The 144,179-nt window shown below is 37.5% G+C and overlaps 2 protein-coding genes, 1 long non-coding RNA gene, 5 other non-coding genes and 10 gene segments (V, D, J or C); 8 read left to right on the top strand and 10 right to left on the bottom strand.

Moving 5' to 3' along the window:
• Nucleotides 1-5,210: 5,210 nt before the first annotated feature.
• Nucleotides 5,211-5,282, bottom strand: trnap-ugg. The gene has a single exon. It is a non-coding gene; the product is annotated as a tRNA-Pro (tRNA).
• A 525-nt stretch (nucleotides 5,283-5,807) lies between these two features.
• trnap-agg lies at nucleotides 5,808-5,879 on the bottom strand. The gene has a single exon. It is a non-coding gene; the product is annotated as a tRNA-Pro (tRNA).
• Nucleotides 5,880-8,252: 2,373 nt separating this feature from the next.
• On the bottom strand, nucleotides 8,253-8,324 carry trnap-ugg. The gene has a single exon. It is a non-coding gene; the product is annotated as a tRNA-Pro (tRNA).
• Nucleotides 8,325-8,996: 672 nt separating this feature from the next.
• Nucleotides 8,997-9,068, bottom strand: trnap-agg. The gene has a single exon. It is a non-coding gene; the product is annotated as a tRNA-Pro (tRNA).
• Nucleotides 9,069-10,080: 1,012 nt separating this feature from the next.
• On the top strand, nucleotides 10,081-10,823 carry LOC125263943. The segment is given in 2 exon segments: nucleotides 10,081-10,146; nucleotides 10,321-10,823. Coding segments are annotated over 2 exon segments (552 nt in total).
• A 292-nt stretch (nucleotides 10,824-11,115) lies between these two features.
• Nucleotides 11,116-13,006, bottom strand: LOC125264250. The segment is given in 3 exon segments: nucleotides 11,116-11,626; nucleotides 12,499-12,594; nucleotides 12,990-13,006. Coding segments are annotated over 3 exon segments (420 nt in total).
• On the top strand, nucleotides 12,968-13,801 carry LOC125264252. The segment is given in 2 exon segments: nucleotides 12,968-13,295; nucleotides 13,378-13,801. Coding segments are annotated over 2 exon segments (402 nt in total).
• Nucleotides 13,802-14,485: 684 nt separating this feature from the next.
• Nucleotides 14,486-14,557, bottom strand: trnap-agg. The gene has a single exon. It is a non-coding gene; the product is annotated as a tRNA-Pro (tRNA).
• A 1,395-nt stretch (nucleotides 14,558-15,952) lies between these two features.
• On the bottom strand, nucleotides 15,953-16,533 carry LOC125263944 (the record flags this gene model as incomplete). The annotated part of the segment is given in 1 exon segment: nucleotides 15,953-16,533. A coding segment is annotated over 1 exon segment (360 nt), but the record flags the coding sequence as incomplete, so codon positions are not given.
• Nucleotides 16,534-17,177: 644 nt separating this feature from the next.
• On the top strand, nucleotides 17,178-18,175 carry LOC125264255. The segment is given in 2 exon segments: nucleotides 17,178-17,247; nucleotides 17,397-18,175. Coding segments are annotated over 2 exon segments (351 nt in total).
• An 18,463-nt stretch (nucleotides 18,176-36,638) lies between these two features.
• LOC125264256 (immunoglobulin kappa light chain-like) lies at nucleotides 36,639-59,006 on the bottom strand. The gene is made up of 4 exons (XM_048183469.1): nucleotides 58,943-59,006; nucleotides 58,487-58,775; nucleotides 44,379-44,446; nucleotides 36,639-37,149 (listed from the first exon to the last, which is right to left on the bottom strand). The coding sequence occupies exons 1-4, from the start codon at nucleotides 58,986-58,988 to the stop codon at nucleotides 36,827-36,829; spliced, it is 726 nt and encodes a 241-aa protein (XP_048039426.1). The 5' UTR covers nucleotides 58,989-59,006; the 3' UTR covers nucleotides 36,639-36,826.
• On the top strand, nucleotides 45,722-47,157 carry LOC125264251. The segment is given in 2 exon segments: nucleotides 45,722-45,922; nucleotides 46,010-47,157. Coding segments are annotated over 2 exon segments (402 nt in total).
• Nucleotides 59,007-62,428: 3,422 nt separating the features above from the next.
• Nucleotides 62,429-64,291, top strand: LOC125264248. The segment is given in 2 exon segments: nucleotides 62,429-62,562; nucleotides 62,823-64,291. Coding segments are annotated over 2 exon segments (477 nt in total).
• Nucleotides 64,292-66,580: 2,289 nt separating this feature from the next.
• LOC125264247 lies at nucleotides 66,581-102,183 on the top strand. The segment is given in 4 exon segments: nucleotides 66,581-66,678; nucleotides 66,839-67,124; nucleotides 100,632-100,669; nucleotides 101,682-102,183. Coding segments are annotated over 4 exon segments (696 nt in total).
• LOC125264254 lies at nucleotides 68,814-70,041 on the top strand. The segment is given in 2 exon segments: nucleotides 68,814-69,109; nucleotides 69,297-70,041. Coding segments are annotated over 2 exon segments (351 nt in total).
• On the bottom strand, nucleotides 70,449-71,746 carry LOC125264257. The gene is made up of 2 exons (XR_007184042.1): nucleotides 71,644-71,746; nucleotides 70,449-70,790 (listed from the first exon to the last, which is right to left on the bottom strand). It is a non-coding gene; the product is annotated as an uncharacterized LOC125264257 (long non-coding RNA).
• Nucleotides 78,853-79,550, top strand: LOC125264249. The segment is given in 2 exon segments: nucleotides 78,853-78,929; nucleotides 79,100-79,550. Coding segments are annotated over 2 exon segments (462 nt in total).
• Nucleotides 102,184-106,168: 3,985 nt separating the features above from the next.
• On the bottom strand, nucleotides 106,169-109,911 carry LOC125263945 (sucrase-isomaltase, intestinal-like). Its single transcript, XM_048183144.1, has 9 exons — nucleotides 109,812-109,911; nucleotides 109,538-109,672; nucleotides 109,267-109,469; nucleotides 108,893-109,047; nucleotides 107,402-107,570; nucleotides 107,211-107,307; nucleotides 106,947-107,059; nucleotides 106,645-106,770; nucleotides 106,169-106,312 (listed from the first exon to the last, which is right to left on the bottom strand). The coding sequence occupies exons 1-9, from the start codon at nucleotides 109,909-109,911 to the stop codon at nucleotides 106,169-106,171; spliced, it is 1,242 nt and encodes a 413-aa protein (XP_048039101.1).
• Nucleotides 109,912-144,179: the final 34,268 nt, after the last annotated feature.

Here is a 144,179-nt window from a genome sequence, read left to right on the forward strand (position 1 = left end):
AGAAAAAAATATTTTTATTTTTATATTATTTAAACGTTTTAAAATATGACATTGAATACAACATAATCAGTTTATAATATTTAATTGGTTCTCTCTTGTTTTTGCATGTGTTCATAATTTCTTTGTATGACAGCCTGGCCAAAAATAATTTGAAATAATTTGAAATTTCATTTCATTATCACACATGAAACAATTGACTCCAAGCACAGCTACACGCTTACATCTTTTAACAAATTTTTAAAAATATTTGAATTAAGGTTGAAGATGTCAGTTTTCATATGGCTGGACATCACATTTGACCACTACTGTATTGCATTTCATTGACTTTCCAACTGCCCATCAAACCATGTGGCAAAAGAAATGTTGACTGTGGGTTTTCCTGGAGTTGTTGGAGCCGTTGATGACCTCATTACACATCATTGCTCTAACTGTAAATGAGGAGATATATATCAATAGAAAAAGATTCCACACCATCAATACTAATTTGTGATAATTTTGCACAATGCAAAGCTATTGCTTTTAAATAAATTTAAATATTAAAATGTTTGTGTTTTTTATTATTATTATTTATTATTATTATTATTATTATTATTATTATTATTATTATTGTTTTTTATAATAACATTAAATGATTGGTTTTGTGCTGCTGTGACTTCACCCTTCCAGGCTCGCTATTGGCTGATTCAGAGGTTAAGGGTGGCCATTTTGAGTTGACATCATTGTAGTCCTTAGTTCACTACACTTAAGTCAGCTCTTAAGAATCCATCTTACACTTTACTAAAAGTTGCTTTTAACTTCTTTATAAAAGTCTCCTACTCTTAGAAAACTCCTAACACACAAGGAGTGTAATATATAAGATAAATAAACTATAATAACCGGAAAAAGTGTATAGTGAAAAAGTGTAAAGTGTATAGTGTGAGTGTGCTGCAGCAATGCAAAGTCCAGTTCTCAGTTATTGCAGTTATTGGAAGATGGTGCATCATAACTACTATACTTTAAGTGAGTCCGAGGGGTAGAGTCCGAGGGGTAGAGTCCGAGGGGTAGAGTCCGAGGGGTAGAGTCCGAGGGGTAGAGTCCGAGGGTAGAGTCCGAGGGGTAGAGTCCGAGGGGTAGAGTCCGAGGGGTAGAGTCCGAGGGGTAGAGTCCGAGGGGTAGAGTCCGAGGGGTAGAGTCCGAGGGGTAGAGTCCGAGGGGTAGAGTCCGAGGGGTAGAGTCCGAGGGGTAGAGTCCGAGGGGTAGAGTTAGGGTTAGGTATATAGATAAAAGCGAGTTTCACCCTCATTGGTTCCACCTTCATTAGCATATGCGATCTGATTGGCCAAAGCTTACCTGGCCGTATCTTTTGAAGCGGAGGTCCGACGTGCACATAACTGGTATCGTTGGATTCAGAAAGCTGTCTTCTTTCAGGTAGCGTGGATGTCTGGAAGACAGGATGTTGCTAGGGTAAATTTTAGGTCGGGTTATCCTGAGTAGGCCTGTGAGACGGTTAGGTTTAGGGTCAGTTTTAGGTCGGGTTATCCTGAGTAGGCCTGTGAGACGGTTAGGTTTAGGGTCAGTTTTAGGTCGGGTTATCCTGAGTAGGTCTGTGAGACGGTTAGGTTTAGGGTCAGTTTTAGGTCGGGTTATCCTGAGTAGGCCTGTGAGACGGTTAGGTTTAGGGTCAGTTTTAGGTCGGGTTAGGGTTAGGGTTAGGTATATAGGTAAAAGCGAGTTTCACCCTCATTAATTCGACCCTCATTAGCATATGCGATCTGATTGGCCGAAGCTTACCTGGCCGTATCTTTTGAAGCGGAGGTCCGACGTGCACATAAGTGGTATCGTTGGATTCAGAAATCTGTCTTCTTTCAGGTAGCGTGGATGTCTGGAAGACAGGTATATAGATAAAAGCGAGTTTCACCCTCATTGGTTCCACCTTCATTAGCATATGCGATCTGATTGGCCAAAGCTTACCTGGCCGTATCTACAGATGTTGGTAAGTAGTCGTAAATATGCTGTCCTAATGTTTGATATAATGGCTGCGTCCGAAATCCTAGGTAGCTGATTTGCTGCCTTGCTGTGAACTGGCGCCGCATTCGTTCCATAAGTAGAATAGGAAAGGGTAGGACATACAGTGTAAGCTTTTTGAAGAATACGGAAAGCGGAAGCACGTGCTTTGCGATCATTTGTGTTTATAAAGCATATCAATTTTTATTTTTTTAGAAAATGACAGATCGTTTCACAAGATAAGACCCTTATTCCTCGTCTGGTATTGTTTAAAGCCCTTTGAAGCTGCACTGAAACTGTTAATTTTGACCTTCAACAGTTTGGAGAGACCATTGAAGTCCACTATAAGGAGAACAATCCTGGAATTCTTTCAGCAAAAACCTTGATTTCTATTTAACCGAAGAAAGACATGAACATCTTGGATGACATGGGGGTGAGTAAATTATCAGGAAATTTTTATTTGAAAGTGAACTAATCCTTTAAACTACGCCAGAGCGCGTACACACCTCATGGACCGGATGCCGTGCTCAAGGCAGTTGGATATAGTGGTGTATTAGAGGTAAAAAATTATATAAATACTGTTCGGTTTCTCGCACAAACTGATCGTTTCGAGTCTTAGAACATCAATGTGTTGTCACAAGCCACAGGGTTTAATTTGGATTTGTCTGTGCATGTTTTTTTTTTACTTTTATAGATGGAGTTCCTATTGACACGCATTATACAACTGACAGACGGCAACGGTTGGAGTTAAATATCATCATTTGTGTTCTACTGAAGAAATCACCTACATCTTGGATGCCCTGGGGGTAAGCAGATAAACATCAAATTTTCATTTTTGGGTGAACTATCCCTTTAAGCCTTCCATCATGGACAGTGAACAAAACCTGACTCAAGTGTTATACGAAAATGTGAAATGTGTGTATGAAAAAAGTAAGGGGAAGATTAATCATGTTTTGTTTTACCAGAATATTCTTTGCATACTCATGTTTGCATTGCTCCTGTTTGCAATGTAAATGGAAACCCATGGCAAACACACCTTATGTAAAGGTTAGTGGATCATCATATCTAACCGACTAAAGTTTAATTAAGAATTCCCCTTAATCAACCACTTTGATGAATGTTTGGGAGAAAAAAGTCTATGGTAACAGCCCTGGTTGACGTGTGCATTTCCATGGTTGTTAGTTTCATGTCTGTCATATCACTCTGTGATGCATTTTGTGTTCCTTTAGCTTAAAAGGTAGAGTATGGTGCTAGCAGCACCAACTTATTATTTTTGCTTTGAAGAATATTTTTCTTAATTTATATTTCTAATATAAAAAGTACAATAAAGATTTCATATCATGAGGAAACATTAGGCTCATTTCTGAGATAAAATCAAGGGAAAATGCAAATAAAAAATTTGCATTCATTAGCATGTGAATACAGATCACCTATATCTGTCCTGTGATACAAGAATTAAATACAATTTTTACAAATGCACAGTGTTGCCCTGCTCAAGGTATAGGCCTATTGTAAGAATAAATTATATGATTTATAGGCATGATATGATTTGTGAGCATTAGTTGAACTGAAGGTGTCAGTATAAACACAAACCACATGTTGTCATCTGTGAATACAGCCATCATGAAACAGCCGTGTTGTCATCAGAGGTGTTTTCCAGAAAGCAAGCTCAAATGTCCTAGTTGAACTAAGGCTTTATCCTGGCTTAATCTAAACCCTGACTGTGAAACTGGGCCATTGTGTAAGAATTATATGTACATGCAGAATTTGACAAGTCACGCAAACCTTTTAAAAACATTTGTCTTCAGGTTAAAGGTGCTCTAAGTGATCTTGGGTGGAGTAACTTTCTGTTGACGTTCGAAGTGTTGTCAAACAAAACAGAGGCTAGCTAGACCCTCCCTCCTCCTCCCCCTCCCCTCCGTGCTTCCTGAAACAGTCATGAACGCGCATTTAAAATCATTCTTGTCGGTTATTGGCTGGAGCATGTTTATTATGATTTGTGGTCCAGGCTGGACCAGTTTGTTTTTATTGCCGTTTTCGGCGCTTGTGGTGACTACAGAGACCGCGTTTTTTTACAGTGTGTTCAGGGGACAGGCAGCTAGCGGATAGTGAGGAGATGTTTGCTGTATGTGACAAAAAATGTTTTGGCCTAAAAACGCGTGACATCACTTAGAGCACCTTTAATGTAGAAAAAAGTGTAGAATGTTTTGGATGATGACCTTTCAGTTTAGTGCTTTGAAAATCAACAATTATTAATTTACATTTAAAGGTGAATCCAGTTTTAAGGAAAAGGAAAGTTAATGTGCATTATCAAAATAATTTGGATAATGGTGGTCAAATCTTAACGTCATTAAACACGTTTAATTAATCTCACCCATTAACAACAATAGTCAAAAATATATATTTCCACATGTTTGTGAACATACCTAAAATGCTGCATGTGATTAATCTGGTTTTCTTTTTTTTTTTTTGCTTCTCAGCGCCAGAGTGCTGTTGTCAGTATGAGGTGGGGGCAGGGAGAAGCGGGAATGGCGTGTTGCCTGTGCTTAAAGGATTAGTTCACTTTCAAATAAAAGTTTCCTGATTATTTACTCACCCCCATGTCATCCAAGATGTTCATGTCTTTCTTTCTTCAGTCGAAAAGAAATTAAGATTTCTGATGAAAACACAAATGATCGCATTGCACGTGATTCCCCTTTCCGTATTATTCAAAAAGCTTACACTATATGTCCTATGCCTTCCCTATTCTACTTACGGAAAAAATGGAACTGGCATATATAGTTGTATTTTAGTAGAAAATATTCCTTATTCCTCGATGTGAAAAATGTATTTTGTGTCTTTTGCTTGTTCAGTGTGCAGTGCAGTACAGGTTTGTCATGGCACACGCATGTACATTTGCACAAATACACTATATACAGTATGTATGCACAACTGATGAATTTTACACAGGTATTAAACTGAGCTGAATCAATACTGAACTGACTTGAGCTGTATGATGACACTATTGGCTTGTTAGGTTCATGTTCTCAGAAGAAAAAAAAAACATCATTCCATATTAAAAACATCATTATGGTAAGACAATTGTCAGATATTTATTTTGCTGTTTGAAATAACCTACTGTAGACCCGTAAGCTACAGCATGCCATGTAGAACTCAGTAGACTACAGTAACTATTTATAGGCAAATGTTAAAGTTTTGTCATTTTGTCTTAAGCTTTTAAAATATTTGGGCTCGTCCGGGATTTGAACCCGGGACCTCTCGCACCCAAAGCGAGAATCATACCCCTAGACCAACGAGCCTTATAAACTTTACGTGGAAGCCTATAATTTGCCACGTTGCATAGGGAGTACAGGACCATAGGACGTTCGATGAAGTGAGTTTAGGATGTTTATTTTGATGTTTGATGAATGGCGCCATCTGGTGGCATCAACCTGCAGTTACAGAGGTCGTTTAGTGGCTTTTAGAACAAATTAGAATAAAGTTTGCCACTCTGAGGCTGGATTATAGCAACGTTTGAAAGACTGCAATTAATGAAAAAGATTAATGTCCATGTGTTCTGAAAACAGAATGATCTCAAAATAAGAATATGAATAGAGCTGATATCCAATCGGCTAATAGGTGTGATTTGAAAACTTTTCTGTGTGAATCGTTTGTGAATACCTACTGTACCTTAAAAAGTGAGTTAAAAATGAAATTTTTTATCAGCCAGAAAGTAGACTACTAAATACTACAATGTCCCGTAAAAAATAGGGATTGTCGATTTCATGTTGCCTTTAAGAGAGGTTCATGTTCTCAGAAAAAGATTCCAAGATTTTAAAACATTTGGGCTCGTCCGGGATTTGAACCCGGGACCTCTCGCACCCTAAGCGAGAATCATACCCCTAGACCAACGAGCCTTGTAATGTTTAAGTACTATGGTTTGCCACGTTGCATAGGAAAGTTCAGGACTATAGGACATTCAATGGACTGAGTTTAGGATGTTTATTTTGGAGTTTGACGAATGGCGCCATCTGGTGTCATCAACCTGCAGTTACAGAGGTCGTTCAGTGGCCTTTACAGTCTTTTCAAAATGCTTACACACACTTTTTGAAACTATGGTTCTGTTTCTCAAAACTCTACAACCAAAACCACAAAACACACACACAACATGCAAAATGTCACATATGTTTCAAAAGCAAACACTACATTCAAAACTATTTCTCTAAACATTGTATTTTTTGTGTAGTAACACACAAACATAAAATGATTAGCCACATACACGCCAAACTACACACAGATGTGAAAAATGTGAAACACCACTATCTTGTGTCTTTTGCTTGTTCAGTGTGCAGTGGAGTGTACAGCAGTTTGTTATAGCACTTACATGCATGTTCCCATTGCCATGTATTGTACGACTGACAGACGCCAACGGTTGGAGTTCAAAATCATAATTTGTGTTCTACTGAAGAAACAAAGTCACCTACATCTTGGATGCCATGGGGGTATAAGCAGATAAACATCAAATTTTCATTTTTGGGTGAACTATCGAGATATCCCTTAAAGTTACACCGTTCAAACACTGAGGTTTGTACAGTGCTGAGTTATGAAAGCTCGCGAATCATCTAATTATAACAAGCAAAGTAAAGACACGATGTAAATAAGAGATTCATTGTGCAGTATAGACAACTTCATTAATTATAACGGAGGTTTGTGAGATCGCGATGAACTGAAACGAGTGACAGCTTTTTAATGATTATAAAGGGAGTTTGCGAATGTATTATTGCTTTTATACAATAATTCAAACATTAAGTTAATATTTAGACACTTACATTTTAAGGCCAATTCACACCGCACCGACAAACGCCAACAAACACCAACAAACGTCAACGAACAAGTTGGCCGTTGGATTTAGAATTCTATGAGAAAAAACTGTCATGTTCACACCGCCCCAACAAACACCAACAAACGAGTCTGACTGGGAAAATTCCACAACTACATATGTAACCATGTTAACAATATTGTCAGGCAAGTTTATTATATTAATAATATAGTATATATATTCATTGTATTAAAGTATTGAGGCAAAACAAAAATACACCGGTTTTTAAACTTTTTTTTTTTTTTTTAGCGCGACCCTTTTTATTAACGAGACCCATAAGCATATACAACCATGTAGCTAAACAAGCCAAAACGAATTATTAAAAACGTAACTGAAGGTAAACCTGCGTTGCTCTCATAGTGGTTAAATTACCTCTCTCTTTCGGTGAAGTGGAGCAGCTGCTCTTGCTGAATGGCACGGATTGCACTATGGACTATTGTATCTTTTGTATTTTTTATTTTTTTAACTGTATTTTATTTTTTATAACGAACAAGCTGCGATGTCACATTTCCAGTACTTTGTTGTGTAGGGGCGCGGGCGCGATCAAACAGCTGTCTTTGCAGGGGACTTGCCTCATCATCATGGCAACGGTTCGTAGCCAGGTCAGATTACTTCAGAGTTTGTTGCCGTCAACCGTTGCCGTTGACGCCAACAGGGGTTTCACACCGATCCAACAAACTCCAACAGACGAGTTTGTTGGCTGTTGTCGGTGCGGTGTGAATTGGCCTTTAGGAACAGTGTTGTCAGATTTTGCTCTATTTTGTCAACGAAAATAGTTCCAAACAACATTACAGCTGAACCGCTGCGTATCTCCGAGCGTATCTTTTCTTGTTTAATGTGATTTTTTTGCTCTTGCATTTGGAAATGCATGGAAGAGAGCACGATAAGGGCGAGTCACTTATAGAGGCTGCTTTTATTTGTTTTATATCAGGAATAAAAGATCAGCGAAACTGCAGCTTGCTGACCAGTTTTTCAAAACACAACGCAGAAAACAGACCAGTTACAATGGGAAGGTTAATTTCTGTCATTGATCAGAAGATGCTCCTAAATTTTTGACTGCTCCTAAATTTTTAAAATTAGAAGCAAAAGCCCTGTATTCACATGACACTAGTTGATTAAACTAAAACACTAAAAATGAACACTATTTAAAATAAATAAATAATGATATATTAACAAATAAATAATTTCTAATAAATACTGCAATGTTCCATAAAAATAAGAATTTTGATTTCATGTTGACTTTAAGAGAGGTTCATGTTCTCAGAAAAAACATTATCATCATTATGGTAAGAGAATTGTCAGATAATTACCCCATACGCTACAGCATAGAACTCAGTAGACTAGTCTTTGCCTATAAACAGTCAATGTTAAGTTTTGTTGGTTGCAAAATTCTAAAGCTTTTAAAATATTTGGGCTCGTCCGGGATTTAAACCCGGGACCTCTCGCACCCAAAGCGAGAATCATACCCCTAGACCAACGAGCCTTGAGAACTGTGGTTAGGCCTAGTTTGTCACGTTGCATAGGGAGTACAGGACCATAGGACTTTCAGTGGATTGAGTTTGTGATGTTTATTTTGGTGTTTGATGAATGGCGCCATCTGGTGATATCAACCTGCAGTTACAGAGGTCGTTTAGTGGCTTTTAGAACAAATTAGAATAAAGTTCATTTACAAAGAAATTAAGACAGAGACTAAAAAGTGTTGCTTAATAAAATATTATTTTCACAGTACCAGCCTGGTAGAAGCCTTTGTGCTTGTTTGGTTAATAGATGTGATTTGATCTCTCAATAAAACAGCATAAATCAATTGTGAATACCTACTGTACCTTAAAAAGTGGTAAAACTTACTATTATTTATCAGGCAGAAAGTATGTTACTAAATACTGCAATGGTCCATAAAAAATAAGAATTGATTGAAAAATAAGATTTTGATTTCATGTTGACTTTAAAGAGAGGTTCATGTTCTCAGAAAAACAAAACAAAAAACAACATCATTATTGTAAGATAATTGTCAGATAATATTTTTTCTGTTGGAAAACACCAGACCTACTGTAGACCCGTAAGCTACAGCATGCAGAACTCAGTAGACTAACATTTGCCTGTAAAAAGTTAATGTAAAGTTTTGTCATTCCAAGATTCTAAAGTCTTTCAAAAAACTGGGCTCGTCCGGGATTTGAACCCGGGACCTCTCGCACCCTAAGCGAGAATCATACCCCTAGACCAACGAGCCTTGCACATATTCGGATATATGATGTGCCACGTTTCACACAAGAGATCCAGGCCCACTGACAACGTGGATGTGGGATGCTTGTTCTGTTAGATTTCTGGTGAAATCACGTGTCTAATGGCGACATCTAGTGGTTGAAAAGCAGATGTGGAGTTCTGCAGCGAACAGCTTTTATGCAAAATAGATGCGGTAGGCCTGACTTGTGACAGAAGTCTCTGGACAAATGTTGTGAAAGTTAGATGTGATACGAGTCAGAACAATTTGATTAATAACTTTTATTGATCAGCATCTGAGATCATTAGAATTTTTAAGATGTTCAAGGAAGAAAAGAAAAGAAAAAGATAAAGATATGGCTGATCCACATTACCACCTGAAATATTCCTTGACAGTAAGAGAGGTTCTTGTTTTTACATTGTGAAGACCAGTGATGAAGCAGGATATTTTCATAGGGGTGACCAGGCAGGAGCCAGCAACCAGTCTGGGGTGGCACATAAATGTTTATTATTCAAACATAAAAAAATTGGTTTAACTACAAAGTACTGGACTGTATTCAGTTGGGTTCAGTAGGCACTAAAACAATTAATGTACAATTGTAATTCAGGTAGTACTGGAATAGATCAAGTAATGTTTTTGAATACAAATGAACATTTATTTGCGCATTAAATTACAGATAAAAAATTAATTTAATTTGTGCCTTATATTGTGAGCTCACATACAGTAACAGTAGGCTATATATACATTGGAGGCAATGTTCATAAATGTGATGCATATGCAGTTGGCCTATAAAAAAAAAAAATACATACTTTTTTTTTTTTTTTTAAGTTTTGACACTGCTTTAATAGTCTCCACATTTAATCATGTTGCATTTACCCAACTGTTCAGCGATAAAAAGACAGAATTGGCCATTTTGAGCAAGCCACACCCTAACTCCGCCCCTGAAGAGCTGCATGCTTCAGTGCTCTGGAGGTCTTTATAGATCTGTGAGTTTATGACTGACATATCTCCTTCGTGATAACAGATCCAAAAGCAAACATGACTTTAATAGCTGTCATTATTTGGACACTCACAACCTGCATCTGGAGTAAGTATAGGTATTTAGGTAGCATATTGTGTACAAAAAAGATAACTTAGTCCTTGTAGGGCAACAGTAAGAAATATTGTGTGCTCAATCTGACAGATGCCTTATAACTGTTAGATTTTAAATGTGCTCATCAGTTTTATATTATTATCCAGTGTTTTCTGACTCTCTCTTCAGGTTCTGTGGGGCAGATTCTGACTCAGTCTGAAGCTCAAACAGTTCAGCCTGATCAGACTGTCACTATTCGCTGTAATCATAAACCAGCAGTGATCTGTGTTAAACCAAAAACCTCTCAGGATTGTATTGCCTGGTACCATCAGATTCCTGGAGAAGTTCCTAAACTCCTGATCTATGCCACATCAGACAGAGCTTCAGGTGTTTCTTCTAGATTTAGTGGCAGTGAAAGTGGAAACCACATGGATTTTACTCTGACTATCAGTGGAGTCCAGCCTGAAGATTCAGGAGTTTATTACTGTCAGAGTAAACATGACAAGCGAGTCTTTGTCACCGTGGACTGGGTGTTCACACAGTGTAAAAGCATCATACAAAAATCCCTTTGGCTGAGACTTCAGCGCTGCAGCTTTGAGCTTCTGCAGATGTTGATGTTGTTGATTATTCACCTCACTGACTTTACACACAAACACACAGATACACAGAGACTCTTTATAGTGAACTGTTGATGTTGACACACACTCATAAACGCATTCTACAAATTCAGTCTGTTATTGTTGTTGTTTCTATGCCTCCGAAAAAATCTGAAGTTTCTCCTGATATTATTAAACATCAAATTCTTTAGCAGTTCATTTACCCGTAACATTAATGTGTAAGTCCATTCACATAATAGATAACAAGTAAATTAATAAAATCACAACAAACTCATAGATACACAAATAAAGTGGATAAAAGGCAGCTAAAATTAACTGAAGGTATTTAAAACTATAATATTCATGCTTATAAACAAGAAATACACAATTAATGATTCAAAAAGCTTTTATTTGGCATACAAACGTGTTAAAATAGGCTTAAAGAAACATTAACATACAGAGCAAATTGGTATACAGCGGTGTTTGTCATTAATTAAGACTTGTTTTAATTGTATGTGTGAGTGTGAATGAAACATTTTGCATCCTATCTACGTTTTTATGTGATGTGTGTGTGTTTCACTGGTCATCACACTGCTGTGTGTTCAGGCTCTCGGTCACTGCATTCTGGGATGGGTGCGTGGCGTCACAGCTGATGGTTGTTGCTCTGCTCCACTCACTCTCAGTGAGGCTCAGGCTGCTGCTCCAGCTGTACAGTCCATCCTTCTGCAGCACACTGGGACTCAGATTCACAGCAGAGCTCCTGCTGCTGCCATCCACCTTCCAGCTCAGCTTCCAGTCAGAGGGGAATCCCTTACTGCCCACACACACCACTGTAGCCTTACCCTGCTGCAGCTCGTCTCTGGAGGGCGGCAGGACCGTGAGAGTGGGACGAGCGGCAGCTAAAGAGAGAGAGAGAGTTTCATTCTTCTTAAAAACAGCTCTATCAGTCTTTCACTTCCCTTTAAGAGATTCAGAGTTAATCAAGCAGATCTGAAGTGCAACAGCCTGTAAAACACATTTACCAGCAATCACACATATACTACTTGGGGAAAAAAAGAAAAGAAAAAAATTATATAATATAAATTATTCATGTTATATTATGTATCCTTAACTTTTTTGGTGTTTATTTTTCATTTGTTCAAATTATTGTTAAATTATTTCTTGTTAAACAGGTGTAGCTGTTTGTAGATTGAAAGCAACAGCAGATGAAGACACATTTCTGTCTCTTGTGACAACATTCATTTAAAAACCTTTTATTAAAAATCGCTTTTCATTAATCAAGAGTTATTAAAATATTTAATTATTAAAAACTTAATAATAAAATATATTTTGAACTTTCCATAATTCCTAAGCTGGCCTACAATCTATACTGACACATTTCAAGCATAAATATATATACAGTATTTTTTTTTTTTCTTGTTGACTTGTTCAGCAAATACCTTTGTTAAATCAAGAGGCGAGTGAAAGACTGCATACATACACCAACATTAGCTTTCTATTTTATGCCAAATTAATAATAATAATTAAAAAAAATACAAATATGTATTCTTTGTAAAATGCAATTTATCAAAAAAAATAAAAACATGTTTTAAATGGGTCTGAAAGAGAGCTAAGGAACGTGTGGATGTATTTGGTCACAGCAGAACAAATCTTTTCAAATTATTCTTATATTAGTAGTTAGTATTATTTTTAAAATGTTTTTTCCCCCTAAATTCTCTGTTGTTCTTTTCATTCAGTCTTTAATTTATGAATTAAAAAGAGATTTACTTACTTCCAACTGAGAGTCGAGTTCCTCCACCGAACGTCCACCACAGTGATACAAACCCAATCAGCGGCTGTACAAAAACCTCCTGCACTAAAACTGACACTGACAATAACCAGTTTGCTCTTTTAGGATTAATAGCAAAATAAATAAGTAAATAAATAAATCAAAGCTGCACAATTAAACCAGTTTATTTTGATAATTTCCCAAATCTACAAAGAAAAATATTATTATTACTATTACAAATACTATAATTCAGAACTATACATGTACATCAGTCACTTTCAAGTAAATTTTGATTCATTGAATTTTGAAGCATTTAGTTAACTGATATTTTACATTTTTACACAGCTTTTATATTTTTATTTTATATGGCATTTACAGTCTAATTTATAGCCCTGTTTTATGCAAAGCATCAGTGCAGTATGTAATATGCTACCAATTCAGATTCACAATTCATTAGTCTTTATAGGCTACATCTTATTTTATTCTGCACTTACTTTAAATCCTCCACATTAATTCATTCTCATTTACTGTAAAATCCTTCAGAATATTCTGAGAGCGTCGGACAAGTTTTAATTAAACCATGACGATAATCAAAATATGCATATATTACAATGCAATCATCATATGAGAGAAGATAGTTGAGGAAGGGTTTCTGTAATGATATTTTGCATTGGCAGCTCATGCCTCAGTGCTCTGGGAGTGTTTATAGTTCTGTGAACGATTTTAACACACAAGATCTGTCCACTCGAATACAGAAGACAATATGATTCTCTTCATCTGGGCATTTTTCTGCATCCAAGGTAATATGACTGAAATATATATTTTTTTTTTTCATTTTTATTTTATCCTCATGCTCTAATAATAGTTCTCTTGCTCTCACAGGCTCTTTGGGGCAGGTCGTTGTGACTCAACCTGAGTTCAAATCAGTTCAGCTTGGTCAAACAGTCTCTATTGATTGTAAGGTCAACACTGTAGTTTATAGGTATCCTGAGGGTTCAGTATCCAAAGATTTCTACATCTCCTGGTACATTCAGAAGGCAGAGGAACCCCCTAAACTCCTTGTATATTTCACAACAATGAAGCCCTCGAGTGCTCCATCTAGAATGAGCGGTGGAGGCAGTTTTCACTCTGGAGGAAATGGTCTTGATTTCACTCTGACCATCAGTGATGCCCAGCTTGAAGATGCGAGAGATTATTACTGTCAGAGTTACCATGCGATCAGTGGTAAAGCAGTGTTCACACAGTGAAAAAATGCCACACAAAAACCTCCCTTGGTTAAACCTCAGAGAATCCTCTCTCTCTCTACATCCGAGACCTACAGGTCTGAACAAAAACAGGGGTTACTTTATATGTATTTTAGTGTTCCCTATCAGTAGAAATAATAATTGAATTTATTGCTGTTCCTGTTACATATCTAATTTTTGTCAAACAAATCCGTTGTTTATGATATTTTTCATATAGTACAATGCTTCATATTCATATAGAAAAATCATATTTAATCAATACCCTAATGTGTGAGTTGTTCATTATGCAAAGATAAAACTCCATGGTTTTACACAAAGTAGAGAAGCATAAATACCTATTCATTAGTTATGGAAAAACTCTTTTAATTTAGTCGTCTCTACAATTACATTCAGAGATTCTCACATTATACATACAATTTATGACATAAATAGTAAATACATATTTTATAAAGTTTTAAACTTATATAGCCTATGGGACTATAGGAACATGAAATTGTCCAGCCATGACTTCTTGTTTCACAGGAATATAAATGAGGAAACACAAAGGTCAAATTCTCTTAATCATCCATCACAATGAGTAAAAACCAAAGAGTTCTGATGTGAAGCAAAAGATTGCTGGGCTTCACAAAATAGAAAGAGGCTGTAAGAAAATAGCTAAAGCATCAAAAAGTCCCATTTCATATATAAACTGTTGTTTCAATGTTATTATATGTTGATAAAATAAAGTCATGTAAAATGCAAAAACTGGGCTCGTCCGGGATTTGAACCCGGGACCTCTCGCACCCTAAGCGAGAATCATACCCCTAGACCAACGAGCCTCGACTTTACATGAAAACATGATATGCCACGTTGCACACAGAGGACAGGCTACAAGTCCATAAAAACATGGATGTGGGATGCTCGTTCTGTTGGATTTTCGGTGCAATCTAGTGTCTAATGGCGACATCTAGTGGTTAACAAGCAGATGTGGAGTCCTGCAGTGAACATGTCTTTAGATTCAGAATGCTGTCAGGACAGGATTTATCTCGTATTGTGACATATACTGTAGGCAAAATAAACGGGTGACACTAAAACTGACACAGAGTTACACCGACACTGACACCGACTCTAAAACTGTATCTTAGCTTACATTTGCTTATGTCAGCTGAAAATGCAAAATGTATTTTGTAAAATATAGTGTTTGTTTTATTGCACTTTAATTTTTGTTTTATTATTGCACTTCATCTATTTGTGTCTGTAGATTATTCATATCTTTAAAGGTCAAATGTTTTTTTTTTCTCTCATGCACTGAGCTAGAAAAATCTCCACTTCAGTATAACACTTACTTTACAGTTTTATTCCTTACAGAGGGGTTTGTTCACATTTTTTTTTCTGATTTTGTAGGCTACATCATTTTATTTCTAAAAACTTGGTGACTTTTTTAGCTGTTGATGGTATTTTCTGATTTTTGGAGTGATAAAAGAGATTTCCAAAATCCCCTCTATAAAAACACAACTCTAATATGTCAAAAAAAGTTGACATGTAAAATTTTAAAAGGTGACTTTAAGGTGACGTTCAAATTTCTGTTCTGGAAATATGTGGCAATTAGTACATATTTAATGATGTTTTATTAACAAAATTCGGGAGGAGCAACGTTCAAATAATCTGACTAATCATCACGTCATCTCGGCCAGCTGTCAGCAATCAGTAATCAACATATCTACCCAATCAGCATGAGTGAAAGCATATATATTAGACACGGTCGACTCACCCATATTCCTCGACAGTTTGACAGCATCCCTCCACCACCCCGTCTCCTCACACCTGCACTGGTTACTTTCCAGAATACTAACCAGAATGGGGGGAGTAATCTGGGTTCGGGCCAAAATACCGAGCTCGGAGCCCTCTCCTCGGACAGCACGCCAAATACGCATACTACTACGCATACTATTTTCTATCTGATTATTTGTAAGTGTGAACTCGTGAAATTAAAAAATGCCTCATTTGTGTGTGTGTGTGTGTGTGTGTGTGTGTGTATATAATATATATATATATCTCTTTTACTGTAGGCCTAATTGATATTTTCAGTATTAAAATATTATTTTAATATCCATGCTGTTCATCACAATGATCACAATGGACGCACATCCCCAAAAAATAAAAAGTGGTATTTCACATTTTAGGCTGTTTTTTGATTTCGAAGTGTTTAATATTTCAGCAAGAAAGTGAACATATTTGAGTCAAAATGCTTTTATTTGGCAGCAATAAAACTACAAACACATCATTGCTGTTACAACAGATAAGAATATTTGAACAATATACTAACAGAGCGAAAGATTAATTTTTGAGCATTGACTGTTTTAGGACAGTCCTTTGTAATAATTTGTGTGTGTATGTGTGAGTGTAAATGAAATATGCATGCCTATATAATCTCTGTGTGATGTGTGTGTGTGTTTCATTGGTCATCACACTGCTGTGTGTTCAGGCTCTCGGTCACTGCATTCTGGGATGGGTGCGTGGCGTCACAGCTGATGGTTGTTGCTCTGCTCCACTCACTCTCAGTGAGGCTCAGGCTGCTGCTCCAGCTGTACAGTCCATCCTTCTGCAGCACACTGGGACTCAGATTCACAGCAGAGCTCCTGCTGCTGCCATCCACCTTCCAGGTCAGCTTCCAGTCAGAGGGGAATCCCTTGCTGCCCACACACACCACTGTAGCCTTACCCTGCTGCAGCTCGTCTCTGGAGGGCGGCAGGACCGTGAGAGTGGGACGAGCGGCAGCTAAAGAGAGAGAGAGAGAGAGAGAGAGAGAGAGAGAGAGAGAAAGAGAGTTTCATTCTTCTTAAAAACAGCTCCATCAGTCTTTCACTTCCCTTTAAGAGATTCAGAGTTAATCAAGCAGATCTGAAGTGCAACAGCCTGTAAAAATACATTTACCAGCAATCACACATATGTCTGTTCTTGGATTTAATCATCATTCATCATCATTCATTATATTATATTGGATCTATAATTTTTTAATAATCTATTTTCCATTTGTTCAAATTATTAAATGATTTCTTGTTACACATTTACTGTATTACTAACAGTGTATTACTAACTGTTTGTAGGTTGAAAGTAACCCCAAATGAAGACACATTTCTGTCTCAGGTGACATTTATTTAAAAAAAACTTTTCATTAACTTTTCGTTAATCGAGAATTAATAAAACATTTAATAATTGTTAAAAACAGAGTTACACTAACATCAACACTGACACTAAAACTGTATCTAGTTTAGTTTTGCTCAGACAGCTGAAAAAAAAAGAAATAAATTAATGAATAAAATGTTGTAAAATGTATGTTGATTGTTTTTTGAGGTAAATTCCATGATGCATCTGAAAGTGTTTTTGAGAAGAAAGTGTTTTGCATATGAACTGAACACTTGCTTAAAACTCCACTGATGATTATTAGTGTGACACCGACACACACACACACTTAAAACAATGATGTCTCTTATTCTAATGCTGTGGACACTCGGTCTGCTCGCACAAGGTTCAAAAAATATATTTTCTACATGATGATGAGTTTTTAAATGTATTTGTGCAAAAGTTTGAATTTGTGCTTTATGTTTTATTTTTTATATATTAATTTCAACTGCAATTGCAAACTTCTTTTCATTTGTTTTTTGAACTCTCTCTCAGTATCTCATCAAGAGGTTCAGTCTCCTGAGTCTCTGATTGTTAAAGCAGGAGAGTCAGTCTCTATGAGCTGCACTGGGACCAGTGGAGTTGGTAATGACATGAGCTGGTATCTGCTGAAAACTGGAGAAGCTCCTAAACTCCTGATCTATACAGCAAGTAACCTTGCATCTGGAGTCCCAGATCGGTTCAGTGGAAGTGGAAATGAACCTGATTTTACACTGAACATTCGTGGAGTCCACCCTGAAGATGCAGGAGATTATTACTGTATGGGGTTTTATTCTGATCCAGCGTTCACACAGTGAAACAGCATCGTACAAAAACTTCCCTCAGTCAGACGGCACAATGAATTTACTCAAGCAGAATGAACTATTAAATGAGAAATTAATTCTTCAGTATGAACAGAATATGTAATTGATCTAACATTCTGTCTGTGATTCTGTGATAAACAGAGAAAGACACTACAGGTAAAAACATTGTTTTTTCATGCACTGGTAAATTTTGAGATTTTGAGCTATTTCATTTTTCACAATGTGTTGTTTCAGACTACAAAGAAAACATCCAAAACACAGTGTTTGCACTTTATCTATTTGTTTTATTATTGCACTTCATCTATTTGTCTCTGTAGATTATTCATATCTTTAAAGGTCAAATGTTTTTTTTTTCTTTTCTTTTTCTCATGCACTGAGCCAGAAAATCTCCACTTCAGTAGGCCTACAGCACTTACTTTACAGTTTTAGTCCTATATTAAAGAGGGATTTTGTTCACATTTGCCTGATTTTGCTACATCATTTTATTCCTAAAAACATGGTGACTTTTTTCCGGCAATTGATTGTATTTTCTGATTTTTGGAGTGATAAAAAGAGATTTCCAAAATATCCTCCATGGTCCGTGTAACAATCAGAATCAATCAGGGTATCTTCCGTTCATTCATGTTTTGATTTAATATTGAAATCAGAAAAATGAGAAAACCACACTTTTTTTCGTTTTTCATTTTTAAAATTAAAACGAAAAAACAAAAAACTGGCTTGATTTTTCTTTTTTCGTTCTGGGGTTGGAAACGTCTAGGTTACTAGTGTAACCCCCGTTCCCAGAAGGAGGGAACGGAGACGTTACGTCGATACTGACGTAATGGGGTCTCGCTAGGGAGCCCAATCACCTCCAAGGATACAAAACAAGCCAATGGGAATTGGCCTGTGAGATTTACATGCCGGGCCCCTCCCCCGGCATCCGGGTATACATAGGGCCGGCATACTCACCTTCATTCATATTTTTGCTGAGGAGCCGAGAAGATATCTGGCCGCTCAGCGGTGGCTCAAAACTATGGCAGGGGAACGTAACGTCTCTGTTCCCTCCTTCTGGGAACGGGGGTTACACTAGTAACCTAGACGTTCCCATTCAGTCAGTCACGTTCGACGTTACGTCGATACTGACGTAATGGGGTCCCGTGGAAAACGCCATAGCAACTAAACCACGTTACGAGTGTTAGGGAGGCAGGTGCTGGCAGGCTGAGGCGTGCCAATGCAAGTGCGGCCCATACTCGCAACCCTCCAGCGCCCAGAGTAAGCCCAGGAATGTCTTCCATACCGGCGGGATGGAGAGGACAGGGTGTTACCGTGGAGAAGTCGAAGCTGCTGTTCCTACCCCACGGGGAAGAGTGCTTCGGAACTCAATCCCTCGTTTTTCAGCAACGACAAAAACGCCAGGAAAGCGTTCCCCGAGGAGGGGAAAGCTACGGAGACCACACCCTGCCCGAAGGGAGGTAACGTGTGGAAGACACATATGGACTGGTCTGAGAACAGTAACGCATATGGAAGATCTCTTGATGTAGGTCCTACCTTCCGGGAGGAACGACTAGCAATCAGAGACGGGGCAAAGCGAAGCGGCCCAGGGAAAGACACGGGTTTACCGTCAGGGAAACCTTACCGTGGACAAACACATATGGGATTACCCGAGGGGAATCACAGCATATGGGCATCTAGCCCAGTACAAGGGCAGACCAACTGGGCATACACACGAGTACTGGACCTAGTGCCGGACGCCTCCGCCACGTCTGGCCGCCGCAAGATGCAGGAGGAACTCCACAGGGTTCGCCGTTACGGGGAACTGAACTGAGGAGCAGAAAAAGTGCTCGCATTCCCTCTCCCGAGGGAAATGGCACAGCAAGCGAACACCCATGGCTATCTACGAGTAGACAGCACACGGGTGGACACCGGTTCCACTCGGAGGTTATAATACCTCGCGAATGTATTCGGTGTCGCCCAGCCTGCAGCTCTGCAGATGTCTGCAACAGAGGCGCCGTGCGCCAACGCCCAGGAAGAAGCAACACCCCGAGTGGAGTGAGCTCGCAACCCGAGGGGGCACGGCTCGCCTTGGGACTGGTACGCCAAGGCGATGGCATCCACTATCCAGTGGGCCAACCTCTGTTTGGAGACAGCCTTTCCCTTCTGCTGACCTCCAAAACAGACAAAGAGCTGCTCAGAGCTTCTGAAGCTCTGCGTGCGGTCCACGTAAACGCGCAGGACATGAACGGGACACAGCAACGCAAGGGCTGGGTCTGCCTCCTCCGGGGGCAGTGCTTGCAGGTTCACCACCTGGTCCCTGAAGGGAGTGGTGGGAACCTTGGGCACATATCCAGGCCGGGGTCTCAAGATCACGTGAGAGTAGTCCGGCCCGAATTCCAGGCACGAATCGCTGACCGAAAATGCTTGCAGGTCCCCAACCCTCTTGAAGGAGGCGAGCGCTGTCTTGAGAGACAGATGTTTCAGCTCAGCTGACTCGAGGGGCTCGAAGGGAGCTCTCCGAAGGCCCGAGAGGGCGATGGAGAGGTCCCAGGAGGGAATGAGGCGAGGCCTAGGGGGATTTAACCTCCTGGCGCCTCTGAGGAACCTGATGATCAGGTCGTGCTTTCCTAGTGACTTGCCATCAAGCACATCATGATTCGCTGCGATGGCGGCCACATAGACCTTCAGGGTGGAAGGGGACAGCCTCCGTTCCAAACCCTCTTGAAGGAAGGAAAGCACAACACCGACCGGGCATTTCCGGGGGTCCTCCCGGCGGGAGGAACACCACTCAACGAACAGACTCCACTTCATGGCATAGGCGCGCCTCGTAGAGGGGGCTCTGGCCGAAGTGATGGTGTCGACTACCGCGGACGGTAGGCCACTCAAGTCTGCCGCGTCCCGTCCAGGAACCACACGTGGAGGTTCCACAGATCGGGCCGCGGGTGCCATATGGTGCCCTGCCCCTGAGAGAGGAGGTCCTCCCTCAGGGGGATGCGCCAGGGATGGGCTGTCGCGAGGAGCATGAGTTCCGGGAACCAGGTCCGGTTGGGCCAATACGGCGCAACTAGCAAGACCTGCTCCTCGTCCTCCCTGACCTTGCACAGTGTCTGCGCAAGGAGGCTCACTGGGGGAAACGCATACTTGCGTAGGCCCCGGGGCCAGCTGTGTGCCAGTGCATCCGTGCCGAGGGTCCCCTCGGTCAGCGAATAGAACAACTGGCAATGGGCGGATTCCCGAGAAGCGAACAGGTCCACCTGTGCTTCCCCGAACCGGCTCCATAACAGCTGGACCGCCTGGGGGTGGAGTCTCCATTCCCCCGGGAGCGTGAGCTGTCGTGAGAGCGCGTCGGCCGCACGATTGAGCTCGCCCGGGATGTAGGAGGCGCGCAGCGACCTGAGTCGGCGCTGACTCCACAGGAGGAGATGGCGGGCGAGTTGCGACATGCGACGGGAGCGTAGACCACCCTGGTGGTTGATGTACGCTACAGTCGATGTGTTGTCCGTCCGGACCAGTACATGCTTGCCCTGCAGCAGCGGTCGAAACCGGCGCAGCACAAGGAGTACTGCCAGCAACTCGAGGCAGTTGATATGCCAATGGCGATGGGGTCCTGTCCAGGAGCCCGACGCCGACTGGCCACTGCATATGGCACCCCAGCCGGTGGTGGAGGCATCTGTTGTGACAACAACATGCCTGGACACTTGTACTAGGGGCACCCCGGCCCGTAGAAAAGCAAGGTCCGACCACGGGCTGAATGTGCGGCGACACTCCGGTGTGATGACCACACGGAGTGAGCCACGGTGCCATGCCCACCTCGGGACTCGGTCGTGAAGCCAGTGCTGGAGCGGTCTCATATGGAGCAATCCGAGTGGCGTGACCGCGGCTGCGGATGCCATATGCCCCAGGAGCCTCTGAAATTGTTTCAGTGGGACCGCTGTTTCCCGCGAGAACGAGTTCAGGCAGTTCAGCACCGACTGTGCACGCTCGTTGGTGAGACGCGCTGTCATGTTGACCGAGTCCAGCTCCACACCGAGAAAAGAGATGCTCTGCACGGGGCAGAGCTTGCTCTTTTCCCAGTTGACCCGAAGCCCCAACTGGCTGAGGTGACTGAGCACCAGGTCCCTGTGTTCGCACAACTGCTCTCGGGACTGGGCCAGAATGAGCCAGTCGTCGAGGTAGTTGAGGATGCGAACGCCCACTTCCCTGAGCGGGGCAAGGGCCCCCTCTACGACTTTGGTAAAGACGCGAGGAGACAGGGACAGCCCGAAGGGTAGGACCTTGTACTGATATGCCCGCCCCTCGAATGCAAACCGTAGGAACGGTCTGTGTCGAGGAAGGATCGAGACATGAAAGTACGCGTCCTTCAGGTCGATGGCTGCAAACCAATCCCGGGCGTGAACGCACGTGAGAATGCGTTTCACCGTGAGCATCTTGAACGGGAGCTTGTGAAGGGCCCGATTCAAGACACGCAGATCCAGGATCGGTCGTAACCCCCCGCCTTTTTTGGGTACTATGAAGTAAGGGCTGTAAAACCCAGACTTCATCTCGGCCGGAGGGAGAGGCTCTATTGCGTCCTTCGCCAAAAGAACCGCAATCTCCGCCCGCAGGACAGAGGCGTTGGGACCTGTCACCGAGGTGAACAGAACGCCGCTGAACCTGGGGGGACGCCTGGCAAACTGAATCGCGTAGCCGAGTCTGATTGTCCGAATGAGCCAACGGGACGGGTTGGGAAGGCGTAGCCACGCCCCCAAGCTCCGTACGAGTGGAACCGTCCGGACAACAGAAGTACCCACGGGGGGGCAGCATGGAGCACTGTGGCCCAACTCGGGAGGCAGTGCGTCCCGAAGTCGAGGCTGTGAGTGGGGTCCACCCACATGGCTCCGAGTGGGCAGGGTGGCGTGGGAAGGCAGTGCGTTCTCGGGGCGCCAAGACCCTGCCCGTGGCGAAGGAAGGAGTGGCTGAGAGAGAGGGAGCAAAGGCTCGCTCACTCCCAGCGCAGACCTTCTTATATGACCCAGAGGTTTCGGAAATTGCTCTTTTATTGAATAAGTGGAACAGAAAGAAAAAACAACACAGGATTTTCCCCCGGGGCCTGTCCCGGGGGAAGGAGCGGTGCGGTCACCGTCTCCCGAGCAGCATCCGAAACCTCCGGGTCTCCCGTCTCAGGGCCACTTCTTCGCCTTCTTCTTCTTCTTAGAAGGCGGTTTGGCGGTCTGGGCGGGGGGCGTGGCCTTCCTGCGGGTGGCTCGAGGAGGATGGGAGGGTTCCGGCCTCACAGGAGCCTGAGCCGCAGGGGGACGCCCTCGGCGAGGAGCAGACGGAGGCACAGCCCGAGGCGGATTGGTGGCATCATCACGCCTGGGCAGGATGTGCTTGATGGCCTCCGTCTGCTTCTGCACCGCCGAGAACTGCTGGGCAAAGTCCTCGACGGTGTCGCCGAAGAGGCCGGCCTGGGAGATGGGGGCGTCAAGAAAGCGAGCTTTGTCGACCTCCCTCATCTCAGCCAGGTCCAACCAAAGATGCCGTTCCTGGACCACCAGGGTGGACATCGTTTGACCCAGGGCGCGTGCCGTGACCTTCGTGGCCCGGAGGGCGAGGTCGGTCGCGGCGCGCAGCTCTTGGAGCAACCCTGGTTCAGCACTACCCTCGTGCAGGTCCTTCAGGGCTTTAGCCTGATGGACCTGCAGAATAGCCATGGCGTGCAGGGCAGAAGCCGCCTGTCCAGCAGCGGAGTAAGCCTTGGCAGAGAGAGCGGCCGTGGTCTTACCCGCTTTGGACGGGAGACGCGGACGATTCCGCCCAGGTGGCCTCGGACTGCGGGCACAAGTGCACTGCAATCGCACGTTCCACCTGCGGAATGTCCACGTATCCCTTGGCGGCTCCTCCGTCGAGGGTAGTGAGAGTGGAGGAGGCAGAAGACCGAAGTCTGGCAGTGTGAGGTGCCAACCAGGTCTTCTGGAGCTCCTCATGCACCTCCGGGAAGAACGGCACTGGGGCGGGACGCGGCTGAGCGCTGCGCCCCGATCCCAGAAACCAGTCATCCAGCCGCGAGCGCTCGGGACACGGTGGAGGGTTCCACTCGAGCCCGATGCCCGCGGCGGCCCGGGCAAGCATGGCTGTTAGCTCGGAGTCCGCCTCTGACTGAGCAACCACCCCAGAGGGCGGAAGCTCGGAGTCATCGTCGGACTCCGAACCGTTCAACCCACTCCCCGATGCAGCGATCGACATCCGATCCTCTTCCGGAGCGCCGAAAGTGACGTGGGGCACCCCCGAAGAGGGCCCCGCGACAGCAGACGGCATCTCAACGGCACATGGTGTTGTTGAGGAGTGGGAGGTTCGTAGGGACGGACCCGACGAAGTGGCTCCCACTGTGATCCTCAGATCTCCCAGAGCACTAACCTGGCCGGTGGCCGCTACAGCCACCGGCGCTGGGGTAGTGACAGAGGGGCCTCTCACTTCCGTGTTAAAGAAGGAGAGGCGCGATCTCAACACCAACATTGACATGCCCTCGCAGTGAGGGCATGTACCATCCACGAGCGCTGACTCAGCGTGCGGTCTACCCAGACACGTGAGACAGTGGTCGTGGCCGTCAGAAGAGGTCAGGAAACGACCGCATCCAGAAACACACGGACGAAAAGACATCTTGAAAAAGACGCTGATCGCCCGTGCTTGCTCTTTCAGTATACCTCACCAGCCGAAGCACCCAGGGATGAGTGTAGCACCGTCCTGTGGGCAGCGCGCCGTCACACCCACCGCTGAACGTGCCTTTCCCACCAGCTGGAGAGACTCGAGCAGGCACCAGAACCAGAACAAAAACAGCGAGGTAGCAATTAAAACTGCTGTTTTTAGGACCGTGTCCTATAGCAATAATAATTGCTGTTTTTTTTGCTCTTTTTAGAAATTCACTCTTTAGAGGTGAAGTGCGCAGATCCGATGCGATCGGCTCCGAAGCAAAAGTATGAATGAAGGTGAGTATGCCGGCCCTATTTATACCCGGATGCCGGGGGAGGGGCCCGGCATGTAAATCTCACAGGCCAATTCCCATTGGCTTGTTTTGTATCCTTGGAGGTGATTGGGCTCCCTAGCGAGACCCCATTACGTCAGTATCGACGTAACGTCGAACGTGACTGACTGAATGGGAACAAATAAACAGTTTGAATATTCGATCTTTAAATGTGGGCGGGAATGAAACGCCTCTTTCCGCTGATTGGTCAACCAGAAGTCAAACCATGTCGTCATCAGTTGTTCATCGGTTCAGATCAACAGAATAAAAGTCCCTCGCTCTACAGCTGTACGGATTCTTAATGCATTTATTCTACATTTTATCTCTTACTCATCAAATAGCCAGACTAGTGAATGGCTTGACACAAATTGTTCTGATGCCGAGTCAGGGCTTAATTCAGTGTAGACATTAATTCATCACGTGAAATATTAGTTTATCTCATAAATATGAATTTACTTTGCAGCTGCACACAACTATATGTGTGTGTGTGTGTGTGTGTGTGTACTTTACAGTCACAGCATATCTATTAGGCCTATTCTATTTTGAGTTTTTTTTTTCTCATAGAGAAGTGTAGGAAATGTCAAATATTCAGTTATCCTTCTGTTTCATATATGTATATAATAGGCAGCATGCTATTTTTTCCTTTTCTTAAAGTTATAACTTTTAAGGCAACATTCTGAGTTTATTTCATTAATTTTGAGTATTGATGGATCCGAAATGGTCAATATTCATAGTCATGCACTTTTATTAATATTTATTTTTAATCATTTATGGCTTATGATTTATCAAGTTTTACTTTTGCTTTAATATATTTATGTACTCATACTTTATAGATTAATTCTTATCATATTTTCAAGTATTCACTAATGATTGTACCCTTATGGTTATTTTATATTTAAAAGTATGATTTCTATGTTCAATTGTTCTTCAAGTGTTCTAGTGTGACAGGTCACGCTGACACGTTTGTGGTTATACATTGGATGCCTGCCAAATACGGCAGAAGTGGTGTTTTTCAGAATTATTGCTCATTTGAATCTGATCAAAATATGTCTGTTATTTTTTTTCCTGATGACATTTAAAAGGGTAAGATTTGCAAAATTCCCCAAAGGGGGTCAAAATATCTATTTTTGACACTGGACCAGTCTATGACAAATGGGTAAAACCACTTAACCTTTTCTTTTAATATAAAAACATCCGTTTGTGTGGGATTTCCCTATATGCTCATGGTATAAAGCTGACCGGGTCATTGATAATTCAGCTTTTTTCCCTCCTTTGCTCTCCTTGGCTTCTACTTCTTGTCTCTTATCTGCAAATGTCTTAATTATTGCTCTTTTTGATCTTCATCTATTAGATACAATACTCTAAATTTTACAATACTCTTATTAACTATTGACTAATACTTTATGATGGTTATTTTACCTTTTGGTTTTATTAAGTATTTTCATTATCGATTAAAGTTTGCGTGTGAGGCTAAATTTAATTGTAATGAATAAATAATTTTTCATCAACTTTATCTACTGCCTGGATCTCATTTTCACAAGTTTTTGCATCAGTATTAATGAATGTAACACAAAACAGTGTTTTATTTTCTCTGCCAACTAAACTTCCAATGCAGAACCGTTGCGTACAGAGCGTACAGAGCAGTGTTTCATTCCTGAATGAATCAGAGTCTTTGAACAAATCAGTTGACTGAGTGATTCAATGGCCCAAAATATTATATAGATCCAATTGAAATATTCTTGAATGAATCAGCGTTTTGAACGAATCGCTTAAATACATGACTCAATCACTGACCTCAATGACTTGCTGACACCTACTGGCAACATTAATTTCATAATCCAATTATCTTTTCATTTTGTCATTTAAAATTTTCTGTATTCAAAATGATGTGTAAAACATTAATATCATTACATTATGCAGTTGTAATTCCTACACATATACTGCCCTCTCTGAACAATCTAACAACTCATAAATCTAAAAGTAACTTCAGGTGCTGCTTCTTTGACACCTCTGCAAGCCTTTGGTTGATACTGATTTAACTGGTAACAACCTATAGCATCATATTATTGTAATTTAAATGACTAAATTTAAGAACTTAACATTAAAGAAAGCATACATATTTAATAAGATTAGGAAAAAATCCTAAAATCCCCTAAAAATCAATTAATCAATTAAATCAATTACAGTTAATTTCTGACACAGACAGATGGCAATAAATAGGCTATAAAAATACTCTTTATCTCATTATTGTTAGTGTTATTTTAGGGTTTTGATATATAGCCTAATATTGATAAAATATAATTGATATCTTCTTAAGAGAGCACTATAATGGTTTAAAATGATTTTTACACTGTTTTAACATTTTTCCCTTTATTTATTTATTTTACTTTTTTTTAAAATGTGTGATAGCCTATTTCAAATTGGCATAAACAAGTTCACCTCCGTCATCAAATCATCCAATTCGCATTTTAAGTCCATCTCTCTATAGCACCGCTTTGATGAACTAATAACATGTAATATATTTTCATATATTTCAAGTTCAACCCATGTACAAAACTCAGGGTGTTGTCTAAAACAAAAGTTATGACTGCTGCAGATATTTACATCAATAGGCTATGATTTGCACTTTTTAATAGATTTTAATAGTTGGTCACTTCAATAAAACAGGCATTGTGCCAACGTTGTAGAATGGGGGTAATTGTGTGCAGCTGCAAAGTAAATTAATATTTCATGAGAAAGAGATAAAATGTAGAATAAACGCGTTAAGAATCCGTACAGCTGTAGAGCGAGGGACTTTTATTCTGTTGAGCTGAACCGATGAACAACTGGGGCACATTCAAGCTCAAACCGGTGCGCAACGTTTTGCTACGTTTTCCGGGTTGAACAACATGTTTCCTGGAAACGGTGTGCAAAGGTGTGCAACAGGTTTGAGATACGTTCTATTTCGTTCTTCCTGACCGCCAGAGGCAGTGCTTCACACTGGATATTATCTCTCGTTGCAATTGCATAGGTCGAGTTTAATACCAACAAAGTCCCTCGTGACCAGGATGACTCGGGGTGCTCCCCTATTTAACCCCGTGACTTCCTGCAGACTGTCCCTATAATCTTCTCGCGTGCACATATTGCAGGTCGTAGAATATTATAAAAAAACAAAAAACAAAAAAAAAAACCACAACAACACTTTTGGAATCCGTTCTTCACAGCTTCGCAACAAAACCATTGTTGGTGTTTCGTGACTGCGCGTCCTCCAGAGGCTGCAGCGGATTCAATTGGAGTTTCATTGAAAGAAACAGATCACGATCGGAAACAACGACGACTGGTGAGTTTGTTTACATATACGTTTGGGATTCGTTCACGTTTTCCCGGCATTGTTTTGGTCGCTAGAACGGAGTGTTTCCGCTCTGTGGTACGGCCATATAGTGCTATAATAAACTGTAGATGTAGTTAGACCACGCTAGGAGTGTGTGCGCTCTGTATAGCGGTCGGTGTCTGTGCTACAAGAAGTACAATACTCTGCTGGGAGCTTGTTGAAGTAACACAGTAGTGGAGGCAATTAAAATTGTGGTTTTATATATATATATATATATATATATATATATATATATATATATATATATACGTATACACTGAAATACTAAGTGTTTGTATAAATATAAATATATATATAAATATTATATATATTATTCTCTAGATATTCTGGTCCAGCAACGGTCAGAGTGATTCCGTTCGTCCTACAAAAATAAATTGTTGTCAGAATGGAAACAATATCTCATACTTGAGCATTGTGCATGACCATGCTGCAGATGGATGATGGGCATGACTGCTGCCCTTCCTGTTTAGGCCTGGAACACTTGAGACAAGGCCTCACAGAGGATGCCTGCATGAACTGTAGTGTCATGTCTTGGGAGTGGAGAACTTCGAGGATAGCTTTGGTGGAAGGACTTTTGGGTGAGTCGCTACCACCACCTCCGCCGAGTAAGGCAACGCATAAGCGCAGAAATGTTGAATCAACCAGTGCTTCTGCTGGAAAGAGATGCAAGGAAGACCCCTTAGTCAAGAAAGTGGATGTGTTGACTGCTGAGTTTGCTCAGATTAAGTCTTTGCTTATGAAATTACAACCGGGTGAGAAACTAGTGTCTGTAGTCGAAGCCCCCACCATGGAGTCGCCCATTATGGAGGAAGATATTCTGTCAATGGAGGCTTCTCACAACCAATTTTATGATGTGGAAGAAGTGGAGGTTGTCTCTGATCACCAATCCCATCTCTCCCATGATGGCTCCCAGGGCACTGGTCATGGATCTGTAGGAAGTCCACAGTCGGAGCTAGAACTGGTGAAGCAAGCTCTTCAGGCTGCGTTGGCTCGCCTAGGTCTTGACACAGCCCCGGTGGTGGCAACCACTTCCAGCGCTTTTTTCAGAGGTTCAGCGCAACCCTCTCCTCTTACTATTCCACCATTGAAAGATTATATTGAGGAGGTGCAAAGATGCTGGGCTAACCCTAGATCTCTTACGCACCCCACTAGTGCAAGCAGAGCATTGGCTGCGATGCAGGATGCAGACACTTATGGCTTGGGTCAAATGCCAAAAGTTGATCCAATTATTGCCTCTTTTGTTCTCTCCCCAGAGGAGGTCTTAAGGCCTAATGTTCGTTGCCCCCGGCCTCAATGCCGGATTACAGATGATCTTCTTATCCAGGCATATAACACAGCAGCACGAATGGGTCGCATTGGCAATTCTCTCTCACATCTCATGCTGGCCCTGTCTCAATCTCTTCAAACATCAGGAAGTGATCCTTTAAACTCAAACTTAAGAGATGCCTCGCTTCAGGCAATGGCATTCATGACAAGAGAGCTGGGCAGGCTGATGTCGACGCTCACACAGACACGCCGCCAAGTCTGGCTGGCACAATCACCTCTGTCTGAGGCATGTAGAAAGACACTAAGGGACCTTCCAGTAGTTCCAGGACAGCTCTTTGGACCAGCTGCACAGCAGACGCTGGAGCGCAGTGTCCAGGTGAATCAGACCAGGCAGCAATTTGCTGACCTGAGGAGAGTTCCTCAGTCTCAATTACATTATAGGCAGCCCTCTAGGGGGCATGATCTACCACGCCCTCAGTTTTCAACACGCCCAGGTGATACTCACAGAGACCAGCCTCAGCCACAGCGATCTCAGCGAGTGGAGAATTCTACTCAGCGGCCCCGGGCTCGGGGACAGCAAGTATTTCAGGCCCCAAGGGGGAGAGCACCTGGCCAACGGCCCTCCAGGGATTTTAGAGGCCAGGGACGCAGGACCTGAAGGTCTGCGGCCAGCCGTCGGAAGTTTTACTCCTCAGCAGCTCAGTTATTGGGAGACAACAACCTCCGACCCATGGGTTATAGCAACACTAACTCAGGGGTACAAGCTGCAGTTCCGACGGCGGCCGCCCGCTTTCAACGGGGTCAGAATGACCATAGTCTCAGACCCCAACAGTTCATTTTCACTAAAACAAGAAATAGCGCAACTTCTACAGAAGGGTGCCATCGAACCAGTAGAAGGGTCAGAACGGCTCGATGGGTTCTTTTCAATATACTTCTTAATTCCAAAGAAAGACGGGGGAGTAAGGCCCATACTCGACCTTCGCGGCCTAAACAAGTTCCTGAAGGTCTTACCATTTCACATGTTACGAATAACCGATGTTCGCCAGATGGTCAGGCAGCAGCACTGGTTCACCACAGTAGACTTAAAGGATGCGTACTTCCATATTCCAATTGCTCCACAACACAGGCCATTCCTACGCTTTGCATTTCAGGAACAGGTCTATCAGTTCCGTGTCCTCCCATTCGGCCTCTCCCTATCCCCACGAGTCTTCACCAGGTGCATGGCTGCGGCACTGGCTCCAATCCAAGCTACAGGACTACAAGTGCTTCCGTACTTGGACGACTGGCTCCTTTGCTCCCACTCACAGGAGCAGGCAGTGCTGGAAATCACACAGCTACTGTCACATATTACCCGTCTGGGTCTTTCTGTGAATTTCAGCAAGAGCCAGCTAACTCCAAGTCAGTCTTTGGGGTTCATAGGTGTCATGCTAGATTCATGAGTAATGAAAGCCTCGCCATCAGCACAGCGGGTGGACAATATACAGCTCCTCCTACAACAGTTTTGAAGGCAGGCCAGACTTCCGTTCAGGTGCATCCTCAGGCTCATGGGTATGTTGACGGCAGCAGCTGCTGTCATACCGCTAGGCCTCCTGTCACTCCGCCCATTTCAGATATGGGTGAACAGTCTCCACTTGAATCCCATTTGGCACAGGAACAAGTGGATCAAGATTACAGAACGATGTCTTCTGGCCTTGAAGCCATGGAGGAGGAGGTCGAATCTGACCAAAGGGGTTGCTCTGGGTGTGATTCCCTCTCGGAGGGAGGTAGTCCAGACCGACGCGTCTCTTGCAGGCTGGGGGCAGTCTGGCAACACAGGGCAGTCAGAGGACATTGGAACCCCCAGGAGAAGAGCGAGAGTATAAATACCCTGGAACTTCGTGCAGTACAGTTGGCTCTAAAGCACTTTGCACCATTTTTGAAGGGCAGGCACATTCTTGTCAGGTCCGACAACACTTCAGTGGTTTATCACATCAACCATCAAGGGGGCACGAGGTCCAGCCAGTCCCTTCGGGTATCTCAGGAACTGTTGACTTGGGCCTTCCCACAGTTCGCAAGCATCAGAGCGATGCATATTCCGGGGGTGTCAAATGTGGTGGCAGATTATTTGTCGCGCCACAGACCTCCATCGGGGGAGTGGAGACTCAACCCAGAGGTGGTAGAGATGATATGGCAGCGGTTTGGCAGGGCGGAGGTGGACCTCTTCGCCTCTGCGGCATCGACCCATTGCCGTCTCTGGTTCTCACTAGTGGAGGAATCCAGTCCTCTGGGGCAGGATGCTCTAGCAAACGCTTGGCCAAATCAGTTACTTTATGCCTTTCCCCCGATACCATTGATCTTGGCAACTGTTCACAGGGTCCTTCAAGGACACCACAGACTGTTGTTGGTAGCGCCGAACTGGCCGGGGAGACCTTGGTTTCCAATGATGTACAATCTCCTAGAGCAGGATCCCTGGAGCCTTCCCAGGAGAAGGGCTCTTCTCCACCAGTTGGAGGGTCAGATTTGGCACCCGAATCCAGACCGCCTGCAGCTCTGTGTTTGGCCTCTGAAGGGCCGGAACCACTTTTCAGAGTCTGCGATCGTGAGGTGCAAAACACCATATTGTATGTATTTATTGTATTTATTATTTATAAAGCACATTTCAATACAACCAGAGTTGTCCAAAGTGCTGTACATAGAAATTGGGAAAAATACAAAGCACAGCTAATATGAAACATACAAAGCATAACACACATACACACCTAGGAATCAATCAACCGATACATTAAAAGCCCTATTAAATAGATGAGCTTTTAGCAATGATTTAAATATAGAAATTGTCTGGGCAGACCTAATAGAATGAGGCAGTGAGTTCCATAATTTTGGAGCAGCTACTAAGAAGGCCCGATCTCCTCTCTGTTTTAGTTTAGATCTAGGGACTGCTAAAAGAAGCTGATCAGAAGATCTCAGGGGCCTAACGGAAGAGTAGCGGTTTACTATGGTCTCCAAATACTTTGGTGCCAGTCCATTCAAGGATTTAAAAACAAACAATAAAAGTTTATATTCAATTCGAAAATGTACAGGCAACCATTTAAGGGAGAATAAAATTGGAGTAATATGGTCATGCTTTCGAGTGCCTGTTAACAATCTCGCTGCTGAATTTTGAACCAACTGTAGGCGCGACAGATCCTTCTGGCTAACTCCTATGAAAAGAGAATTACAATAGTCTAAGCGTGAAAACACAAGAGCATGGATAACTAATTCTAAATCTTTAAAAGTAAGAAAAGGCTTCATCTTTGCAACAAGTCTCAAGTTGAAAAAACAGGATTTGATCACAGAGTTAACTTGTTTATCAAATTTAAATTCTGAGTCAAATAGTACTCCTAAGTTTTTCACCACTGGTTTACTATATTTAGCCAACTGTCCAAGAACAGAATTTGTGGTACCCTGTTTTCCATTTGAGCCAAAAAACATGATCTCAGTTTTATTTTCATTGAATTTCAGAAAATTTTACGCCATCCAGTCCCTGATGTCCGTTAAGCAATTCAATAGAGGGAAAATATCAGAACCACCGTCTTTTTTAAGTGGCAGATAAATCTGCGTGTCATCGGCATACAAATGAAACGAGACACCGTGCTTCCTAAATATAGCTCCCAAAGGAAGCAAGTACAAACTCCATATATAATATATAATATTGAACTCCAGAGCACCTTCTACCAGGAGTGCTTATGCCTGTCGATGGAAGCTCTTCACTGATTGGTGCAGAAAGCATGCAATGGCCCCAGAGCAATGCCCTGTTCCCATGGTTTTACGTTTTCTGCAGTCTCTGTTAGAAAATAATAGGACAGTGTCTACCTTGAGAGTATATGTGGCTGCAATTTCAGCATATCATGTGCGAATAGATGGTCAGCCATTGGGGACTCATGCCTTGGTTACTCAGTTTCTTAGAGGTGCTCAACGGCTGCACCCTCCTCAGCCCACTCGGGTGCCCTCATGGGACCTGAGTCTAGTCTTAAAATCTCTTACGTTGCACCCGTTTGAACCTCTGGAGCAGAGTGACCTGAAGTGGGTCTCACTGAAGACAGCGTTTCTTTTGGCCATTACTTCGGCTAAGCGTGTGAGTGAGCTCCACGCGTTATCAGTCAGCACATCCTGTATGCGCTGGAATGCAGATGGTTCAGTAGTGACATTATGGCCGAACACAGCATTTCTCCCCAAAAGGCTCTCTGACAATTTTAGAAACCAGGCTATTGAGTTGACAGTGTTTAATCCTACAGTATTGGGTACACAGGAGGATGGAAGCAGACTTTTGTGCCCAGTAAGAGCCCTCTGGGCCTATCTGAGGGCCACAGAAGCTTTCCGGCAATCAGACCAACTTTTTCTCTGTCACGGGGGGCCAAAAAGAGGTCAGCCCCTCTCAAAGCAGAGATTGTCGCACTGGGTAGTGGAGGTGATCACCCATGCGTACAAATCTAATAATTATTCAGTGCCATTGGGGGTGAGATGTCATTCAACAAGGGGCATCTCATCGTCTTGGGCTGCACTAAAAGGTGTTCCTCTTAGTGATATTTGTGCAGCAGCTACATGGTCATCAACAAGTACCTTTTCCAGATACTACAGGGTTAATGTGGCGGCTTCTGATACCATTGGGGCAGCGGTCCTTTCTGGGCCCTCAACTTCCTCTTAAGGGTAAGCAGGACCTCCTCATGACCTTGTTGTTATAAGTCATCCAGTGTGAAGCACTGCCTCTGGCGGTCAGGAAGAACGAAATAGAACGAGAGTTACGTATGTAACTGCGGTTCTATGAGTTCTGGATGACCGCCAGAGCTTTCTGTCACTCGGAGTCGGTGCGAGAAGATTCCGTAGGGACAGTCTGCAGGAAGTCACGGGGTTAAATAGGGGAGCACCCCGAGTCATCCTGGTCACGAGGGACTTTGTTGGTATTAAACTCGACCTATGCAATTGAAACGAGAGATAATATCCAGTGTGAAGCACTGCCTCTGGCGGTCATCCAGAACTCATAGAACCACAGTTACATACGTAACTCTCGTTTTCTCTTGTTTGGTGGGTGTGTCAGAAATGTCAGCCCAATCAGCGGCAGGATGTAACATGTTACTGTAAGCCTCCATAGAGTAATAATCTCCTGCATCCTCAATCTGGATTCTGGACTCCACAAGTGTTCAGTGTAAAATCAGGCTCATATTCACTTCCACTGAACCGATCTGGGAAACCATGTCATCTTGAACTCCACTGGTCCCAGTGCATTTCCATTTGTACTCTGCTGACTAATGAAAAATGCACCTGTTTTTGACTACAAATGAACATGACTTGCATTTATTTGTGCATTTAATTACAGATAAAAAAAAATTCAATTTAATTTGTGCCTTATATTGTGTGCTCACATAGCAGCTTTATACATTTGAGGGTGATGATCGAGACACATATATGAAAAAATACATACATTTTTTTTTTTTTTTTTTTTTTTAAGTTTTGACACTGCTTAAATCATCTCCACATTTAATCATGTTGTATTTACCAAGCTGTTCAGTGATAAAAAGATAGAAAGGTGGCCAAAGGGGTGACCAAGCTTCGGTCAACCCCCTAGCTCCGCCCCTGAAGACACTTTGCATTGGAGCTGCATGCATCAGTGCTCTGGAGGTCTTTATAGACCTGTGAATTTATTATTTTATAACAGACAGCTCTCTTTCATGATAAAAGATCCAAAAGCAAACATGACTTTAATAGCTGTCATTATTTGGACACTCACAACCTGCATCTGGAGTAAGTATATAGCAATCAGCCAATTTAGAGAAAGCAATCCACAAGATCTGTATTGTCACTGATTAGGTAGCATAAAAGATACTTCATCCTTGTAGTGCAACAGTAAGAAATATTGTGTGCTCAGTCTGACAAATGCCTTATAACTGACTTTTAAATGTTTTCATCAGTTTAATATTATTATCCAGTGTTTTCTGTCTCTCTCTTCAGGTTCTGTGGGGCAGATTCTGACTCAATCTGAAGCTCAAACAGTCCAGCCTGATCAAACTGTCACTATTCACTGTAATCACAAACCAGCAATAAACCGTTATAGAACAGGTACTTCTCAATATTGTATGGCCTGGTACCATCAGATTCCTGGAGAAGTTCCTAAACTCCTGATCTATTTCACATCAGAGAGAGCTTCAGGTGTTTCTTCTAGATTTAGTGGCAGTGAAAGTGGAAACCACATGGATTTTACTCTGACTATCAGTGGAGTCCAGCCTGAAGATTCAGGAGTTTATTACTGTCAGAGTCTATATGACAAGGGAGTCTTGGTGTTCACACGGTGTAAAAGCATCATACAAAAACCTCTTCTGCAGGTGTTGATGCTGAAGATGATTATTCACCTCACTGACTTTACACACAAACACACAGATACTGAACTGTTGCTTTCCATTACTATCACACATCAACAAATCATCAGAATGCCTCAATCAGGATCAGGTTTGCATTTAAATTACAATCCAGTGAAATCCACCCAGCCATGACAATGAAAGAAAAATCACCGGGCAAAGCTAATGTAATGAAAATGAAGATTTCACATCAGTCCCTCATGCATTGCCACTAACATTTCACTTTAACTAAATAGTTAGTGAGGTAACTGGAAAAATTATTTTATATATTTTTAAAGTTGGCAGATAACATGTTGCGATAGTCTTTTATTCCCTATTGTGACATATATCTGAGTGAAACAGCTTCTTGAATAAGAAAAAGGTAGGCACTTGATTTTGTCCATCTGGAATTGATACTGTGGTAAGTGAATAGTGAATAGAGATGTCGTAGCAAGAGGGAGGCGAAGTTATTTTGATTAAAAATTATGAGGGCACATGAATTTAACAAAAATATTTTATAGATAACTGATCTCTTGCACATTAAGCAAGGTTAAAACTAATTGACAAGCTGTCTATATTTTGCCTAAATCTTCACTTGCCTTGTTGGATGAAAAAAAAAAAAAAAAAATCAAAATAAACAATTTATAAAATAAAAGACCAGTTGTAAATAGACAAATAAATGGTCACACTTTCTATTGGATGTCTTTAACTAATTAAATTAAAAAAAGGTACAATGTACTTATTGTGTTCATGTTGTATTACAAAACGCTGTGTAATTGCATGTATTTACAGAACGGAATTAAAAATATAAGTACAAACTGTATGTATAAGTGCATTGTATCCAATGATTAATTTAGATGTACAGTATAGTTAAAGACACTTAGGCCTGATATAAAGTGGGTCCAATAAATAAAAGACAAAAAAGTTAAAATGTAAAAAAAAATATGCTATAATATTCATACAAGAAATACACACAAGTAATGATTCAAAAAGCTTTTATTTGCCAAGAAAAAATATTTCATAAAACACACACTTTGTTATTATTTTTGTTACAACAGGCTTAAAGAAAGATTAACATACAGCGGAAATTGGTATACATATGGTGTTTGTCCTTTATGTGTGTATGTGTGAATTAGAAGGAATGATAATGCATGTCTTTGTGTGTTTCACTGGTCATCACACTGCTGTGTGTTCAGGCTCTCGGTCACTGCATTCTGGGATGGGTGCGTGGCGTCACAGCTGATGGTTGTTGCTCTGCTCCACTCACTCTCAGTGAGGCTCAGGCTGCTGCTCCAGCTGTACAGTCCATCCTTCTGCAGCACACTGGGACTCAGATTCACAGCAGAGCTCCTGCTGCTGCCATCCACCTTCCAGCTCAGCTTCCAGTCAGAGGGGAATCCCTTACTGCCCACACACACCACTGTAGCCTTACCCTGCTGCAGCTCGTCTCTGGAGGGCGGCAGGACCGTGAGAGTGGGACGAGCGGCAGCTAAAGAGAGAGAGAGAGAGAGAGAGAGAGATGGAAACTGAGAAGTTTCATTCTTCTTAAAAACAGCTCTATCAGTCTTTCACTTCCCTTTAAGAGATTCAGAGTTAATCAGGCAGATCTGAAGTGCAACAGCCTGTAAAAACACATTTACTGAATCATATTATTCTGATTTTAGTCTAAACTAGAGTAATAACATTAATATATTCAGTACTTACAAATAATACAAAAATATATATATAACAAATCAGACTAAAATGCATTAGATTTATATCTATTCTGACTCGTGAAAATATATTCAGAGTTTAATAAGAAAATGATTTTGTTTTTTATAAAGCATGAAAATGAAGATTTAACATTAAAAAATATCAAGAGTAAAGCTTCATTTCTTTTCCGTATATAAATACACATTCAGAATTATAATCAAGTCTGATATATAACAATATATTGTATTTATTTTTTAACTGCCCAATTGTACAGCACATATTTACAGTACAGTAATAACTGACACCTTAAATATGAGTTAGATATATTTCTGTATTATCTTAAACATAAATAAAATCAAGAAAATGTATTAAAATATTTTTTTATAAAAATATATTTTTTAATAGAAAGAGATGTACTTACTTCCAACTGAGAGTCGAGTTCCTCCACCGAACGTGCGCCACAGTGATACAAACCCAATCAGCGGCTGTACAAAAACCTCCTGCACTAAAACTGACACTGACAGAGTTACACTAACATCAACACTGACACTAAAACTGTATCTAGTTTAGTTTTGCTCAGACAGCTGAAAAAAGAAATAAATTTTTAATGAATAAAATGTTGTAAAATGCATGTTGATTGTTTTTTGAGGTAAATTCCATGATGCATCTGAAAGTGTTTTTGAGTAGAGAGTGTTTTGCATATGAACTGAACACTCGCTTAAAACTCCACTGATGATTATTAGTGTGACACCGACACACACACACACACTTAAAACAATGATGTCTCTTATTCTGATGCTGTGGACACTCGGTCTGCTCGCTCAAGGTTCAAAAAAATATATTTTCTACATTGTGATGATGAATTTTTATGATGATGTATTTGTGCAAAACTTTGAATTTGTGCTTTATGTTTTATTTTTTATGCATTAATTTCAACTGTTTTATAGCAGATGCAAACTTCTTTTCATTTGTGTTTGAACTCTCTCTCAGTGTCTCATCAAGAGGTTCAGTCTCCTGAGTCTCTGAGTGTTAAAGCAGGAGAGTCAGTCTCTATGAGCTGCACTGGGACCAGCGGAGTTGGTGCTGACATGAGCTGGTATCTGCTGAAACCTGGAGAAGCTCCTAAACTCCTGATTTACTATGCTAGTAACCTTGCATCTGGAGTTTCAAACCGGTTCAGTGGAAGTTATTCTGGACTTCATTTCACACTGAATCTACGTGAAGTCCAGCCTGAGGATGCAGGAGTTTATTACTGTATGGGGGTTTACAGTAGTGACAGGTTCACACAGTGAAACAACATCATACAAAAACCTCCCTCAGTCAGACACTACAGAGAACATGAGAATCAGGCTAGTCGCCCTGTACAACAGCTGATCAACAGTTAAAGCAGTAATGAAGATTTTCTTTTCAATTATTCAATAATTTGTTCACTTTAATTGCCATTTTATATTTTAGCAGAAATTTTGACCTTAGCATCACTGTGGAGCTTGTTTTATATTTAAAGACTGGAATTGTAAACTTTATTATATGCAGCATGAAATTCATCACATTCTGACATCACATTATATGAACGTGAACTCACGCCATCAAAACATACTGAAACTATTCTCTTTAAGTGATATTTTCAATATAAAAATAAAATGTTAGTATTCATGTTACTCATATCCACAAGCTTTGCTTAAAAATGTATCCTATAAAAGTAATTATCAAACATAAAAAAGAGACATTTTACAGATATTTAAAAATGTATTTAAAGTTGCTGGTATACATGACAACATTATGTCTTTAAATACCAAGACATGTTCTTGTATCAGTTGGTCCACATGAGTGTCAAAGAAATATATCCACATTTCCTCGATTCAACACTAACCACAATATAAAACAGATCAGAGGGACATTATAGGTTGATAAAAATGTTGTCCAAGCCTTAAATATAACATTTTTCCTTTTCCAAAATCAAATTAATTAACAACAAGGACAAACCAGATGTTGATCTATAGGAACAAGACCTAAATGGCAAAATTTTAGTCACAGTCCATCCTTCTGCAACACACACCAATCCAGAATCACTTCTAAAGTGTCTTCTCACTCACAGGGGAGATAAAATAAATTGAATATTTGAATGTTGACTTTGTAAGTTACAAGTAGAAAAATGGCATGTGATTTAAAATTCTGCTTTCATAAAAATACACAATTATATAGTTAATTATTTTCATTCTTTTCACATTCTGCACTTCCTTCCAGCATTCAGTTCAGCTCTTTAATGATAAATAAGGGGTATGAAATGCAAATTGTGTCCAGCCTCCAATTGTAATATTGTAAAATAAGGAACAGATTTCAGGAAACTGTCAGTATCGTGGAATCTTCTGCTCATATATGGTGCTTTGCATAGACAGTGTCAGTGATCTGAGAGTTTATAGGCCTGTTTAACTTCTCTTCATGACAACAGATCTAACAGCCAAAATGACTTTGATCTCCTTTATCATTTGGATACTCTACAGCATGCAAGGTACAGTTACATGTCATTTTTAAAATATATTTAAGTATTAATATAATGTACTATACTGTCTAATAATCTGTGCTGTTATCTCTTGTTCTACACAGGTTGTTTAGCACAAATTGTTGTGACTCAGTCTGAGGTTAAATCAGTCCAGCCTGGTCAAACCGTCTCTATTGACTGTAAAGTCGACACTGTGGTTTACAAAAAAGAGAAAGGCCAGTACTCTAAAGGGCGTTATTTTGTATCTTGGTACAGCCAAAAGCCTGAAGAGGCTCCAAAACTCTTGATTTATTATACAAATGAAAAATACTCAGGAATCCCATCAAGATTCAGTGGCAGTGGACAAGGAAATGGTCTTGACTTCAGTTTGACCATCAGTGATGCCCAGCTTGAAGATGCTGGAGATTATTACTGTCTGAGTTACCATAAGATCAGTGACAACCGGGTGTTCACACAGTGAAAAGGTCCCGTACAAAAACCTCCACTGGTCAGATTACTGACATCTTCTGATGCCACTACAAGTGGAATAAATACACACAAGCACAAAAATAGCTTATAAGTTTAATATAATTAATCATCCAGTTCAACTATATATGTTTATTATTGTGCTATATACATGCTGAAAATTAACATATATCATGGGTCACTGTATAAAATAACCTGTCTATATGGTTCTATATTTGTTTTGTTTTTTCAGATTAAATTATTATAACTTAAAATTGAACATATGCAATGGAAAGTTCAGTTTTGTTATAATTAAATGTGAAACGTATGGTAAATAGGTGGAAATGTTTTCCTTGACAATGTGATAAATATTCATGTAAGATAAAGCAGCGTAATTTTTTTGCAACATTTCCCAAACACGAAAATACAAGCAATACAATATTACTAATGATATTGATCTAAATACATATAGCCTACATCAGCTCCTGCAGATTTATACTTGAATGCTTCTCCATCATTTAGTTTTTTTAATTGAAATATTAAGCTAATTTTTCCATTTATTTCACAACCCACAACAGTCTTTTACAGTCTTTTACTTTTTCAGGTTCACATTTACACTGTGATTAACTGAGAATTTATTTAATTTCTTACTTTATTCTGCACTTACTTCAAGCTCTCAGTTTAGCTCCTCCACAATGATTCTCATTTATTCAATGTTCAAAAACCTCCAGAATATTTGAAGAGCAGCAGACAACAATAAAATCCTGCAAAAATGCCTGTTTGATTGTTGTATCACATTAATTAAATCCAGGAGGAAAGTGAATGTGTTTTCAGGAGTCTGTTGAGTTGAGAGTGTTTTACATGTTTACTGCTCCACACACAAAACTCCTCTGATGATCAGTGTGTGTTCAGTCCTGACAGAGTCTCTGACACACTGAACTATAATGTCTCTTTTACTGATTCTGACTACACTGACTCTGCTGGCTCAAGGTTACATTTTGTTTCCAACATTTTCAGAGTTTGCGATTTATTTTGTAAATCTTTGGCTCTGTTGTGCTTTGTTTTAATATTTTAATTACAAATGTTTTTTAATGTTTTTATTTTATTTTATTTTTTATAAAGGATGTAAATATCTCATAATTTGTATTTAAATGTAACACTTACCTTTTTTTTTTTTTTTTTTTTTTTTTTTTAAATCTCTCTCTCAGTGTCTCATCAAGAGGTCCAGACTCCTGAGTCTCTGTCTGTTAAAGCAGGAGAATCTGTCACTATTAGCTGCACTGCGTCTTTTGGAATTGTTTATCACATGAGCTGGTATCTGCTGAAACCTGTCAGGGTTCTGCCCTGACAGCCCTGTCTGTTTTGTCTTTGTTTAATGTGTCCATGTTTATGTTGTGTCTGAGCACATGGCTTTGTCTGTGTTTGTGTTTGCCATGTGCTCCTCTGTTCCCTCCTCCTTGTTTGTCACCACGCCCTCTGGTCTAGTCATTGTTCAGTCCTTGTTTGTTATTAGTGTTCTCACATGTTCCCTGCTCCCTTTCTTGTTGAGTCCTCGTTAGTCTAAGTGTTGTCACCTGTTCCTCGTGTTCTTTGCCTCCTTTATATTGTGCACTCTTTCCCTCATGTCTTGGCCAGTTCGTTAAACGTCGTGCCTGTATTCTAGTCGTTTGTTCACCTAAGCTCATAGCGTTTTGTGTAGAAGATTCTCGTATCCATTTTGTTATCGTTGTCTTTCTTGTTTCAGATCATCTAACCACCTGTCTTGTCTAGCCCTGGTAGTGTCTCTGGTCTCCCCCTGTCCTGTCCAACACACACTGAGGATCCCTGTGGCTGCTATATCTCTCCGCCAAGCAGCCAGACTGGTTCTGTGCCTGATCGTATCTGATTGTTCAAGCTACTTCTGCTGGTTGATCCTGTCCGGCTCCCGCTACTGCTTTGGGCCTCATACTGCGCACTTGCCAATGTTCACCGGCCTGCTTACTACCTGGGCTGTTCTCAGTGGCTGTTCCCTCAGCGTGCTCGTCTTTGTGTCTCACCCCCTTCCTACCGTTAGGACTGTGTTCACCTCCTCTCCCTCTATATTCCAAGTCTGTCAATAAACCTGTAAAACTCATCCTGCGTTTGAGTCCTCCCTCACAGATCCCTGACAGAAACCTGGAAAAACTCCTAAACTTTTGATCTACACAACGAGTAACCTTGCATCTGGAGTTTCAAACCGATTCAGCGGAAGTTATTCTGGACATCAATTTATGCTGAACATACGTGGAGTCCAGACTGAAGATGCAGGAGAATATTACTGTATGGGGAAATATGATGGTCCAGTGTTCACACAGTGAAACAACATCATACAAAAACTTCCCTCAGTCAGATGGCTCAATGAATTTACTCAAACTAATTTACATTAAATGAGAAATTAATTCTTCAGTATGAACAGAATATATTCTAAGTAAATAGGCAAATTAGTGCATATTTAATTGGAAAATTTTGTATATTTAAACATAACATTGCAGAAAACTTGGAATGAGCAAATTTTTGCAATTTGCAATAAATCAACTGGTGAAGTATGGTAAAATCTTTTAATTAATTTTTTTCACTCTGTTCATCTGGTTTCTCTTGCCTTTTTTTATTTCACCTTGTTCAAATGCATAAATCTTGACAGTCAGAGTTTAGACTATTAGCCCTGAATTTAATGTAAACTATGTAAAATAAGTATAAATTAAAATCTTTTATTGTCTCTATAATTTATATATATATATATATATATATATATATATATATATATATTTCTAAATTAAAAGTAGCTCAAATGTGATGCTGTTGATCACAGTAATCACTACCCAAATCAATAAAAAAGTGATATTTAGGTTGTTTTTGTTTTAAAGTGTTTAATATTTCAGCAAGAAAGTCAACACCATGTTTGAGTCAAAATGCTTTTATTTGGCAGCAATAAAACAACAAACACTTCATTGCTGTAACAACAGAATATTTGAAGAATATACTAACAGAATGAAAGATTAATTTTTGAGCATTGACTGATTTAGGACAGTCCTTTGTAATAGTTTGTGTGTGTATGTGTGAGTGTAAATGAAATATGCATGCCTATATAATCTCTGTGTGATGTGTGTGTGTGTGTGTGTTTCAGTGGTCATCACACTGCTGTGTGTTCAGGCTCTCGGTCACTGCATTCTGGGATGGGTGCGTGGCGTCACAGCTGATGGTTGTTGCTCTGCTCCACTCACTCTCAGTGAGGCTCAGGCTGCTGCTCCAGCTGTACAGTCCATCCTTCTGCAGCACACTGGGACTCAGATTCACAGCAGAGCTCCTGCTGCTGCCATCCACCTTCCAGCTCAGCTTCCAGTCAGAGGGGAATCCCTTACTGCCCACACACACCACTGTAGCCTTACCCTGCTGCTCGTCTCTGGAGGGCGGCAGGACCGTGAGAGTGGGACGAGCGGCAGCTAAAGAGAGAGAGAGAGAGAGAGAGAGAGATGGAAACTGAGAAGTTTCATTCTTCTTAAAAACAGCTCTATCAGTCTTTCACTTCCCTTTAAGAGATTCAGAGTTAATCAGGCAGATCTGAAGTGCAACAGCCTGTAAAAACACATTTACTGAATCATATTATTCTGATTTTAGTCTAAACTAGAGTAATAACATTAATATATTCAGTACTTACAAATAATACAAAAATATATATATAACAAATCAGACTAAAATGCATTAGATTTATATCTATTCTGACTCGTGAAAATATATTCAGAGTTTAATAAGAAAATGATTTTGTTTTTTATAAAGCATGAAAATGAAGATTTAACATTAAAAAATATCAAGAGTAAAGCTTCATTTCTTTTCCGTATATAAATACACATTCAGAATTATAATCAAGTCTGATATATAACAATATATTGTATTTATTTTTTAACTGCCCAATTGTACAGCACATATTTACAGTACAGTAATAACTGACACCTTAAATATGAGTTAGATATATTTCTGTATTATCTTAAACATAAATAAAATCAAGAAAATGTATTAAAATATTTTTTTATAAAAATATATTTTTTAATAGAAAGAGATGTACTTACTTCCAACTGAGAGTCGAGTTCCTCCACCGAACGTGCGCCACAGTGATACAAACCCAATCAGCTCGTCTCTGGAGGGCGGCAGGACCGTGAGAGAGGGACGAGCGGCAGCTAAAGAGAGAGAGAGAGAGAGAGATGAGAGTTTCTTTCTTCTTAAAAACAGCTCTATCAGTCTTTCACTTCCCTTTAAGAGATTCAGAGTTAATCAAGCAGATCTGAAGTGCAACAGCCTATAAAAACACATTTACCAGCAATCACACATATGTCTAAACTTGGATTTTAAAAAGACTCATCATTTATTATATCATGGATCTTTAATTTTTTCAGAAATCTATTTTTAATTTGTCCAAATAATTAAATGATTTCTTGTTAAATATTTACTGTATTACTACTAACAGTTACAACTCTTTGTAGATTGAAAGCAACACCAGATGAAGACACATTTCTGTCTCATGTGACATTCATTAAAAAACTTTTCTTTATTCAAGAATTATTAAAAACATTTAATAATTATTAAAAACTGTTAATAATAAGATAGTTAGAACTTTCTAAAATCCCTAAGATGCCCTACTATCTATACTGAAACTTTATGCATAACAAAAAAATTTTCTTGTTTGTCTCTGTTAAATTAATCTGGTGTGAAAAAGACTCCATATACAGACATTAGCTTTATATTTCATGTCAAACGAATAAAAAAATACAAACATTTATTCTTTGTCAATTTAAAAAAAAAAAAAAAAAAAGTCCTCTGTTGTTCTTTTCATTCAGTGTTTCATTTATGAATTAAAAGAGATTTACTTACTTCCAACTGAGAGTCGAGTTCCTCCACCGAATGTGTACCACAGTGATACAAACCCAATCAGCGGCTGTACAAAAACCTCCTGCACTAAAACTGACACTGACAATAACCAGTTTGCTCTTTTATGACTAATAGCAAAATAAATAAACAAACAAACCAGATAAATGCTGCAAAATTAAACCAGTTTAATTTGGATAATTTCCCTAATCTACTAAGAAATATAATCATTAAATTATATTTTAAATTTGTATACAGCTTTATATTATATATGGCTTTCATTAGTCTAATTTACAATCCCGTATTACTTAAAACAATGCAGTATGTAATAAAAACAACAATATTAATCTCTAAATATGCTACCTATCCACATTACATTTGTCTTTATTCATCTTTTTATTTTATTCTGCACTTACTTTCAACAGTCAGTTTGGTTCCTCCACCAAAAATCCTCCACAATAATTCATTCTCATTCACTCCAGATTATTTTGAGAGCGCCAGACAAGTTTTAATTAAACCATGATGATTAACTCATAATTAAAATATTACAATGCCATAATCATATGAGAATGAAGATGTTTCAGTTGAGGAAGAGTTTTTCCACTGTAATGATATTTTGCATTGGCAGCTCATGCCTCAGTGCTCTGGGAGTGTTTATAGTCCTGTGAACGATTTTAACACACAAGATCTGTCCACTCGAAAACAGAAGCCAATATGATTCTCTTCATCTGGGCAATTTACTGCATCCAAGGTAATAAAATAGAAATTTTTTGAATTTTTTTTCCCTTTCATGCACTAATAATTATTTGAATTCAGCAGAGTTTTCTTTCCATCACAGGCTCTTTGGGGCAGGTCATTGTGACTCAACCTGAGTTTAAATCAGTTCAGCTTGGTCAAACAGTCTCTATTGATTGTAAGGTCAATACTGTAGTTTATAGGTATCCTGAGGGTTCAGTATCCAAAGATTACTACATCTTCTGGTACATTCAGAAGGCAGAGGAACCCCCTAAACTACTTGTATATTACACAACAATGAAGCCCTCGAGTGCTCCATCTAGAATGAGCGGTGGAGGCAGTTTTCACTCTGGAGGAAATGGTCTTGATTTCACTCTGACCATCAGTGATGCCCAGCTTGAAGATGCAGGAGATTATTACTGTCATAGTCGACATAAGATAAGTGACAAATGGGTGTTCACACAGTGAAAAAATGCTGCACAAAAACATCCCCTGGTCAGATAACCGACAATGTTGTTATGCTTTCTTGTTTAATCTAATTTCTTCCAACACAGATCTGCCCTAATAGTATTAATCAATTAATTTCTTGCTGTTCCTGTTACATTTTTTTCAGATAATTAAATTGTATTCTATGATATTTTTCATATTTAATACAGTGCTTCACATACAGAAAATCATATATACCTCTATAGATACATTTGTTCCTTATCCTTATATAAGATAAAACTCCATTGTGTCACACAAAGTAGAAGCAGAAATGCATATTCTTTAGAAAAAAAAAAAATCTAATATTAAATAGTTGTCTAAATCTATTCATTGATTCTCACATTCATAACAGCAAGTACATCATATATAAACTTTTAAACTGTTATGTTTCAAACTTTATAAAATATTTATATTTTCTATTTATATCTTGTCTTAACATGAGTAAATATTTGTATAAACACACTCTAAAAAGTAATTCAGAGGACCTGTTGCCACAACTTAAATAAATGCATATGGTTAAAAGTTAAAAATTATATTTATTGATTTAATTAAACCTTTTAAACTGCAAAAATTATTTTGCAGAGTTCTGCTCAAGCAATAATGTTGATCATTACATTAAATTATTATTGTGTGTAACAAACTCAAATTAAAATAAACAATATAAATTGTCTTGAAAACATTGGGAATTGGGCAGTGCATTTCTAATTCCCAGCATGCTTTGCATAGGACTGGGAAAGGATAATAAATGTTGAAATTAAGTGTTATTTTATTTGTTTTTCATGTTTAATGCTGTTATGTTTGACATTTAAAAGAGTTTAATGTTGTAGTTTTTGTTATATTGTGCTGAAGGTAAACACATGGTTACATGTGGTTACATGTAAAAGTTAGAGATAGCTACAGAGGTATGATTCTCGCTTTTGGTGTGAGTGGTTGATTTTGATTTTGATTTTTCACTGTCAAAAATGAGGAGAAAAGAGTCAAAATTCAGTTAAAAAAAAAACCTTACGTTTCAACAAGACTCAGTTGCCTAACTCACAGGTAAATCTGACTTTAAACCTGACCAGTAGCCAAGAGACAAAATGACATCTTCATTGTCTAAACACAGACTGGATTTCCAAGCCCATCTGAAGTTTGGACACTACTGTATTCAAGGCAAAAAATCATTTTTAAACATACCTTGATCTCTTAATTGAAAAAAAAATGAGATAGGCCATTATGTTCCAATAAGAAGTTTATGTTCTCAGAAAGAACAATATTATCATTATTATAATATAAGCCTAATTGTCAGATCATTATTTAATGTTAATTCAAAATTTTAATAATGTCATAAAACAAAACTGTTTTGTAGGCTACAACTTCTCTTCTCTATGGACCCCATGTTTTACCATCACAGACTCCTGGTTAAAAACCTGGCTGTCACATGGACAGTGTGTCAGTGGTCTGTAAATGTGTATGTTGTACAGACCTGTGAGTGGGACGAGTGGCAGCTAAAGAGAGAGAGAGAGAGAGAGAGAGAGAGAGAGAGAGTTTCATTCTTCTTAAAAACAGCTCTATCAGTCTTTCACTTCCCTTTACAGTTTTTCTCAATTGTTTACACACAAATATTTGTACTTGAGACACAATGACCACAACATGTAACTCATGCACCAACGCCCTGAACCAATTCTGCTAAACTACAAGCACAATTCCTGCTTTACACTCACATTGCAGTTCTAAAACACAGTTTTTTCAAAACACTACACACAATTCTCTGCATTTGGCACAATTTTCAGGCAGAAAAATCTCTTGTTTTCACAAGGAACACACTGCCATTCAAATATGCACACTGACTCATCACATGGGCAAACACCTGTCACACATTTTTACAATTAGCAAACAGAGCTTTAGCATAAAAGGGCAACAGGTGAGCTCTTCTGTTTTGGAGCAATGAATGCCAACCATGGAAACAGAGGCAGAGCAGCATTTTTTTTTTTTTACTGTAAACAGTAAAATGTATTACTGTATACAGTAAATTCTTCTGTTGTTTTGTATGTATACCTGTGTATGTGCAATTTTGCGTTGGTTGGGATGTGCACTGTACATTGTTTTTGTTGGAAAAATAAAATATATTTGTTACTGTGTATATATATATATATATATATATATATATATATATATATATATATATATATATATATATATACACTACAAATATTTTACAACACACTTATGTATGTACTGTAATAAGTGTAACACTGAACCAAATAAAGACCAAAGTCATTATGATGATTGGAGAAGTGTTTTCCATTCATCATAGTTTTACGTAGAGCACATCAGTGTTCAACTGGTTCTTATAAATGTCTATTCATATGATGGTTTGTGTGTGTCATTTGAAAACAAAATACCATTTTGAGAAGAAAGAACATTGTTTTGAATGTAAAGTTTCATTTTGCAGGAGAAGGTTTTGCCCATTGTGTGTGTGTTTTTTGATTTGTGTGAAGAGTTCTGAGAGTATGAGGCATGCTTTCAGAAAATGTGTGTAAACAATCAAGAAAAACTGTAAGAGATTCAGAGTTACAGTTTTTACCAACTGCTTACACACAAAATCTTTTCATGTCACATGATTTTTGAAACCTCTCACTCAAAGTGCAAAACTACATGCCAAATCTTCAAAACCATAAGCTATTTCTCAGCCTTTGACTCAGTTTTCAAATGAATAAAACACTTTTTTCAAAACACTACACACAATTCTCAACCTAAAACACAAAGATCTATCAGGAAGTGACTTGCTTTCCTTTTCCAAACACAACCAATCAAAATGCTACACTTATTCACCAGGTCACACAGACACACTCCTCACATGTGCAAACACTAATTGCTTAACTGATCACTAACCAATCACTGCTTTACTTTACAGTAGATAGGCCTATAAATAGGTCAAAGGTCAGATTACCTGTTTTGAACAATGGATGCTAACAATGAACAGAGACCAAGAGGAGTAGGAGGAAGAGGCAGGGGACAATGAGGACAAATACCAGGAGGAGGAGGAGGAGGAGGAGGAGGAGGAGGAGGAAGGGGAAGGGGAAGGGGAAGAGGAAGAGGAAGAAGACGAAGAAGAAGAGGAAGAGGAAGAGGTTGAGGGCAAATAAGAGAAGGAAGGAGAGCCATCTCTGATGAGATTAGGGCAACACTTGTTGATCATGTAATCAACCACGGTTTGACCATGAGAGAGGCTGGACTGAGAGTCCAACCCAAATTGAGTCGATTTACAGTGGCGTCCATAATTCGAACCTTCAGAAATGAGAACAGGGTATGCAACTAATGACTGTTTTAGAATTATAGTAATGTACTGTAAAATACGTATGACTGCATAGTATTGCATAAACATTTGTAACTCTAAGCCATCCATTTACTGCACTGCATTGAATGAATAGGGTTGGTACTTCATGTTGTACTACATTTTTTTGTAAATGGTTTACAGTTCCTATGCTGAACATATACTGTGTTTGAATTCCGTACAGAGTGGAAAGGCAAAGACATCATGGAGGACGAGGACGAGGACGCTTGTTTACAGATGTACAAGAGACTGCAATTATAAATATGGTTTTGGCCAACAATGCAATTAGGATTCGAGAGATAAGAGAGCATATCTTGAATAATGACACCATATTCAACAACATCAATGCTGTAAGCCAGTCGACCATACAACGCATCCTCCAGCGGCACCAAGTGACGATGAAACAACTTTACAAGGTGCCATTTGAGAGAAACTCTGACAGAGTCAAGAATCTGCGACATGACTTTGTAGAGGTATGTATGCAACACTACTTCCAGTACTTCAGACATACCATATTTACTCATCTGTATAAAATTTTGTCTGTTACAGAGAGTATTGGAGATGGATGCCCATGGTAATTCACCACAAATTTATTTATGTGGATGAGGTTGGCTTCAACCTCACCAAAACCAGGCGCCGTGGACAAAATGTAATAGGACAGAGGGCAATTAAGAATGTCCCTGGACAGCGTGGGGGTAATATAACCATGTGTGCTGCCATCACTCAAAACAGGGTCCTCCATCACAATGCCACACTGGGTCCATACAACACCGGCCTTTTCTGGATGCAATTCACACAATGCTTGTCCCTGATCCAGATCAGGTGCCTGCTAGATTTGTGGTTATATGGGACAATGTTAGTTTTCACCGGGCTGTTCTGGTCCAAAACTGGTTTGCCACCCATCCACAATTTGTAGTTTTGTACCTATATTCACCTTTTCTAAATCCCATAGAGGAATTCTTCTCAGCCTGGCGCTGGAAAGTGTGTGATCGCCAACCCTTTGCCCGCATGCCGCTTCTCCAGGCAATGGAGGACGCATGTGGGGACATAGAGGTGGCCTCTGTCCAAGGTTGGATACGCCATGCTAGGAGATACTTCCCTCGATGTTTGGCAAGAGAAAACGTATCTTGTGATGTGGACGAAGTATTGTGGCCAGACCCAGCTCGGAGAAGAGATGAAGCTTAGCACTGGGGACTGCACCCCCCCCTTCCCCCCTGCCAATTCCTGGACCGGGACCCCACACACAATTTACTGTATTCTACTGTAAAGAATATACTTTTGGTTTACATGTTTATAGTTTTGTTGTATGCTAATGTATACAACAGTAATGTTTGGCCTAATAAATATTTTCTGTTTCTACATTGCATTGGCATTTCCGGTGTACTTGTTACCCCTCTGAGCAGATTACTTTCACTGTAGAACATTGTATTGAAATGTAGATATAAGCCTATGAAAGACCAAAGAGCTTTAGATTTAGAACAGCAATGTTTACATGGTATATCCAAAAATTTATTATTATGAAAGAAGTGTTTGCCATTTGATGCAAATGCTTCATTCTGACATGTGTTTATGGCATTTTGAATGCAGTGTTGCATTTTGAAGGAGATGTGAGGCATTTTGCATTTTGTGTGTGCAGTTTTGAGAATTGTGTGTAGAGTTTTGAAAAAAGGAGACTTAGTTTTGAAAACGTGTGTAGGCAATTGGTAAAAACTGTAATCGAGCAGATCTGAAGGGCAACAGCCCGTAATGACACATTTTACTGACTGTATTTTTCAGATTTATATTCTTTTCTAGTCTTTATATTCAGTATTCATATAAATATATGGTTAACATGAACTAATAATGTTCACCATATAATGATCAATTTTTAATCAATGTTCAATTTAACATTTTCTAATACAAATCAAAAGTTTTATCTAGTAATATTAGGCCTTATATTAGGCCTTATGGACCTGAGCTAACTTGAAGTAACAATGAACAGTTTAATTTTTATTAATGTTAACAAAGATTAATAAATGTTCTATTAAATGTATTGCTCATCATTATTCAATGTTAGTAATGCATTAACTAAGAATAACTAATGAGACCAACCTTAATGGTTCAGCATTTATAAAAAAATCAAGCTGCATATCTCTATCAGACTTTAATTTACATAGTAGTTTTATATCTAGCTTTCAGATTTATATTATGATTTGTTACAATATAGCCTAAAATTCAATACACTCTTTACTGGAATCAGTGGCTCCATGAAGAACCTTCATGGAACATTTCCATTTCCCTAAAGGTGCTTTATCATGCAAAAAGTTTCTTGGATTAAAAAATATTTTCACACCAAGGGGGAAAACATGGTTCTTTTAAAAACCGTTCACATAAGAGTTCTCTGGGGAGCTCAAGATGGTTCTTCTGTGGCACCTCAGTGAAAAAATAAAATCCCTTTTGGAATCTTTGTTCACAAGAGTCAAACTTAAAATGAAAATTTTGAAATATTTCATTTATAAATATTTCTCCTAAAATTAAGATGTTACGTTTTGTTTCAAAGTTACAGTTTTTCTCAATTGCTAAAACACAATTTCTGAAACCTTGCTCCATTTTCTGAAACCATTAAACACAAAACCTCATCTTCAAGCACTATTTACAAAACCTCTGACTCCTCTTGCAAAATGAAACTTTCGCCTCAAAACAGTTTTACCTGTGTTCAAAATCAATGTAATATGTACAATGACAAAATCAGAAAATGTTTTCCTCCAGCATCACATAGTGACCCTGCAATTGTTCTGGAAGAGGAATGGCTCAAAATCGTTCTGGCCACCGTGAAGGACTTTGTATCTGTCACATGTAAAATGTAATACAGTTTTTCTCGATTGCAAAGACACATTTCTTGAAAGCTGCTCTCCTTTTCTCTAAACTGTGAACACAAAACCCAATTTTCAAGCTACATTCACAAACCTTAGACTCTTCTTGCAAAACCAAACTTTCACCTCAAAACAGTTCAATCTGTGCTCAAAACTAAACTATGTTGTCAAATCGTGCCCCGAGTCAATCAAAATTAAAAACACTACTGAACGGTCACTAAACACTACGTAGAAAAATAGAAAAAACAATGCTCAGGACATGAAGCTGGAGAAATAAATGTTTGTTCACTGTAGGCTAAATGCATGTTGCAAAACAAAAAAAAAACCTGTGCATTTAGCACTTGTACAAAAAGACAAAACAGAAATCTTATGCATTTGCCACTTGTGTACAGTAAGCCCATGTAAAAATAAAGTACAAAAATATACAAATAAGTGCATTACTCAGCCACAGCATCGTGTCTCCGTACTGAGTCAGGCCACAGGACTTCATCCACATCACAGGCCACATTTTGTCTGGCCAGGCAACGGGGGAAAAAACCCCTGGCATGCCGTATCCAGGCTTGGCATGCCTCCACACCTATGTCACCACGGACAAGTCCCATAGCTTGCAGGAGATTTACCCTGGTGTAAGGTTGGCATCCTTATACACCGCCATGAGGAGAATAATTCCTCAATGGGGTTTAGGAAAGGGGAGTACGGTGGAGGGAAAAGATTGATAAAACCTTGGTTCATATTGAACCACTCTCTAACCTGGAGGGCTCTGTGAAAACTCACATTGTCCCAAACAACAACATAGATGGGATGCTCATCCTGCTGCCCTAACAGAGCATCTCGCATGTGATTGAGGAAAATGAGGAGCTGGTGAGTGTTGTAGGGCCCCAGGTTGGCATGAATGGTGGACAACCCCATGATTGCTGATGGCAGCACATAATGTGACATTGCCACCACGCTGCCCAGGAACACCAACAATGGCCCTATGGCCAATCACATTATGGCCTCTCCTTCTCCTTTTGGTGAGATTAAACCCAGCTTCATCCATGTAGATGTATTCATGGGGTCTTTCCATTGCATCCAGCTGAAAAACCCTCTGTAGAAATAGATATAGTTTTGTAAGTGATACGGAAAAAGTGATTTAGGCCACTACAGTAAATCACTACTTAGAGTAATCAACATTGAATGTGTCTGGATATATGCCAACCTGTACATACTGGAATCTTTGCTCTTTGACTCTGTCTGAGTTGCGATCAAAGGGCACTCTGTATAGCTGTTTCATGCGCAGTCTGTTGCGCTTGAGGACACGATCAACAGTAGAGAGGCTGACACTGTTGATACCCTCAAAATTTCACTCAGTTTAATGGCATTGTTCTTACGGACCATATCAGGGTCTCTTGGTGTGGGGAGAACATACCTGTCCTCCCACCCCCATGTGGCAGTCTTTCAATTTTACAAAAAGAGAACATGGAGTTACAAAAAATATACATGGAATACTAGCCTACAAACAGTTAGACCAACCCTACATTACAATACTACAGTATATTGGTACAGTGATGTACTGAAACATATATTTACTTACAGTATACTGTGGTACAGTATATAGTATGTCATACAGTAATTGCTTTCAACATTTACATACTGTACTATAATGTCAAAAAAAGGTAATTACCTGTTCTCTTCTCTAAATCTTCGGATTATGGTGGACACAGTGAATCTACTGATGTTTGGTTGTACTCTTTGTCCAGCCTCCCTCATGCTCATACCATGGACAAGAACATGGTCAATCACAGTAGCTCTGATTTCATCAGATATTACTGTTCTTGGTCTTCGCTGACCACCTCAACCTCCTCTCACATGAACTCTTCCTCTCAGATTTCTATCCATTGTAGGGCCTCACAAACCAGTGCTCTCTGAACTGGCTTACTTTATATGTTCCCTCACATCATTAGCCACAAGTGTGATCAATTTTGAGTTGTTGTGTTCAAGTGGTGACATCTGTGCTTTAATTGTGTTTGACTTTTGTCACCTGTGCTCACCATTATGCAGCATGGGTGCATCACAATGAAAATGTGTTGGCAAGTTGTGTCTAAACAGGTGAAAAGTGCTTATGGTTTTGCCAAAAGAGTGATTGATTCAATCAGTGGGTTCAGGCAACTGAGCATTTGGTTCAGACAATAGGGTTTAGTGTTTTAGCAATTGAGAAAAACTGTATGTCTCCGTCATTGTCTTTTGATAAACAAAAACATGTTCGTAGTAGCTCAAAATTGATCAGAAATTACTACTCTGCTTTGCTCTTTGCAATTTTTTTGTTTTTCTTCCTCCTCCTCTTCCTCTTTCTTGCCCTCCTCCTCCTCCTCCTCCTCCTCTTTCTTGCTATTTGATTGTTGCCACTTGTGTTTACCAGTATGGATGACATGTGTGTTAGAGTGCAGAATGTGTTTTGAGAATGAGAATGTGTTTAGAGTTTTGCTGAAAAGTCTAAGTGAGATCTGCAAACTGTGTTTTACCATGTGAAATGGTTTAAGGTATTGACAACAGACAGCACAATTAGCTAAATGAGGTCAGGCAACTGAGAACTTTGTTCAGCCAATGGGTTTTAGTGTTTTAGCAATTGAGAAAAACTGTAAAAAATATCACTAAAATATCAAGAAAAAAAGAATAAATTCAATTTTTGTTTAATTATGCATTTTATAATCATGACTTATAATCAAGATGTCATAGATTTATAATAAAATCTGATAAATAACAACATATTTAGCTTTTTATATTTGTTTAGTGCCCAGTTCTACATTGTATAATACATACATATTTATAACTGACATCTGACACAGGAATTATATTTTCCGTAACATATTTTACACAAGGTATGAAAATATTTATTTTCTATATTTTTTTTATTTTAGTTATTGTTGTTCTTTTCTTGTTCTGTTGTTTCCTTTTTTATATAATTTTTTTTTTGAAATAAAAAGAGATTTATTTACTTCCAACTGAGAGTCGAGTTCCTCCACCAAACGTGTATCACAGTGATACAAACCCAATCAGCGGCTGTAAAAAAAACCTCCTGCACTAAAACTGACCCTTTATCTTAGTTTAATTTACTTCAGCCAGATCAAAATTAGAATATTTGTTAATGAATAAAATGCTGGAGTAAGAGTGCTGGTATGATTGATTGATTGATGATTGATTGATTGATTTTGTTGAATGAGCAATATCACACTCGTAGCCGTGCGATATGGCTGTATATCAGCGCTGTGATTCGTCCGTAGGCACGAGGCCGCAGGCCGAGTGCCGTAGGTAATCACAGCGTGCTGATATACAGCCATATCGCACGGCTACGAGTGTGATATTGCGTTTATACAACAGTTCGACGGCACGAGTGTGTAAATAAATAAGAACAACAACGGAGTGTCTTTAAAACCCTCTTTTGTGCAGCACTACTTCCTTCCGCCACGGATTCAAATCTCAATTTGACAGTTGGACCAAGCCTCCGTTACTAACTCTAAAACGTCACTTTAGAACTAGTAACGAAGGAACGTTGAGTCGCTTCATTGAAACACATTGAATTTTGTACAGTATTAGAGAGAGAGAGAGAGAGAGAGAGAGAGAGAGTAGGCTATTACCTGTCTGGTATATTGCATTACATTCATTCTTCAAGTCGATGTCCATAATATTATATCCTTTATACAAGTCCGTTTGAATGTCCGCTGAGGAAAGCGATCTTTGTATTTGTCCTTTTTTACATCCACTACACCCATAGACAGTAAAAGAAATGGACACAGCGACCCCATTGGAACTCAATTGAGACAAGTGAAGCCCATTTTTAGCGATTTTTAGCACTTCCGTTTCTGACGCGCAGACTCAAACTAAGCTTGATGACGTCCGCAACCTGTCTGACAGATGTAAATCTTCTAGTAGCTGTGCGTGAAAACTGCCATCGTTAATCTTGCAGAGACGGCGAGCTTGAGCGGGGAGTTCTTTGGCGTGAGTAAGCAGGAGTAAGTATTCTGATTAATTATTTTGTATAGTATTTTAAAATGTAACGCCAGTACGCCATCTCTCTTGACATCTCCCCGATTGCCTGCGAGCTTCTCCTCCTGTCTGTACGGTAATTTCTCTACTGTGCGACAGAGAGTCGAGTGGTTATGACGCAATCGTTAGCCTATTTTTACAAAAACTGTATCTACGGGGCCATAATGTAACATAGAAGGTAATGGAGCCCTTTATACATTGTCGTGTATCTTTAGAAATAAATAATGGACAAATGGAGTCTTTAAACGCCTCAGATGTAAAGTTATTCACTGTCAAAGTGACGCCAAAATGAATGGGAGTCAATGGGGATGCTAACGCAAGTGAAGTTCTGCTACAAGATGGCGGCACCCGGCCGACTTCAACTTCCGGTCGACTTCCTTGGGCACTGACTACACCACAGCGCTAAAACAACTTCCTTTTGCAAAAGTTCCTTTCAATTTAAAAGTCTCTTGTGCTTCACTGACTCATTCTCCTGTAAAGTGTTGCCGCCATCTAATGGCGTATAAATGTAATGTTCACTCAATCCATATTACTTAATGGACATATTTATATAAAATAATATTTATTAACAATAATATTTAGAACAACAAATAAACACAATTGTACAGTTCAGTCAAACATAAAGCACTAGTTATTAAAAAAAATAAAAAATAGGTCACCATTTACGCTTGTATGTGGGTTTTTACAAATATTTAACGAATGAAAAGGATTTTAAAGAGCTTGTGACAAAACCTCCTAACTCCATTGGATCCTCAAACTGTCAATCAAGCCTCATTAATCTGCCTCACCACGTGAATGAAGTGCGCACGCAGTTTGGACATCTCCTCTGTGCAATGCAAAGGTAAATAAAGATCTGATGTTTGAAAAAAATTGTAAAGCGTTTTCTTTACTCAAAAAACCATGTTTATAAAGTTTAATGTTTTACATATTTGAAGAGCGGAGAAGAGTCTGATATGTCCCGTCTAGTTGTAGTCAATATGCTATATAAGGATGTAACGTAACGTTTATTATTATCAAATTTAATATAGCACAATTCGACTTGCTCTGGAACAATTAATAGATTAATAAGACCAAAGATTGCCCTTTTTGTGTACTCAAATTGAATATGTCTCATGTTTAACCACTATAAGAGCCAGCGGTAAATCCCCGAAGCACTGGCCGAGATGAAGCTGTTCTCGGCGGTTACAGAAGCACTGAACGGCCGCTGACGCACTCGAGCTCGCATCTCCGAAAACGTCAAAACAAATTGTAAAATAGGCGCTGTTATTAAATATGAGTCACATATTTCAGGTCTAAATAACTACATTCTCGCCTAAAAAACTATTAAAACTACAGTTCGTGGTACAAGAAGTAGTATTTGTAAAAATTACGGTTGATTTGATCAGCCGCCATGACGGTCACTTCAAGCGGAGTGATACAAACGGTGAAAAGGCAGTAGGAGTGCTGTTATCACTGAAATATCGCATGGCTATCAGCCAATCAGATTCGAGAACCAGACAGAACTGTTGTATAAAAAAAATATATCATAATAAATACATTTCTGCTTAAATCTAAAGTTTCTGAACACATTGTTGAATTCTTTATCAAATCTTTCTGCTTTAAATATTGTTGAAAATTTAAAAATTTGCCTGAAATATACATTTCCCATCATTAGTCTTTTAGGTTTGAAACAATAAATTAATGAATGCGAGAATATGTAACTACTGATTACAGAAACAGAATATGTGGGTGTCATGTTTAATTTATACTGAACTAGTGGGTAAATCTAATTAAATCTTAATTGTGTATTGTATAAAATAAGTAGCAGATCTGTTTCTGTCTCAAATGCCTGATGTTGTGAACTTGCTTATTGTCATGTTCTCTGTAGGGAAGTTTTTGTATGATGTTGTTTCACTGTGTGAACACTCCACTACGGTAAGCCCCCATACAGTAATAATCTCCTGCATCCTCAGGCTGGACTCCACGAATGTTCAGTGTAAAATCAGGTTCATATCCACTTCCACTGAACCGATCTGGGACTCCAGATTCAAGTTCACTTGCGTCATAGATCAGGAGTTTAGGAGCTTCTCCAGGTTTCTGCAGATACCAGCTCATGTCATCATCAACTCCGCTGTTCCCAGTGCAGCTCATAGAGACTGACTCTCCTGCTTTAACACTCAGAGACTCAGGAGACTGAACCTCTTGATGAGACACTGAAAGAGAGTTCAAAAATCAATTATTACAATTACTCAAAAATATAAACTAAGAGAAGTTTTCAACCAAATACAATAATAAAAAAAAAAAAGCACAAGTTCAAATTTTTGTACATATAAAATCCAAATTTTTATCATCATAATGAGAAAAATATATATTTTTGAACCTTGAGCGAGCAGACCGAATGTCCACAGCATTAGAGTCAGAGACATCTTTGTTTTGTGTGTGTGTGGGTGTGTAGGTGTCACACACTAATAATCATCAGTGGAGTTTTAAGCGAGTGTTCAGTTCATATGCAAAACACTCTCAAAAATACATTCAGATGCATCCTTGGAATTTACCTCATGAAACGCACTACTGTTCCAAAGTTTGAGGTCAGTAAGATTTGCTAATGTTTTTGAAAAAAGTCTCTTATGCTCACGGCAGCATTTATTTGATCAAAAATACTGTAAAATTGTGAAATATTATTACAAGTGAAAATACAGGGGTTGGACAAAGAAACTGAAACACTGGCCAGTATTGTTAGAGATTTCACACCAATATATGCACGGCCTGGTGGCCAATATTCACTGATTTCACTTTCCATCAGTAAGAGTGTGAGAGTGAAGGTAGCACAGCTGTACATAAAATATTGCAATCCACATAACATAATGGGAGACATATCAGAGTTCATCTGTGAACTCATCTGTGGCTCATCTGTGACCAGAACAGCAAGTCTTTGTGGTGTATCGAGAGCTATGATATCAAGGGTCGGCATACCACCACCTAGGACAAACCACATCCAACTGTTGACACAAAAGGAAGCTGAAAGAGATGTCCAGGTACTAACCCAGATTGCATCCAAAAAACATAAAACCACATCTGCCCAACTCACTGCAGAATTAAATGCGCACTTCAACTCTCTCGGGAGCTCCACAGAGTTGATATTCATGGTCAGGCCTATAGCCAAACCTTTGGTCACTCGTGCCAATGCCAAATGTCAGTTTCATTTGTGCAAACAGTGCAAATCTCAGGCTGTAGACAATGTGAAACATGTATTGTTCTCTGATGAGTCCACCTTCACTGTCTTTATGGTGTGGAGAAGCCCCAAAGAAGCTTAACACCCTGACTGTTGCTGCCCACAGTGAAGCACAGCAGTGGATCAGTGATGGTTTGGGCTGCAATATCATGGCACTCCCTGCTGTGCTTGATGGGTGTGTCACTGCATTCTGGGGGATCATGTGCACCTAATGGTTCAAACATTGTACCCAGAAGGGTGTGTCGTGTATCAGCATGATAATGCACAAATACACACACCAAGACTTGTGTCAGAATGGTTGATGAACATGAAAGTGAAGTTGAACATCTTTCATGGCCTGCACAGTCACCAGATCTAAATATTTTTAAGCCACTTTGGAAAAGTAATGCAGAAAATGTTTTCCTCCACCAGCATCATCTGGAAGAGGAATGACTCAAAATCATTCTGGCCACTGTGAAGGACTTGTATCTTTCATTCCCAAGACGAACTGATGGAGGCCCTACACCATACTAATAAATTATTGTGGTCTAAAACCAGGTGTTTCAGTTTTACTGTCCAACTCCTGTTTTCTATTTGAATAAATTTTACAATTACATTTTTAAAAAGCTGAATTTTCAGCATCATCACACAATATTTAGTGCTCAATAAACATTTCTTGTTATTACCAATGCTGAAAACAGTTAAATAACAGTTAAAATAGCTGCTTAATTTTTTTCGTGGAAACAGTGATATATATATATATATATATATATATATATATATATATATATATATATTAGGATTCTTTGATGAATGGAAAGTTCAGTATAACAGCATTTATTTGAAATAGATTTATTGGAAACATTATAAATGTGTTTATTGTCACTTTTGGATAAATTTAGCATCATTGTGGACAGAGGCCTGCTTTTATGCTAAAGGCCCGTTATCATTAAATTCACAGTTAAGATCCTGAAACTTGTGAGAAACAGAAGCAGAAGCTGGAATCATGAGCTTTATTATATGCAGCATTTAGAAAACACATCATATTATACCGTATATGAACTTGAAGCCATACCATTTATCTTTTAGATTATATTCTCAGTGTTAAAATAGAAGTATTCATATTCATTTTCACAATCACTATATTATATATGATCATTATACTTTGGCTAATATTATTATGCATATATATAATAATTATAAAACATGTAACCTTTAAAAAAAAAAAAAAAAAAAAATTACTTTTAAATTATTTTAGTGGCATTTAAAGTCAATCAGCATGATGAACATCTGTTCTTGAATCAAACTTTTGTTGGTCCTGGAACAACATGGGTGTCAGAGTGAAATTAGCTAAATATAGTTTGAGAAGGATGTTGACTCTTTCTTTAGGTTACACTATGTACCAGTAGGTGGCGACAGGTGACTGCCTTCATGAGCGAGTCATTCAATCATTCAACCAATTCTTTCAAAAACACATGCAGGGATGAAACAAATCTTTACAATTGAGTCATTGAATCACAGTCACTGAATCAATTCATTCAAAACCTCTAAGGTTGCATTTGCAACCCAGTTCCTGAGAAAGGGAACGAGACGCTGAGCAAAAATAGACAAAGCATGCAGTAAAATTTAAGTAAATGCAGTTACTTTCAGTAGTCTATGCAAAATTTCTTCTTACATTGCAACAAACAAAATATGATTTAAAGTTTGGTCACTACATGATGTTATAGGTCAGTGCCCGGTTGCATAAAGCACCTTAAGTGTAATTTTCCCTTAAGATCGCCCTTATGTTTCCCTTAAACTTAAGGGTGTTGCAGAAAATAACCGTTAAGTATTACTTAAGGGTTTCTTTAGGTGAAACGTCATAAACCCTAAGAATTTCCCTTAAGTATGTATTTTTCACTTAAGTAATCCCTTAAAAAAACGTAAGTGTTGCATAAAGCCCCTTAACCGTCATTTCCCTTTTGTTTTCCTTATCCATCTTATGTTATTTTCTGTGAAAACTTACCACGATATGTATTAACAAATAACGCGTCCATGGCAACAGTAGAATTTTATAACGGCAAAACCTGGGTTGCTGTCGTGAAACACTTAACGGTTTCCCTTACCTAAGTGAACAGTTTAAGAGATTAAATGCAACACCCTTAAGTCATTCCCTTAGTTAAGGGGAAATCACGCCTTAAGTGTCATACTTAAGGGGAAAAACTTAAGGTGCTTTATGCAACCGGGCACAGATGTCTTATCATCAAAAGAATTGACATCAGATAGTCTGTGCGAGACCTCTTCACGGCTTGCTTTTCATCTCCCTCACATTTTCATGAGTATGAATGAAGTTAGTCAGTTAGTGTGAATGTAAAATAACTCTTAACAACTTAATGATTTTAGAGATTTAGATAACCGATTTAGTTCACAACTATATCAAACCTTGAATATTACAGCAGAACAACAACAGTACAATCACTTATATTGATTAATAACTTTTAATGATTAATACAATGTTATAGTTAGGTAATTATTACAATGTTGAAACTGTCTAAGAAAAATAATCAGGCTCATCTAGACCAATTAAAATATGTTTCTTGACTCTAAGAACGGTTCTTTTTCTCAGAAAGGACATTTACATTGTGAAAACACTTTACATATGAACTGCATGCTTCAGTGCTCTGGAGGTCTTTATAGATCTGTGAGTTTATGATTTTATGACTAACACCTCTTCTTCATGATAACAGATCCAAAAGCAAACATGACTTTAATAGCCGTCATTATTTGGACACTCACAACCTGCACCTGGAGTAAGTATAAATTCATTACATCAGCCAATTTAGAGAAAACTCCACAGGTGGTGAAATAAAGATGTAAATGTATATACATTTTTAAACATATTCTTTATGCATGTTTTTAATATCACCTGATATGTTTTGATATGTATGATGATATTTAGTCCTTTTAGTGCAACAGTAAGAAATATTGTGTCTAACAGATATCATGCCTATAACTTAGTTTCAGTGTTGTTCTCATCAGTTTATAATATGTTTTCTGTCTCTTTCTTCAGGTTCTGTGGGACAAACTCTGACTCAATCTGAAGCTCAAACTGTTCAGCCTGATCAGACTGTCACTATTAACTGTAATCATAAACCAGCAATAAACTGTATTAAAACAAAAGGCTCTGATCAGTATTGCATGTCCTGGTACCATCAGATTCCTGGAGAAGTTCCTAAACTCCTGATCTATGCCACATCAGACAGAGCTTCAGGTGTTTCTTCTAGATTTAGTGGCAGTGAAAGTGGAAACCACATGGATTTTACTCTGACTATCAGTGGAGTCCAGCCTGAAGATTCAGGAGTTTATTACTGTCAGAGTGAACATTATTTGACCAGCACGAACTCAGTGTTCACACAGTGTAAAATCATCATACAAAAACCCTTTTTGGCTGAGACTTCAGCGCTGCAGCTTTGAGCTTCTGCAGATGTTGATGCTGAAGATCATTATTCACCTCACTGACTTTACACACATAAACATTTTAAGGCTGGAGAACTGTTAATGTTCATTAGTCACAAACTCAACACATTCAGTATATATTTGATCAATAATAAACATAAAAATGCTCAATCGTATTTCCACTTGAATTATAATACAATAAAGGAAGAAAGCTCACTGTGGCATAAGATTTCATATGTTTAATATATTTCACCTCTAAATTGACTTAAATTGAAAAACTTCTTGATGAGAAATGAATTCTGTTCCATATATGAATATGAATTATGAATATGAATTCCATATTCTGTGTCTGAATCCACATTTGTCTGCCTTCTCTGTCCAAAATTACAAGACACCATCCCTACAGTATTATTATATATATATGTGAAGTTTAATTGGACTCTTATGAATTATCAACATCAACATCAAAATAAAAAATTAATAAAGATGATAGTAAATTATTATTATTATTTTTAAATCTTTTTAATTTCAGGTAAATATCTTAGAATACTAATACTTCCACATAAGAGATACACACTTAATGATTCAAAAAGCTTTTATTTGGCAAAAATTGTTGTTTAATATCACAATCAATATATGTGTAAATGTGTATGAAAACACAGGATTCAAGAAAAATTAACTTATAGAGCAAATTGTAAAACAATGCTGACAAACCTTAATGAACAATGTGTGTATGTGTGAGTAAATAAATGATTATGCATGCCTATAATCTCTGTGTGATGTGTGTGTGTTTCACTGGTCATCACACTGCTGTGTGTTCAGGCTCTCGGTCACTGCATTCTGGGATGGGGAGTTTCATTCTTCTTAAAAACAGCTCTATCAGTCTTTCACTTCCCTTTAAGAGATTCAGAGTTAATCAAGCAGATCTGAGGTGCAACAGCCTGTAAAAACACATTTACCAGCAATCACACATATGTCTATGCTTAAAAAAGATTAATCATGCATTATATTATATCATAGATCTTTAATTTTTCAATAATCTATTTTTTCATTTGTTCAAATTATTAAAAGATTTCTTTTTACACATTTACTGTATTACTAACAGTGTATTACTAATAACTGTTTGTAGATTGAAAGTAACCCCAAACGAAAACTGTCTCATGTGACATTTATTAAAAAAAGACTTTTCATTAAAAACTTTTCATTAATCAAGAATTATTAAAATTTAATTTAATTTTAATTAATTTAAAATTTAATAATTATTAAAAACTGTTAATAATAAGATAGTTCTAACTTTCAATAATTCCTAAGATGTCCTCTACAGGTCCTTCTCAAAAAATTAGCATATTGTGATAAAAGTTCATTATTTTCCATAATGTAATGATAAAAATTTAACTTTCATATATTTTAGATTCATTGCACACCAACTGAAATATTTCAGGTCTTTTATTGTTTTAATACTGATGATTTTGGCATACAGCTCATGAAAACCCAAAATCTCAAAAAATTTGCATATTTCATCCGACCAATAAAAGAAAAGTGTTTTTAATATAAAAAAAGTCAACCTTCAAATAATTATGTTCAGTTATGCACTCAATACTTGGTCGGGAATCCTTTTGCAGAAATGACTGCTTCAATGCGGCGTGGCATGGAGGCAATCAGCCTGTGGCACTGCTGAGGTGTTATGGAGGCCCAGGATGCTTCAATAGCGGCCTTAAGCTCATCCAGAGTGTTGGGTCTTGCGTCTCTCAACTTTCTCTTCACAATATCCCACAGATTCTCTATGGGGTTCAGGTCAGGAGAGTTGGCAGGCCAATTGAGCACAGTAATACCATGGTCAGTAAACCATTTACCAGTGGTTTTGGCACTGTGAGCAGGTGCCAGGTCGTGCTGAAAAACGAAATCTTCATCTCCATAAAGCTTTTCAGCAGATGGAAGCATGAAGTGCTCCAAAATCTCCTGATAGCTAGCTGCATTGATCCTGCCCTTGATAAAACACAGTGGACCAACACCAGCAGCTGACATGGCACCCCAGACCATCACTGACTGTGGGTACTTGACACTGGACTTCAGGCATTTTGGCATTTCCTTCTCCCCAGTCTTCCTCCAGACTCTGGCACCTTGATTTCCGAATGACATGCAAAACTGAGCAACAGTCCAGTGCTGCTTCTCTGTAGCCCAGGTCAGGCGCTTCTGCCGCTGTTTCTGGTTCAAAAGTGGCTTGACCTGGGGAATGCGGCACCTGTAGCCCATTTCCTGCACACGCCTGTGCACGGTGGCTCTGGATGTTTCTACTCCAGACTCAGTCCACTGCTTCCGCAGGTCCCCCAAGGTCTGGAATCGGTCCTTCTCCACAATCTTCCTCAGGGTCCGGTCACCTCTTCTCGTTGTGCAGCGTTTTTTGCCACACTTTTTCTTTCCCACAGACTTCCCACTGAGGTGCCTTGATACAGCACTCTGGGAACAGCCTATTCGTTCAGAAATTTCTTTCTGTGTCTTACCCTCTCGCTTGAGGGTGTCAATGATGGCCTTCTGGACAGCAGTCAGGTCGGCAGTCTTACCCATGATTGCGGTTTTGAGTAATGAACCAGGCTGGGAGTTTTTAAAAGCCTCAGGAATCTTTTGCAGGTGTTTAGAGTTAATTAGTTGATTCAGATGATTAGGTTAATAGCTCGTTTAGAGAACCTTTTCATGATATGCTAATTTTTTGAGATTTTACTTATACAGACATTGGCTTTATATTTCATGCCAAATGAATAAAAAAATACAAACATTTATTCTTAATCTTACATTTGTTTTGATGGATAAAATTCTCAGTAATAAAATAGTAAATTAAATGTAGCTAAAATATTTTAATTAATTATATGATTAAGATATCATGTTAACATAAATATCTATTTTACTGTATTTGATATTTTCAATATTAAAATGTTATTTTAATATGCTGTTTATCACAATAATCACAATGCACACATGTCCCAAGAAAAATAAAATGTGGTATGTCACATATTAGGTGATAATATTTCAGCAAACTGAACACCATATTTGAGTCAAAATGCTTTTTTGCTTTTTTATGCTTTTTAAATGCTTCACCGAAGGTCCACCACAGTGATACAAACCCAATCAGCGGCTGTACAAAAACCTCCTGCACTAAAACTGACACTGAGTTACACTAACATCAACACTGACACTAAAACTGTATCTAGTTTAGTTTTGCTCAGACAGCTGAAAAAAAGAAATAAATTGTTAATGAATAAAATGTTGTAAAATGAATGTTGATTGTTTTTTGAGGTAAATTCCATGATGCATCTGAAAGTGTTTTTGAGTAGAGAGTGTTTTGCATACGAACTGAACACTCGCTTAAAACTGCACTGATGATTATTAGTGTGACACCGACACACACACACACACACTTAAAACAATGATGTCTCTTATTCTAATGCTGTGGACACTCGGTCTGCTCGCTCAAGGTTCAAAAATATATTTTCTGCATTATGATGATACATTTGTAAAAAAAATTGTTTAATGTTTATGTTTAATGTTAAACAATTATTTTTGTTTCATTATTAATTTCAACTGTTTTATAGCAGATGCAAACTTCTTTTCATTTGTGTTTGAACTCTCTCTCAGTGTCTCATCAAGAGGTTCAGTCTCCTGAGTCTCTGAGTGTTAAAGCAGGAGAGTCAGTCTCTATGAGCTGCACTGGGACCAGCGGAGTTGGTGATGACATGAGCTGGTATCTGCAGAAACCTGGAGAAGCTCCTAAACTTCTGATCTATACAGCAAGTGAACTTGAATCTGGAGTCCCAGATCGGTTCAGTGGAAGTGGAAATGAACCTGATTTTACACTGAATATTCGTGGAGTCCAGCCTGAGGATGCAGGAGTTTATTACTGTATGGGGGCTTACAGTGACAGGTCCACACAGTGAAACAACATCATACAAAAACCTCCCTCAGTTACAGTTGCCTTGTACAACAGTTGAACAAAAGGACATGAACAATTAAAGCCGTAGGCCTAATGGAGATTTTCAACAGTTTGTTCACTTTAGTTTGTAATTTTTCAGATTTTACAGGAAATTAATATAAGTAAAATTTTGAGTTTAGCTTCACTGTGGACAGAATCTTGATTTTATGATTAAAGGCTGAAAAAATAAAGCTTTATTAACATCACATTCTGACATCACGTTATAATCTATATGAACGTGAACTCGAGCCATCAAAATGTACTGAAACTATTCTCTTTTTTAAAACTATTAAAATTTTTCAATATTGAAATATGTTAGTATCATGTTACTCAAATTCACAATATTACATATGTATGGCATTGTTTAAAATTGTACATTATAAAATTAATTATCAAACATGAAAAAAAAATTTAACCGTTATTTAAAAATGTATTTCAAGTTGCTGATAAATACATGGCAAAAATAGTATTATCTCAAGACATGTTCTTGTATCAGTTGGCCCTGGAACATGAGTGTCTTAAAATGTAAATAATGGACAACAAGGACTGATTTGTTCAGAAACAGCACTTTTCTTTATAGAAGCCAAAGTATTAGTTTGTCTCAAATGTTTGTAATCCAAACAAAGAATTTATTGATAATTGTGGTGGGAATTTATATAAAAATTGTTAATTTACAAAAAGTACATCAGCAAATCATAGTTTTCAAATTTCTCAGGTAATTTTAATGAAATAATATAATCAGCCATTTTAAAGTGTCTTGTGAATCCCACTCGCACGGGCAAATAAAATAAATTATATATTTGAAATGCAGATTTAGTAAACTACAAGTAAAAAAGGGCATGTCATATAAAATTCTGTTTTAGCAACATTTTGTGCTTAATTGTGTGTGTATCATTCATTACACACACACACACACACACACACACACACACACACACACACACACACACACACACACACACACACACACACACACACACACACTTATTTATTTATTTATTTATTTATTTATGTATGTATTTATTTATTTATTATTGATTGATTGATTGATTGATTGATTGCATAGGTCACTATGTAAAATTCACAAATTTTGTTTTCAAGACTTTCCCAATAATCTGCATATATTTATATTTGAAAATTATTATATTGGGTTAAATTATTCAATTTAAAAATTGAATATATGCAGTTGGAAGTTTAATTGTATTTTATTAAATTAAATTAAATGTGAAACTTTTAGAAAATAGAGGAAAATGTTTGCCTTCAAAATAGAGGTGACACACCATCAGTTAGCTTTTTGGCTCCTACAGCTAATAATAAATATTTATGTAAGATACAGCAGCATAATTAAAAAAATTCCAAAATGTCCACCCTATTACACATAAAAATTTGTTTTGTATTGTGTATAATCAAATCACTTATACTAAATAAAATATAAAAATACAAGCAATACAATACACTAATGATACAGATCTAAATACATCACTTCCTGTAGATTATAGATTTGAAATATTAAGGTAATTTTACCATTTGTTGCACAACCCTCTATATTTCAGGACATAATGACATTTATAATGTGATTAACTGATGTATATAGTTTCTTATTTCATTCTACACTTACTTCCAGTATAGTTTAGTTCCTCATCTGAAAGCCCACAATGATTTCCATTTATTCCAGTATTTGAAGAGCAGCAGTCAACAACTGAATCCTGCAAAAGTGCCTGTTTGATTGTTTTATCACATTAATCACAGTAAATCCAGGAGGAAAGTGAATGTGTTTTCAGGAGTCTGTTGAGTGGAGAGTGTTTTGCATGTTTACTGCTCCACACACAAAACTCCTCTGATGATCAGTGTGTGTTCAGTCCTGACAGAGTCTCTGACACACTGAACAATGATGTCTCTTTTACTGATTCTGACTACACTGACTCTGCTGGCTCAAGGTTAAACATTTTTCCCTACATTTTCAGAGTTTGGTATTTATTTTTGTATAGCCTTGCACTCTGTTGTGCTTTGTTTTCATTTATAATTAATTATGTTTTTTTTTTTTTTGTTTGTTTTTTTTTTAATAAAAGATGTAAATATCTCATAATTTGTAATTAAATGTAAATTTTTAAATCTCTCTCTCAGTGTCTCATCAAGAGGTCCAGACTCCTGAGTCTCTGTCTGTTAAAGCAGGAGAATCTGTCACTATTAGCTGCACTGCGTCTTCTGGAATTGGTTATGCCATGAGCTGGTATCTGCTGAAACCTGGAAAAACTCCTAAACTCCTGATATACTATTCGAGTAACCTTGCATCTGGAGTTTCAAACCGGTTCAGTGGAAGTTATTCTGGATATCAATTTATGCTGAACATACGTGGAGTCCAGACTGAAGATGCAGGAGATTATTACTGTATGGGGTTTTATTCTGGTCCAGTGTTCACACAGTGAAACAGCATCGTACAAAAACTTCCCTCAATCAGACGGCACAATGAATTTACTCAAGCAGTATGAACTAATTTACATTAAATAAGAAATTATTTCTTCAGTATGAACAGAACAGAATCTAATTAAACATGCAAATTAGTGCATAATCAGAAAATCTGGTATATTTAAACATAACATTTCAGAAAACTTGAAATTAAAATATGTATGCAATTCTTAATGTAATCAATCAACTGTGGAAGTATTGTGAAATCTTTTAGTTTATGACTATTATTATTATTATTATTATTGTACCTGTTCATCTGGCTTGTCTTGCCATTTTTTCTTTCATCTTGTTCAAATGCACAATTCTTGACAGTCAGAATTCAGACTATTAGCCCTAAATTTAATGTAATCTAATTAAAATAAGTATAAATGTATTCAATAAAATATTTTTATTGTCACTGTAATTTTTTAAATACCTTATTTTAGATTTTGATGAATGTTTAAAAATCAAAAGTAGGCTTGCTCAAATATTATATTTAATAACAATTATGATGAAGATGTCAATGTCTCTTTTACTGTAATTGATATTTTCAATATTAAAATATTATTTTTATATCCATCCAATAAAAACAGTTTTTCAATTTCGAAGTGTTTAATATTTCAGCAAGAAAGTCAACAGCATATTTGAGTCAAAATGCTTTTATTTGGCAGCAATAAAACAACAAACACATCATTGCTGTTACAACAGAATATTTGAAGAACACTAACAGGCTGAAAGATTTATTGTTGAGCATTGACTGATTTAGGACAGTCCTTTGAAATAGCTGCATATGTGTGAGTGTAAATGAATTATGCATGCCTATAATCTCTGTGTGATGTGTGTGTGTGTTTCACTGGTCATCACACTGCTGTGTGTTCAGGCTCTCGGTCACTGCATTCTGGGATGGGTGCGTGGCGTCACAGCTGATGGTTGTTGCTCTGCTCCACTCACTCTCAGTGAGGCTCAGGCTGCTGCTCCAGCTGTACAGTCCATCCTTCTGCAGCACACTGGGACTCAGATTCACAGCAGAGCTCCTGCTGCTGCCATCCACCTTCCAGCTCAGCTTCCAGTCAGAGGGGAATCCCTTACTGCCCACACACACCACTGTAGCCTTACCCTGCTGCAGCTCGTCTCTGGAGGGCGGCAGGACCGTGAGAGTGGGACGAGCGGCAGCTAAAGAGAGAGAGAGAGAGAGAGAGAGAGAGAGAGAGAGAGAGAGATGAGAGTTTCATTCTTCTTAAAAACAGCTCTATCAGTCTTTCACTTCCCTTTAAGAGTGAATCAAGCAGATCTGAGGTGCAACAGCCTGTAAAAACACATTTACCAGAAATCACACATATACTTGGATTTAAAAAAAAAAAAAAAATCATTATTCAATTTATATTATGGATCTTCAACTTTTTAGGTTTGTATTTTTCATTTGTTCAAATTATTGTTAAATTATTTCTTGTTAAACAGTTGCAGTTGTTTGTACAGTGAAATCAACAGCAGATGAAGACACATTTCTGTCTCTTAAAGAGTTAAAAACATTAAATAATTATAAAAAACTTAATAATAAGAATATATTTTGAACTTTACCTAATTCCTAAGCTGTCTATCTATAGTAACACATTTCAAGCATAAATATATAGGCTATACAGTGTTTATTTATTTATTATTATTTTTTTCATGTTGACTTGTTCAGTGTGTCTATAGTGAAATAGCTTTCACTTTCACTAACTTATTTGCTTTGGTTAAATTGATCTGTAGAGGCGAGTAAAAAACTGCATACATATACAAACATTAGTTTTCTAATTCATGCCGAATTAATTAAAAAATACAAAGATGTACTCTTTGTAAAATGAAATTTAAAAAAAAAAAAAAAGTGTCTTAAACGGCTCAGGAAGAGAGCTAAGGAACGTATGCGTGTATTTGGTAATGTCACAAAGGAACAAATTTTTCAAATTATTTATTCTTATATAGTAGTATTATTTTTTTAAATCCTCTGTTCTTTTCATTCAGTTTCATTTTTGAAATAGAGATTTACTTCCAACTGAGAGTCGAGTTCCTCCACCGAACGTCCACCACAGTGATACAAACCCAATCAGCGGCTGTACAAAAACCTCCTGCACTAAAACTGACACTGACAACCAATTATATATATATATATATATTCACTTATGCACTAATAATTATTTGAATTCAGCAGAGTTTTCCAAGGTAATAAAACTGAAATATATTTTTACTTTTTTCTTTTTTTCCTGCACTTATACATGCACTTATAATACACTTATAATACATGCACTTATAATAGTTCTCTTTGTCTCACAGGCTCTTTTGGACAGGTTGTTGTGACTCAACCTGAGTTTAAATCAGTTCAGCTTGGTCAAACAGTCTCTATTGATTGTAAGGTCAACACTGTAGTTTATAGTGTTCCTGAGAGTTCAGTATCCAAAGATTACTACATCTCCTGGTACATTCAGAAACCAGAGGATATATATTACACAACAATGAAGCCCTCAACCTCCCTTGGACAGATAACTGACAATGTTGTGATGCTTTTGTGACCTACAGGTTCTGAAATGAGAACAAACAGAGTTAGCAATGACATACACACAGATGTACTCTTTTTATTTTTTCTTGTTTAATCTAATTTCTTCCAACCCATATCTGCCCTATATAGAATTAATCAATAAATTTCTTGCTGTTCCTGTTACATATCTCTTTTTTTTCAGATAAATAAATTATAGATAATAGATAATATCTTTATAAATACATTTGTTCCTTATGCAAAGATAACTTTTGTGTCACACAAAGTAGAAGCAGAAATGTATATTCTTTAGTTACGAAAAAAATGTAGATAAATAGCTGTCTAAATCTATTCAGTGATTCTCACATTCATAAATGCAAGTACATCAATATATACACTTTTAAACTGTTATGTTTCAAACTTTATATAAAATATTTATATTTTTTCTGTTTATATCACGTCTTAATACCATAGCACCTTTGTATCTTTATTTGGACAATAGTTTCAAGAATTGAAGAAACACTATAATGTGTTTATGCTTCAGTTACTGTGTGTCAGCAATATTTGACAGTAAATCTAGCAGAATAGCTCTAAGTGTAAGCTTTCATTAGAGCCCAAAATTATGACTGTACATTAAAGCATTCAAGAATAACAGCCTTTTATATGTTGATGGTTCCAAAGGGCCATTTGGAGTCTCCAAGTGGCTTTTTTTGGGGAGCGCCTAGACATAAACTCAAATAAACATGTGTAAAACACTCATTTTCTAAGATATTTTTATATCTTAGAAAAAGCCCTATTTGAAATAGGGCTTGGTAGGGCTTCAGGCTGTGATCCTGTTGTGTTTTAGCTAATAGCTGCCATCTGTAGTCATCTGCAGGTATCTTTTTACAAAAAAAAAAATATATTTTTTTTCCATTTTTCAGTGTTTTCCAAATTCTATTACTCAATACCAGTAAGACTTACAGTGATTCTGACTGTTTAGGAACAAACATCAGAGTGTCACCTTTCAAAAGATACCAAAAACCATATACTGCATATACTACAAATGGTTCAAAAACAGTAAGCAATTTATTTTGGGAATGCCTTTTTCAGGTGTTTTAGACAATTTTGACTGGAATGCTAAGGGGTTAACATGAGTAAATATTTGTATAAACACAAATGGATTCAACAACTGCACTCTAAAAAGTAATTCAGATTACCTGTTGCCACAACTTAAATAAATGCATATGGTTAAAAGTTATGGTTAAAAATTCTATTTATTGATTTAATTTTTTTTTTAAGCTGCATTACATTATTTTGTTGATATCTGTTCAAGTAATAATGTTGATCATTAAATTAATATTGTGTGTAACTTAAAAATCTAATTTCTGCATTATAATTGACTTTTGTTGAAAAAAAAATCAGTTGTAGTAACTTAATTAATTGTCTTGACAACTTTGTAAATTGGGCAGTGGGTTTCTAATTCCCAGCATGCTTTGCATAGGACTGGAAAAAGAGAATAATTGTTGAAATTAAGTGTTTTTTTATTAGTTTTTAGTGATAGGAAAGATCTGTTTGTGTTTAATGCTGTTATATTTGACATTTAAACGAGTTTAACGTTGTAGTTTTTGTTACCATTGTGCTGAAGGTAAACACATGGTTACATGTGGTTTGGCACTGCAAAGACAATCAGTTGTTCTTCCTGTCTCCCTGTAGCACTGTCTTACATTACGAATATTGCGGTTTATTGCTCTGCCCACATCTGAAGTCCTCATGCCTTCCTTCAGCAGGACTATGAAACGTTCATGCAGGTGTCAATAAGGTCATGTCAGTGCCAAAAATGATGCAAAAGTTAGAGGCAGCTATGATTCTCGCTTTGGGTGTGAGAAGTCCTGGTTTCAAATCCTGTATGAGCCTGATTTTTCACTGTCAAAAGTTAGGAGAAAAGAGTCAAAATGAAGACTGCCTATAAATCACTTAAGTTTTAACAAGACTCAGTAGCCTAACTCACAGGTAAATCTGACTTTAAACCTGACCAGTAGCCAAGAGACAAAATTACATCTGCATTGTCTAAAGACAGACTAGATTTCCAAGTCCATCTGGAGCTTTGACACTACTGTATTCAAGGCAAAACTTTTTTAAACATACCTTGATCTTTTAATTGAGTGTTGAGAAAAAAAATGAGATAGGCCTATGTTCCAATAAGAAGTTTATGTTCTCAGAAAGAACAATATTATCATTATTTTAATACTTTAATAATTGTCAGATCATTATTTAATGTTAATTCAAGATTTTAGAAATGTCATAAAATAAAACTGTTTTGTATTTCTTCTCTTCTCTATGGACCCCATGTTTTACCATCACAGACCCTGGTTGAAACCCTGGCTGTAACATGGACAGTGAGTGGTCTGTAAATGTTTATGTATGGACCTGTGAGCTTACACTTTTTGTGGGCATATGCAAGATCAGTTACCTGGTGAATCCACCAGTTAACCTTTGCCTATAATCAGTTATTGTAAAGTTTTGTCAGTTCAAAGATTCTAAAACCTTTAAAAACTTTGGGCTCATCCAGGATTTGAACCTTTCGCACCCTAAGCGAGAATTATAGGCCAAGGAGCCTTGAATGGTAAGTAATGCATGATGTGCCATGTTGCACACATGAGATCCAGGCCCACTGACAACGTAAACGTTCTGTTTGATTTTTTTGGTGCCATTTACTGTCTAATGGCGATATCTAGTGGTTAATAATCAGAAGTGAGGTTCCGCAGTGAACATGCCTTCTATTCAGAATAGATGCAGCCAAGACTGATTTACCTCGTATTGTGACATATAGGCAGAATACATTTTTGACCCCTGGATAAGGTACTTTTTTGGTAAATTTGGATTAATGTTTAAACAAGGTTGTGCGGATAGATACAGTTGTTATAGACTACTGTAATAGTGTGTACTTGGGTGTAACTTTGAAAATACATCTTTCTAAAATATTTCTGGTGACATCATAACAGAAGTCTCTGTTGTGAAAGTTAGTTGTGACAATTTCAATCGTTTAACTCTGCACAATGACTACATCAACTCCTCAAGCCCCAGTGTTACAGCAGAACAACAGTAAAATTGTTAAATTGATTACTGGCCTGTATTATTTGTCAGCAACAACTTTTAAAATGTTCAAGAAAAACTGAAAACTGAAACAACTGAAATATGTTTCTTGCCAGTAATAGAGATTCTTGTTCTCAGAAAGGACATTTACATTGAAGACACTTTGCATTGGAGCTGCATGCTTCAGTGCTCAGATGGTGTTTATAGACCTGTGAGTTTATGATTTTATGACTGACATCTCTTCTTCATGATAACAGATCCAAAAGTAAACATGACTTTAACAGCCGTCATTATTTGGACACTCACAACCTGCACCTGGAGTAAGTAAATAAAAATAATCAGATGATGCAGGCCTACAGAAAGACAGAAATTGCTCAGATCAAGATTTAGACTTCATTTGTAAATAGTGTATTTGCATTCAAAAACATATGTTCTTTCATATATTAATGTTTTTAACCTTTGCATGTGAAGTGAACATAAAGTTTACATTAAACTTTAATGGTTTGATTTTTGATTCAAGTTCTTAATTATCATTGATTAATTGGCATTTGATGTGAAAAATATGGAAACTTGTAAAATAAGTCCTTGTAGTGAAACAGGTGCCTTATAACTAAGGGTTAGACATTTAAATGTGCTCATCAGTTTTATATTATTCTCCAGTGTGTTCTGTCTCTCTCTTCAGGTTCTGTGGGACAAACTCTGACTCAATCTGAAGCTCAAACAGTTCAGCCTGATCAGACTGTCACTATTCACTGTAATCACACACCAGCGGTGAACTGTCGGAAAAAAGATACGTCCCTGTATTGCATGTCCTGGTACCATCAGATTCCTGGAGAAGTTCCTAAATTCCTGATCTATTACACATCAGACAGAGCTTCAGGTGTTTCTTCTAGATTCAGTGGCAGTGAAAGTGGAAACCACATGGATTTTACTCTGACCATCAGTAGAGTCCAGCCTGAAGATTCAGGAGTTTATTACTGTCAGAGTCAACATGACAAGGGAGTCTCTGGCACCAAGGACTGGGTGTTCACACAGTGTAAAATCATCATACAAAAACCTCTTTAGTTGAGACTTCAGCGCTGCAGCTTTGAGCTTCTGCAGATGTTGATGTTGAAGATCATTATTCACTTCACTGACTTTACACACAGATACACAGAAAGCTGGTTAAATGAACCTCAACACATTCTACATATTTTATAAATAACATCAGAATATCTCAAACATGAATTACACATGAATTACAAATTACAATAACAATAAGATGAATATGAAAGAAAGCTCACTGTGTTCAGCAGTGATCTTTGCAGGTTCAACTGAACCTCAATTCACTTTAATTACATGAAAGAAAATATTGAATTCATCCATATGATTTAACTAGCTCTATGACCAGTCCAGTTTAGTCTGAATTAGATCCAGAATCCATTTTGTTGTTGTTGTTGTTGATTGCTTCCTCTGTTAACAATCACAGTATAAGTTTTCCTGTATAATTAAGATCAAATCTTTAAAAAGTTTATTTTCACAGCATTAATGTTTAATATATTTAAAAACCAAAAAGCAAAGCACAAATTGTACATATAATTGTACATATTCCACATTTTTATCGTCATATCGGGGTGGGTTGGAGGTTTCACGCATATAAATGCATGGCCTGCTGGCGAATCTTCACTGATTTCACATTCCATCAGTAAGAGCAAAGGTTGAATTAGAAGAGCAATAGCACAGCTGTACATAACATATTGCAATCTACACAACATAATGGGAGAAATCAGAGTTCAAAAGAGGACAAATTGTTAATGTATGTCTTGCTGGCTCATCTGTGACCAGGACAGGAAGGCTTTTAGGTGTATCGAGAGCTGTTATCCAGGGTAATGTCGGCATACCTCCATGAAGGATGAACCACATCCAACAGGAGTAACTGTCGATGCAAGAAGAAGCTGTCTGAAAGAGATGTCCAGGTTCTAACCCAGATTGTATCCAAAAAGCATAAAACCACATTTGCCCAACTCACTGCAGAATTAAATGCACACTTTGACTCTCCTGTTTCTACCAAAACTGTTCATTGGGTCAATATTCATGATCAGGCTGCTATAGCCAAACATTTGGTCACTCGTGCCAATGCAAAATGTCAGTTTCATTGGTGCCAACATTGCAAGTCTTGGGCTGTGGACAATGTGAAACATGTATTGTTCTCTGATGAGTCCACCTTCACCATCTTTCCCACATCTGAGGGAGTTACGATGTGGAGAAGCCCCAAAGAGGCTTAACACCTGTACTGTTGTTGCCCAGAGTGAACAGCAGTGGATCAGTGATGGTTTGGGCTACAATATCATGGAATTTCCATTCTGGAAGATCATGTGCACCTAATGGTCCAAACATTGTACCCTGAAGAGGGTGCCGTGTATCAGCATGATAATGCACCAATAAACACAGCAAGTCTTGTGACAGAATGGTTTGAGGAACATGAAAGTGAAGTTGAACATCTCTCATGTCCTGCACAGTCACCAGAAAATTATGTCAGAAAATGTTTTCCTCCACCAGCAACACAGTGACCCAGCCTGTGTCTCAAAATCCCTCTTGCCACTGTGAAAGACTTGCATCTGTCATTCCCAAGACAAAATGATGCTGTATTATATAAATTATTGTGGTCTAAAACCAGGTGTCTCAGTTTCATTGTCCAACTCCTGTAACTGTTTTCCATTTGAATATATTTTAATTTAATTTATCCTTGTGGTGGAAAAAGCTGAATTTTCATCATAATTCATGAGCTTTGTTACATGCAGCATTTAGCATGTTATAATGTATATGAAAGTGAACTCAAGCCATACCATTTATCTTTTAAATTATATTCTCAGTGTTAAAATATAAGTATTCATCCTACTCACAACAGCAATATTATGATCATCATACTTTGGTTAATATTATTATGCCAATATTAATCATGTAACATTTTTTTCTTTTAAATTGTTTTAGTGGTATTTAAAGTCAATCAGCGTGATGAACATCTGTTATTGAATCAATTTTTTTTTGGTCCTGGAACAACATGGGTGTCAAAGAAACACTCTAAACCTAAATTACCACACAAATCAGAGGGAAATTAGCTTATAGTTTGAGAAGGATGTTGACTTTTTCTGTAGGTTACGCTGATGCACCAGTAGGTGGCGACAAGTGACTGTCTTTATGAGCGAGTCATTCAATCATTCATTCAACCAATTCTTTCAAAAACACATGCAACAAATCTTTATAACTTTTTTTTTAGCGTCATTGAATCATAGTCACTGAACCAATTAATTCAGAATGTCTCAGGTTGCATATTATGTAACCCGGTTCCCTGAGAAGGAGAACGAGATTTAGATAACAGATTTAGTTCACAATTACTCTATATCAAACCTCCAATATTACACCACAACAACAATAAAATCAGTTATATTGATTAATAAGTTCTAATGATCAATAACTGAGATTATATATTGAAACTGTCCAAGAAAAATAATCAGGCTCATCCAGACCAACTGAAATATGTTTCTTGAGAGGTTCTTGTTCTCAGAAAGGTCATTTACATTGTAAAAACACTTTGCATATGAACTGCATGCTTCAGTGCTCTAGAGGTCTTTATAGATCTGTGAGTTTATGATTTTATGACTGACAGCTCTCCTTCATGATAACAGATCCAAAAGCAAATATGACTTTAATAACCATCATTATTTGGACACTCACAACCTGCACCTGGAGTAAGTATATAGAAATTCATATTATCAGCCAATTTAGAGAAAACTCCACAGGTGGTGAAATAAAGAAAGACGCCCTTTGATGTAAATACTCTACATACATTTTTAAATGTATATTCTTTATATGCATGTTTGTAGTTTTATATTATTGTGTTTTCTGTCTCTCTCTTCAGGTTCTGTGGGACAAACTCTGACTCAATCTGAAGCTCAAACAGTTCAGCCTGATCAGACTGTCACTATTCACTGTAATCATAAACCAGCAGTGAACTGTTGGAACACAGAAAATACCTCTCAGAGATGTATGTCCTGGTACCATCAGCAGATTCCTGGAGAAGATCCTAAACTCCTGATCTATTACACATCAGAGAGAGTTTCAGGTGTTTCTTCTAGATTCAGTGGCAGTGAAAGTGGAAACCACATGGATTTTACTCTGACCATCAGTGGAGTTCAGCCTGAAGATTCAGGAGTTTATTACTGTCAGAGTGGACATAACAAGAGAGACCCAAAGAACCCAGACTGGGTGTTCACACAGTGTAAAATCATCATACAAAAACCTCCTTGACTGAGACTTCATCGCTGCTGCTTAGAGCTTCTGCAGATGTTGATGTTAAAGATCATTATTCACCTCACTGGCTTTACACACTAACACAGAGACTATTTAAGGCTGGTGACATGTTGCTGTTCGTTATTGTCACACATTACTCAACACATACATTTTTTAATAATAAACTTAAGAATGTCTCAATATGAATTCCAATCCAATAAATTAAATCCAAAATGAAGATTAGGTGGACAAAGCTTATGTAATGAAAATAACATGTAAACTAATAGAATCAAAATAAAAAGAATGATATAGCAACAAATCAATTTAATTTTATTTGTTGCTATATCATAGTCTTTTATTCTTTTTATTTAGATTTTAAAATAGTTTAATCTTAAGATTAAACTATGTTAAAGGGTAATGTTAAAAATATGCTATAATATATATCCTCTGAAAGAATAAATACATACAATTAATGATTAAAAAAGCTTTTATTTGGCCAAAAAAAAAAAAGTTTAACACAAACACACTTTTCTTAAAAGGTTATTATACGTGTTAAAGCATGCTTAAGGAAAGATTTACATACAGAGCAAAATGGTACACAATGTTGTTTGTCCTTTAGTAAGACTCTGTGTGTATGTGTGAGTATAAATGAATTATGCATGCCTATAATCTCTGTGTGATGTGTGTGTGTGTGTTTCACTGGTCATCACACTGCTGTGTGTTCAGGCTCTCGGTCACTGCATTCTGGGATGGGTGCGTGGCGTCACAGGTGATGGTTGCTCTGCTCCACTCACTCTCAGTGAGGCTCAGGCTGCTGCTCCAGCTGTACAGTCCATCCTTCTGCAGCACACTGGGACTCAGATTCACAGCAGAGCTCCTGCTGCTGCCATCCACCTTCCAGCTCAGCTTCAAGTCAGAGGGGAATCCCTTACTGCCCACACACACCACTGTAGCCTTACCCTGCTGCAGCTCGTCTCTGGAGGGCGGCAGGACCGTGAGAGTGGGACGAGTGGCAGCTAAAGAGAGAGAGAGAGAGAGAGAGAGAGAGAGATGAGAGTTTCATTCTTCTTAAAAACAGCTCTATCAGTCTTTCACTTCCCTTTAAGTAAGAGCTTCAAAGTTAATCAAGCAGATCTGTTGAAGTGCAACAGCCTGTAAAAAACACATTTGACCAGAAATAACACATATATCTATAACTTGAATTTAAAAAAAAGACTCATCATCCATTATATTATGGATCTTTAATTTTTTAGAATCTATTTTTCATTTGTTCAAATTATGAATTTCTTGTTAATTTACAGTACTAACAGTTACAACTGTTTGTAGATTGAAAGCAACACCAGATGAAGACTGAAGACATTTCTGTCTCATGTGACATTCATTAAAAAACTTTCTTTATTCAATAATTATTAAAAACATCCAATAATTATTAAAAACTGGTAATAATAAGATCCCTAAGAAATCCCTAAGCTGCCCTACTATCTATATTTTATGCATAACATATGCCTCTGTTAAATCAGTCTGGTGTGAAAATCCCTTATACAGACATTAGCTTTATATTTCATGTCAAATTAATAAAAAAAATAAAATAAAATAAAAAATTATTCTTTGTCAATTTTTTAAAAATGTCCTCCACCAAAAATCCTCCACAATAATTCATTCTCATTCACTGCAAAAACCTCCAGAAGTTTTAATTAAACCATGATGATTAACTCATAAATATAAAATATATATATTATAATGCCATCATCATATGTGACAGAAGATATTTCAGTTGAGGAAGGGTTTTTCCACTGTAATGATATTTTGCATTGGCAGCTCATCAGTGCTCTGGGAGTGTTTATAGTCCCGTGAATGATTTTAACACACAAGATCTGTTCACTCGAAAATAGAAGAGCTAATATTATTATATTCATCTGGGCATTTTTCTGCATCCAAGGTAAAACTGAAATATATTTTTTTTCTTTTTTTCCTCATGCACTAATAATAGTTGTCTTTCTCTCACATGCTCTTTTGGACAGGTCGTTGTGACTCAACCTGAGTTTAACACTCTGAGGTCTGAGGTATCGCCGGCGATACCACCGCGTTTTTTTCTTACTAGTGTGAAAGAGACTCAAAATACTCCGTCAATGTTGCACATACAATTAAGAGCTATACACCATTTTAATCTGTGGAATATCTTCTTTTATTTGTGTACACTCAGAGTAAAAACAAAATGTTGTGCTTTTTGTAAAATAAAGAAAACTAACAGTTCAGCTTGGTCAAACAGTCTCTATTGATTGTAAGGTCAACACTGTAGTTTATAGGTATCCTGAGGGTTCAACATCCAAAGATTACTACATCTCCTGGTTAGGGGTGTAACGATACGTGTATTCGTATCGAACCGTTCGGTACGCGGCTTTCGGTTCGGTACGCGGTACGCATTATGTACCGAACGGTTCGTTGGACTAATTAATTACATTTTGAAAATAAAAAGGTGTGTGAAATATAATGTTATGCGTTCAACAAGGTAGCCCAATAACCCAAACGACGTAACAGGCAACGCCCCTGACACCCCCGAAGAAAAAAAAACACCAACTTATATGTTTATGTTATGCTGCGTTCACACTGAACGCGTCTGGGGCGTCTGGAGCGTCTGATTTACATGTGGCTACTCAGTCAGGCAAGGCAAGGCAATTTTATTTGTATAGCACATTTCATACACAATGGTAATTCAAAGTGCTTTACATAAAGAAGAATAATAAAAATAGAACATAAGAAATAGAAATAACAGTAAAAACAGAGAATTTTGCTATCTGGATGGATGAGCTAGGAAGTCTCAGGGAGTTTTGTTGTTGTTGTTGTTGTTGTTGTCCATCAGAGTGGATCTAAACGGATCTATCCATCAGAGCAGATCTGAATGGATCTTCCTCACACGACAGGACTGCTACCTGTTAAGGCACTTCAAACTGATACACAAAGTTTCAATCTCCCCTTTTGCCAAGACACCTCAAACTGCACCACACAGCCCTAATCCCCCCTTCTGGAGATATCTTATCTATGCAACACAGTTCAAATTTCCCCTTTGGAAATTTCCCCCTTTGGAAAGTGTCCTGACTGTAATCCAGAGATATCTTAACCATGCACCACAGCTCAAATTTCCCCATAGTTTGTACCAAATTTTAACCTAATCACAAATGCTTTCTTCCTAATTCTCCCAGCTCTTTCAACCAGACAGCAATATTTAAAATGCATTAAAAGTCAGAAAACAAGATGATACGTAAAAGATATAAATACATTAAAAATGAAATAAAAACAGGAAAAGGAATTTAAAAGAATAAAAAGATAATACGTATAAAATAAAATGCAAACAGTTCGGACATAGCACAGTGCTCAATCAGCAAATGCATAGGTAAAAAGATGTGTTTTGAGTCTGGATTTGAATGTGGCTACTGTTGGAGCACACCTGATCTGTTCTGGAAGCTGGTTCCAGCTGCGGCTGGCATAACAGCTAAAAGCAGACTCTCCTTGCTTTGAGTGAACCCTTGGTGTTTCTAAATGACTTGATCAGGCGCTCGCTCACTCAGTACGCGCTGAAGGCTCTTTGTAATATAACATATATAACATTTTCATTTTTTTTTTTATAAGGAGCTGTTTTTGTATTATCCCTTTCGAGCGTGAGTTTAAAATATTCTAAGGGGCCGTTCACACAGAACGCGTCTTTGCGTCTAAAAACGCGAGACGCAGCGCTCAGGAGTGGTTTTAAAAAAAGCGCAGCATAGAACGAGACATGCCTAGTCTCGAGACATGCCTTTGAGACGTGATGCAATAACGACAATAACGGAAATAATAGAAATAGGCAAAACTGCAGAATTTACAGATACAAGTTTTGACATGGAAAAAAAGAAAATAAGATAATAATGAGCGCCTCCTCCGCCATGTTACCATTATATAAAACAGTTGTCATGCCAACTCGCAACGCTTGCCCCGCCTCCAAGTTCTTCTGATTGGTCCACTGTTTTGGAACTGACATTGATGAGCTGCACTGCGTGTAAAAGTTGAAATTCTTTTAACTTGACACGGCGTCTTAAAAACGCGGCGCTCATGTGAGAGGCGCTGCAAAAGACGCGAGACGCGAGCGTAATGGTGTTACGAGATTTTCGGTTTCTGAGATTTTCGGTTTCTGAAGGCGGAGCTTACATGAATATTAATGAGTTTCGCAGACATGCGCGATTGCACGTGCAACTGAGAATTTTAGTTCACATTGTATCTAAAATTCAGAGGAAATATTTTCAGAGGAAAATTCTGAAATATTGCTGAAAATATATTGTCTTTTCATGGTTTCCGTTTATATATATTAAAGAAAGATACACTGACACCACAAGGTTTAATTTTTCATTTACTCAATAAAACCAAGCATCCTGAATGAGTTGAAGTAGATTATACTGATTTCATATAACAAATAAATGGGAAAATAAATAAATAACATATTGTTAAAAAATATGCAGCTGCCATTTCAGTGATGTATTCCTATGTTCTTCTGTTACCTAACCGTTATGAAGATTTAAAATGAGGTCATCCCTCTGGAAATGAAATAAATAATGTCCAAAATCAGTGGCTAAATAAAGATTTTTGCAACCTTTTGTTATTCTCTGCCATGCCTTGTTTTGACCATGTGTGACTTGTCTACCTGGATATACAATGATGATCAGTGATATAAATTGACAATTTATTTTGATACACAAACATTCATTATTTGACATATATTAAGGTTGATCTGGAAACTTTTTCCCAGTCATCTCAATGGACAAAAGTGTCCAGTCAACCTGAATTCACTGGTCATTAATGTTCATAAACATGCATGTTCTTCATGGGGTTTTAATTAGGGGCACATGAAATTTTGAAATTGAAATTTTGAAAGAAAAAAAAATAATAAACTATGTCAAAACATATATCACAAATCCTGGAATAAAGATGGCAATATGGCCTTGATTTGCTTTTGATTAATAGATGCTTTGTATAATGTGTAATGGAGTGAACATATGATATTATGTGAGACATTTAATGACATTTTGTTTTTGTACAAAAAGATGGGCATGGACTTGCCAACAACAAACTTTAGCTACTGTAGCAGTCCCTTAATATATGAAAATATGACACATAAGAAAGCTATTCTCAGATCAAAAATTACATTTTTAGTCAAAGATTGACATTTTTACCTCTCTTTGAATTTTAATGACTTTATTTACTTAAAACTATTTTATAACAACAAAACGTTATCTTTTTACAGACAGTGGCCCCCAAATAATTTACACAAATGCATTTGCATTAAATTACTATTTGAATGTCTGGAATCACTGTAGTTTTTTGTTTGTTTGTTTGTTTGTTTGTTTTGTTTTAAAAAAATGAATTTCACAAAGATGAAGTTTATTCAACAAGGATTAATTAAATAGATTTTTTTTTTTTTTTTTTTTAAAGGGGAAAAAAGACATTTCTAATGTTACAAAAGATTTCAATACTGTTCTTCAAACTTGCTGTTCTGTGAATCAACAGGCACTGTATCATGGTTTCCTTGTTTTCAGCACTGATAATAGTAGCATGTTTCTTGAGCAGCAAAACAGCAAATTAGAATGATTTCTGAAGGATCATGTGACACTGAAGACTGGAGGAACAGGAATAAACAGCCATTTAAAATATATTAAAATAGAACACAAATTGCAATATTACTGTTTTGCTTATTTTTGATCAAATAAATGCAACCTTGGTGAGCCTAAACATAAATAATTTTAATCCTTTTGAAGAGCAATAGGCCTACATCATATCAAAATGAACAAGAATTTAAGAACAATACCAGAATAGATATAGCTAAGTCCTCAAAAACATTTATAGGCTACAGGTTTATTTCAGTTGTTACAGGCAGTGATGTACTTAATAATAACAACCAATAAAATACCAAGTTTTAAAACATCGCAAAGGAAGAGCACGAGGAGCAGAACTTATTGTAGACGATAGCTGAAGGTGTTCTGCTGTTACACGAAGTATCTGTCATTGTTACAGACGACTGCACAAATCGTGCATACTAATGAGCACATTATAAACTGTTAGGTGTTGAAAACAACTGTAGTTTAGGCATAAGTCAGCCGCGACGCTGAGAATATAATTACCTTTATGGAATAATCCACTAATGGCTTGAGATACAATGTGAACTAAAATTCTCAGTTGCACGTGCAATCGCGCATGTCTGCGAAACTCATTAATATTCATGTAAGCTCCGCCTTCTGAAACCGAAAATCTCAGAAACCGAAAATCTCGTAACACCGGTCATGCACGTCTGTTAAGTGCGTGTTTACATAGAAAAACAATGGGAAAGTAGCGCATTGGAATAGAAAAACGCGTTCTGTGTGAACGGCCCCTAACTCTTCCCCCAGAGTGAGTTTTTTTTTAATGCAACCGTTATTTTAGAACGTTTGCCTTTAATGTTTCCATAGCGACGCGTCTTGCGTGTCATTAGCGCTGAGCGCAGCAACAATAACACTGTATGACAGATGGATAGCTATTATTTTGTTTTTCCTTCTTTATTTAAAATATTCACAAACTTGCTTACCATGTTATCAACTATCTGATATTCCGATCCTCAAATATGTGTAAGTGAGTGGGTTTTGTCGTTTAAAAGCCTTTATAAATGATCTTTATCTTGATCTATAACGCGAGATGGGCGCCGCCATCTTAGTTTGCCCCGCAGTTCACAGAGTCCTGTCAGTCGGATTTACAGCAGGTGAATTCATCATTTTCTCCCGAAATATATGCAAGTAAGTGGCTGGTGAACTGGAAGAATAATAGAGTACACTTTGTTGTTACTTGGGCCCATTATGTGTGTCTGATATGAATAAATATCGGCAAATTGTATATGAATGGATTGTTATTGCTCCTTCCACTTATGTCTGACATCAGTGTGCATTTTATAAACTCCAAATATATTGTTTTAATGGTGCTTATGCGTATATAAATGTCTGAAATCTGAAAAAGAAACGTTATGTGGCTGAAAACACTGCATAGTTGTGATATATGACAAGAGCTGCGCGCGTCCGTCTCGCAGCCAGAGCGTGAAAGCACAGTTTGAATCTGGCAGTTATGTGACGTCGCTGAACGTTCGAAATCCCTTATGTGGGACCGTACGCCCAGGGGCACTGAAATAAAAATCCCATATGTGGGAACGTACCGCTCAAAGGGTTATACAGTATGCTGCTACGAAAACACCATAGAAGATGGGTAAAGTATAGCTCCATCATTGTTCAATGTAAAAAAAAAAAATCATACTTTGTTAGTTTTAATAAATAAAACATAAAAAAAAAATCAAGGAAATTTATCTGCCAATTTTTTCTTTTTGCTGTATCTAAAACGTGCCGAACCGTACCGAACCGAACCGTGACACCAGTGTATCATATTGAACCGAACCGTGAATTTTGTGAACCGTTACACCCCTACTCCTGGTACATTCAGAGGCCAGAGGAACCCCCTAAACTCCTTATATATTTCACAACAATGAAGCCCTCGGGTGCTCCATCTAGAATGAGCGGTGGAGGCAGTTTTCACTCTGGAGGAAATGGTCTTGATTTCACTCTGACCATCAGTGATGCCCAGCTTGAAGATGCAGGAGATTATTACTGTTTTAGTGTGAATGAGATCAGCGGCAGCTATGTGTTCACACAGTGAAAAAATACTGCACAAAAACATCCCTTGGTTAAACCTCAGAGAATCCTATAATGCATCAGAGATACAGGTCTGAAATGAGAACCAAAAATCAGGGTTTGCATAGCAATGAGAAACACACAAATGTATTATTTTTATTTTACAGTATGGATTCTTATTTAATTTAAGAAATAATAATTAAATTTATTGCTGTACCTGTTACATATCTATTTTCAAAGTTACACCAAATACACAACACATATATTGTTTTTTTCATTATTATTATTATTTCACTCTAAAACTAAAACTCTGTGCGACAATTACTTTAAAAATTATATATATATATATATATATATATATATATATATTGTTGCTGTCGGGCAGAAGCTCCATATTTTAAAATTTATATACAATTATTTTCATAAATCATTACACCATTCACAAATATTTTATAAATGAAAGGAAAAGAACTTGTGACTAAACCTTGTAACTCCATTTAATACTCAGACTGTCAGTAAAATGTAATAATTCCACCCCCCTGTATCATGAATGAAATGCAACATGGCTCGTTACCAATTGAATATGTTTCTTGACACTAATAGAGGTTCTTGTTCTCATAAAGAACATTTACATTGTGAAGACACTTTGCATATGAGCTGCATGCTTCAGTGCTCAGGAGGTCTTTATAGATCTGTGAGTTTATGATTTTATGACTGACATCTCTTCTTCATCCAAAAGCAAACATGACTTTAACAGCCGTCATTATTTGGACACTCGCAACCTGCACATGGAGTAAGTACTGTATATAGAAATTAATATAATCAGCTGATTTAAAGAAAACTAGAAAATAAGCAATCCACCAGTCCTCAGAAACTCTGTATCAAATGTAAATATTATATATGCATTCATAAACTTATATGTTAATGTTTTTTACCTAAATGTGCAGTAAATGTTATAAATTAACATTAAAATGTAACTCTATGTTTTGATTAAAGTGAAGTTCTGTATTGTCATTGATTAACATACTTTTAGTTCATTGTACAGTGTTTTCTGTCTCTCTCTTCAGGTTCTGTGGGGCAAATTATAATTCAATCTGAAGCTCAAACAGTTCAGCCTGATCAGACTGTCACTATTCACTGTAATCATAAACCAGCAGTGAACCTTGTTAAAAAAGATACCTCTCAGGATTGCATGTCCTGGTACCATCAGATTCCTGGAGAAGTTCCTAAACTCCTGATCTATTACACATCAGACAGAGCTTCAGGTGTTTCTTCTAGATTCAGTGGCAGTGGAAGGGATACAGATTTTACTCTGACTATCAGTGGAGTCCAGCCTGAAGATTCAGGAGTTTATTACTGTCAGAGTAAACATGACAAGGGAGTCTCTGGCACCACAGACTTGGTGTTCACACAGTGTAAAAGCATCATACAAAAACCTTCTTGGCTGAGACTTCAGTGCTGCAGCTTTGAGCTTCTGCAGATGTTGATGTTGAAGATCATTATTCACCTCACTGACTTCACACACAAACACACAGATACACAGAGACTCTTTAAGGGTGATGATCACACTCTTCAGCACATTCTGCATAATATTTAATTAATAATAAAAATCAGAATGTCTCAATCACAATTCCACATGAATTACAACCCAATAAAATCCATCCAACCATGATGATGAAAGAAAGCTCACCATGGCCATAATTCATATGTTTCATATACAGTATGTGATGAGAAATGAATTCACCATATGCTGTGTAGTCTGAATCCACATTTGTCTATGCCTCCTCTGTCCACATCATTCCTACAGCATTATTTTATAATTTTGTGATGTTTTCTGCATTCATAAATTAAATCAACATGTAAATAAAATAATAATAATAATAATAATAATAATAATAATAATATATAATAATAAAATATAGAGAATTAATTAGTCTTTTCAAAATGTATTTTTAATTTCAGGTACATCCTATAATATTCATATACTTCTAAACAAGAAATACACTCTTAATGATATAAAAAGCATTAGTGCATATTAAATTAGGAAATGCCTTATTTGTATATGTAAACAACATTTCAGAAAACTTGTAATGAAAAAAATGTTTGAGATTCAACATAATCAATCAACTGGGGAAGTATGATGACATCTAATAGTTAATTTTTTACCCTATTCATTTTCATCTTTTTTCAAATTTTTCATCTTGTTCAAATGCATAAATCATGCAAATCAGCATTTAGCCCTATAATTTAATGTAAAAGTATAAAAGTAATCAATACATTTTTTATTGTCACTGTGATTTCTCAAATAGCTTATTTTAGATTTATATGTATGTATATAAATGTTTATAAATTAAATGTAGCTAAAATATTTTAATTAATTATATGAATAAAGGTGCCGTAGAATGGAAAATTGAATTTACCTCGGCATAGTTGAATAACAAGAGTTCAGTACATGGAAATGACATACAGTGAGTCTCAAACACCATTGTTTCCTCCTTCTTATGTAAATTTGATTTGTTTAAAAGACCTCAAAAGAACAGGCGAATCTCAATATAACACTGACTGTTACGTAACAGTCGGAATCATTAATATGTACGCCCCCAACATTTGCATATGCCAGCTCATGTTCAATGCATTACACAAGGGCAGCCAGTATTAATGTCTGGATCTCTGCACAGCTGAATCATCAGACTATAAGCAAGCAAGGACAATAGTGAAAAATGGCAGATGGAGCAATAATAACTGACATGATCCATGATGACATGATATTTTATTGATATTTGTAAATTGCCTTTCTTTTCTAGCATGTTGCTAATGTACTGTTAAATGTGGTTAAAGTTACCATCGTTTCTTACTGTATTCATGGAGACAAGAGGTGTCATTATTTTCATTATTAAACACTTGCAGTCTGTATAATTCATAAACACAACTTCATTCTTTATAAATCTCTCCAACAGTGTGTAATGTTAGCTTTAGCCTGTTAGCCACGGAGCACAGCCTCAAACTCATTCAGAATCAAATGTAAACATCCAAATAAATACTGTACTTACGCGATTAGACATGCTGCATGACGAACACTTTGTAAAGATCCATTTTGAGGGTTATATTAGCTGTGTGAACTTTGTTTATGCTGTTTAAGGCAGTCGCGAGCTCGGGGGCGGGGAGCACGAGAGTTTAAAGGGGCCGCAGCCTTAGATTATATTTATAATAAATGAATTATGGATGCCTATAATCTATGTGTGTGTGTGTATTTCAGTGGTCATCACACAGCTGTGTGTTCAGGCTCTCGGTCACTGCATTCTGGGATGGGTGTGTGGCGTCACAGCTGATGGTTGTTGCTCTGCTCCACTCACTCTCAGTGAGGCTCAGGCTGCTGCTCCAGCTGTACAGTCCATCCTTCTGCAGCACACTGGGACTCAGATTCACAGCAGAGCTCCTGCTGCTGCCATCCACCTTCCAGCTCAGCTTCCAGTCAGAGGGGAATCCCTTACTGCCCACACACACCACTGTAGCCTTACCCTGCTGCAGCTCGTCTCTGGAGGGCGGCAGGACCGTGAGAGTGGGACGAGCGGCAGCTAAAGAGAGAGAGAGAGAGAGAGAGAGAGAGAGAGAGAGAGAGATTCTGTACTCAGACAGGGTTGGACAAGACTAAGTTTGTCCTACGACTGACCAAGTTGGCCTCCCTGGTGGCATTCTGCGGAAAGCCTTCTCAAGGTTCAGCTTGGGCTGTTGGCCATAAGGAATGCTGTCACTGACAGCCTGGTGTGACCCGAGGGTGAGTTGCTAAGCGTTTCCTTCGAAACTGCTCGACATTTGTCAGACATATTATTTGGCATGCACTCTCCTCAAGCATGGCGGCGTGGGTATATCGTTCTCCATTATGTATTCAACGCAGAGCGAGTTCCCTTTCGAAAGGGAACATCTCAGGTTATGTATGTAACCATAGTTCCCTGAGAACCAGGGAACGAGACTGCGTTTCCTTGCCATGCTTCGGGCTGCCTGCCTGCAGAACAGTCCCTCAAGACGATAGATACTGACTGTTTCTCCAGGCGCTCCTTTATACTTCCGGGTCACGCCATATTACGTCACAGGCTGTCGCTGGCCAATAGGGATTGGAGTTGTTGGATAGTTGGCTTTCAGACAGCAGGTCACGTGTGACGTTCCCCATTGTGTATTCAACGCAGAGTCTCGTTCCCTGGTTCTCAGGGAACTATGGTTACATACGACGTTTTTTCATTTTTTCCTCATGCTCTAATAATTGTTTTCTTTCTTTCACAGGCTCTTTGGGACAGGTCGTTGTGACTCAACCTGAGTTTAAATCAGTTCAGCTTGGTCAAACAGTCTCTATTGATTGTAAGGTCAACACTGTAGTTTATAGTTGGTGTAGTTTACAGTTGGTGAATACGTTGAAAAAGTGCTGTAAAAAAAAACCTCCCTTCTTGCTTCTGACACATCTGACTGAAGGCAGGAACACACCAAGCCAACGCCGAAGAACTACAGACGAAAGCAGATTGCGGGGTTGGCAGGGTTGCTCACTGCAGGGTTGGCTCACATCGGCAGCGTCTGTGTCCAAAGCTGGCCTGACACATCAAACCGATGCTCGACAGCTGACGACCAAGTAGCACGTCCATTCTGCGCCTGCGCAAGATGAAATGCCTTTCCGTACCAGCAAGTGGCAGTTGAACAGCCAACCAGAATGATCAGACGGCCCGATTGACCGACGAGCTCCGAAGCCGACTCAACATGTCGAATCGACCCAAAGAATATACACTAACAAGAAGCGATAGTCAATAGAACGATCCATTGCAACACCGGCGACCAGCAGCGCCCCTGCATTTCCGCCATTTTGAGGTGAAAGCGACTCGGCAGTCCACTAGTTTCTATGGCAAAATCAGCTGCTTTGTTAAAAAAAAAAAAGTACATTAAAGCTGAAATCCAACCTGAATGATGACAACACAGAATAAAATACTATCACTAGTGATCATCAAATCCTTTTAACAGTTTATTTTACACACTTTGTGTTAAACACTTTGTGTTTTTTGCTCTAGAAACCCAGTCAGTTTGTGGTTACAAATTTTTAAAAATGCTTATAAACACTGAATTATTACCAACATATGAAATTAAATTAAGGACATGCATCAGAAAAATTGGAAATGTTGGACAATAAATATATGAATATAACAGCTTGATTTTGCAGTGTTGTCTAATGTCCATTAAACCAAAAGTGGGAATTATGTGATAACGGACACAGCAATGCATGATGTATTTTAAGATCATTATGTTTGTGGCATGATCCATTAAAACATACAATACAGCCTATTTCAATTCAGACCTAGATATTATTACTATACTCCACTAGGTCTGAAATATATTGTTCGCTGCAAACATAATGATCTTAAATTTATTAATTATTAATTTACTATTAATAAATGTGTAAAGTTGCATAAAATGGAAATACTCAAAGTAGGCTAACTACGTTACCCCAGATGGTTTAATGGATTTCACAACTGGTAAAATAAAACATATATAAGACAATACAACATTTATTCTAGGAGCTATACAATTTTCTGGGGAAAATACTAACTGGACAATTCTATGGTCCAGTTAGTATTTTCACCTCATAATGGTGGCCGCGCTACCGGAGCGCCATCTACTGGCTGCCTTAAAAGCCTTCCTGCCTTAAAGGTGCTCTAAGTGATGTCACGCGTTTTTAGGCCAAAACATTTTTTTGTCACATACAGCAAACATCTCCTCACTATTCGCTAGCTGCCTGTCCCCTGAACACACTAATAAAAAACGCGGTCTCTGTAGTCGCCACAAGCTCCAAAAACGGCAATAAAAACAAACTGGTGCAGCCTGGACCACGAATCATAATAAACATGCTCCAGCCAATAACCGACAAGAATGATTTTAAATACGCGTTCATGACTGTTTCAGGAAGCACGGAGGGGAGGGGGAGGAGGAGGAGGAGGAGGAGGGAGGGACTAGCTAGCCTCTGTTTTGTTTGACACCACATCAAACGTCAACAGGAAGTTACTCCACCCAGGATCACTTAGAGCACCTTTAAAAGCACAATTGCTAAAATAAGAACATAAACCAGTGTTTAGCAATGAGAAACACATAAATATACGCTTTTTTTATTTATGTATTCTTATTTAATATAATTAATATTCCAACCCAGATCTGCCCTATAGACCCCTTAATCGCCTACGTCACTGTGACGTCACCGCTCTAGCTGGAGGCAAAACATAAATAAGAACTAATAGCGGGCGCGCTAAAAGTTTGAGGTTTTGACTTTAAAATGTCGTCTTGTTGTGTTTTTGGCTGCCAGAATAGAAGGAACAGGACTTTTGGTTCAAAACTAAAGTTTTACCAGATCCCGGCAGACATTCCTTCACAGAAATCAAAAAGATAATTGTGGTTGAAAGCAATACGGCGTACAGACTGGACGGAGACGATCATAAATAATGCTCGTGTTTGCAGTGCACACTTCATATCAGGTAAAATAATCGATGCATATGTAATGGTGTGTTGGTTTTATCTAGTACAAATCAGCACGTTTCTGTTTTATAGGTGAAAAGTCGCCAACTTTCAGCGCACTAGCTAGCATAAATGTTAAACAAACATACAGCGATAGATATGTGTGCCATCCTTTGAATGGTCTCTTAAAATAATCCACATTGCTAGCCATAATCATAGTTAGCCCAGCGTTAGGGTACATTAGACAATAAGCCTTGACAAAATTCCCCGAACCACCCGAAAGTAATTCATATGTTGTCTAGGAAATATCCAAAACTTAAGTTAATTTACAAAAATAGCTGTCACGGTCCCGCAGAGTCAGTGACTGTACATATTCGGACAGTTCTGAACCTTCTTCTGCATCTATGTTTAATAAATCCCTCCTAAAACATGCTATCTTACGCTTGTCAACATTGAGTCCAGCGTCTCTTTTTGCCTCCAGCTAAGCCCCACCCACCAGGAAACGTTGCAATGTTTACAAACTTTTAAGGGGTCTATAGAAATAATCATAGCATTTCTTGCTGTTCTTACGTATATCATCACCCCCACCCCACCCCACCCACAGACAAATCAATGTGATATATTTAGTACAGTGCTTCACAAGCATATAGGCCTATAGAAAAATCATATTTAATCAATACCTCTATACACTCAAAAAAAAAAATGTGAAAATGTTAAATTGACTTGAAACGATTACTCTTTGACTTAACTTGATGTTTTCATATTGGAATAACATGTTTCAATCAAGTAAACCCCACCAGGACTCAATCAAACAGGATTTTCACTTCCCATCATGCTTTGCAAAGGGGCTGAACTAGGAGTGTAAATGTTGAAATAAAGTGTTATTTTAATCAGTTTTTAGGAAGATGAGAAAATGGAAAGACTTTTTAATGTTTGCTGTTCTATTATGTTGGTATTTAAAAGTTTCTGTTAATTAATAGTTTTAGGGTTACCATTGAGGTGATTAAACAAGAAGAATTAATTGTAAAAATCAATGTATATGAAAACAATTTATTTTTTATTTATTTATTTATTGCTTTTTATTTATTTTCCAAAACATTGCAAATTAGTTGGGCTGACACTATTAAATTAAGCTGTGCCCAACCATAGTAAATAAGTTGAATCAACCTTAATAAATTAAGTTGACCCAATTGGAATAACAGAATTGCATAATGCTGAAATAAAGCAACTTAATCATGTGGAAATCCTTTCCATGATTTTTTTATGTTCGTTCAAAGCAGGGGCGGAGCTACGGTGGGCCTGGGTGGGTCCGGGCCCACCCAGATCGACAGCTTGCCCACCCAGTCAGATCCAGGGAAATATATATATAATAAAACAATTTTCTAACATTTAACAATTCTTTAATAACTTTTTTAAATTTGATTTGTTTTGTTTTTTTCATGCATTAAAACTCTTAATAAGAATATGCTAATTCGTCTCTTCTTCAATTACGTCACACGCCAGTAGTAGCCTGTTATGTTCTTCACGCAAATATCCGGATTTCAACCAGCGGCGCCCTTTTTATGTTAAAAATGGCTAACCCGCTATCTATGATGCATTTAATAAAGAAAAATGACTTGACAAAGATGACAGGATGCCGTAACAACTTTTATCATTTGAACGAGAACTAACAGATAGGCTAAATGAGTTTATGACGATATCAACAATCATCAATTCAAAACCCAGCTGAATCGGACTTGTTTAGAACAGACATCAGCCATACCAAAGTCCCTTTAAGACAAGTCATTTCACTCGGCGGCCATCTTTGAAACACCTCTCGGGCATCCTGGGCATCATGCCCTATCTTTTTGAATGGGGAAACATCAAATTCTCCAAAACTGTTCGCCAACCTTACGATTACATTTCATATTTGAAATCACCAATGAAATCTGACAACAGCTGTCTTATAAATGTTTTATCCAAACGCTCGAATCATGACAAAAAACTGTATTTTTTAGGCTGGATCAAGCTAATGCGCATGCGCAGACCTAAATGCGCGTCTCTTCTGCCATGTTTCAGAGGCGCGCGTCTGACTGTTTCTATAGAAACCGGTGCTTCTAACGGCTGTTGCAGTGACGCAATGACTTTACCAGTTGGCGATTGGCTCTTATTTAGAAGGTGAGACTTATTCCTCCATATTGCGTGTTACACTTTCTCCCATTCAAAACAATACGAGTGACACGTCTTGTGTTATTCTATAATCTTTGGCCATACACGGTAAGCTATAGGTGTTTAGTCTGGCCCGGAGTGGCATGATAATGCAAGTGAATAAATAGATAAATTCGCCGCAACGATATTGTAATGGTCTCGTGGGAGAATTTTTGGCAAGCGTTTCTGCGGCCTTTGAATAAGGCTGAAGCAATAGGCCTATTCTGTTTTTACTGAATTTCTTAAATAAATAAATATAAATTCATTCGATGAATCTGAGCGCATGTTTACATTGCGACCACAACGCAGCCCTGAAGTATCAGCAGAGATCGAGTCAACTGGATCATCCACTGTGAAGGCCTCATCGACACGACAGCCAGTAGCACAGTTCCTCAACAGACCGTCCATACCGGCGTGATGAATACGATCCTCAACTGGATGGAACTGAAATATATACTTTGATTGTTGCGATCCTATCAGACTTATGATAGCAACCTGATTGTAACAAAGCACTGTTCGCCAGAGGAGAACTGGCCCCCCGACTAAGCCTGGTTTCTCCCAAGGTTTTTTTTTTCTCCATCTTAACAACTATCTGCCACTTGTTTGCCTCCTGATGTCACCTGATGGAGTTTGGGTTCCTTGCCGCTGTCGCCTTTGGCTTGCTTAGTTGGGGACACTTGACATTTGATATTCAATAGTATTCTTGACATTTATTCAACAGTGCTTTGATTTGCCTGCATTGACACTATTATTTAAGAGCTGCTGTGCAGCCAAATTATGTACCAGTTATCAATGTAAAGCTGCTTTGACACAATCTGCGTTGTAAAAAGCGCTATATAAATAAAGGTGACTTGACTTGACTTGACATGAACGCTAAATAAAATCGGGTTAATGTGTGCGCGTTTGTCACAAGCTTCAAATCAGAATTTATTTATTTATTTATTTATTATTTTTTTAAGAATCGTAAGCTGTTATTTTTATTTATCCATATAGCTGCCTGTTAGCATGCCAGGTTATTTCTAAATATGTGATTATTATTAGGTTATTTTTTTAATCGGTTGGTGCTGTTGGTTCATGTTGTAACTGCAGTTTTGTCTTGTTCTTATCTCGTTCTAGATTTACTTGAATTGATATTGTCACGTAATATTATATTAAATAATGTAATTTGAACTTGCCATACCTTGACTTTTTGTGAATTGACGCCACTGAGGGACTGTCCATCATCTTTCATCATTCCCTCCCAAATTAAGCCAGTTGAAAAAATGGGATAATGCAAATTATTCTGGCCCACCCACACTTTTAGAGGCCCACCCACTGACTTTCTGCCTCCGCCACTGGTTCAAAGAGTTAATTTTTTGAGTGTAGATACATATGCATGAGTTGTTCAGTATTCAAAGATAAAACCAGTAGAGAAGCAGAAAATAGTAGAGAAGTAGAGAAGCAGAAATACCAATTCATTAGTTAGAAAGAAAATAAAAAAAATCTTATGATGTAGTTGTCTTTGTAATAACAGTTACCATTTTGAATCCATATCATGTCACTTCCTTCTCAACCATAATATAAATGAACTCAGGGAGTTTTGGGCTAAGTGTATATAGCTAGTAAATAGGCCTACTGCTCTTTAAAACATTATCACTTGTGTATCCCCCCAAATATTGGTCAATCTGTCTGAATCAAGCAAATATAAATATAACAAATACGACACACACAAAAAATACTTACATAATCTTTACATAAACTTACACACATAATCAAATACTTTAATATATATTAATAACTTTTATATATGTTATCTTTTGAACTCTAAATAGCATGGAAATTAGAGTGCAAACAGATTTTCCCCATGTTTGTCCTGTGAGTGAGATTCACAAGACACATTAAAAGGGAATCTGAAAGCTGCAGGATAGACTGTGGTAACCATGATGAATCCTGAAGAAATAGCACAAATTTAATTAATTTTCCACTGAAATCTAAAAGGATAATTAAAGTGAACAAACTCTTCATTACGGCTTTGACTGCTGATTAACTGTTGTAGCCTGAAATTATTCTCATGTTGTCTGTTTTTGTATGATATTGAACATGCCACTGTCAGCCCCCATACAGTAATAATCTCCTGCATCCTGAGGCTGGACTCCACATAGATTCAGTGTGAAATGAATTCCAGAATAACTTCCACTGAACCGATCTGGGACTCCAGATTCAAGTCGACTTGTTTTATAGATCAGGAGTTTTGGAGCTTCTCCAGTTTTCTGCAGATACCAGCTCATGTCATCATCAACTCCACTGGTCCCAGTGCAGCTCATAGAGACTGACTCTCCTGCTTTAACACTCAGAGACTCAGGAGACTGAACCTCTTGATGAGACACTGAGAGAGAGTTCAAACATGAAGTTTGCATCTGCTGTAAAACAGTTGAAATTAATGCATAAAAATAAAACATAAAGCACAAATTCAAAATTCTGCACAAATACATTTAAAAATGTATAATCTTAGAAATTGAGCAGCAGCCTGAGCCTCACTGAGAGTGAGTGGAGCAGAGCAACAACCATCAGCTGTGACGCCACGCACCCATCCCAGAATGCAGTGACCGAGAACCTGAACACACAGCAGTGTGATGACCAGTGAAACACACACACAGATCACACATAGATTATAGGCATGCATAATTGTTCATTCTTACACATACACAGTGTACCATTTTGCTGTGTATGTTAATCTTTCTTTAAGCCTGTTTTAACATGTACCTTTTCTAATAAATGTGTGTTTGTTAATTTTTTTTTTTTTTTTTTTTTTTTTTTACCAATTAAAAGCTTTTTGAATCATCAATTGTGTGTATTTCTTGTAGCCACATATGTATATATTGTAGTTCCCTTTCGAAAGGGAACTCGCTCTGCGTTGCACGCTATGGGGTCACATGTAACGTTCCCCATAGCGTTCAATGAAGAGTCTCGTTCTGTTTCTCAGGGAACCATGGTTACATACGTAACCTGAGACATTTTTCATTTTTAACAAAATATTTGCCTTTAATTTTATTTGTTCCTGTTTATCTTTCATTCATTTTATTTTGATTCTATTAATTTACATGTTGTCAATATTAAACATCAATATCATGAAAATAAACTTTTTAAATATTTGATATTAATTATACAGGAAAAATTAACTGTGATTTTTACCAGAAAATAGATTTAGGATCTAAACTGTTTTCTTTCATTGAATGAAGTGAACAGAGATTCAGTTGAACTGCAGACTTGTCACTTCTCTCTCTCTCTCTCTCTCTCTCTCTCTTTATTTTTTACCTTGCTTAAGGTGCAAAAGATCACTGATCCTCTAAACAGGTCTGTAAAATGATTATGAATTGCACCAAATAAAATTTTTTAAGAGGCTGGAATATATACATACATTAAATATATATAAACCCAATTCCCAGTCAATCCACTAATAATTTTATTTTAGTGAATATTGGTATTTCATGAAGGACTGATGTGAAATCTTCATTTTCATCACATAAGCTTTGGCCACAGTAAGCTTTCGTTCATTTTCGTCTTAGATATATTTTATTGTAATTCATGTGTAATTCATGTTTGAGACATGATGTTATTTATAAAATATGTAGAATGTGTTGAGGAGTGTGTGAATAATGATCATCAACATCAACATCTGCAGAAGCTCAAAGCAGCAGCGCTGAAGTATCAGCCAAGGAGGTTTTTGTATGATGCTTTTACACTGTGTGAACACTGAGTTTGTGGTGGTCAAAAAAAATGTCTGCTCTGACAGTAATAAACTCCTGAATCTTCAGGCTGGACTCCACTGATAGTCAGAGTAAAATCCATGTGGTTTCCACTTTCACTGCCACTGAATCTAGAAGAAACACCTGAAGCTCTGTCTGATGTGTAATAGATCAGGAGTTTAGGAACTTCAGGAATCTGATGGTACCAGGCCATACAATATTTAGTGGTATTTTTTGAGCACAGTCTATTGCTGGTTTATGATTACAGTGAATAGTGACAGTCTGATCAGGCTGAACTGTTTGAGCTTCAGATTGAGTCAGAATCTGTCCCACAGAACCTGAAGAGAGAGACAGAACACACTGGAGAATAATATAAATCTGATGAGCACATTTAAAAGTTCAACACTTACTTATAAGGCATCTGTCAGACTGAGCACACAACACTGTTGCACTACAAGGACTAAGTTTCCATATTTGCACATCAAAATTAATGAATGACTATGAACTTGAATCCAAAAATGTTAACATATTACATTTACTTCACATGCAAAGGTTAAAAACATTAATATATGAAAAAAACTATTTTTTTTTTTTTTTTTTTTTTTGAATGCATAAATTAAGCTCTAAATCTTGATCTAAGCACCTGTGGACTTGTTGATTGCATAATTTCTGGCTTTATGTAGGCCCAAATCAGCTGATGATATGAATGTCTTACTTACCCAGATGCAGGTTGCAAGTGTCCAAATAATGATGGCTATTAAAGTCATGTTTGCTTTTGGATCTGTTATCATGAAGGATTTTCAGTGTGTGTGTGTCAGTGTCAAACACTAATAATCATCAGTGGAGTTTTAAGCGAGTGTTCAGTTCATATGCAAAACACTCTCTACTCAAAAACACTTTCAGATGCATCATGGAATTTACCTCAAAAAACAATCAACATACATTTTATTCATTAACAATTTATTTATTTATTCAGTTGAATAAGCAAAACTAAACTAGATACAGTTTTAGTGTCAGTGTCAGTGTTGATGTTATGTAACTCAGTGTCAGTTTTAGAGCAGGAGGTTTTTGTACAGCCGCTGATTGGGTTTGTATCACTGTGGTGGACGTTCGGTGGAGGAACTCGACTCTCTGTTGGAAGTAAGTAAATCTTTTTCTATATTTTTTTTAATATATATTTTTATGAAAATTAATTATAATTGTTAATAAAAATTATTGATTATTTATGTTCAAGAAATATAAAAACAGCAATATAACTCCTGTTTCTGCTGTCAGTTACACTGTAAATATATGCTGTATAATTAAACACTTATATATATATGTGTGTGTGTAATGACTAATATAAGAATAAATTATTGAAAGTTTTATTCTGGTTTGACATTACCAAATAATATGCTAACTTTACTTAGTTCTACTCTAGTTTCAACAATCACTTTTTTTTATTACTGAGAATTTTATCCATCATGGTAAATCATATTTGACAAAGAATAAATTATTGTATTTTTTTTATTAATTTGGCATGAATTATAAAGCTAATGTCTGTATAAGTAGTTTTTCTGACCTCTACAGATTGATTTAAAAGAGACAAACAAGAAAACATTAAAACATTTTTTTATGCATAAAGTGTCTATATAGATAGTAAGACAGCGTAGGAATTATAAAAAGTTTAAACTATTTAAAATTTAAACTATCTAAACTATCTATCTAATCACTAAACTGATTATTAACCGACACTTTTAAAAATGATTGATTAATAAAACGTTTATTTTAATGAATGCCACAAGAGACATTGTGAAAAGAAATGTGTCTTCATCTGGTGTTACTTTCAATCTACAAACAGCATAACTTAATAATGCAGTTCATTTTTAACAAGAAATCATTTAATAATTTGAACACGAATGAAAAATTGATTCCTAAAAAGGAATTATGGATTAAAGATCCATAATATATTATTATAAATGATGAATCTTTTTTAAATCCAATATAGATATATGTGTGTTTGCTGGTAAATGTGTTTTTACAGGCTGTTGCACTTCAGATCTGCTTGATTAACTCTGAATCTCTTAAAGGGAAGTGAAAGACTGATAGAGCTGTTTTTAAGAAGAATGAAACTCTCATCTCTCTCTCTCTCTCTCTCTCTCTCTCTCTCTAGCTGCCACTCGTCCCACTCTCACGGTCCTGCCGCCCTCCAGAGACGAGCTGCAGCAGGGTAAGGCTACAGTGGTGTGTGTGGGCAGTAAGGGATTCCCCTCTGACTGGAAGCTGAGCTGGAAGGTGGATGGCAGCAGCAGGAGCTCTGCTGTGAATCTGAGTCCCAGTGTGCTGCAGAAGGATGGACTGTACAGCTGGAGCAGCAGCCTGAGCCTCACTGAGAGTGAGTGGAGCAGAGCAACAACCATCAGCTGTGACGCCACGCACCCATCCCAGAATGCAGTGACCGAGAGCCTGAACACACAGCAGTGTGATGACCAGTGAAACACACACACATCACACAGAGATTATAGGCATGAATAATTATTCATTCTTACACACACAGTGTACCATTTTGCTCTGTATGTTAATCTTTCTTTAATCCTGTTTTAACATGTAACTTTTCAATAAATGTGTGTTTGTTACATTTTTTTTTACCAATTAAAAGCTTTTTGAATCATTAATTGTGTGTATTTCTTGTAGCCACATATGAATATTGTAGTTCCCTTTCGAAAGGGAACTTGCTCTGTGTTGAATGCTATGGGGTCATGTGTGACGTTCCCCATAACATTCAATGCAGAGTCTCATTCCCTGTTTCTCAGGGAACCATGGTTGCATACGTAACCTGAGACATTTTTTAGTTTTTAACAAAATATTTACTGACCAGGAACCATAAAGCCAGCCCGAAAGCACTCTCATTCAGCTTCTGTGTCTTCAGCAAGCGCTACGTGTGATTTGTCCTGTCTATTTATTGTTGTCTGTCCCAATATATTGCTTATATTGTGATTATGGCGAGCGAACAACATTTCAGGAAGTGTGTTCATCTCTGCCCGTGTTTTATCCCGGGAGGTGATACACATGAAATGTGTGTTGTCTGTTTTGGAATGCAGCATGCCCAGGCAGCTCTCGAGGGGGCTGCCTGTGTGCATTGAGAGCAGCTATCGATGAGAACGCTGCGCTCCCGCCGAGCTCTCTTTGAGAAGGGTGGCTCGGCTCGCGTTTCTCAAGGCTTGGGTCCCGTTTCTGCCGAGGCAGTGTTGCGCCTTAGGTCTTGGGGTTCGCAGATGGGTGTAGCAGATGGGTTAGAGACGGGCCCTGCCCTATCTCTGCCTTCACTTGCTGCATCTAAAAAAAAAAAAAAAAAAAAAGTGTATCTATTTCAGAGGCAGGAAGCACGCATTGCGGTTTCTTCCGCTCCGGTGGATACAGTCACATTAATGGCGTCTAGTTCTGAGGAGCTGGATGTTGTTAGCGTGGCTACGGGAGAATCTGAAGACTCGCCACTTCAATCTCCCGCGAGAGGTTTACAGTTTTTTCCGACCTCCACACTGAGGTGTTCGGGTTGTGGAATAAGCTTTTTCTCATACTATATATTTTACATCAAAATGTGTGGGTATGAGAAAGCACTGTTATGGTGGCTGCTGGCGGGCAGCCGAGGCCAGGTATGAACTTCTCGCACAGACAACACCAGACAGTTCGCAGGCAAAATCCTCGAAGGCAAGACGGATCTGAGGACCGTCATTGCTGTTAGAGCTTCGCCAGAACCAAAGCCTGACAGTGTTCACCTCGTCATACGGTGCCTGTCTGCCCTTTGGTGCCCCCGCAGGGCACTGTGCTGGTTGCACAAAACTCACCAGGGCCCAACCTTGAGAGGCTGGTTCCCTGTGTAGTTTTTCCCTCCAAAGCCAGACGGCGTTTACCTCTTTATATGGTACCTGTCTGCCTTTGGTACCCTCAAGGGGGCGCTCTGCCAACCCCGCCGCAATGCCGGGGTGCAGTAATTCCTCGCGAGTCACTCGAGGGTGGCTCGCACTCTCTGTGGCAGCCAAGCCAGTTGTTCCCTGCCAGTGTGCCGATTCAGGGCATTGTGTTGGCTGCACAAAACACATTAGGGCCCAGCCTCGAGAGGCTGTTCCCTGAGTAGTTTTTTCTCTCCAAACAGTCAGATGGCACTAACCTCAATTATATGGTGCCCATCTGCCTTTTTGGTGCCCCCAAGGGGCGCTCTGCTGACCCCGCCGCAACGCCGGGGCGCAGTAGTTCCCCGCGAGTCACCCAAGGGTCTTCATGGTAGCCCAGTCAGTTGTTCAGGGCATTGTGCTGGGCATTGTGCTGGCTGCTCAAAAACATATCAGGAGCCAGTCTTGAGAGGCTGGTTCCCAAGAAAAAAAAATAAAAAATCCTGAGGGTGGTCCTCTCCGGAGTCAGATGGCGTTCACCTCTCTTAACGGTGCCCGTCTGTCTTCGGTGCCCTCAGGGGGGCACTCTGCCAATCCCACTGTTGGGACGCAGTGGTTCCCTGTTCGCCCTCTACCCTGCCGTTCCCTGCCGATGTTCCGTTTCAGGGCACTGTGGTGGCTGCATATGTTACCAGAGGCCAGCCTTGAGAGGCTGGTACCTTCAGTAGATTTACTGACAGAGTGAAGTCTGTCATTTATATCTACAATGGGTCCTGACAAGCAGGCTCTGGTGATGGCACAAGAGGTACTGACTCTTCTGCGAAAGGAGGCTTTAGAAGGGATCCTCCTCCCGGCAGGGAATCAGGGTTTTTTTTTTTTTTTTTTTTGCCGTTATCTCATTGTGCCAAGGAAAGATGTGGGAGTTGTGTCCGTTTTTAGATCCTATCAGCTATTGACACAAGTTAGCAATGCTGACAATAATATATTTATTGTGTCACAAAATCAGGTCCGAGGACTGGTTTGTTATGATAGATCTAAAACGCACATACTCCCATGTATCAATCCTTCCGCAACACAGGAAGTTCCTAAGGTTTGCTTTCAGGGACGAAGCATTCCAATATTGGGTTCTTTTTTTTGGCCTAGCGTTGTCACCCCGCACCTTTACCAAATGTGTAGATGTGGCTCTGACACCCTTGCGTATGCGGGGCATCCGCATTCTAAACTACATAGACGATTGGTTGATTCTGGCTCAATCAGAACAGATGCCGACTCAACATTGAGATGTTGTTTTCGCTCACATGAAAAGGTTGGGGTTGAGACTAAACGCAAAGAAAGTGTGCTTTCTCCAGTTCAGAGAACCACTTATCTGGGCGTGGTATGGGATTCAGTGGTTATGCGAGCCGTTTATCTCCGGCTCGTATATCATCAATTCTCACTACCGTCTCGGACATAAAGCAAGGCCAGTCACTCACTGTCAAACAGTTTCAGAGACTGTTAGGTCTGATGGCAGCAGTGTCCAACATGATACCTTTTGGCCTGTTGAACATGAGACCACTGCAGTGGTGGCTCAAAACCAAGGGGTTCTCACCAAGGGGGAATCCGTTTCGTATGATCAGAGTCACGCAGCGCTGCTTACGTGCTCTACTCATATGGAAGCAACCTTGGTTCCTATCCCAAGGACCTGTGTTGGGGGCTCTCAGTCGTCGCGTCACGCTAACGACAGATGCATCCTTCACGGGTTGGGGGGCGATCATGAGTGGTCGCTCAACTCGAGGTCTATGGCAGGACCATCATCTCAGGTGTCACATAAATTGCCTGGAAATGATGGTGGTATTTCTTGCATTGAAATACTTCCTTCCAGATCTCAGAGACTAACATGTGTTAGTCCGTACAGACAACACATCAGTAGTCTCGTATATAAATCATCAGGGGGGTCTGAGATCACGCCCGCTTTACAAGCTGGCGAATCAGATTCCCTGTGATCCCAAGGAGCTGTCCCTCAGAGCAGTTTACATCCCGGACCTGAATGTGCGAGCAGACATGTCGAGCCCGAGGCCCAGGGAGTGGAGACTTCACCCGAGGTGGTGAAGCTCTTATGAGAACTTCGGCGAAAAACGCCCAAGTGGATCTGTTTGCGTCTCAAGAGACGACTAGTCCATTGGTTCCAATGCAAACCCAGTCTCTTGGGCTGGATGCTATGGTACAGCCGTGGCCGAGGTACTGTTACGATTTCCCCCGATTGTTCCTCCCGGGATTCTGGAGAGAGTTCTTGGGACGGGGCCCGTCTCATATTAGTCCCCGTAGGCCGGCCCGTGTAGGTTCTCGGACCTGGTCCTCTCCTTGACGGGTCTCCAGGAATTCCGATAAGGAAGGACTTCTCTCTCATCGGGCGGTCTATACTGCACCCCGCCCGGAGTTATGAAGTGGCCGTGGCCTCTGAGGGGGCATTATTCCGGTCTCTCACTTCTTCCAGTCCAGAGCTCCCTCCACGAGGAAACTATATGACTGAAGTGGATTATTCACCTTGGTGTGAAATCACCAGTGGGATCCAGTTAACTGTCCTTTAAGTGGGGTATCTTTGGGGAGACACCCGCTTATTACCCGTTTCCTGCGTGACACTTTGAGGCTTAGACCTGCAGTACGCACAAGAGTTCCGACCTGGGATTTGGCCGTTGTCCTTCAAGGCCTTTCTATGGCTCCCTTCGAACCTATCGAAGAAGTGTCAGAAAAGTTTTTAACACTAAAGACAGTGTTTCTACTATTTCATCTCTCAAGAGAATTGGAGACATTCAAGCCCTGTCGGTTTCTCCATCGTGCCTCGAATTTGCGCCTGGTAATGTAAAGGCTTTATCACTTGGTCCAGCGTAAAGTCCATCTGCCTCTCCATGTAGTCAATGTCTGCATACTGAACATCCTGTGAGGGGTCAAAGGTCAAATATTAGAATCATTAAACTTAATGAGCATGACATCAGAAGTGCACTCAGCTTCGAGGGAACATTGCTAGTGAAACTTGTCTTTAAAAGTACTGTTAATAAAAGGACATTAATGGCATTTTTATGAAAAGATGAACTTTATGATTCGGTTACTCTAAATACAGCCACAGAATGTTGTGTTTTCATCACATGACTGCAGAATAACTTACATTTACAGCTAGAAATGCAATATTCCTGAAGATCTAATGCAAGTTCTGAAGGTCAGTGAGAGTTACATCACTGTTCATTCACACTGAAGGATGAGATCACTTACATAAGGAATTTCAGCAGCTTTCATGTCCTTGTAAAGATCTGCGATTTCCGTATCATTGGCGTATCCATAGCGACAAAGCTGGAATCCAAGCGACCAATAGGCTGGAAGAACCGGGCGGCCGATCATCTGTCAAACAAAAGGCACAAACTGAGAGAGAAATATTTGACATTCTATGCAAATAGATATTAGAACATAAATATTCAAGTGGATTAAGAGAATCGACTGTGACAAACAAACTTCCTCTAGATAGATATTTATGTGTTTCCTGCATGTGAGTTTTCCGATGTTACACACACACACACCTCAGTGTACTGCTGAACCACAGCTTCTGGAGAGGGACCCATCACCATGTAGAAGTCCAGGATTCCTCCGATGGTGCGGAAGGTCAGAGCTGGATCAGGCAGGACGGTCACATCTGAGAGCAAAAAAAAGAAATCATGACAATGTACTTAAGTCCAGTGACGAAGTAAAAATACTTCACTATTGTCCACCACTGGATGTGTTTAGGTTGGTCTTAGCCCATTTAGCACAGGTTGTGGCCGGTTTTAGTGTTTTCTTGAACTCACCCATGGCATTGCTGTTGAGCAGGAGGACGCCGTGAGCGCTTTTTGATTTCTCCAGACCCATGTAGAAGGGATGAAGTCCATAACTGTTCAGTTTATACTACAGATGGGGAGAAAGAGATCAGAGTTTGAGTTTGTGATGTGATGTAAAGTGCAGATGACATACAGTATCACACAGTGTTTCTGACACTCACCCCTGGAGGCTGGTCTTTGGCAAACAGGCCGTATGTGTGAAAGTTGAGGTCATGACTGTAGCTGGGGTGCTCCGTTTCACCAACACCATAGACATAGTTTGAGGGGAGACGTGTGGAGATCTGAAGGAACTGATCTGAGAATGTGAACCCTGGCACGGCAGAGTCCCATCTAGAGAAAAAGAGATTTAACAAAACATTGAGAACACTGAAAAATAACTTCCTTTCATTAAGAAGGCAAACTCTGCTTTTATAGTCATAAAACTCTCAGAAAACCCTAGAAATGCTCCATCAGCACTGCTATTCTGAGCATTTTAATTCATATATAAAATATTACATTTTTATTTAATGCATATGTAAAACATTCATTTTAACTCGCATTAGATTCAATTGATTGGTATACCTTGAATGTAATGCGTCTGCCAAAGTCATGACTGTAAATGCCATATGTATAAATATAAATGTATTTTATAAGATGATTACAAATGGTAACCAAAATGTACAAATGGTAGTTTTTAACCCTCTGGTGACCAAAAAAAAAAAAAGTGTTTCGAACTTGATTAGAAAAAGCTAAATGGTCATAAAAAAATAGTTTTGTTTTGTTCATGGTCAAAAATGACCGCCATAGGAAATTAATGGGAAATGGGCAAAAATATGAAAATACAGAGAATCTTTTGTGTGTTAAATCTACAAATCATCCACAATGTAGAAAAAAAGTGCACAGTAATGAAGGGGTGACACTCTAAAATATCAGGAGTGCAAAATGTCTAACAAAATGTCTTTCTCTGTGTTCAGGTTTGACTAGTAAAATTAATGCAAAAACTGACACTTCAAATCAACATTAAAAAATTTTTTTACATCTATTAAATCTAAACCTTTATAAAAAAGTTCTTTGAAAATGTTTATATATATCCAAATCCACAACTTAATAAAAATAAGTATTTATGTCTAAAAACAACTAGAGAAATAGCCTTTTTATATACAGCTATATAGGAATCTAGTGGTTACACCATGACATTACAGATGTTTTTCTTCTTTTACTCCCACCAGATGGCACTAATCTGCCTTCAAAACTTTAAAGGCATTGTCTCTATTTTAATTATTACTTCTTCTTTTTTTTAAATTGAGAAGTAATTAAAAATATATTTTTTTATTATTATTATTTTCAATGGGAAAAACAATATCATAATTGTCGCATAAACATTCAAAAGTACCATGAAATTCTCTCAAATTATAAAAGAAAAAACATTATTGAACAAAAAGACAAAACAAAACAAAACAAAACAAAAATAAACAAACATTACATTGATTTTACTGAAAATTAAAAAAAAAAAAAAAAGTTACATCAGGTGTTCGGTCACATTTGACCATGAACACAAGTGTGACTCCCAAATGAACAACACCAGAGGGTTAACTGTGAAAACTGCAGTAAAACTACCACATGTTTGCCAAATGAAGCTCTCTGGACTCCATGTTAGCAGAGTAATTACTCACATGATTTCTTCTGAGCCCTTTCTGATCACTTGGATCCCGAACGGCTTGTGCTGGATCTGAACCCTGTACAGTCTGTTGTTTTCCTCTGTCTCTGGTGCGGCGGGCAGGTCGAGGGGAACAGGGACCTTGTATCGAGCATTGGCTGGGTCAAAGATCTAGATCAACAGGACCAAAATCAGTCCTATTCTTAAATGTGTTCATTTATTTTCTTAATTCAGAATTCTTAAGATAAAAAAAGCTCAACAATAGAGTGTTAAGGCATTAACAAAAAGTATATATTAAATGCAAAGTAAGTCGCTTCGGATAAAAGCGTGAATGTAAATGGTATATTTAGTCATTGTCTTGGTCTTAATCCTAAATTTAGAAAATCAAACCTTCCACCGCAGGCTTTGTCCACTCAGGTATGTGATTTCCACACGGAGCTTGTCGATGTCTCGAGATTGAGGACGTTGACTTGGGAAATCAGGATTGCGCACTATATCTACAGTGATGCCGCTCGGTTTTTCAACAGTGTTGTTGGTGATGTAACCGTGGGTCTCGGGTAATAACACCAGGGCTCTTTGGGAACACCTGAAGGCTATTAAATATGGAGCAGATGTGTTGTATCACAGGAAAGAAACACTTCAGACCAAACTTTGAAAACACCAGGGTTGAATATTAAAGATCTTCTCTCTCTGACCTTCCAGATGCAGCCGCGGGCTTCACATTTGGCCTGATCAGAACCCGCTTCAGGGTGACAGTCGAAGCGATTATAGTTTGAGGATTCGGCCTCCCCACTGACTGTGACAAAAATACAAAGTACGGAAATCATTTTCTTCTATTTTCTATTTCAGAACTTCTATTTTCATAGCATATTAGTATTACCAGGGTATTACCAAACATGTTTGTGTCTCAGTATATGAGTGTGTGCTATACTGACCTTCTCTGATCGTCTCTGCTTCCCCAGCTGACAGTGAACTGACCAGTGCAAACAACAGCATCAGGGTCACATCCAACCCCGATACGAGCCGCTTTCCCATCTGATCAACACACACACACAGTGTGAGCATCCTATAATTCATTCGTCTTTGACATTCACAGTACATGTGATCTTGAGTATGAAACGCACAGGTTAATGTCCAAAAGCTTTTTCACTTCTGCCATATTTTGTTTCACTGTCAGAGTTTAACCCTTTCTGTAATACAGTTTTTTTAGTTGTATTTCATGAAAGAGTTAAAAACATCCAACAATATCAACAAATATAAAATAACACAACAGTCAGAAACACCTGGAACACACTCATTATTTCACTCGATATATATTATAAATCAATATGTATTTAGAGAGATTTGTCTTACCTTCAGTGTTGTTAGATGGAGATTCAGTTGTTGATTCCTCCTGTCGTTCAGTCGTGTGTGAAAGCTGGAGTGCAGATTGAGCTGGAGCGTCTGTTTTTATAGTGAAAGCAGTGGAAGAAACTCCTGAGGGTGTGTTTGTGTTTGACAGCTTCACAAGCAGAACTTCAATGCCTGATGCTAAATCCAGCGTGGGGGATTGTGAAATAAACTAATAAACAATGCTGTGATAAAGTGGCCATTAATATCATTTCAGATGCATAAGATCATGCTTAAAAGAAAGAAAAAAAATGCTTCATCATGTCTTACATAAACCAACAGCTCAGTTTTCTGACAGGTCTCAAAGGTCATGAATGTGTCCATTCAGATGATGGCTTGAACAGATGCTGTTTGTTTCTGTAAGGCATGAGCAAGCTTCTGTGTTCTTCTGTGTTCATGATGTACGCATGATCTTATGCACCTGAAATTATATTAAGGTCCACTTCATCACTGTATTGTTTATCAGGATATTTTACAGTCCCTCATGCTGGATTTATCTGTCAAAAACAGAGCTGTAGCGGGAAGTCTTTGGCTCCACATCTGTGTTGAGCACAAATCATTTCGCAAGATCATTTCTGATCCAAAAATATTGCATGAACTCTTTCAAAATGCTTCAAAGAAGCAGTTAGTTCAGACTGTTTCACAATATATGTGCCGTTTCCTTTCACTGATGTGTTGAAGGAGAGCTTAGGGACATAAAATTATTCACAGACTAATAAGAACATTTTAATGTGCCATTTATGGCCATATTTGAGACGTTATTAAGTTGGATGGTTTTATGATTTGAGGATTGACCTTTGACCTAAAAGGATGCGTGAGTGAGCGACAAAAAATGCCTTTTTGAAGTTGTTTTGAACACCCGTTTTTCGACAGATGCACTGCAAAAATGATTTTCTTCCTCAGTATTGTTCTTATTTTCAAGTACAAACATCTGAACATTGTTAAATCAAGATACATTTACTTGAGAAGCAAAATTACTTCAGTTATTAAGTCTTGCTCTCTGAAAAATTAAGTGACTTCATGACTAAAACAAGGGGACAAAAAATCTGCCAGTGTGATAATAAAATAAACTTATTATTTTTTTAAATAATAGCCTATATTATGTCTATCCATGTAATTGATTTAATACATTATACTGTAACATCTATCCCTTAGACTTTTGTTTAAATGTTACATGAAATAAGCGACCAGCCAGACTAATTTTACTCATGAGTCATGTGTATTACACAAAGTTATACAAAATATGCAAATTCAACTTTACACCAATAATCCACCATCACAATGTGAGATTCTCGGCTTGTAGATCCGGCAGGTTTGACATCTGACCAGTAGATAACATTGAATAAACGTCTTCATCCGTCTCAGATGTCCACTCAAGAGGACTGGAATGGGGAAATTGCAAGAACTCCTTTGAAGCCAATGATATAATTACCTGCACAGATTCACCTTGATGTTTTTTGGGCACACACTGAAATAAACAATCATTTTGAATGCATAATGAATGTGGGAAGAGTATGTTACAGGTAACTCAACTGATTCCCATAGAGGATGGATCTTGTTTCTGAGTAATTCCAGTTTCGTCCCAACAGACAGGTCTGATCTAGGAGGTGGTCTCGTTTTTCCTTTGAGATTGGACTTTCATTAGTCTAACTGTTGGAAACTCTTGTAAATAGTGAGAATGGCCATGTTCTGTTGTTGATGCATATCCTATAGGTGTAAGGTAAGACAACCGGCACGTCTTTGACATGAGTGTACAGCCCGTTTCGTTTGCTTTCTGCACACTGTTGCGATCAGCTTATCAGAAATGCTTTTTTATTGTGGTGGTGATAATAAACGTTTAAACTAACATTGTGATACGCTTGAAGAGTTTTATATCTATGGATTTTATTGCAGGCAATTCAAGTGTTGATTTGAGAGGCTAAATTGATCAAACATGAGGTTAACTCTCTGTCAGCTGCTTAGTTGTCACTTTAAAACACAAAAACTTTAATTTAACAAACAAACAAAAAATGCTCCAAGCATTTTTCTAAATTAACTTAATAAAGAAATGAAAAGAGTTTTAACCACTTTGCCATTACAAACAAAACTGAACTATTTTAATAGCTGTGTAATGCCTCCAGTCGGACTGGGCCAGAATTCTGATAAGCTGTCGGACACGGGCCGGGCTCGGGCCTGAGTGTCTCGGGATAGATTTGAAGCCCACGCAGAGCTTTAGTGGGAAAATGGATGCGAAACAAAAAGTGAAACAGAGAGCTGCGCTAAAATTCACTAGTCCAGCCAAACTGTGTTGAGTACTAACAACAACAACAACACGCACAGATTCAGTTATTTAATATTACATTTAAAACATAAAATAAAAAAAATATATCATTATATTAAAAATATTTTTCTTTCTTTTTTTTTTTTTTTTTTTTTAAATTAAGCCTTTTAGGATTTATGCATTTTAATTAATGGTAAAATTCCATCAAATTGAATTGAATAATCCTTATGCATTTAATTAAAATCCTTAATCAATTATTCATTTAAAATATGCAAGGATTATTCAATCAAGGAACTATTATTATTGTTATTATTATTATTATTATTATTAAATGAATCTTCAAGCACCTTGGTCATACAAAAATCAACTGAAAGCATCTGAATCCTATAGAATCATCTTAAAGGAATGCAGTGAAATTAATTTTTCATTCCTACAAATATTTTAGTACTTATTTTAATGATATAATTTTTAATTTAATATTTTTTTTATATTGCGTAATCCTAATCATTTTATCAGAGAGCTGCTACTGTCATTTTAAAGTCCTATACAAGATTTTCTTTACATTCCTTTTGATGTCCTAAAACACCATTTTATTATAATAAAATCATATTAATCCTACTATAAATGTTTTGTTCTGGAAGATCTGTTTTTTGTTTTGTGTTATGTTAGCATCCAAATTCAATTCAATTCATTTTTAACAGTCCTCTAGGATTTTCTGACCTGAACTCGACTGATATTTTCTTATCAGCTGCTGATCTTAATTGTACCTGCATGAACACACAAAACCTTCCTTATCTGCTCACGGTACAAGTCAAGTCAAGTCAAGTCAAATTTATTTATATAGCGCTTTTTACAATTGGTAATTGTATCAAAGCAGCTTTACATATTAGAAGCACAGAAAAAAGAGAAGTGGTTAAAAATAAGCTGTACAAGCAAGCGTGGTAATATGTAACATATACAAGATGGTGCTACATTAAGCCAATGTCGGCTGACTCCCAGGGGTGGAAAAAACCCCCTAGGAGAAAAACCCAGCGTGCTAACACTGGGAAAAAAGTCCTAGGAGGGAAAAAACCCCTTGGAAGATATATATAATATATGTAAATGGATATGGAGATCAGAATCTGAATTATACATTTTTATTATAGAGATTAAAAATAGATTATATATAAATATATGTAAGCGGATACGGAGATTTAAAAATCTGAATTATAGATGCAGCCAGAACTGGATCTGTAGGCCCATTGTCTCCTGGGCTACGTTGTAGTCAGGTCCAGACACAGGTTCTCCATCTGATACAACAATAATGTGAGTGTGTAATATAATACAATAAAATCACAGACAAGCCAACTTTTGAAAGTTTGAACTTATTCACAGACTCTACTGTGAGAAATAAAGTAATCTGGTAGATTTGGGCATTAATAATGATCAGGCTGGACTCTGCACATGAGCAGATATATTATTTATGAGCAATCACATGAGCATGATGCCAATAAGACAAGAGAAAAATGACAGAAAATGTGTCTGTTTGGATGAAGGTCAAAGGTGGGAAAGCTCTGAACAAGACTTTCCTCTCATCTGTCATTTTGAAGATCCTCCCTTGAACCATCATCTCAGTGAATCTGAATCTTTTGTGTCATCAAGCAGAGAAATGAGCATTGTGAGACTCTCATGGGTTTCAGAAGTGTCAGAACCAGAACCTGTGGTTTAATTTCAGAAACCATTAAACCATGGTAATTTTTCATAAGTGAATTTAATAACAAAATGCAAACTAAACCAGCCGTAGTGCCACTCACACAAAACACTTGTGAAGTATTAAAGAGTAATATTTAATGTTTTCAGACATGATGTTCGTGTCAGATAGATTCACTCTGTCAGTGTTTTCGTCATCACTGAGAGTTTGAGTGCAGATCTGACGCCTCCTGCCCCTCAGCCGCATCTCTTTATTTTAGCTTTTCATTTACTTTTCATTTCAGCAACAGTGCATTTACACGAAATACAGAATCAGAAACAGCAAAATAGTGGAATACTGTCTGGAGGAAGTAAAGCCTGAATCAGGTTAATGAATTATTAAAACAGTGTTAAAGTGAAGAGATACGAAGGTAGACTTATTTTCAGATCATGTATTTATTGTTGTTTTTATGACACATATCATTTCAAAGCAGCTTTACAGAGATCTGTGTCTCAGTGTCAGCAGCTTCACAGAAATCATGATTTAATGTTTTTGAGACATCAAATTAATGTTCATATGATAATAATAGGCATCTGTATGATAGGAGTAACAGAAGTAATGCATTCAGTGTTGATCTGGACGGCAGGTTTTAGTTTGGACTTTAGCTCGTCTCAAGTGAATCTGGATCGATACATTACATTAAAGGATTAGTTCACTTTTAAATAAACTTTTCCTGACAATTTACTCACCCCCATGTCACAAGATGTCCATGTCTTTCTTTCTTCAGTCGAAAAGATATTAAAGTTTTTGATGAAAACATTCCAGGATTATTCTCCTTATAGTAGACTTTAATGGGCACCAAACACTTGAAGGTCAAAATTAGTTTCACTGCAGCTTCAAATTGTTCAACACGATCCCAGATGAGAAATAAGTATCTTATCTAGTGAAACCATCACTCGTTTTCTGAAAAAAATGTAAAATTATATAAGTTTTAACCTTAAATGCTCATCTTGAACTAGCTCTCTTCTTCTTCTCCTCTATTAGAATTCCAGCAGTGTAGACGCTGCTAGAATGTATTACGTGTATTAAGTGTATTTTTATATGCAATTTGCTAGTTTAATAAAAATTAGTTAAAACTTTGACCTGTGGAGGGCAGTAATACACTTAGCAGTGTCTACACTGCTGGAATTCAAATAGAGAAGAAGAAGAGAGCTAGTTCAAGATGAGCATTCATGGTTAAAACTTATATAATTTTCAATTTCTTTCAGAAAATGAGCGATGATTTCTCTAGATAAGACCCTTATTTCTCATCTGGGATCGTGTTGAACAATTTGAAGCTGCAGTGAAACTAATTTTGACCTTCAATCGTTTGGTGCCCATTCAAGTCCACTATAAGGAGAAAAATCCTGGAATGTTTTCATCAAAAACCTTAATTTATTTTCGACTGAAGAAAGAAAGACATGAACATCTTGGATGACATGGGGGTGAGTAAATTATTAGGAAAAATTTATTTAAAAGTGGACTAATCCTTTAAATACATGATCAGCAGCTTCATTTACTGGTGATGAAACTCTGAACGTCTGAGTTCACCGTTTAAAAATGGAGATTTGTTTCTAGAGGCAGAATTCAGGAGACAGAAACACAGATCAAGCCTATGAGATATGGTCACACGTCTGGAAACAGATGCAGGAATGAAAGTGTTCAGAAGCTCAGAATGAAATCAAACTCAAAGATCACAGTGACGTTCAGCTCTGAGACTGATGTGAAAATGAGCTGTGATGACGATGAAGATGATGAAGATCATCCTCTGGACACAGAGTCGTTGAGCTGCAGTGAATGAGGATCTTCAGATCTGATGTTCATCTGGACTCCAGCTTCAGGATCCCTGAGAGAAACACATTAATTTCTGAACAGTTAAAGTGACGCAGTAAAACTCAATTCTTTCTCTCGGTTTGATTCACTCACACACGGCACTGCCTCAGAAACTGACAGCAGGATTGAAAACTATTATTTTCATCAAAGAATTTCCTATTTTACTTATTTATTGTGCTATATTTATGTTTATCGAATAGTGTAATCACTCAGTACATGCACTCAAAAAAAAAAGGATTTTTTGATGCTGTTCAGTTTATTTAAACAATTTATTTTGATTCAACACCATTGTATCAGGTTTCTGGTTTAAATGTGATTGATTCATGTTAAATTAACTTGACTTAACTTGATGTTTTCATATTGGAATAACATGTTTCAATCAAGTAAACCCAAGCAGGACTCAATCAAACAGGATTTTCACTTCCCATCATGCTTTGCAAAGGGGCTGAACTAGGAGTGTAAATGTTGAAATAAAGTGTTATTTTAAGCAGTTTTAAATGAAAGACTTTTTAATGTTTACTGTTCTATTATGTTGGTATTTAAAAGTTTCTGTTAATTAATAGTTTTAGGGTTACCACTGTGGTGAATTGTTGCACTTGTGCTTGGGTTGAGGACCTGCTATCAAACTGTCAAATTACTTTAATAAGAAAGTAATCACTGTGGTAGTGCTCTGGGTTGCATTTCCCAAAAGCATTGTAAGCCTATGTTGATTGTAAAACCATTGCCACCAATGGACTTATGATCAATTAAGGTGTTTACAATGTTTTTGGTCAAGGCAAATTAGGATGAATCCAGTATCACATCTAGATTTCTAACACAGAACATCACAAAAGTTATGTGAATCACAAAATTAAAAATCAATTTATATGAAAACAATTTATTTATTTATTTATTGCTTTTTATTTATTTTCCAAAACATTGCAAATTAGTTGGGCTGACACTATTAAATCAAGCTGTGCCCAACCATAGTAAATAAGTTGAATCAACCTTAATAAATTAAGTTGACCCAACGTAAGTACATTAAATTGGAATAACAGAATTGCATAATGCTGAAATAAAGCAACTTAATCATCATCTTTCCATGATTTTTTTTATGTTCTTTCAAAGAGTTATTTTTTGAGTGTGTGTTTTGACTTTTGTGACAGAAAGTAGTGTTGATATGTGTATTCTCTGTCACTCCTGCACACATTCACAGGCTAAATATGTTGTTTTTTCACCCTGCAAATGCAGGAAACAAGAAATGTCTTGTTATTGACTATCATAGCTGACTCATTTAGTGAAACATCTTCAGCAGACATCAACAACAACAACAACATCCTCAACAACTTTTCATCTAGCCACACATTCACAAAAAACACTGTGCAACTACATCCCCTGTTCAGATGAACATCCATTTTACAAATTTAGATGAACTGAACATAATGAAATTGCATGCAAATGCTTCTAACAAAAATAAAATCATGATCATTTCAGACCCTCCCCGACTCATTTATATAAACCCTCGTGACTCACCTGAGTTTCCTTCTCCGCAGCATGAAACAGATGAAGATCATCATGAGAAGAACCATCATGACAAGAGCCAAAGACCACAACAACTGATCTATACAAGCAATAACACAATACAATACAATCATATGATGCAATTCATTATTTTAAAAGTGCTTAATAGATCAGCTGAACTCACGAGTTTGTGCGGATTCGCTGCTGGAGTCTGTGCAGTTATAGGCTGAAAACACATTCACAATCATCATGACTCACTTCAACCACTGAAGATTCAGTTCAACACAAACACCTTTCAGGTGGATTCTCATAATGACTGTTTCATCTGCAGTATAAGATGAACTTCTGTCAACATTTACTTGTCATGTGACAGACGTTACCTAAATGACTTTCATTGTACAGAGAAAAAAAAAAAAAAAAAAAACAGATCAGAAAGAAAATCATTATCTGGAATATAAGGGACATTTTTTTGTGAACTGTCATAATTTATGAAACGACATGAGGGATATTTCTGTCTCTTTCAGTATCATCTGTCCATCATAAACAGCATATTGAGATCTGAAGTGTCTCTCACCTCTGAACATGGTCTCGAATCTGAACTGAAATGAAAGAAAGAAGCAGTATTTATATTGTTCATGAATGTTTCAATGCTGTGAGAGTTTGTTTATGTTGAACTGATTCATATATTAAACACTAAAGTTCATAATCATATTTTAGATTGTAGAAGGACTGAAAGTAGATGAATAATGTGTTGAGAGAGTGAGCTGATTTACCCGTGAAGCATCACAGATGATCTCATGATGAAGTTCATCCACACACTGAGACATGGTGAGGCGATCAGATGACACAGATGTGGCAGGATCTAACAGTCTGAGAGGATCTGATGGATCTGCTAGCAGACGCCCGTCCTGAACAAATGGATCAGAAGAGAATCATATAATATAATGTTGTAGTTTGAGGACAGAGACACACACTCACCTTTAAGCTCCAGCTCTGTTCACAGTCTCCATTGAGTGTTTGCTCCAGTAAATCAGAGGGGAGTTTGAACTCGAACCCATCTGCGGTCTGAATCTCTGCACAGGTCACATTGATGTCAGGCATATTTCAGCTCAAATGAGGGAGCTGGACAAATCACAGGACAAATGTTGGCATTATATTATTACTGCATAATGTGCGTTTTCTAAGAATAACATTTTTGAGGAAAAATTGCTGTGCATTAAAATGTTAAAGTTTCTATAATTAATTTCTTTTCTATTCAATTATTCTTAAAAAAAAAAAAAAAAATCAATTTGAATTTCAAATCTATCACATTACAGAAGACAAACATTGGAACTACTGCGTTACTTTATAGGCCTACATCTTTCTCTATTGACCGATTAAATACTATAATTTCGTCCAAAGCACTTTTTTTTTTTTTTACATACATTTTATAATGTATTTTTCATACAGAGTAATATATTGAAATAAACAACAAATAAATAAATAGGCCAAACCAACACGCATATTTACCTACACAATAGGCCTATATACTAAAATCAAACCCGATCTTATGGGAAAATGTAACTATTTCATCGCTGGGGTTAAACAGTTCGTAAGAAAATGTATGAATGAAATCCTACGAATTTATACGAATGAGCCGGCAAAATATTCTTATGAATTGTTGCAAGACTGTGTTGACTAAAACACGAATTAATGTAAACTGCTCATTTATTTATTGAAATGGACATGAAAGAACTGATTTATAGAAATTAATCTTCCCAAAGCGCATTTGCAAATGAGGTCTACCAAATAGCAACCGGAATTAATAGGTTAACTAGATATCCTCCCGATCTCACGGCAATTTGTACGTATTTTACGAGTTGCCAAATTCGTTTTCTTGACAAGTAAAAATTATTTTCTTGTTTTCAGGAAAATAAGTCAAAATTAAGTGAGTTTTCCCTTAAAACAAGCAAAATAATCTTAATCCAAACTGAAAAAAAGATTATATAACTTATTTTTGGTTTGATATAAGATTATTTTGCTTGTTTTAAGGAAAATCTCACTTAATTTTGACTTATTTTTTCCTGAAAACAAGAAAATAATTTTTACTTGTCAAGAAAATGCTTCTTGATTTAAGAACTTTAAGATATTTTGACTAGAAACAAGACAGAAACTCTAAGTAAGAACAGCATTCCTCCGCTCCGAGCGTGGCGGATTTGGATGCGGGGCGCGCTAACATTGACGCTGAAGGGCAGTGAGGTTTACACGCACTGTCTCCGTTACACTTATAAATGAAATCATTGTTTCTGCCTAAATTAAAATATGATAGCAAATTGGATAATAGTATAATATTTGGGCCATTCTGGGTGCCATTTCTCTCCCCAGGACATTGTATGTATAAATATGCATGAAAATTATAACTCTAAAATACATTTTATTATTAAGCAAAATGTCCTGAACATTACGCTAACTGCAAATTGAAAATATATAATTTAAAACATTGTTAAAAACTACTGAGAATATATATATATATATATATATATATATATATATATATATATATACTAAAATTACTAAAATATAAAATATATAATACTAATAATATCATGAAATATAATCATAATAGCTTGTCCTCCATTGTTGCATCTCCATGGATGAGACATGCATACTGCATACTGTAGTTCAAAGATTAATTAACCTTCATTGAATAATCAATGAACTTCAACAACTCTGAGTTTGTCTGTTTCAAAAACTAAAGCGGAAGTCAACAGCACATATGTGCCAGAATGTAAAATTAATTATTTTATGCATTTAAATGTGGTCATTTTTGTTTGTACTTTATAAATTAATGCAAAATTAGCATCTTCTAGTACAAATGCACAGTTCTCACATTTATTTATGCATTAAAAAAAAATTACATATCAGCTTGTGCCTTATATTGTGTATATATATATATATATATATATATATATATATATATATATATATATATATATATATATATATATATATATATAAAACAAATAGGCCTACATACATGCATTGCATGCACAGTTTTAACGCAGCTTTAATCGCCTTTTTGGTTATTTCATGACTTAATACACAACAGAACTACGACGTTGCATGCTCGTAGTTTCTTTTGCGCTTTATTTATAGTGAGTAATATACAGCGCGCCATATTTGTGCGTGATTGAAAAGTGCGCGGTCTTGCAACCCACCAGTTGAGAAACATTGACGTAAGCTATATATAATGTTTGCCGTTCACTGTTATTCTGCTGAAGCTCATTTCGGCACCTGTATCATTTCCGCGCGCGTTTGATTTGCGCGTGGCGCTGAGGCAAAGTTGGAGTGCGCGTCCGAAAAGTCTCCCGTTTTTTTTTTTTTTTTTTGTGGTCTTAATGAGACGGTTCTGCGTTTAAATAAACACAATTCTTGTCAACAAAAAAGAAACAGCAGTTGTGAGCGGGGTGGCCAAGCTTAGGCCACCCTCTGGCTCCGCCTCTAATTCATTCATTTTATGAACCTGCTTATCATAAAAACGGTTGTATATGACTAACTATAGGCTATTTTTTGCATTCCATACCTTAAGTGGATCCTTAATCAAAACAAGTGATTCAAGCAAAGACAGTTTCCTCTGGACACATCCTTCTGGACTGAAGCGCGAGTGTTCTCGCTCTGTTGTTTATATAGCGTTCAAAAACCGGAAGACATAACAGACCAGTACGGCGCGTAGAGCTCAAGTAGGAACAGAGTCATGAAAGTCAAATGCGTTGTCATGTGCTTCAACGAAAACGCGCGCGGCAGGCCTATATTTTATATTATATATATATATATATATATATATATATATATATATATATATATATATATATATATATATATATATAGTGGCATGGAAAAGTATGTGGAGCATATCAGTGAGTGTTTGAACCTTTTTTAATAGTTGTGTTTGAGTCCCTCAATAGTCCTCAGTATGAAAACACAGATCTCAAAATCATACAATCACTGCTATGCAAAAATGCTTGAAAACTGATGAATCTACAGGAGCTGGAGGATTTTTCTGAAGAACAGAGCTCAGTTTAACTGCTCAGAACAAACAAGAGACTCATGAACAACCATCACAAAACATAAAAACAGTCACGGATCATCAGGGAACCACACACAGTATTGAGAATCAATGCTTCACATACTTATGAATGGGGTTATTTTAATAAATTCAGCTATTGTTTTGTCTTGTGAACTAAATGCAAACATCTTTTATGTAAAATATCTTACTCAGGACATTATACTAAACAAAAAATAACATGCATTTTTTATTATCCCTCTTATTTTATTAAAATAATTCTCATTTTCACAGATTCTGCAAGGGGTTCACATACTTTTTCAATGTTTAATGGCAGTTTGGATGGCTGGGTTTATGAAAGTTTACAAAATTGACAGGACATCTTTAATTGGGGCATTTGGAAACAAAGCTTGCTTATTTCCAAAATGTAATCGCGTGCATCTCTGATGATTAGGCCTATTTTGTCCGTGCTTTAAAAAAAAAAAAACCCCAACAACAACAAACCTAAACACACTAGCTACAGACACACCCCAAAGCGAAGGCGTTATAGCGTTGCCAGCGGCACTGAGCGGAGTTTTGCTGATTTGTCTCAGCTCAGCAAAAGCCAAGTTTTTCGATGTAGGCCTACTAATTCTAAACCGTATAAAGAATACCATAATTTCACATTATTTTTTTCCCCTCTAAAATCCTTAAATAATATAAAAACGTCAAACATTATTACACACTCTCAATGTAGATGCACAACTGAATTCTACGTGTAAAGTTCTACGTGCCCTTCAGTCAGTGCGTGGAGGAAGATCATCCATGGGTCATTCTACAGAAACGTCCACTTTTGGTATGACAAAATGTCTTAAAATGTATTTCTTTTTCTAACATTTAAACTTAGACCACATTATTATATTACACTTTGACTTTATGAATACACATAAATGACAGCCTAATGATATTTTATTTTTTCTGTGCATTTATTTAAAGACTGCATGTCCCCTTTTTTGTCACTGGTGTTACCTTACTTCTCTGGCATTTTTAAACATTTTTATGAAATATTATTTCTCAATTTTTTCAGCACATGCAGTCAGAGTTACAGAATAATAATGATAATGCAAAAAATAAGGAGCTTATGTGTTTTTTTTTTTTATTTTAATCAGGTTAGTTAAAAGTGTGATTGAATGATGATAATTCAACCATGTATTTGCTATAACAATGAAAATATTTGAAAAACAGTTATAAACAAGTAATGATGCAATCCTTTAAATCTTAATTCTTGAGTGTAGCAGAATTCAATGAATGTAAAATTATTATCATGTCACATATGACACATTTTATTTAATGTGACAGACAAAAAACAGTGACACCAGTGACACAATCAATCACCAGTGACGTATACATAAGACCAAAGATCCTTAATTTTTCAACTATAATTAAGTAGATGAGACTAAATTCTTACATTTTAGTATACAATAAAAGACTTATCATTGACACTTAGTGAAAACAGTCAGAAAAAGATCATAAACAACATTTTAAAACTGTCTGTAAAATATGCTGTCTGTAAAGTCACTGCACTGAATTTAACCATATACCCTTAATTTAGATATATCTGACCAAAAGAGGATTAACAACGAGAAAGAAAAGTTAGAATCATGTAATCTTAGTGCTATTTTATGCTAAAGAACTAAATGAAATAGCTTTAAATAACGTTTATCTATAAACGGGTAACATCAGTGACAATTTTCATGAAAAATGCATTTTACACAATGGCTGCTGCAAGGTATCAATCCACATGTTGTCAATCATGATATATTCACTAAATTAAGTAGTTTAGTCCATATGTATTCTAGTTTTTTATAATTCCCTAGCAATAAAGTAGGTCACACCAGTGACTTCAACTAAAAGCTTCGTATGAAATTATGATTTTCTAATTTAAATTTCTGATAATTGAAAAGAGATAGTGGACTTTCCATTGGTTTCTTCATTGATCTTCAGGAAACAGGAAGAAGGAAGTCAAGTGATGCTATCAGTGTGATTGTTTATTTCAAAATAAGAGATTTTTGTTAAAGGTAACACCAGTGACACAACACCAAGGGACAACTACATTCATTATATATTTTATAATATTTATTCAGCATTTGTTTTTTTTATGTCATTTATATTATGTAGGCTATTTGATAGTTATGCATACATTAATTAAAATGGTAGAAAAACTGTTTCTGAGCTCAAAATAAAGCACGTTCCCTCTGTACATGACTGTGGGGATGAGAGCTTCTGTGGCACTTGGAATTTTTAGAATTAATTAAAAAACAAATATTGCCACATTGATGCTCAAGAAGGTTTAATTGTTCAATAACATATTGTTTCATATTAAAATATTTTAAAAATTGTAATCCTAAAGTGTTTTTCAAGTGTAATATTTCTGTAAAGTCAAGGGACAGAAAAGTGGACATTTCTGTAGAATGACCCCCTATCATTCTGTCTTATGTTAAATGTAAAGGTAACTATAAATAAAATTAAAATAAATAAATAGTCTCTCAGGCGAGAGCCGGCTCATACTGCCAAGTGCCGATTCGTTTGCGAAAGACACTTCACTATAGTGACATGAGTCTTGATATTTGCGGTCTAGAAGGCGTTACTCATTACAAAACATATATGGGTGATCCTATGATTGCAGATAGGCTACATTTTGTCCATTGTGGTGCTATTTTAGTAATTTGTTACTCATTGTCATGGATCACAAGAGTTACAGGCCATAACAATATAATATTTTCTGTAGAAAGTGCCTTATGTAGCTGAAAATCATGATTTCTTGTTGTCTGAATTAGTCAGTGTATTTCTTCCATGCATCATGTTGTGTAATCTAAATATTTTACTATTCTTTTGGTAATATTGTATTTATTTTACTGATAAAAATGATTCTGTGGTAAGGTAAATACTCCTACAGAAAAAAAACAAATGCAGCCTAATTTCTACTTGAAATAGTTAAGGCAATAATAATAATAATAAAAAAGTAAATTATATGTTAGTATTTAATTCAAAGCTTATCAACATTATAAATTCAAAGGGTTAGTTCACCTAAAAATGAAAATTCCGTCATTAATTACTCACCCTCATGCTGTTTCACACCCGTAAGACCTTCGTTAATCTTCAGAACACAAATTAAGATATTTTTGATGAAATCCGATGGCTCAGTGAGGCCTTCATAGGGAGCAATGACATTTCCTCTCTCAAGATCCATTAATGTACTAAAAACATATTTAAATCAGTTCATGTGAGTACAGTGGTTCAATATTAATATTATGAAGTGACAAGAATATTTTTGGTGTGCCAAAAAAACTAAATATCGACTTATATAGTGATAGACGATTTCAAAACACTGAAGATTCAGAGCACAATTAATCTTTTGCGTCAAATCATGATTTGGATCGCATGTCAAACTGCCAAACTGCTGAAATCACTTTGGTGCTCCGAACCGCTGATTCATAACGCTCCGTAGCTTCATGAAGCAGTGTTTTGAAATCGGCCATCACTATATAAGTCATTATTTAGTTTTTTTGGTGCACCAAAAATGTTCTCGTGGCTTTATAATATTAATATTGAACCACTGTACTCACATGAACTGATTTAAATATGTTTTTAGTACATTAATGGATCTTGAGAGAGGAAATGTCATTGCTTCCTATGGAGGCCTCACTGAGCCATCGGATTTCATCAAAAATATCTTAATTTGTGTTCTGAAGATGAACGAAGGTCTTACAGGTGTGGAACGGCATGAGGGTGAGAAATAAATTATTTTTGGGTGAACTAACCCTTTAAGTAAAACCTACTCAAGTTTTCTGATACTGGTGTTCCCATCATGCACTAGGTCTTGAATAATTAATGAGGTTGATTTTTCACTGTATTTACACTGTTCCATCATTGCTTTTGTTGTTAGGTTTAGTAATTTGCCATTTTGTGACAGGTGGAGTTCTAATATGTAGATAGTATCTACACATTCTTTGTTGTATCATTTACTTAGATGTTTCTAAGTAAAGCATGGTTTAACACAGTGTTATATTGTTTGAGTAAAAAGTATTGCAAAGGAAACTTCAACTACACACACACACACAAATGATTAGAGAAATACTAAAAATTAAGTTTACTTTGGGCAATTTTTCTTCAACAGAGAAAAAATAAGTAGTTTGTACAAAGACTAATCTTGTTTGATCTACTTAATAAAATTATGCAAAAAGAAAATCATCACTTTTTCTAAGTAAATCAAGCAGACTTTTTTTATCAGTGTAAAAGCCCTAAATAGTAATTGCCTTAATTCTACAACATTAAACTGTTTAAAAATAAAGATACAGAAAAAGATGGTACTTTCCCTCTCTGATAAGATCTGAAGCACTGAAGGTTATGTGTGCTCTCTCTGAGAAAATAGCCTTTTAATCTAAACAACTAGGTCTTACACCATGTTATTTTGTAAAACGTCAAAATTGTTACCACAATATCAAAGGGGAAACAAAATTTATCATTGATCACACAGTGGATTGTTTAAAAGTCCTTTAATCATGATTTCAGCTTTTAGCATTTATGCTAACGTAGGATTAGTTCAGTTTAAAATAAAAATAAGGCCAAGCTTTACTCACCCTCAAGACATCCTAAGTGTGTATGACTTTCTTCTTTCTGATGAACACAATCGGAGTTATATTTATAAACATCCTGACGCATCCGAGCTTTATAATGGCAGTGAACAGAACTTACGAGTATGAGCTGAAGAAAAAGCTTCCATCCACATCCATACATCATGGCTCTGGGGGTTAATAAAGGCCTTCTGAAGCGAAGCGATGCGTTTGCATAAAAAGAAAATCCATATTTAAACAAGTTATGAAGTCAAATATCTAGCTTCTGCCAGAATGCGTTCCGTATTTAAATGACAGAAAAACGGAACTCGCGCTGAGTTGAATAGGGAAGGTGTTGGACAAAGAGCGCAAGCTTTTTGAAAAATACGGAAAAAATACTTGAATCAATGAGTGTTATATACCAGTAACAATCAGAGCCTAATCTTACTTATTTCATTAAAGATCTTAAAGATTTCTGAAGAAATTTTTCATATAGGCCTAGCCCATATTTAAACTTTTCAAAATCCAAAAGCTTGTTGTTTTTCAAGTTTAAATTAGACTTTAAATGGAGGAAATCCCACAGTAAATTCCTTTGCCCTCAAAGCTGTGAGAGCAACAAATGCAGCAGAGTAAAGGTGCTGTAAATAAAAAAGCGAGAATATTATATGAATTATATGAATTTCTGGATCTTGAGAGGTTAGGTGACATTGCTGTCAATGGAGGCCTCACTCTTACTAAATGCATACTTTTAAAATGTATCATTAAGCACAACCTGGCAAACTAGGGGTTTACCAGCAAGCGGGTCTCCTGTCCGTGTACACTTCAGATTCTGAGAAAATACAAGGTATTTCACTGTTATTTTAACACTGTCATCAACACGTGTAAGTGATCACAAACACAACTGCTTAAATCTCTTGTGAAATAGGTCATCACATCGACTGTCATTAAACACATAATTCCGCATCTAATAAACATCATGAAATTCTTGACCAAACTTCAGTTACTTTATTCTCCCTAAGCAGAATGAAACAACCTTTCTAATTTAATTTTAAGTATAGTCCATCTAAAACACTGGTTTGAGTGGCCACTATTCATTTTTTTTTTTTTTTTACTTCCGCTGATATCTTCATGGGTGATGAAAAGTTTGTGAAGCTCAGTACTCAGAGTCAGAACATATACAGTTTGTTTATTAATTTATTTTAAAAGCATATCCTTCAAACAGGGATAGTTTGCATGAGTTTAGTGTATTCCAGTATTTGAAGTGTTTCAATTGCGCATTTTATTCAAACATGTTTTCATGTTTATAAGCTGAAATTTTGAGAAGACAGGTTGCTGGAGATTCAATAAGTTTTGGTAGCATTATATTGTACTCCAGGGGCGTCACTAGGCCCTTTTTAGGGGGGCTTCAGCCCCCCTAAACTTCTGCCCAGCCCCCCTAAAAAAATATTTGATTAATAAATTTTTGATCGCTTCAGTCCCCTTTAAAAAAAACTCATTTGAAACGGCGGCAAGCTGCGTCAAGTTTCGGCTCCTCCCCTTATCTGAGTCTGCTTGGATTTAGCGCATTTTTCAATCTGCAGGGGCGCCGAGCAGAGCGAACATCAGAGAGCACAAGGTGTGTGTCGTGTGTGCGTGCATTTATTGATAGATTGCTAATGCTATGATATCACATCTGCATCGGTGCAGTTCTTTGTCATAAATGCATTGCAGTTTACATAATGTAATGTTACTGGAGCATTGGGAGCACACGGGACGGCTCGGTTTCTCATCCAATACCAATACGTTTCGCTGCGTTCACCTTCAGCCCTTGTGTGATAGTTGTTTTTTATTCCTACAAAAATGAAGTGATTAACACCCATGAAAACATACTTTAGATTCAGAAAACGATCATGATTTATTTTAATTTACTTTTTACAATTACAGACATATTATAATGTATTTTGACATTACATTATGCAGCCATGCACAGAAATGACACACATCATTGTCTGAAAGCACTAGATGGCCCAGAGAGAGAATGTGGAGTTATTTTGTTTTGTATTATTAAATATAGTTTTGTATTAAGTAATAATGAATCAGGAGGAGTGTCATGATACATAAATTAGAGTAAGCGTAGAGTAAAGGGATATTTGATTTTCTTGATTTATACTATTTATACTAGATTTGTACTTGATTTATAGAAGTGGCAAATTGATAATTCATGTTGTTATTTTTAATAAATAGAAATAAATATAGAACAGATTAATCATATTGCCAATAGACAATTACATTAATACATGGTTTGTCTATATTCTTAATGAATATTAGCTGGTTAGTTAAAATACTTAAAATTACATCAATTTTCATGGGGTGACTTTATGAATATCCAACCGTATTGTTGATTATAAAGGCTAAAAAGCTAAAAAACTAAAATAATTTATATTTCATTGTAGATGGATATACGACATTTTTTCTTGTCGTGCGGGAGTAGGTCTGCAAATGAGCAACAGTCAGGTGAGAATAGAACGTAGACAGCCTCTCACACACACAATACCACTGTGTTCCCAAGATTCATTTCAGTCATTGAACCCTGACATTGTTTTAATTGTCTGCCAATTTCCCTGTACATTTTATAAGAAAAAGCAGTGGTATCGTCAAAGGATAAACACAAATGTCCTGACTCCTGACATTATTGACACTCAACAAGAAATTATTAGTGTGTTTGTACAGTGAATGAATCAGGAGGTCTTTATTGTAATAAAAAAAAAAAAAAAAAAAATCAACATTCCCTATTTTCTAGTGGTCACATCCAATAATTATTTTTTTATTACAGTGTTGTATATGGCTCAGTCAGTACTCCTACTCCCATATATGAAATACAGGGAATACAATGGAATAGTGGATTGCAGTAAGGTTAGTAGCATACCACCCTACCCTAATAGTCAAATAATATTTTTTTAATCATACCCTTATTGGGGGCTGAGCCCCCCTAAAATCAAAATCCTAGAATCGCCCCTGTTGTACTCATTGAATTACACACATATTCTCTCCAAGGTCCCAACTAGGCGCAAATATGTGCGCACCATGCGGACACTTTACACACTTTTACTGGAGTGAGCTAAGTAATTAACAGAATAATTTAAACTCTCTTTTACGTTTGATATATACATTAAAATTAAATATGCCACTCTCATTAGTGGAGAAAAGCAGTGAAATTACATAAAGCCATCATACAGAAGTTAAACAAAAATGATATGAATTTGGATGTTTTTGAAGACTTTTCCTGTGGCATGCAATGTTTTAATGTTTTAATTACATCGAGGAGTTAGGCGCATGATCTTTTTAAAAACTGCACAAATATTTCTGTTCTGGCGTACGCATGGTTTTAAAAAGCTGAAAACTTTTGTGCATAAGCATAATTTTGTGCGTACGCACACATTTACAATGAAATCTAATTTTTTTACATGAGTTCTAGTTTTTTACATGAGACCCCAGATCTTTCCTCTCAGGAATCTGACAAATCTCACTGGGGTTCTTCATAGCATATTTACATCATTTAAAATTATTACAATATTGTACATTATATTTAAGTGTTTACTTTGGCACATCTTTCAAAATAGGACTATTATTTATTAACTATGACTGAATCAACCTAAATGCATTAAATATATAGGCTACTATCCCAGTCCCAATAGAAATATCAATTGTGTAGCAATGTAATAGCAATCTCTTTAAATCGACAGGTTTATCTAGGCTTTTTTTTAATAGGTACACGCTAGTCTGCTATTTAATCTACACACTAATTAACACGATTGCAATTTCTGCGGAACTTGTCATGTCAAAACGTATCTCTTATATTGACGAGCCATATCATATCGAATGAAGTTTCAGTGTTTCATTTAGATTCTGAAAATCTATTCGTATGACTCATTCTCAGCCCACCAAACAGATGCATTCGACGTAAACAGCAAACAACTTGAAGGTTTATCTATGCGCTGATCAGTTTCAGCCGCGCGCCTCTCGCGCGAGTGATTACAAAGCGCGTAATGGCTAGAGAGAACGACGGTTACATGGTAAGTGAAAAACTTATTTTATTTGCTTTTGTCTAACATTTTTACTTAGCCTACGCGTTTCTTTCAATAAACAAACAAAAGAGAGGTGGTTTACTGTGTTGTCCACGAGGCTGGTGAGATGCGCAATTAGAATGTCATTAATTTGGTGACTAACTTTTTCATATTATAAATGTACTTTTAAAACAATTAAATCCATTACTGCATCCTGGCATGGATGCAGATAGTTCAAATATTAGTCAACCTTCGTTGAATTTTATATAATTAATTCTTCAACAATTCTTACTTAGAGTAAGATCTTTTTACAAAATTTTGTAACCGAAGAAGTAATAGAACATTGAATGTTTAACATTCTGTTAGTTGACAAAATAAATTAATCGCCACAGTTATAAATTGTACAAGCCCGAGAAAAAAAAAAAAAAATGACCATAGCATAATGTTTACTCGTTTTAAGTAAATCGTGCTCACGATAAAATAATTCCTTCCCTTATTTTAAGTAAATCGTGCCCACAATATAATTCGTTTCATCGTTTTAAGTAAATGATGTGCACGATAAAGACTAATAATACGTTCCCGTTTTAAGTAAAAGTGCGCATGCACGTTATAATTTGTTCCCTCATTTTAAGTTGCACAAATCGTGCATTTTCACGATATAATATTTCATTCTGTCCTTTTAAGTAGACTAAATCATGCGCACGACATAAGCTAATAATTCGTTCACGTTTTAACTAAATGTGAGCACTAAATAATTTTTCCCCTCGTTTTAAGTAAATTGTGTGCACAATATAGCAAATATTTAATTCTCTCGTTTTTCAGTCTCGTTTTTTGTGCACATTTAAATGTGATCCACAATTGTCGGCCATTACAAATGCACAGTGCTCAAATTTCTCATGTCGATTTGTGACTTGAGGCGAAGTTGTGAAACTGTGTTGTGGTTGCTAAGAGACTGTTATTCTACGTCTAAATAAACGCAATTATTGTCAAAAAAAGGTTATTTATTAAATAACATGCAAAAACTGAAGAGTTGTAAACTTGGTAGTGAATCGTAGTAAATCGAGTTTTATAAATCGTACGAATTTATTCGAATTTGCCTAAACATAAAATAAAAATAGTAATAAATAAATAAAATAAAAAAAGTTACAAATTACTGTGAGGTTGTGTTGGACTGGTCAAACACCTAACGCGCCTCAATCACGGAGCCGCGCAGCTCAACACTAGCGCGCGTGCACATTTGAGATTTGTGCACAAGGTATTCCGTTCTGAAGGGCATATATACTAATGAGCCATAACAAAACAATATAAGGGCCATTCAACCAGTCACATCATACCAATCTTAAGAGAAGAATCCATTGAGATTCATTGAGTTTGTATTAGTGATTTGATTTTTCTGTTGTAGTTTCAGCCAAAGGTCCACACCACAAGGTTTTATATAACCCTGCTGTGGGGAGAGTCAGGGGAAGATTATATCTCATTTCTTTGTTTCATGTTGAAAGGGTGTTTGTTGTGAATATTTATTATATTGAATTTATTCATAAATGTTTTGTTAAGCTCAAGGGCAGCACTTAAAAACAACATGACCACATAACCTTCTGATATATTTTCACATTTTTTTTTTTTTTTTTTTACAATATTTGGAGGGGACTATTTTATGAATTAAACTTTTACATTTTTCATAATTTGTGTGTAAATGTTTGTATCCCACAGGATATGTCGCCAGTTTAGGGGTATAAATCAGCTGAAAACAGAATGCTTGTTTGGCAATGCGTTACAACATTATAGCCAGATCTTTAAAACATTTATTCTCTCATAACTTAAAGAAAACACTCTTTGTAAAATTCTGTTAAACAATAAGAATAAGGCATATTAATGAATATATTAACCTACTTTATCATATTACAGTTTTTCTCAAATGCTAAAACACAAAAGCCAATCCTCTAAACCAAATGACCAGTTGTCTAAACACATTTACTAAATCTAGCCATCATTTTCCAATATCATAAACACATTTCACATGAAGACACAATTCACAAAACACAATCCTCCGTTCTCATAAATCTTAACACATTTTTCTTTGCTAAAACACAAGTTGCAAAAGAACTCTGCTCATATTCTCAAATGAAAGCTCATGTGATGCAAAATGCTTGCCACAGTCAGCAATATTTGAACATAATGAACACACCTGGCGTCATTCATTACACACAACGACTCAAAATTGAAGACACTTGTTGCTAATGCTGTGACCACATGTATAAAAGCAAGTTCAGAGTGCACAGTTTGCTGAAGATTCCAAACAAACACAATGGATGAAGGCAGAGTCAGGGGAAGAGGAATTCGAGTCAGAGGAGGGAGAAGATCTGGCCATGGAAGAAGAGGAGCAGGCCAACGAGGAAGAGGAGTTCAAATCAGAGAAGGAAGAGGAGCAGGCCAACAAGGGAGAGGAGAAGGTCCAGGAGGGAGAGCAAGACAACCTCGCACCATCATTATGGACAAGATGCGAGCAACAGTCATTGACCACGTCATTGTCCATGGCATGACAATGGCTGAAGCAGGACTACGAGTCCGTCCAAACCTGAGTAGGTTCACCGTGGCCACCATTATCAGGGCATTCAGACAACACAACAGGTATTGTACTCTATTGCTTTCTTTGTCACAATACAATTTTACAAGCCTGTGAAAGTAGTCTATTGGTTTCAAATCAGTTGTTACTGTATTGTAAAACATGTCAATTGACAACACATGTTTCTTTCTTTAGAGTTGAAAGAATGCCACATAGAGGTGGGAGGGTTGCCATATTTACAGAAACCCTCGTTGTGGATATGGTTCGTGAGAACAACCTCATCAGACTCCGGGAGATCAGAGACAAAGTCATTGCCGATAATGTCAACTTTGAGAGCATTGATGATGTCAGCTTGGCCACAGTAGACCAAGTTCTCCGGCGCCAAAAGATGCGGATGAAACAGGTCTATAGGGTTCCCTTTGAGCGCAACTCTGCGCGACACAAAGACCTACGTTACGAGTATGTGCAAGTAAGTATACATCCATGTTCACAGTACAGTTAGTGGACATACTGTGTTGCTCAGTGGCCTACATTACTTCTGGACAATACTGTGCTACCTGATTGACTGTTGTTCTGAACACCTGTGCACTTTCACATTTTCACAGAGGATATTACAGTTGGACGCGATGGCCAGACCTCATGAGTACCTCTTCCTGGATGAGGCTGGCTTCAACCTTGTGCGGCCATGGGTTTGGAGGGGCTTGTCCACCGGCATGCTGTCCTTGGGTCTTACAACACCCAACGTCTCCTCACCTTCCTAGAGGAGCTAAAAGACATCCTCCTGGACCGCCAACAACACCATCCTGGGCCCGCACATCACATTTATGTGATCATTTGGGACAATGTACGCTTCCACAAAACAAACCAAATCAGAGAGTGGTTCACCACCAACAGTAACCACTTTTTAAACGTCTGTCTGCCACCCTACTCCCCTTTCCTGAACCCTATAGAGGAGTTCTTCTCATCGTGGAGATGGAAGGTTTATGACAGACAACCATACACTAGAGAGAACCTCCTAAGGGCAATGGAGCTGGCCTGTGTTGACATCCCAGTGGAGGCCTTCCAAGGATGGATTCGCCATTCCAGGGCGTTTTTCCCGCGGTGCCTGGCAAGAGACAATATAGCCTGCGGTGTGGATGAGGTGATGTGGCCCGATGCAGCTCAGCGACATGACGCCGCACAGTGATTGTGGTGTGTGTGTGGTGTGAATAAAGTAAATAAAAAAACTTCACACCCTGATCATGTTTTCAAGAGTACTGTTGTGTGCAATAGATTGTTTTTGCATTGAGTTGTTACAGTAGTGTACATGCAGAATTTACTATAGATTTATACTCTTCATATGAAACTCACAAATCTAAATGCCTAATCCTCTGCAGAGATCTAAGAACATCCATTACTGTAAAATTTCTAAAAATATGCATTGGCAGTTATGAAACAAAGAACCTTCTCACAAATTGAGCATTGTGTTTTCAATTGTTTTGCTGTAGTGTGTAATGATGTGTATAGTGTTTACATTTTTGAAAGCTTCGAGCTGCTTTTTTGGTGTGAAAGTTTGAGTTTTGAAGTGAGAAGGTGTGGTTGTGTTTATGTAGCTTTAGAAAAGGGTGATGTGTTTAGACATTGGGGAACATGGAGGAAACGTTTGTGAAATGTGTTTTAGCATTTGAGAAAAACTGTAATACGCAGATTTCTATAGGGTCTATAATTCATCAATATCACCTAAACTTTGCTGAAAAACCTGTAGTACACAATCTACTTCATGCCTCCTGTCCTCTGATTGGTAGTTCATAATGTTTTTTCAAGTAACCTTTTTTTTTTTTTACTCAAATCTTTAATATTTTTATAAAGTAAATGTAAGATAAACATTTTCTGGAATGAAGCAACTTTGCATTACTTGTACATAAATATATGTGTATGTTTTTGTTGTTGTTGTTTTTGAGCATCATATTTATACATCAGGCTTTTATAGCTCATATATTAAATTTTTTGCAAATCAATGATAATTGAGAAATGGACAAATAAATGTGCCCCAAAAGTCTGTTGTGTCATATTTGGCATTTACATTAACATGTAACAATGTAAAAAGTAGTTTATTAGTATTGCAAATAGTAATTTTTAACATTAAAAAAATGATGTATGAATATGAATATGAATATTGAAGTTGCTTCAGTACAGTAAATTTATCTTGCATTTATTTTATATGTATGAACTATCAATCCGAGTACAGGAGGCACGAAGGAGATTGTTTTCAGCAAAGTTTTGTTCATATTGATAATTTATTTGCACTAGAATTTTGCGTATTAAATATGGTAGACAAATATATTAATAGGCAGTACTTATTGTTCAACGGAATTTTACGAAGAATGTTTGCTTTACGTTATGAGAGAATAAATGTCTAAAAAATCTGCTTTGCCAATTTGCATTGCCAAACAAGCATTATTATTTTTTCAATTAATGTATACCGCCAACGGGGCGACGTATCCTGGAAATACAAATGAGTCAAAGTTTTGTAAATAATATATACAGTATACTACAATTTACTATAGTAGAGTCATTCTACGAAACGGGTGCCATTTGGGTCTGGAACGTTTTGTGCATAAGGCACAAAAAAAAAAAAATAAATGTACCAAAGTGTGTTTCATTTCAAAAGCTTAAAGTTTTTAATTCAAATGTTCTTTTTAACATGATATATGATCAAATGTTTTTTTTTTTTTTTTTTTTTTTTTTTTTTTTGAAGATTAACATACAATTTTTAATAAGTTTTCATTATTACATAGCAACTTCACATGTCCGTCTTAACCAACATGACATTTTCATCTAAAATATCACAAAATAAGTTATATATTTTTAAAACATATACTATTTTCAGGATTATATGCGTGTCCCTGTTTACATAAGATATACTGATTCACAATAAACTCTTTTTTGTAAATATTTTATGATTTGTGCGCGTCCCTCAGTTTGACTTACCACCCGTCACACTAACTTGTTGTAGCCTATCTATAAATAATGCACTGTTTCTTTAAATGACATCATAAAGCCCAAGTGACATCATTTGAGCCTTATAGCCACCAAGAACAAAAGCAGGAAACTATGTACATTTTTTTTTTTACATTGTTTGTTTGTTTGTTGCTTTTTCATGTTAGGCAAGGCCCATCATGCTCAAACCAACCACCCCGTCACGCAAAAATAGATAGGGAAAATGTTTTTTATTATTTTTTTTTTTACATTATTAATACAAAAGCAAATTATATTTCAGATTGAATGCATGTATGCTAGTTGAGAAACTTGACCACATGGGAGATTTGCAGACGTTTTGGAGTGAAATGTACGTGACGGGGTGGTAAATTTCATCTCAAAATGTCAGCCGACTAAAAAAAAAAAAAAAAAAAAAAAATATATATATATATATATATATATATATATATATATATATATATAGAGAGAGAGAGAGAGAGAGAGAGAGAGAGAGAGAGAGAGAGAGAGAGAGTGAGTGTTCTGGGGGGTAAAACTTTTTTTTTTTTTTTTTTTTTTTTTGGTAGGGTTCCTTTGGTAAAATGTGCATTCCAAAGGCTAAATATCATGTTATTTGGGCTCGCTTCAACCCCTGGACATGAAAAACAACCTGCGCCAACAGTGTAAAAGTAGCCCGCAGACTTGGCAACACTGATTGGGTCAATAATTCACTCATTCACTATATTACTCACACATTTTACTCAGTTTGAATGTCTCCCCTCCCCCAGTTTTTAAAGTTTAAAACAAGCAGATCATATAGAGAAACACTTTGTCCATACCACCCCGTCATAGGTAATTTTGTAAAAAGTTCATGGAAAGAAAATGAATTATTGCATAAATTAATGTTAAATGATGTTCTTGTTGTGTGCACTAATCAGATGAATGTAACTTTATTTGTATTTTTTTGTTTTTTCAGTACAAACAATGAGGCCTTTGACTAAAAATCTAAGAATAATAATAATAAAATTTTTTTTTACTATTAGTAAAACATTAGATTTTAAAAATATATCTCGTTTTATTCCAATGGCATACATATTGTCGTGACGGAGTGGTACAAGAATGGCTTCCTTGCCTGAATAAAAAGTACATTATTAATAAAGATTTTGTGCCTGAGGTGGGAAAATATGTTTTTTGGAGGATTAACATATCTTTCAATTTGTAGGTTTGTTTAAAAAAAAAAAAAAAGTTTGTTCTTAATAAAATTTTGAAAAATGCAAACAGGAAATGACACCCGTTTCGTAGAATGACTCATTTATCTGTAGCATGGATGATGTAATAAAATGATGCACAGAAATGCAAATGTGTTAGCAAGTCTGATTCATACATTTATTGTTCTTGCTAATTATGAAACAAGTTGGCAGCAGTTTCTTTTAAAACATTAAAAAAGCATACTGTTCATTACGGACAAGAAAACTGACAGTTTACAGATTTTTGCAGTATTTCTAAGTCCTTTGCCTGATCGATTTAACACTTTCCAACAGCAAAATAGCAAACAACTAACTGTAAACAGCTTTTAGTGAGCAAACCGCAATAGGTTTATGACAGGAAAACAACTTACAATCTTAAATGTGTGTCCCTGCTCAGCTGTCACTCCATTTCATGTGTTACATGATAAATTTCCCACCATTCCACTATATGTTTCCTTCGATCTTCTGCATAGTTATGACCTTATACTGAAACAGTGAAACTTTCCACGTTCATCAGTGCCGTGTGGTTTATCCAGATCCTCCAGTTCATGATTCTGTTCACAGAATCATGATGTAAATCCAATAAACATTTCATATAATCCAGGATCTCTTGCTCGTTTGAGACCTACAGAAGATCGAGTGACCAGCTGCACTTTCATCATCTCCAGCTTCTCTTTATTCAGATATGAATCTAGTAGATCTGGAGAAATAATCACAGGCACCTGCTTCCACTCGTGAAGGCGCTTGCTATTCAAGCAAATAACCTCAGTGGTTGTTGAAGGCGAGCGAGAGCCAATGAGCTGTCCTGTTGCGTCTTCAGGCGGCAACTTTTAAATTTTTTATACAGTGCGAGATTTGACTAACCAGAAAAACAAGCAACTGAACTTCCTGAAGTTGATTCATAATCCACTAAGCAAGCCAGAGTTTAAAGGGAAGATCACAGTACTGATTAATACACATCGGCAATAATTATGGGGAAAAAAAACAAAGAGAGGACAATTTTAAAGTATACAAAAACACTGAGCACTATAGACCACAATAACAGGAAATACGCTGACAGTTCTTCTTCTTCTTGTGACGTTTATTTGCGGCGAGCAAGCCAACCTTTGGTGCATTACCGCCACCAACTGAACTGGAGTGTGAAGTGACAATAGGAAGGATTATATATATATATATATATATATATATATAAAAACTATATTATATAAAGACTTATATTCTCCTGAAGTTTCCTGTATCTATTATATATCTTATTATCATTATTCTGAATTTTCTATTACCTAATATCAGTTCTAATGTCATATTATTTGCACCTTCTTTGTTTCTAGCATTTGTCTCTCTTTACTATACGCTCTGCACTGTAATCAAATATGCTCCACTGTTTCAATTTCACCACAAAATCTACAAAACCCAGAAGAGTGCTTCCTGATTTTATGCAAGTTTCCATTTAAAGATGAATGTCCTAATCTTAATTGTGTTATTATTACTTATTCTCTTCTTTTAAAGTCACTTCCAGTCTCATTAATTTGTAATCCTACTTTCTCTTGGATTTTATATAGATGTCTACCTGTCTTCTCCATATCCCATTTTTGTTGCCAAGATTTAATAACAACTTGCTTTATAATTATCTTTGCTTCTGCTTTACTGATTTTTGCATCAATTGCTACATTATTTTTATTCAATGATCTTTTAGCACGTTTATCTGCCATTTCGTTTCCATCTATTCCAACATGTGCTGGAACCCATAAAAATGACACAACCCTGTCAAGAGCATGCATTCTATACAGCAGTTGCATTATTTCTATAATAATATCTTGTCTGCAATTTGATTGACCCGATTTAATACTTCTTAATGCCGCCATTGAATCTTAACATACCACTGCTTTCTTAATCTGAGTCTCTTCCAACCATTGTAAAGTTATGACAATAGCAATCAATTCTGTAGTAAATACAGATAAGTAGTCTGGTGTTCTTTTTGTAATAATTACATCTTGTTGTGGTAACTATGGCTATTCCTGTCTTATTGGATTCTGGATCTTTTGAACCATCTGTATAAATCTGTACATTATCATAGTACATCCGTTCCATATACTGATTTACTTCATTTATTACACCACTATTGGATTTTTCCACTTTTAGTAAATACAGATCTATTGCAGGCATTTTAAATAACCACAGAGGGAGTACAGCTATAGGCACTGCATCACTGTATTTCCTATTTACTAAATCCATTGTTTGTGCCATTTCTTCTGCTATCTACCTTTTGTGTCGAATCAGCGGCACGGAGCACCAAAGTCACGTGATTTCAGTAGTTTGGTGGTTTGACACGCAATCCGAATCATGATTCAATACACTGATTCATTTGTGCTCCGATGCTTCCTGAAGCAGTGTTTTTTAAATCGGCCATCACTAAATAAGTCGTTATTTTGTTTTTTTGGCGCACCAAAAATATTCTTGTCGCTTTATAATATTAATATTGAGCCACTGAACTCACATGAACTGCTTTAAATATGTTTTTAGTACATTAATGGATCTTGAGAGAGGAAATGTCATTGCTGGCTATGGAGGCCTCACTGAGTCAGCGGATTTTAACTAAAATATCTTAATTTGTGTTCTGAAAATGAACGAAGGTCTTACGGGTGTGTAACGGCTTGAGGGTAAGTAATAAATGACAGAATTTTCATTTTTGGGTGAACTAACCCTTTAACACATTTTGGAAATCAAAACACGTTGGTTGGGGCACTTTCCAAAGGGGAAGTTTGAGCTGTGTTGTTAAGATATCTCCGGAAGGGGGACTGGAGCTGTGTGGCGCAGTTTGAGGTGTCTTGACAAAAGGGGAGATTGAAACTTTGTGTATCAGTTCGAAGTGCCTTAACAGGTAGAGCTAGACAGCGGTCCTGAAGTGTAAGGAAGATCCATTTAGATCCACTCTGATGGACAGCAAAAAACTCCCTGAAACTTCCTAGCTTTTCCATCCAGATAGCAAAATTCTGTTTTTACTGTTATTTCTATTTCTTATGCGTTCCATTTTTATTATTATGTATTCTTTATGTATTATTCTTTATGTAAAGCACTTTGAATTACCATTGTGTATGAAATTTGCTATACAAATAAAATTGCATTGCCTTGCCTTCTTTGCTTCTCTTGTAAGTAGGGATGGGTAACGGAGCCTGATTTAAACAGTCTCTGGGGCTTGTAGTATCGATAAGCTCAGATGTTATTAGTTCTGCTTTCAGTGCTGTCGAAATTAAGAAAATACCCTTACTATTTATTATTGCCACATAAACGTTATCAAGCTAATTGTATCTTGCCAACTGTTCCTTTATGCAATAAAGACAATTGTCTATGATGCATTTTTGCTATTTGAAATCCAGCAACTCTTGCCCAGACCTGTGCGATTAATCTAATTTTAATTTCCGATTTTGAGTTTGGCTTCCAAGGATTATGAAAACAAAATGTTTGAAGTAAAGCAATACCCATCCCTACATGTAACTCAGTAGGAGAGAGATCCATCTCATTAGTTTTCACTTTTACTTAGCATTTGCTTCGAGTAATTATTGATTAAATTAATACATTGTTCTTTACTTTTTATATTTTATCAACAACTTTTATTATCTGCTGATTGTATTTGCATCAGGAAAAAGTAATTTTATAATTTGTTATATCTGAAATCCATGAGGTATTATGTTTGCTTTCTATTTCAAAGTTCTCAGTAAAGCTTTTAATTGTCTAATAAACTGTATTTTACTCCACACATGACTGAGATTGAGCTCCAGACTGCAAATAAATGGTCGCATTTTGAGATTGTTTTTCCTGCCAGTGCGATCAAAATTTGTTAATTTAATTTGTTAAAATTTGTAATAACACTAGATGTACTTGTTACATCAGAAAAAGAATGGCATCTAAGCTAATATTAGTCTTTCTATTTATCCTGAGGTTTACCATAGTCAACCGGATCTGGGCCGTATCCAGCTGAGACCGAGGACCGGCGCCATGACACGACCACAACGCAGCCCTGAATTATCAGCAGAGATCGAGTCGACTAGATCATCCATTGTGAAGACATCATCGACACGACAGCCAGTGCCACAGTTCCTCAACAGACTGTCCATACCGGCGTGATGAATAAAATCCCCAACTGGATGAAACTGAATAAATACTTTGATTGTTGCGATCCTATCAGACTAATGATAGCAACCTGATTCGTAACAAAGCACTGTTCGCCAGAGGAGAACTGGCCCCCCGACTAAGCCTGGTTTCTCCCAAGGTTTTTTTCTCCATTTTAACACCTATTTAACACTTGTTATCCACCTGATGTCACCTGTTGGAGTTTGGGTTCCTTGCCGCTGTCGCCTTTGGCTTGCTTAGTTGGGGACACTTGACATTTGACTTGACATTTGATAATCAACAGTATTCTTGACATTTATTCAACAGTGCTTTGATCTGCCTGCATTGACATTATTCTTTAAGAGCTGCTGTGCAGCCAAAATTACATACCAGTTATCAATGTAAAGCCGCTTTGACACAATCTGCATTGTAAAAAGCGCTATATAAATAAAGGTGACTCGACTTGACTTGTTAACATTCGCGCTAGTGTAACCACCATAACGTTGCCCAAAGTCAAATGGCAAACGTAATGAAAGCGGAATGAAACAGTGCTACTCATTTGTGCTTCAAGGACCGTTAATCAGTCTGAACCAATGTCAGTGCAGCATGAGCTAATAACGAGCTGATCTTGATCACACGTCACTATTACTACAGAGTGCTGGGAGATCTAGTAAAGAAAGCAATTGATTTCGCCACAGAATTAATAACATCACTGCAAGATCTAGTGAGAAGCATTCGAATTCAGCGTAGAAATTTTTCTGAAGAGAATCAGTCACTTGTTATGATGATTTAATTAAGGCTTTTACTCGCATGTAAACATTGATCAACGAACATAAGCAGAAGCTCAATCTAACCTGAATAACGCACAAGAACAAACCTCTTCTGGAAGCTCAAACATGTTGCGTAACTAATGAGGTTCATTCTCGTGTGTTACGCAGCACGTTTGAGCTTCCAGAAGAGGTTTGTTCTCACGTGTGAAGCAAGTTTGGTTGAGCTTCTGCTCCTGTTCACTGATCAATGTTTACATGTGAGAAAAAGCCTAAATTAAATCTGTTCATCATATCAAGCGATCGATTCTCTTCAGAAAATTTAGACTAAACTGTTCGATTCGTATAGATTAGTTTTGCGATCTCTTTATGAAGTTTTTGAAATGTGGTAGTAATAAAGGCAGTCAATAGAAGGAAATCTGTCATCAAAACTTTCTTCATTTGTGTTCTGAAGATAAACAAAAGTCTTATGGGTGTGGAACAACATGTGGGTGAGAAATTAATGACAGAATTTTCATTTTGGGGTGAACTAACCTGTAACTAAGAATGTAACATTGTCCAATTTATCATTCTCTGCCGAATTGAAACACTTTGCTAATGATGGATCATTTATTTAGTTAAAGTTGATGACAAAGGGTCACTCACTACAACAACGCTACAACTCAAGCAGTCTTGAGTCTGTTTAGGCATCTGAACTTCTGCTGAAGACCTCGGTAAGGAACTCTGTTCAGCACCTGCTATAATGAAAAAAGTTCTTTATGTGTAAGCACAAATTCAACTGCTAGCACTGCAGCCTGTGAAAGTGTCACCACCTTCTGCTCATTGAAGTACAGCATCACCCGCTCAGGAAGACGCTGCTTAAAATCCTCAAGTAACAGAAGTTCCCTAAGTAAAACAAAATCCTTAGCCTTACTAGAAATGCATCATTTGTCAAAGATAGTTCCCTTTTCTCGTGCAAATTCTACAAAGGTTTGAGTAGCGTTTTTCTTATGAATTCGAAACTGTTGACTGTAAGCCTCTGGCACTAACTCATATGCTCAAAGTATGGCTGATTTAACTACATAATAGACCATCTTCCAAAGAGCAGGTAGAGTACACTTCTAGCGCCTTGCCAACTAATTTGCATTGTAACAGTAACGACCAAACGTACTTCGGCCAACTTAAGGATGTTGCAATCCTCTCAAAACTGTTAAAATAACTATCCACTTCCGATTCTCTAAAATTTGGCACCAAAGCAATGTGTTTTTTTCACATCAAATGTGGTGAAACGTAAATTAGACAATCTATCACTCAACCGATGAGAAGTTTTGCTGTGCAGAGAAGACTGGAGTAATCTTAGCTGCTTCGATCTCCAACTTACGAAGCTTCACCTCTTTCTCGGCTTGAGCCTGGGGACTTCCAGATGCAGATCTATCTCTGCTTGGCAGGCTTGTGCTTGTTCTTCCACCTCTATATGGAGCCATGCAATTTGGACCTTCATCTGTAACTCCCCTCTTGAACTGGGAGTACCTGGTGAAAAGGGTCCAAAGAATGGCAAAACTGCCCCAAAATAAGCCTCAGCCTCTGTCTTGGCCATCTCTACCTCCACTTTACCTGCTTCAGTAACACCCTGCTCCTCGCCAAAAAGATCGGCCTCTTTGTCTACATCAGGCAAAATTTCTAATTCAAACAGCAGGTACTTCGGCTTTAATTTTTTTTTTAGCGATTGAATAGGAATATGAAAGTGGGTAGCTATTGTTGACAAATCATCTTTTGTACAGTTTTTGATAATAAACTCAGTCTTCCATGTGTCCTGTAACCAAAGGCTTAGTGTTAGCTGCATTTGTTACAGTTTTCATTAAATAATTTGTGTGTGTCTGATTGGCCCAGAAGCTACAGGGAAAGTATTGTGCATTGTTATGTTTCTTTTTGTTGCAATAGTTTTATTTTGTGTGTATATTTTGACATAAAAACCTATAAATAAAGTTCTGAAAATGTTTATATTGTTAGAATTCATTTAATATGGTTTTATAATACTTAATGGTTGAGGATAATAAATCATTTTAGAATGATGATTTCTGATTTAAGCGTGGATGTTAGCTGATTGTGAAGCTCCTCTGAATCTGAAGCGGATGTTTAACAAACTGTGAAACTCGGAATTTGGTGAGTTTATCTGTATTTTATTTTCTTTGGAAAATATGTTACTATGCATATCATTATGCATGCTGTAAAAATCGTTTGCATATCTTCTGAATGTTAATATGATTTGTTTTAAAATGTTGATTGATTTTGAATTTGGTTTTCTTTTTATTTGAACA

This window comes from Megalobrama amblycephala, linkage group LG3 (genome assembly GCF_018812025.1).
Source record: "Megalobrama amblycephala isolate DHTTF-2021 linkage group LG3, ASM1881202v1, whole genome shotgun sequence".
Taxonomy (NCBI): domain Eukaryota; kingdom Metazoa; phylum Chordata; class Actinopteri; order Cypriniformes; family Xenocyprididae; genus Megalobrama; species Megalobrama amblycephala.

What these genes read in the sequence shown, in the direction of transcription:
- LOC125263945 (XM_048183144.1), bottom strand. Translation starts at nt 109,911, where the DNA reads ATGGGAAAGCGGCTCGTATCGGGGTTGGATGTGACCCTGATGCTGTTG. An exon ending in GCTCAACAGCAATGCCATGG is followed by an intron (nt 107,060 to 107,210) that starts GTGAGTTCAAGA and finishes TTTTGCTCTCAG; the next exon opens with ATGTGACCGTCCTGCCTGAT. An exon ending in TGGTTCAGCAGTACACTGAG is followed by an intron (nt 106,771 to 106,946) that starts GTGTGTGTGTGT and finishes TTTGTTTGACAG; the next exon opens with ATGATCGGCCGCCCGGTTCT.
- LOC125264256 (XM_048183469.1), bottom strand. Translation starts at nt 58,988, where the DNA reads ATGTCTCTGACTCTAATGCTGTGGACATTCGGTCTGCTCGCTCAAG. An exon ending in ATTCGGTCTGCTCGCTCAAG is followed by an intron (nt 58,776 to 58,942) that starts GTTCAAAAATAT and finishes ACTCTCTTTCAG; the next exon opens with TGTCTCATCAAGAGGTTCAG. An exon ending in GGGGCTTACCGTAGTGGAGT is followed by an intron (nt 44,447 to 58,486) that starts GTTCACACAGTG and finishes GCCGCCCTCCAG; the next exon opens with AGACGAGCTGATTGGGTTTG.